The 123089-nt window shown below is 35.5% G+C and overlaps 19 protein-coding genes, 1 long non-coding RNA gene, 1 other non-coding gene and 1 pseudogene across 30 annotated transcripts; 14 read left to right on the top strand and 8 right to left on the bottom strand.

The window, feature by feature from the left end:
* The first annotated feature begins 5870 nt into the window (after positions 1–5870).
* On the top strand, positions 5871–7450 carry LOC102614047 (F-box protein At1g67340). Its single transcript, XM_006476974.4, has 3 exons — positions 5871–6247; positions 6369–6531; positions 6639–7450. Exons 1-3 carry the CDS (start codon positions 6096–6098, stop codon positions 7368–7370), a joined length of 1047 nt encoding a protein of 348 aa, XP_006477037.2. The 5' UTR covers positions 5871–6095; the 3' UTR covers positions 7371–7450.
* Positions 7451–12673: 5223 nt separating this feature from the next.
* Positions 12674–16874, top strand: LOC102613270 (uncharacterized). 2 transcript variants are annotated; one of them, XM_006476971.3, is made up of 13 exons: positions 12674–12812; positions 12937–13264; positions 13405–13533; positions 13648–13740; positions 14087–14166; positions 14294–14407; positions 14520–14593; positions 14822–14898; positions 15161–15244; positions 15478–15570; positions 15704–15811; positions 15891–15962; positions 16204–16874. In XM_006476971.3, the coding sequence occupies exons 2-13, from the start codon at positions 12956–12958 to the stop codon at positions 16642–16644; spliced, it is 1674 nt and encodes a 557-aa protein (XP_006477034.2). In that variant the 5' UTR covers positions 12674–12812; positions 12937–12955; the 3' UTR covers positions 16645–16874. The 2 variants fall into 2 exon arrangements, with proteins under 2 accessions (XP_006477034.2, XP_052293705.1); XM_052437745.1 differs by having other exon boundaries at positions 12689–12812; positions 12945–13264.
* A 233-nt stretch (positions 16875–17107) lies between these two features.
* Positions 17108–19426, top strand: LOC102612968 (uncharacterized). Its single transcript, XM_006476970.4, has 5 exons — positions 17108–17596; positions 17667–17909; positions 18064–18172; positions 18823–18901; positions 19001–19426. Exons 1-5 carry the CDS (start codon positions 17216–17218, stop codon positions 19059–19061), a joined length of 873 nt encoding a protein of 290 aa, XP_006477033.2. The 5' UTR covers positions 17108–17215; the 3' UTR covers positions 19062–19426.
* Positions 19427–19830: 404 nt separating this feature from the next.
* Positions 19831–21270, top strand: LOC102612468 (mitogen-activated protein kinase kinase kinase 20-like; annotated as a pseudogene).
* Positions 21271–22430: 1160 nt separating this feature from the next.
* Positions 22431–23995, top strand: LOC102612165 (uncharacterized). Its single transcript, XR_003065584.2, has 3 exons — positions 22431–23161; positions 23255–23377; positions 23537–23995. It is a non-coding gene; the product is annotated as an uncharacterized LOC102612165 (long non-coding RNA).
* Positions 23996–26741: 2746 nt separating this feature from the next.
* On the top strand, positions 26742–31404 carry LOC102612664 (probable inactive purple acid phosphatase 27). Its single transcript, XM_006476969.4, has 12 exons — positions 26742–27177; positions 27413–27504; positions 27684–27753; positions 27835–27957; positions 28086–28178; positions 28767–28896; positions 29068–29149; positions 29239–29371; positions 29710–29915; positions 30014–30139; positions 30425–30734; positions 30910–31404. The coding sequence occupies exons 1-12, from the start codon at positions 26995–26997 to the stop codon at positions 31213–31215; spliced, it is 1854 nt and encodes a 617-aa protein (XP_006477032.2). The 5' UTR covers positions 26742–26994; the 3' UTR covers positions 31216–31404.
* An 884-nt stretch (positions 31405–32288) lies between these two features.
* On the bottom strand, positions 32289–36695 carry LOC102612269 (uncharacterized). The gene is made up of 7 exons (XM_006476968.4): positions 36203–36695; positions 35867–36053; positions 35281–35531; positions 34831–34945; positions 33843–33935; positions 33116–33259; positions 32289–32689 (listed from the first exon to the last, which is right to left on the bottom strand). Exons 1-7 carry the CDS (start codon positions 36553–36555, stop codon positions 32573–32575), a joined length of 1260 nt encoding a protein of 419 aa, XP_006477031.2. The 5' UTR covers positions 36556–36695; the 3' UTR covers positions 32289–32572.
* Positions 36696–38238: 1543 nt separating this feature from the next.
* Positions 38239–41176, top strand: LOC102611973 (pentatricopeptide repeat-containing protein At5g50390, chloroplastic). Its single transcript, XM_052438086.1, has 2 exons — positions 38239–38671; positions 38762–41176. Exon 2 carries the CDS (start codon positions 38762–38764, stop codon positions 40871–40873), a length of 2112 nt encoding a protein of 703 aa, XP_052294046.1. The 5' UTR covers positions 38239–38671; the 3' UTR covers positions 40874–41176.
* A 216-nt stretch (positions 41177–41392) lies between these two features.
* Positions 41393–42661, top strand: LOC102611680 (uncharacterized). Its single transcript, XM_052438087.1, has 5 exons — positions 41393–41644; positions 41882–42052; positions 42176–42268; positions 42368–42487; positions 42589–42661. The coding sequence occupies exons 1-5, from the start codon at positions 41471–41473 to the stop codon at positions 42634–42636; spliced, it is 606 nt and encodes a 201-aa protein (XP_052294047.1). The 5' UTR covers positions 41393–41470; the 3' UTR covers positions 42637–42661.
* Positions 42662–45221: 2560 nt separating this feature from the next.
* LOC102611385 (exocyst complex component EXO70B1) lies at positions 45222–48205 on the top strand. The gene is made up of 2 exons (XM_006476965.4): positions 45222–47496; positions 47854–48205. Exon 1 carries the CDS (start codon positions 45569–45571, stop codon positions 47474–47476), a length of 1908 nt encoding a protein of 635 aa, XP_006477028.2. The 5' UTR covers positions 45222–45568; the 3' UTR covers positions 47477–47496; positions 47854–48205.
* A 1969-nt stretch (positions 48206–50174) lies between these two features.
* On the bottom strand, positions 50175–53049 carry LOC102611080 (SNF1-related protein kinase regulatory subunit gamma-1). Its single transcript, XM_006476964.3, has 6 exons — positions 52745–53049; positions 52112–52284; positions 51766–51936; positions 51390–51665; positions 50834–50997; positions 50175–50729 (listed from the first exon to the last, which is right to left on the bottom strand). Exons 1-6 carry the CDS (start codon positions 52938–52940, stop codon positions 50429–50431), a joined length of 1281 nt encoding a protein of 426 aa, XP_006477027.2. The 5' UTR covers positions 52941–53049; the 3' UTR covers positions 50175–50428.
* Positions 53050–56039: 2990 nt separating this feature from the next.
* LOC102610778 (hypothetical protein) lies at positions 56040–59695 on the top strand. Its single transcript, XM_006476963.4, has 6 exons — positions 56040–56277; positions 57626–57671; positions 58039–58159; positions 58351–58421; positions 59172–59275; positions 59416–59695. The coding sequence occupies exons 1-6, from the start codon at positions 56161–56163 to the stop codon at positions 59452–59454; spliced, it is 498 nt and encodes a 165-aa protein (XP_006477026.2). The 5' UTR covers positions 56040–56160; the 3' UTR covers positions 59455–59695.
* A 4239-nt stretch (positions 59696–63934) lies between these two features.
* Positions 63935–65665, top strand: LOC102610480 (cytochrome P450 94B3). Its single transcript, XM_006476962.3, has one exon. The coding sequence runs from the start codon at positions 64052–64054 to the stop codon at positions 65570–65572; it is 1521 nt and encodes a 506-aa protein (XP_006477025.2). The 5' UTR covers positions 63935–64051; the 3' UTR covers positions 65573–65665.
* A 2656-nt stretch (positions 65666–68321) lies between these two features.
* LOC102609965 (SWI/SNF complex component SNF12 homolog) lies at positions 68322–71592 on the bottom strand. The gene is made up of 3 exons (XM_006476961.4): positions 71433–71592; positions 69398–71250; positions 68322–68758 (listed from the first exon to the last, which is right to left on the bottom strand). The coding sequence occupies exons 2-3, from the start codon at positions 71011–71013 to the stop codon at positions 68689–68691; spliced, it is 1686 nt and encodes a 561-aa protein (XP_006477024.2). The 5' UTR covers positions 71014–71250; positions 71433–71592; the 3' UTR covers positions 68322–68688.
* A 132-nt stretch (positions 71593–71724) lies between these two features.
* LOC102609478 (60S ribosomal protein L17-2) lies at positions 71725–73675 on the top strand. The gene is made up of 7 exons (XR_003065379.2): positions 71725–71842; positions 71958–71994; positions 72209–72249; positions 72584–72814; positions 72922–73024; positions 73122–73189; positions 73372–73675. It is a non-coding gene; the product is annotated as a 60S ribosomal protein L17-2 (transcript).
* A 611-nt stretch (positions 73676–74286) lies between these two features.
* LOC102608618 (UPF0235 protein At5g63440) lies at positions 74287–77152 on the bottom strand. Of its 3 annotated transcripts, XM_006476955.4 has the most exons (8): positions 76959–77151; positions 76733–76847; positions 76440–76593; positions 76244–76340; positions 75603–75691; positions 75434–75502; positions 74519–74598; positions 74287–74437 (listed from the first exon to the last, which is right to left on the bottom strand). In XM_006476955.4, the coding sequence occupies exons 1-7, from the start codon at positions 77071–77073 to the stop codon at positions 74539–74541; spliced, it is 699 nt and encodes a 232-aa protein (XP_006477018.2). In that variant the 5' UTR covers positions 77074–77151; the 3' UTR covers positions 74287–74437; positions 74519–74538. The 3 variants fall into 3 exon arrangements, with proteins under 3 accessions (XP_006477018.2, XP_006477019.2, XP_052292751.1); XM_006476956.4 differs by having other exon boundaries at positions 74287–74598; positions 76733–76833; positions 76959–77152; XM_052436791.1 differs by having other exon boundaries at positions 74287–74598; positions 76959–77149.
* Positions 77153–79637: 2485 nt separating this feature from the next.
* On the bottom strand, positions 79638–82229 carry LOC102608130 (elongation factor 1-delta 2). 2 transcript variants are annotated; one of them, XM_052438736.1, is made up of 8 exons: positions 82073–82229; positions 81632–81725; positions 81413–81529; positions 81184–81266; positions 80786–80902; positions 80561–80674; positions 80050–80211; positions 79638–79890 (listed from the first exon to the last, which is right to left on the bottom strand). In XM_052438736.1, coding segments are annotated over exons 2-8 (681 nt in total). In that variant the 5' UTR covers positions 81718–81725; positions 82073–82229; the 3' UTR covers positions 79638–79888. The 2 variants fall into 2 exon arrangements, with proteins under 2 accessions (XP_052294696.1, XP_052294697.1); XM_052438737.1 differs by having other exon boundaries at positions 81632–81731; positions 82073–82218.
* A 2333-nt stretch (positions 82230–84562) lies between these two features.
* Positions 84563–97149, top strand: LOC102607540 (uncharacterized). Of its 3 annotated transcripts, XM_015529815.3 has the most exons (28): positions 84563–84835; positions 84941–85127; positions 85265–85389; positions 85522–85638; positions 85911–86054; positions 86223–86597; positions 86700–86857; positions 87511–87632; positions 87725–87816; positions 88044–88287; positions 88445–88508; positions 89300–89448; positions 89559–89629; positions 89715–89888; positions 90422–90493; positions 92070–92171; positions 92270–92359; positions 93288–93363; positions 93456–93549; positions 93642–93711; positions 93857–94036; positions 94934–95056; positions 95156–95239; positions 95347–95531; positions 95680–95818; positions 95909–95968; positions 96391–96495; positions 96588–97149. In XM_015529815.3, the coding sequence occupies exons 1-28, from the start codon at positions 84740–84742 to the stop codon at positions 96699–96701; spliced, it is 3612 nt and encodes a 1203-aa protein (XP_015385301.2). In that variant the 5' UTR covers positions 84563–84739; the 3' UTR covers positions 96702–97149. The 3 variants fall into 3 exon arrangements, with proteins under 3 accessions (XP_015385301.2, XP_006477013.2, XP_015385302.2); XM_006476950.4 differs by having other exon boundaries at positions 86223–86857; XM_015529816.3 differs by lacking the exons at positions 84563–84835; positions 84941–85127; positions 85265–85389 and having other exon boundaries at positions 85879–86054; positions 86223–86857.
* Positions 97150–98555: 1406 nt separating this feature from the next.
* Positions 98556–104107, top strand: LOC102607838 (conserved oligomeric Golgi complex subunit 2). Of its 3 annotated transcripts, XM_006476951.4 has the most exons (12): positions 98557–99160; positions 99786–99992; positions 100173–100509; positions 100826–100987; positions 101211–101310; positions 101395–101610; positions 101722–101830; positions 102114–102314; positions 102529–102633; positions 103272–103397; positions 103480–103614; positions 103761–104107. In XM_006476951.4, exons 1-12 carry the CDS (start codon positions 98699–98701, stop codon positions 103872–103874), a joined length of 2274 nt encoding a protein of 757 aa, XP_006477014.2. In that variant the 5' UTR covers positions 98557–98698; the 3' UTR covers positions 103875–104107. The 3 variants fall into 3 exon arrangements, 2 of the variants coding, with proteins under 2 accessions (XP_024954331.2, XP_006477014.2); XR_003065362.2 differs by lacking the exon at positions 103761–104107 and having other exon boundaries at positions 98556–99160; positions 103253–103397; XM_025098563.2 differs by lacking the exons at positions 103480–103614; positions 103761–104107 and having other exon boundaries at positions 98556–99160; positions 103253–103402.
* A 2837-nt stretch (positions 104108–106944) lies between these two features.
* On the bottom strand, positions 106945–107845 carry LOC102607242 (putative calcium-binding protein CML19). The gene has a single exon (XM_006476949.4). The coding sequence runs from the start codon at positions 107472–107474 to the stop codon at positions 107046–107048; it is 429 nt and encodes a 142-aa protein (XP_006477012.1). The 5' UTR covers positions 107475–107845; the 3' UTR covers positions 106945–107045.
* Positions 107846–108466: 621 nt separating this feature from the next.
* LOC102606767 (ribonuclease J) lies at positions 108467–117518 on the bottom strand. Of its 2 annotated transcripts, none has more exons than XM_052437090.1 (16): positions 117109–117518; positions 116506–116734; positions 116018–116141; positions 115048–115104; positions 114451–114642; positions 114294–114371; positions 113391–113654; positions 112970–113035; positions 112771–112863; positions 112166–112291; positions 111739–111852; positions 110878–110973; positions 110707–110804; positions 110197–110624; positions 109091–109563; positions 108467–108925 (listed from the first exon to the last, which is right to left on the bottom strand). In XM_052437090.1, the coding sequence occupies exons 1-16, from the start codon at positions 117308–117310 to the stop codon at positions 108827–108829; spliced, it is 2739 nt and encodes a 912-aa protein (XP_052293050.1). In that variant the 5' UTR covers positions 117311–117518; the 3' UTR covers positions 108467–108826. The 2 variants fall into 2 exon arrangements, with proteins under 2 accessions (XP_052293050.1, XP_052293051.1); XM_052437091.1 differs by having other exon boundaries at positions 116032–116141; positions 117109–117517.
* A 549-nt stretch (positions 117519–118067) lies between these two features.
* On the bottom strand, positions 118068–120786 carry LOC102630846 (cycloeucalenol cycloisomerase). The gene is made up of 8 exons (XM_006476945.4): positions 120592–120786; positions 120347–120495; positions 120038–120121; positions 119895–119936; positions 119686–119796; positions 119341–119532; positions 118630–118727; positions 118068–118429 (listed from the first exon to the last, which is right to left on the bottom strand). The coding sequence occupies exons 1-8, from the start codon at positions 120596–120598 to the stop codon at positions 118237–118239; spliced, it is 876 nt and encodes a 291-aa protein (XP_006477008.1). The 5' UTR covers positions 120599–120786; the 3' UTR covers positions 118068–118236.
* Between the last annotated feature and the right edge of the window lie 2303 nt (positions 120787–123089).

The raw sequence follows: 123089 nt of genomic DNA, 5'->3' as shown, positions 1-123089 counted from the left end.
ATTACTGAAAGTTATATAATCTAATATTATTTAATGGTGTTCTAGTTAGACTATGTCCAGGTGTTGGACAAAGAAATCTAAGCCGAATGAAAGAGACAAATTCACGATTGGATCAAAGAGATGGATAGGGTTTAAGCGTCCGATTTATAATGGCCCATGTGTGAGCACCTTGGATATCTAACATACCAAACTTCATCAAAAGAATTGCATTTATAAATCATTATATTGTGGGCTATGAATGGATATGTATCGATCTTTTCCTCTTTATTATAATGCTATATATTCCAACATTCAACCTTATCTCAATTTTCTCAAATACATCCACGTCGCATAAACTATTTTCCAACATTGCGTGGAACCGTCGGTTGATAAAATATTACAACTACAAATCATTATCTATCACAACAACTTGATGCATGCGAAGCTCAAAGAACATACATGCATATGGAGGTTGATTCGACACAAATTAATTAACCATTCACAAGTGATATGCTAATTGAGCCATAAAATTGTGTGTAGATATATCTAATTTTGACAATTCCAAACAATAAAATGGTTAATTATTAATTAACTCATCTTATGACCGCTACAAATACACTTACAATACACACTACTTACATCAATATTACCTTCTTTTTTTTTTCTTTTTCTTTTACTTACCTTACTAGTATTTCTATTTTATTTCTTCTCTTTAAACTTGATTAGTGCATCTCCTCAAGACACGTATAGCTAGCCATGGAAGCAACTGTTTAAGTGCTGCAAATTATTACCCTAATAATGAGACGAAGGGAGTTTCCCTTTTGGCTTCATGCATGGGGCCGGCTCTCAAATTTTCTTATACATGAGATGAGAGGAGAAATGTAATAATTTACGGAATAGAAGTGACCCAAAATTGGTTTCCTCAAGCTGATAAACATTCTTCCTGGTCTCGTGCCTAACAGCAACAACAACAAATGTTTCATTCGATTTGGAAATCCTTCGGCAGCTACCCATTCTTTCACATTATTTTCTCACCCTTATTTGCCTCTCACGCATCCTCCATATGTATACAGTAATTGTTTTAGTGCGGATATCGTCGGTACATCTTAAAATATGAATTTGAAAGTATACCTACTATCACGCTATATATGATACAATCGATGTTAAATTTAGCTCGACAAATTAAATTATATAGCTACCATTGTCAGCAGCTAATTAAATGCTGTCGTTTTAACCCAAAAAAGAAGAAGTATAGAGCATGATTCAAATTAAATTCTCCATTAATTCGTATGAGTGAAAGTTCAAACCATAGCCTCTTCTTAGTGATGGATTCAAACAATGTTAAAAAGACATAAAAACAAGATCTAAAACTGATATTTTATGGATGTATGATTTTTTGTAGGTTGTTATAAAAGTGAGTGTTTTTATAATTCTGAAAGTTAAAGTTTAAATTTTATTAGTTTATAAATTTATGAGAGCTGTTATTTTTTAAGATTTAACGGAGACTAATTAGAAACTCAAGTAATTTTTTCTTTAATATTTAAAATTTATTTTCTCCAGCGAAGGCTTAAGCCGACATTGGTCATAAGCTGGAACTGTCGTAACACCTAAAAAGTCTTACCAGATTAACATGCATTCACTAAGGTGGTACGTCTCTCTCTGTTTTTTTTTTTTTTCTTTTTTTACCCAGAGAAAGTGGTAATGTTAAGGTGAGTGTAAACAAAAAGCTTGTGGGGTTCGGGAAGCACTGTTTATATTGCTCGTTATAATCATTTTCAGTCTCCTCTCAGTTGCGAGGTCAACAAGCCAAGCGCTTTGCATTATTGATCACTTACACAAATGGAAAAATGATAAGCATAAAAGCAGTTCTATCAAAACATGCTGTTTCATCTAATCAATTTTTTTTTTTTAAAAAAAAATAAAATTTAATTCAGTTATCATAGCTCATTGCAATCATCAGGAATAAAAATGAAAGAAGAATTGAAAAAAGAAAAAAACAAAAGAAAAAGCAATAATGCAAATATTTTACTAGGGCTAGTGACCGACCAAGCTCTCGAAGCTAATGTCCAGCAAAATTAAAGAAAATTATTATGATGCAACCTTTGCTTGTGACACTGGCTAATCCCTTCGTGTTAAGGATTGGTATGCATGTTCATGCCTGTCCCTCTTGCAGAACGTGGATCGCCATCATTAATGTTCTTCACGTCTGCTCAGAATAATATGATTTAACTAATTACGTATGTATGATTTTCTTCATGTACACTGTTCATATGATTCTGACCATTTAAGATATTCAAGGGGCACACACAAGACGTTAGATTTTTCAATGGAGGTCGGTATCATCAAAGCCTCATCTGGGGCGTCGGGTTTCTCAGTTACTTACTGTAGAAGCTGAAAGTAAAAGAAAGAAAGGGCTTCTTACGTAACATGGTCTAAGTCTAGCAATAATATATATAATTACTGAGCGTGCAAGAAATGCCGTCTGCTAAATGGAATAATAATAGATCTTAAACATAGGGGAAATAACATTTAAGCCCATAAGACCCTCTTAATATTTTAGAAACTAGCTGATTAAAGAGAGTTTATTTGTTATTCGTTCATTAGAGCGAGTTCCGGGGGGGTCAATGGGTCATATTCTGTTTCACGCTTGACAAGTTGGTCACCATTTTGATTTTGACCAGCTGTTTGTGAAGAAATTACTTGAATGTATCTCTTCTAGTTCCCCAAAATTTACGATTGAAATCATTGGTTACAATTTGATCATCAGCCGATTTCTTCAAGAGGTTGAATTCACGAGGGCCTTTAAAATTGAAGCAAATGTGGCAGCAATGCAACACTCATTCTCTACCAAACTGAGGATTCATCTGCTTTTTGTGGGCACAATGAAAAGGATTAGTGTTCCACCAACTCCACATCTTCTCTTGACCTTATCCAATTTTACCCAAAGTGGGGTTTTTTATAATAATAATAATAATAATAATATTTTTAATTGTTCCTCACACAACAAATATCTGGCTAGCTTAATAACTTAAGTATTCTCTCTCAACTTGCATACTATGCGTGGAGGCATGAAGATAAGAAATTGAAAATGTAAGAGACCGTGGGCTGTGTCTGTGTGTCACATTCCCATTACGGTGACCTACTTTGATTCAATTTTTCCTTTTTTTTTTTCAATTAAATTGTTTACATAAAACATAAATTGATCAATACAAGATTTATGGCTGTGATCGTGCTTGCAAGATAGCTTTCTCGAGCAAAAATGAAGACTGGCAACACGCGACATTATTTTTTCATTTTTCCCCTTGGAAAATTTAAAACCACTATTCTCCCACAAGTTATTATTATTATTATTATTTTCAGTTTATGACGCACCATATTGAAACTTGGAAAATAAGGGAGAAGCCGAAAAAATAATAATTTAATTCAAATAGCACGTTCATAATCATGTCGTTAAGCGGGGTATCAATCTAAAGTGCCTTACAAGAGTGTTAGATTTTGCTTCATAAAGCTGTATATTATTTATTATTATTATTATTATTATTATTATATGTTGGCTGTATTTGGTCGCCCCCCGTATAATTTTTTTTCCATCAATAACTCAAGATCAAGGATCTTGAATAAACTTTCAAAACCCAAGTTCACGCGATATTTTAAAAGTTTTTCTTTTCCTTGAGAGTGAAAAAAGCGTCAATTCGTAAAAAAAAAAAAAAAAAAATTATCTTCTGTAATTAAATTTAAAAAAACCAATTAAGCCCTTGACAAATTAACAACAATTCTATGAGATTTTAGTAAGTAAGACGCGTTGGTAACGAGGGGCCGCTTCGTGAGAATGAAAGCCTTTTTGATGAAGTTAATTACTGAGAAAATTGACACATAATTGAAGATCTTGCCACCAAAAAAAAAAAGAACCCAAAAAGTCAGCCAGTAATGAGGGAAATATTATTTTGATTCATGACAAGATATTCACGAATGCCGTTACCCCTCGAAGCAGAAACCCGTCACCAATCTACGGCGACGCCCCAACCTCCTTCATGCACTTGATTTTGATTCATTTGTCCTTTGTTAAGTCCTGTATATGCAGTGATTGCTTTTGCCCTACTTATCAGGGGCCACTTTGACCATTATTTATTTTGCCATTATACATGCATCCTCCTCCGGAGAAAGAAAGAACAGGAATGTCACCATGTCGGCGAATACAAAATTAAAATTTAAAAAAAAAATAAATGTCTGATTGAGTTTATATGATATGATTTAATCTATGAATCATTTAATACGATCCCATCTAAATTATAATCATTATGTTGATTTATTTTTTTTTTTATTTTATCATACTCTTAATTAAATTAACCCAGTCTCGCTGGAACAGGACTTGCCACCCTCGGAACAAATATGATCAAGAGAAGTAATTAGACATCTGTTTTTTGGCTATTTAATCAGTTACCTACTTGTCCTACGACGAAAGTGATTCTAGACAATTCTTTTGAAACTCCTTGATTGGTACCTTTCTAGCCGTGGCAAGTGGATCAGTTGTTTAAAATTTCTTTCTTCTTTTATCTTAGCTCTGTCCATATTTTACTTGGTGATGTCTGATGTGTGTGTATATATATATATATATATATATATACACATAATTTTTTTTGAAGAGAATTTACATGAGAATATCTGAGCTAATTATTAGGATATATACCGATTCCTTTCATAATTCTAATGGTTTGTAAAACAGCCTCTCCTTTTTCTTCAATAAAATTCCATCATTTTTTTAATAAAAACTAAGTAATTTTTTCACTTCAAAACATACTGCGGACGCCTTGTTATTTTTATATTATATATATTTTCAAATGCTAGCAAATCTCATTTAAATTAATTATTTTTATTTACTCTACGTACTTATAAAATTACTCAATTCATCTTAAACATTTTTTTTTTCATTTACTCAGCGTTAATTTAGGATTGTGGTCGTTGATAAAATAAGTTGTTTTTATTGTGTGGGCGAATAAGCCATTGATTAAAAAATTAAATCGATATTTGGTAAATTTTATTAATGCGGTTGTTTGTGATTATGAAAAGTAGAGTATTTGTGTTTGGTAAACTTTATTAGGAAAATAATATTTTATTATATAATGATCAAAATAAATATAAGCTTAAAAGTAACACATAATTATCCTTTTATTAAAATACTTATATTATAATAAGAACTTAAAAAAAGTATGGTAACTTATTTAATAGGTTTCTTATAAAAAGTAATTCCCTACCAGCTTTTAAAAATTGCTATCAAAATGAATAAACTTATGAAATAAATATTTTAATTTTTTTTTCTAAATACTATTTTCGTCAAATAAGTTGCTTATAACATTTCAATTGTAATACCAAATACAGCCTTAATTTGCATTATAAAAACTATTAAAATCTTTGAAAAAATTAATTTACTCCATAAAATTAAGGCGTTTGTTTAGCAGGGAGCTTGTTTATTAAACAAAGTTAAAGTCGCAAGTTCAAACTCCTATAAACTCAAAATTTCTCATCTCATAAATGTAAGTAAGAATTGATATCCAATGTGAGAAAAGATTCTTAAATAGTCTTTGTAAACTTTTTATAGTGGATTTCGTATCGTTAGATGCTAACCATTGAAAAACAAAAAAAAAATCATACATATATCCTTACTCAAAAAATGAGAAAAATAAGAAAGAAAGAAAAAAGAAAAAAAATATATATATCATTGGAATCATAGTCATACTAGGGTTATGAATTAATTAGGTTTAAAAGGTGTCATCTAATAAATATTGTAAGATGTGTGGGGTCCACGATAACAAGCAAAGCAAGTTGCTGCCTTCTCTCATCCGTGTATATATATATATATATATATATATATATTAATAAAACCGTCCTTCGATTTTCGCTATTGCTTTTATTGAGAGACACAACAAAGAACAGCAACAACACATCGACGCACCACATGAGAAGAAACAAAGCAAGTACAGAAGCCGACGCAGAATACACTCACCGTGCCGTGCGTTTCTTCTCGTTTACTTAAAATTTGCAAAAGCTGATAAAATAGTAATAGGAACGCAATTGCGCAGCAGTTTCTTCTCTTTTTGTCACAGAACCAACTAGGCCAAATGGTTCAGAGGAAAAAGCTTCGAACGTGTCGCAAACTTGTCGAGAAACCTGATCTTTTCGACGCACTTCCCGACGATCTCCTCGAATGCGTCCTCTCCAAGCTCATCTCCTCTGCTCCTTCCCCTTCCGATTTCATCAACGTTCTCTTAACGTACGTACTATCACATGACGCACGTGCTTTGTACTTCACTATTTTGTGCTTATGTTTCAAGAATATGTAACTGTGACTCTTTTTCTTTTAACATAAAACTTATTTCATTTTCTTGGAACAGATGCAAGAGATTGAACCGTGTAGGTCTCCGTCCGACGGTCTTGTCACAAGCCGGTCCGAAAGCACTTGCAGTCAAAGCCAAAAACTGGTCAGATTCTGCGCACCGTTTCCTAAAACGCTGCGTCTTCGCCGGTAACCTCGAGGCTTGCTATACTCTCGGCATGGTCCGTTCACATTCTTATTTACTTGAAAGCTAATAAGTCAGTCAAGAGAAAGATTAAAAATGAAAAATAAAATCTTTTAACATGCTTTTACGTTTTGACCGTTACAGATCCGATTTTACTGTTTACAAAACCGTTCGAGCGGAACATCTCTGATGGCCAAGGCCGCGATGAAGTCGCACGCGCCGGCTCTTTACTCTCTCGCCGTGATACAGTTCAACGGCAGCGGAGGCGGAAAGAACGAGAAAGATCTCCGAGCCGGAGTCGCACTCTGCGCTCGAGCCGCCTCGATCGGCCACGTGGACGCCGTACGCGAGCTCGGGCATTGCCTTCAGGACGGCTACGGAGTGCGACAAAACATCGAGAAGGGACGCCGGTTGCTGATCGAAGCGAATGCACGTGAGTTCTTTCAGTCCGTATCTAAGACGAGGACACGTCATCAGAGCTATTACTTCCAACTCGCTCGTGCCACCGATGCGCAGATTCCGTGCAGTCCGTTGTTAAGTGATTTCGGTTATAATGTGGAGGCGCCAGAGGTGCACCCTGTGAATAATTTTTTGAAAGAGTGGTTCGAGTCGGGGGTGAGTGAGTTGGGCAATGGGCTGAGGCTTTGTTCCTATAGCGGGTGCGGGCGACCCGAGACGCGGGTTCACGAATACAGGAGGTGTTCGGTTTGTGGGAAAGTGAATTACTGTTCGCGAGCTTGTCAAGCGATTGATTGGAAGACGAGACATAAGAGGGAATGCGTGCCCCCGCTTGCTCCGTTGATTAATGATGGTGATGCTGATGGACTTGAAGGAATGGTGGAGATTGCGCCGGCTGAATTTGTGGGGGGCCATTGATGATATTGATAGGGATTAGATTGCAAATTTGTAGTCTGAATTTGGAATTTACATTTCAACAGATTTCCTCTCTCTCTCTCTCCCTCTCTCCTTTTTTTTTTTTTTTTTTTTAATTTCGGTTTTTTCTTTTCTTTTAGGTTTTATTCTCGTGAATGATGAAAGAAAACAAAAGTAATGGCGGGATGATAAGTTTTGGAAGGGTAGTTTTAATTTCGTTGACTAAAAAAAAGAAAATTGACTGGTTAACTTACAAGTGTTGTTTGACCTATTTAAAATGTAAGAATTGGATTTAGGGGATCAAAACTTCACTTAATTTAATTTAAATAAACTGTTGAAATTTAAAGCGAATCTGTGTGATAACGTGTATCATTACCCCCGTAGTCTCTCTCTCTCTCTCTCTCTCTCTCTCTAAGTGTGAGACGATAGAAAGTTAATATAATGATAAACTAATTTATTGGACCATATACTATTCGAATAAAAAAGAAAAGTTATTGGAAGACTATATGGCATCGTGGCCTAGAAGAAAGAAATTCTTGAAACCAAATTTGAAAGTTGCGGTGGTGTGGTGGGCCTGTTCAAGCGTTCGGTCCTCTTTCACTATTTCGTCTTAGACCTTGGACCCTGGTGTTAAGGCATGATAAACAACAAAGTTACACAACATTATTAGTCATTATCATTACAACTATCTTTTTTTTTCTTCTTTCCAAATTGTTACCATTATAGATAGATAATATAGTATAGTATAGGTGCTAATTAGTTTAATTCATAATTTTTTTTAATTAAAAATAAAAAAAGTTTCTCACTTATACAAGTGAGAAAGGCATTATATGTCGTTAACATATAATAGTTAAAAAAAAAAAAAAAAAAAGGATTATTCCATCATTTGGGTACAAAGCTCAATGGCCAAACAATACTTTCTTTTTTTTTTTCCAGCTTTTGTTATGATGCATCGAAGGGACACAAGCCAACGAGTCCACATAATATTATGATTCCACCACACACTTATAGTTGGTTCCAAACGCCCAAATGCTACGAAATATTCTCCTTATTTTAAATGACACATGTGGCTACAAGTTTTAGGTCTTTGTGTGTGTTGGTGTGCATTGTGAGTTTCTTAATTTTTTATTTTTTTTTGTGGATTTTAGACAGTATTTTGCTCAAACGTTTTAGATATGCCGTTATAAAAGTTAGTTAAAGAGAGACTACCACATAAACTCCCGCAGAAATCACTTTTCATCACCTTAAAAAAAAAAAAAAAAAAAAAAAAAAAAAAAAAAAAAGCTCAACACAGTCGAGATAAATTTATCATTGTGAATATCAGCCAATAATAATAAAAATATTTAAATATTCGACACAAACTCTTGGATCAAATTAACTCTGAACCTGTGTCCGACGGAAACATGCATGTTTCACAATTTTTATATTAGTATAATCGACAACAAAAGTTAAATTTTCACGCAAAAGATTATTTTTCAAGCAAATGTATTTGTACAGGTCAAGTCTCTATTTAAGTCTATGAAGAAACAAATCTGCAGAATCCGCACGGGCACATGATAATTTTGTTCATGTTTTGCGTTACGTAATTTCTTAGCTTAGTTTCAAACCAATGGTGGTGTGAAGCACAACACAAACTTCTATACCGAAAAGATTTACATATCCACATGGTGCATAAAAATATTAAAAATGTTGATTAAAATTCTTATACTATGAATATGTCATTTACCAAACCTTATCTTGTTTTGCACAAAATTATATTCAAAATCATAAATTTATATATATATTAATTATCCAACCGTAATTTTTTTCAATTGGATTGACTTCATTCAAAGGGTATGCTTTTCGTTGTATATTTGTAAAATTACCTCTAATCTACCTAATTTTGTTCATGTGGAATCTAAACACGTTTTTATTTGAGTAATGATATAATCACAAACTCTTGTACAAACTTATTTTGTACAAACTGACGTTGCATGATAAGATTGGTTGAATTAAATATCACTTGGCCCACATGATTTGTTTTTATTATTTTATATTTTCATTCAACCAATGAATTAATGTCACGTCAGTTTGTACAAAATAAATTTGTACAAGAGTTTATGACTGTATCATTACTCTTTTTATTTTAGAGTGGCGTTATTTAATTGACAACTCAAAATGCATGAATTTTACATTTTATTTGTAAAATTATCTCTTAACCACCTTATTTTATTAAAATGATATGAAGTCATAAAAAAAAAAAGACGTTTTAGTTTTCTTAATTACAAAATGATTAGTTGATAAATGACAAAAGAATTAAGTTATTTGAACCGATATAAATACTCTGAGTATCCATCTTTTTAAAATAAATTTTATTACCAAATATCCACCTCGTAAATTACTAAATAGTATGTGATAGTGTTATTAAATAAAATATTCTAGTTACTCTCTAATCAAATCCCTGCCAAGAACCGACGTTTTCAATTGTTCATCCTTCCCTGCCTGTAGTATATTGCCATATTAAATATAATCATCATGACGAAGAAGGAAAACTCAAAACCACAAAAAATAAAAAAGATAATGCTTGCTAAAAGAATTTCTCCTTTGGATTTTTTTTTTAATTGTGTTTCAAGGATTTTTATTTTTATTTTTAATCTCGGCCAACCTCTCAATGAGTAACGGATTGCATTCGCCGGAACTTTATTTGCAATTTTTATATTATTTCGCCTGCTATAAATTGGTTTGACCATTGGAGAAAATAAATGATATGTATGATTTTACACCGTGGTAGATTTAGAAAAATAATTTACCGGAGACTAAATAAAATAACAACAAAACATAAAAACTGAAAACTTAAATATATAAATTTGAATATAACTTTTTTGGTTTAACGCAATCTTTAGTTAAAATGTGACACCCACAATCCAATAATTATGAATTATAATTTTTTTGGGGTGTGGGCTTTGATTTTAAGTCAAGTATAACTTTTACAATTAATAAAATAATAATTGAAATTTAAAAGATGTGGCTACCTAATATTTTGACAGGGGTTATTTAGAAATATATTAATTTTTCTTTATCAAATAGAGGTATTTTCTTTTTCCAATGGGGCCTTGAGTCCCCACTTGTCATACAGTGAATCCGCATTTTACATATGCTCGATCAAATGCCAAATTTGTCTTTCACGAGTGCATTTGTGGTAAAGTTACTGTGATTTTAACCGGCAGAGAGAGGTCCAAAGAGCGAGAGAAGGAGAAAACATGCACTTTATCTACATTTTCATTTGGATTTTATTAAAAAAAATATATCACAAGAATTTATTTAAATAAGGGTCTGTTAAGCGTTTAAGGATGTTTTTAAAGTAAAATTTCAAACTTTTAAATTTGAGAGATGGGTATGTTTAGCAAATAGGTAAAGGGAATACTTTAGCAGGTTCAAACACCCATAAAAAGAAAAAGAAAAAAAAATGCATAAAAGAAAAAGAAAGTTTAGGGAATGAAAAGAAATTATTAGAATTTCTTAGCGACTATATGTAATTCAGATAAAATTGAGGGTTGCCACTTGGGCTTTAGCCTAGTGGTGAACCATTGTCCTTAAAATTAAGCATGGTTTTGAAGGCAATAACTTGAGTTTTCATGAATTCAAAAGTCTCCTTCAATTAAGCTTAATTGTATGGAGATTATTTATAAAGTCTTTCTCATTTGCGGAATACGAGTGGAGTAGAGGCACCCCTATTCTATGAGAATTATTTGTCTGGACATGTGTGTATTGATCTGCTGTTATAGCAGTTATAAATATATGTATAATACAGTAACCTAATGCTTAATCAATTAAAAAAAGAAAGATAAAATTAAGGGTTTGGGTATTGATCAGATCTTGGGTCAATTAAAAAAAGAAGAAGAAGATGAAATTGAGGGTTTGGGTATTGATGACATCTTGGGTCTGGATTATTGAAGTAAGGGTACGAGACTCAAAAGTTGGGGCTGTTGGTGAATGGCGATGCGACGAAGTGTGGTGGTTCATCAGTTGATTTTGACAATGGACAGATCTGGGAAACTCATTTTTCCAGCCAAAAAACAAACACAATGGTTCAGTGAATTAATATATGAAACTGCACGCTTCTTTTAATTGAAATTTGAGACTAATTCCAATTACCTCCAATATTTTTTCTTCCTATTTTATTGATTGATATTTCTAATTTTGAATCCAAGCTATCTAGTGAATTGTTAAGTTCAAAATTTTCTACCATACTTTTTATCTTTTCGATACCGAATTCTAACCGAAACCATCTAATCTAGCACAGGTTTTGACTAATAATTTTTATAAGTATATTTGCTGAGCTTGTTGTATATTATTACTTTCTTAATTAAAATTATTTATTATTGTATTCCTCTGAGTTATTAGTTGATATTCCTCTTCTTCATTCAATTAATGTTTCTGTTAGATTTGTCTTTAAAGTCGTTCACTTACTATTGTCCTTATCGAATCTAACTGTTGTTGCAAACTTCTTTGAGTTCGTTTAATATTTTCAACAAAGCATATATTTAAAATATTGACAAATCCTTAATTATTATTCAGGTGAAAGTCTAGGAGAAGTTCATATTTTGCTCACTTGCCACTTGACTTGGTCCCTTCTATCCAAATCTGGTAGAAGGTGATCCGAATCCGAACTTCAAAATAATCCAAACCCGACGACGAAGATGATTTTGAGGGTAAAATTGTTTTTTTTTTTATGATTTTATTCACGTTTTACTTCAGTCAACTGCCTTCACTTAAGGGTGGGTTTAATATACCAACGAGCCTTTGGTCTAATGAGAGAATTCTTGCACTTATAATGTTGAGTGCAATGGTTCGAGTCTCCATAAAAATATTATGTAAGTTAGTTTTAATTTTCAAATATTAGAGTAAAATATTACAATTGTAATGTCTGATGTAATATTAGTAACAATCTCTGCATAACAGAATTAAAAAAAAAAGAGTGGGTTTAATATATTAAATTTTATTGTATTGACATTACATTAAAAATATATTGACCAATAATTCAATAATGTAATAATATCATATTTTGGTGTAATATAAATTATATTATCAGTAATTATATCTTATAACATTATTCATATTATTATTAATTTTAAATTTATTAATATTTTATGTATTTGTTATTAGTTATATAAAAATTATTGTAAAAATAATTAATTTTGTACTATAATCAAATAATGTATTATTTGATTACATTTTTATGTATTTAAGTACTTATTATTATTTATATTAAATTGGCAAATAAGCAATTTTTTATATTAATTATTATACTTAAATAATATATTAAACAAGGATGAGTTTCGTGCGAAAATTTAAAAAATGGGACTGCAGTGTCAAATATGAAATACCCTAAATTTGAAAACCCTAGCTCGAACTGAGCAAGAAGCAAGACCAGCCGCGAACAACGAGCCGTATTTCAAAGCCGAGGTTAGTTCTTCATAGCTCTTCACAGTTCATTACTTAAATATTTTTTCATAATCGTTAAAAATTTTAATTTTTAATTATTTTAACTAAATATAATTTTTTAATGAAACTGGTATTTATTTCGAAGCTCAATAGGAAAAGTAGAAATGTCTGTAGTAGAGGAAAAACCATTGGTGGAGGATAAAGCGAATAATGAAGAGGAAGCAGAAGAACAAATAGAAGAAGAGGAAGACGATGAAGAGCTATCATGGTCGTCGGATTCTGAAATTGGAGAGGCTTTGGATTATTTGGACTCTAAGGACGATGATGAATCGGTGGATGGGGCTTTTATGCTCAATTCAAGACGGCCCAATGCGCACGGAGGGCTTCACTCTCGCACTAATGCATCAACGCTCCAACCTTTATCCAATAGGAATCAGAAGTTTACCAATCACATTCGACCTTCGCCTTTAGAGGTTTAAGATCTCTCCTCTATTTCAGTTTTTAGTACATTTCTTTTTGCTTGTAGTTGTTTGTATTTTAAGTTTTGCTGGGTGTGTATTGGCATGTGGCATTAGGAGTATGGTTTTTTAACCAAGTGTAAGTGATGGTGCAGGAATGGGAGGGGAGGATGAATGTTGGCATGTCGAATTCTGTGACAACTGCAATCCGTGAAAGTGTCCGAGACATGGCCATTGGTAAAACTAAAACCTCTGAGAAAGCAGATCGTGCGACTGTTGAACAGGTGATATCTTGATTATTTTCGAATATTCAAAGATCTATAGCTGCTTTTTGTTTGTGCACGTGTACTGTTGGATAACGGTATTTTTTCTATTTAATCTATTGTTTTGTTCTTCAGGCTATTGACCCTAGGACTCGTATGGTTTTATTCAAAATGCTGAATCGGGGTGTATTCCATGATATCAATGGCTGCATTTCTACGGGAAAAGAAGTACGTAGTGCTACACTTCTTTTTTATTTTTTTTTTAATTTTATTATCATTATTATTTAGCTTAGCGACAACCCATATCGCTCCCTACCCATATGAGTGGGGTTTGAACCCCAAACCTCTTGTATTCAATGCAAGAGATTTTACCATCATAGAAGGCATTTTAATGATTTTTTGAAGTTCATCTGTCAATGGTTCTGTTCTCTCAATTACAACCACTTTCAATTACAACTATTATGAAGTCTGTACGATTGATGAACATGTCTTCCATAACTGATGCTTATTATTATTATTTATTTTGATGCTTATTATTATTGTTATTATTATTATTTCTTTTAATTATTTACAGGCCAACGTTTATCATGCAACAAAATCTGATGGTCAAGAACTAGCTGTCAAAGTGTACAAGACTTCAGTTCTGGTTTTTAAGTATGACAGTTTCATGTGTATAGTTTTCTTTTGCAAAACTAAATTGCTACTGAGTTGCATTTATCTGATTGCATTAGTCCTATAGCTTAACGTTCCAATTTATGTTTTTGTTTCTGAATAATGACAGGGACCGAGATCGGTATGTCCAAGGTGACTATCGTTTCAGATATGGATACTGCAAGCACAATCCAAGGAAAATGGTGAAAACTTGGGCTGAAAAAGAAATGAGGAATCTTATGAGGTAATGCTGACACATAACTTAAAGTGGCAACACTGACCTTTATTGTTGATTTAAAACTTTTTGAATTATTCTATTGCTGCAAATTTATTTGATTTTTGGTTGTGAATTGCAGACTGAAGGCAGCTGGAATTAGGTGCCCAACTCCATATCTTTTGAGACTTCATGTTCTGGTTATGGAATTTATAGGTACTCAGTGTGTGTATGTACATAATTTATGCATCATCAAATTGCTACATGACCAACATTTTACTACATATGTTGGTACTTTCTGCAGAAATGTACTGATGTCTCATACAAATTAATAAGTTCATGACATTCTTACAAATTTCCTTTATGACCAAATTGTCTAATCTTTATAAACTGTATATTTATGTTCTCTCATTGAAGCTTTATTTGTAATATTTGGTGTTGCAGGAAAGGCAGGCTGGGCTGCTCCTCGTCTTAAGGATGCTGCTTTATCTTTGGACAAGTTACGTGAAGGTTATGTTGAGGTATGTCCAGTTCTCTGTCTTTTGATGTTGGATACTTAAATGATAATATTCATAGTCCAAGGTGCTTAAATAAAGTTTTCTTTTATAGATGATTAAGTCATGTGAAATTCCGTAGTTGATGGCTTAATGCAGTAGTTTGGTATGGTCTGTTTGGTAGCAGCAAATGCTTCAATCATTACGTATTTTAAGCTAATGAAAAGGGCTTCTTTGTATCTACATGTGTATGTACTGTTGCTATAACATTCTAGCATGTTTTTGACAGATGATAATTGCAATGCGGACATTATATCAGAGGTGCAAACTTGTGCATGGAGACCTCAGTGAATATAACATACTTTATTTTGAGGTAACACTTTAATTTCTGGCGTGCTTTTCTTGGTTTTTATGCTGTTTTTTGTCTCCAGAAACATAAAAAAAAATAAAACCTCAATTGCATTTGCATGTGGCTTTGCTTACCCTTGAATGGTGGTGAAGAACTACAGACACCTTTAACAACTTTTAGCATGCACTGGGAAATACATATTGATTGCATTTGTCCACAGGGAACTTGTAATTTTTAAATTTCTTCCTATTTGACAGGGTCACTTGTACATCATTGACGTTTCTCAAGCTGTTGATCTTGACCATCCACATGCCCTGGATTTCTTACGTGAAGATTGTGTTCATGTTTCAGTAAGGGGTTTTCTTTATCTGCCTGCGATGCCCTTCCCCCCTTCCCCACCCTTCTTACCAAAAAGGTTGAATATTTTTCTTGATCATTGAGAGGTGATTTTAGACAAACAATATGAATTTTTTGTCTTTGCAGGATTTTTTTAAGAAACATGGTGTGGCGGTTATGACAATCCGGGAACTATTTGACTTCATAGTTGATCCAACTATTGCTGATGATTCTGTGGACAGTTATTTGGAAGAGGTTGTGTGACCTTACGTCCTCTTCAAATTTTCTTTAAGAATGGAGGATCTCCATTGTAACCTATTATATGTTATTTCAGGTTCAACAAAAAATTTTGGCAAGAGGAGATATGTCCGCGGAAGATGAAATAGCAGACTCTGTATTCGTGCAGGTTAGTTGAATGATGAAATTAGAATTTTCCTCCCTCTATTTTTTGGAATTTACAATGTACAGATGCATTCATTAAATATATAAAATTGTGTTTTAAGCTTGGTAGTGGGGCTTGTAATTTAAAAAGGTTGGATACTCATGCATTTTAGTTCACATTGGTCCGTATATCAAGAGAAGTTTCACAATGGAGGTTGAATTTCCTAGATATATTTTAATTTGTTTTTCTACCCCTGTTTCCTCAGTCATATATCCCGAAGACCCTAGACCAAGTAAAAAATGCTGAGGAGGATGTAATACGAATAACAAGTGGCAAGGATACTGGAGACATGTACTACAAGACAATTACCGGGCTAAAGGAGACTCTGTCCAAACCTTCTCCGGCAAGAAAGGAGCTGCAACTGGATGCAAATGCTGCAGAGGAGTCATCTGTTGACCCAGCTGACAATTCTAATTACTCAGAGACTGAATCAGAATCTGAAACAGATGAAGGTGAAGAAAATTCAGATGAAGAAAAGGATTCTTTGCCTGAAACTTATACAAAGGTACCTACTGACAAGAAAACTGCAAGAAAAGAGAATAAAAAGAAAGTTAAAGAAGAGAAGAGGGAAGCTCGTAAGAATAAAGTCCCTAAAGCTCTGAAGAAGAGAAAGAAAAAATTGGCCAAAGCTCACAAGACTAGGTAGGTGTACTGGAAAAACAATTTTGCAGCTTCTACCATTCAATTTGTTCTCTGGAGGACAAAAAATTTTGATAGCTCTACTACAGTCTCTCTTTATTTATCTTATTCTGTTATGTTCAATATAGAGATGTAAGGATATGAATTGATAAATATTTATTTGTATAGTCGCTGTGTTGTACATCTTGTGAACCTGTTCAAAATCTGCTGCCGTTTTGAGGCTGCCTCTTTACTGTTTCCTTTACTTTTATTTTTTTTCCTTCAAGTTTAATTTTTTTTATTGATTCATAATTATGAATGAAAAAACATGAATTGAGGGAACTAAAGAAAATAAATTTTTTTTTTTTAAAGTAATGTCGCTTCTTATGGTTTTAAGGCGAAGAAAAATGTGCCTAAATTTATTAAAAAAAGAAAAAAAAAGTGATTGCTTCTGGGCATGGAAGGCGAGCTTTTAAAGTAAGGTCTTTTGTTGAAAATAATTGAGCAATCGAAACGGCGTCGTTTAGGCTGCTCGAACTGACGGACCAAACGGTGGCGTCTCTTATATTTCCTGTAAGTTAGAAACACGGCAAAATCAAATGAGCAAAGAGTGGCTGCTCTGCCAGGCGCCAGCCAAGGAACAAAATTTGCGGGCACCAAAAACAATGTCGAATTTACCCGAGCAAACCCTAGAAGAGCAGACACCACCGGTCACCAATCAAAACCCTAACGAGAACAATAGTAATAATAATGAGCAGAAGGAGGTGCAGGTGCAGCGTGACCAATCGCAAGAATGGGAGACGATGGCTCGAGCATGGGTCAGCGCGTTTCCCGAAGCGAAAGCCGTGAGTTCGAGCCAAGTCGACGCCTGGATCGACTCCAACTACAGCTCCTTGCCAGCAGACCTCCAATCCATGCCTCGTTCAGAACTCATCGATCGCCTCCTATCCATCCAACATTACATGAAACTCCCCAATGAGGTACCGTACTCCCTCTCACTCTCTTTACTCACTATTTTCGTAATTTCCTGAATTTGTATTTGTGTCGAAGCAAAAAGAGGGGACTTCGGTCGAAACGCCGGCGAGATTCCAACGGACTGATCAGTGGATACCGGTTTATGCTTGGTTAGAAAATTTGGATCAAGATGAAGTCGTCAAATCCAAAGATATTTCCGATTGGTTAAACGCCAACCCGCAGGTTAAAGAACAGCTGTGCTCTAGGCATTCGCGATACCATTTGATGCATTACATCAAGAAGTGTCATTTGAAGATACTTAAAAGAAGGGAAAAGAAGGTATGGTTTTCACATCATTTTTATTTCGAAGGAGATAATTATTTATTTCTTATATGTTGTCATTACAATGCTATTCTCCAGCCGCGTGTTTTGTTTTCTTTAGTGTTTATTTTTATTTTTTAGTTAATGCTGCATGCTGCTTTTGCCTGCACAGGGCTTCAAGCAGATAAGCAATGAAGCCGCCGCCGCTCCTCTGAACAAAGAAACTTCTCTAACAGTGCAGAAGAATGTTGTGCCGAAACAACCAGCGCCTCCACCTCCAAGTATGGTCATTTGAGATTCTTTTGTTTTTGTTAGGGCATGCTTGTATGTTGAATTGAAATTTAATGAGTTTGATGCTTTTAGATTGGACACAAAATGAAGCAATAATTAAATTAAGTGGTGAAAAAATGTAAAAACTAGAGTGATTTTCTTTTCCTAGTATTTCAATTTACGCCGTAATAGGAAAAGCAAACTCATTCTTTTAGAATGACTTGTAGAAGTGAATTATTAGTTAATTATACCTTTTCTGGATGTCCAAAAGAGGCCTTTCTGTGCATTGCTGCTCTAAATTTTATTTGGTGTTATTTTTCTTCCGGAACTCATTTTGGCCTTTTTTGCATGAGAAAATTCTCTTCTGGGAAGCCAAGAGGTCAATTGAAGTCATATAATTACTGATTGCATCAATTTGGTATTTGTTAGATTGGATGACTCTGATCATTTTGATGGTTTTTGTTTCCCAACTGAAGTGAATCTTTAACCTATGTTTTATCTCAATCTTTTGGTCAAGCTATATTTTAGATTAAGTGGCTGTCTTAGAGTTTCTGATTTGGTGGGTCTTGGACTTAGTTATTGGTATTTCTTGTGACTTGGTCAAGAATTGTGTCCAGTTTGCATTCCTCACTACAATTTTCTATTTTAATACACATTCCAGGCAATCCTTTGAGCCTTATACCCAAAGATAGTGACCTCTATGTGTCAAAACGAAATGAAGCTCTCCGCAAATATGAGATGTAAGTCAAATTTTGCAGATTTTGTTGTTCGCGTGCACACTATTGTACAAAATTTCTAATTTCTCTGCGTGCTAACTGATAATTTTGCTTAATTTTCAGCTTGGTAGAATTGGAAAGGAAGCTTTCCCCAATTTTCACAAAACGTCAAGACGTGAATTAATTCTTCTACAACAAATCTCTACCTAGACAGATATGCAAGTAGCAGAAATGTTGCTAATGTGAAAGCATGTTATGTATGTATTTGTAAATGACTAGCCAAGGATTATTTTCCTATCAAATTAACCTTGTATCTGCACTGTGTTTATGGTTGAAGAAAACCTATCCATCAAGCGTACATCACCACCTCAATCTGCCAGCACCATTACAACAATTCTGGTTTTGCTTCCATCAGCTTCTTGAGTTTGTAATTATTTTGACTCTGATCTAATGGAATGGGTAGGAAGCATAAACTTCAAATTATGCAGAGTATTTCCTGTTTTACAATCATTCTATTTATTATATCAAGGTGATATCGTAATTTATCTACATTGTTTACCTTTTGATAAAATCTGTGATAACTCGTAAACCAGTGATAATTTGTATGCTCTTTTTTTCTTCTTATTATTTTTTTATTGGGGACAAGGATAATTTGGTGGTAAATCTTTTTTTATCTTACGAAGTAGTTACCATTTGAACGAATAGAAAAATGCACATGATTATCCGACTACGTGGTTACCGAAACTGCATTAATAATATGTCGTTGTGGTTTAACTTGGTCATAAAATGTAACGTATCATCCATGTGGATCAAGCATATTTCGACTTCAAGTTAATGCAATGACTGCTGAGCCAAATGATGAATATTTTTTTTTTTTTAGTATGAATACTGTTTGTGCGACAAGAATGGAGTCAACAGATAAATTCTAATCTAAGATTTATGTATCTTTGGACTTGATAAACAGCATGAAAAAAGGATACGGTAAAATCAATAATCAGAATACAAAGCAAATACATTTGCCAGTTGACTTAGCGAGAGGGAATACGAAACTCCTATAACGAATTGTACTTAATTTTGTTTGTCTTTTAACATTCGCCCGACTATAGATTCATCCTAATTTTGAGCTATTTTTACATTTTTGACATTTTGTATAATACCACTCAAATTTTATTTCCTAAATTACAGTTTGCACACAGTAATTCTATTTCTCTTGACGTAATTATAATATTTGTCACGAATGTTTCCTTGATAGCTTAAGTATTACGGAGGACAGCTGCCTGCTCGATATAAGTAATACGTGATTAGCAAGTAACAAGGGAAAAGGAAAGTTACATGGTGATCAGAAAAGATGATGCCAATGGTTTTGCTTGGGATGTTCAAGATATGCTTTAGTTGGCATTGGTGCCTTTGCATCAAGATCTGCAAAAGAAGTGGAAGACGATAACTTACCTACAATAATGACCATCAAAACAGCTCCGCTGGCTGAAACATCGACTCTCAAGCTTGAGAAAGACATTCTTTTTTTTTTCTTGACATCAAGTGATTACTTGATCAAGTGTTCTGGCGATTAAGAAACCGAGAAGGATGACGGGGGAGAAGACTTACAACTTGTTCTTGGAGTTCTTTAGCAGAGGAAACTTATAAAATCATGTTAAAAGGTCTGCTAAGGGACTGCCTGAGCATGAAATAGGGCGTTACACGAAGGACATTCTCCGAGGGCTTGACCATATTCACAGTCGTGGTTTAGTTCACTGCGATATTCAGGCGGATAACACCTTGCTGGTTGCTGGAAAAGACGCTGTTTCATGGCTGGGATTGCAGATTTTGGACTGGCAAAGGATTTGCAGCGTGAGGAGGAGATAAGTGCTTTCTTGCAAAGGCACGGTTTGTTACATGTCACCGGGGTTGGTGACGAACAGGTTGTTGATATATCTTGTTGATACATGGGCACTTGGGCGTGTGTTTGTGGAGATGATGACCGCAGAGATATCTGCATGGGGCAGTTTTGGTCGTGGACTTGCTTCAAGAGATGATCTTTTAGAGCTCATTGCTTTCAGTTCAGAAGTGCCGGAATTTCCAAGCAATATTTCAGAAGACGGGAGAGATTTCTTGAGCAAGTGCTTCATCAGGGTTCACCAGCTTCGATGGACTGCTAAACATGTGCTGGCGCATCCTTTTCCTTCTGTTGATGAATGAGTCATTTATGTGTAAATCTGAAAATTCTTGTAGCAAGTATAGTAATGAACTTGAGAGTTTCTATCTATTTGATCATGATCAAACAGTTAATTCGTGATGTTTTTAAGTTAATGAAACACAAACTTTCCACACATGTTGCTGTTAGTATGTAATGTTTTAGTTCTTTAAAGTGGCTTAATTTCTCTTCCCTGATTAGATTATCTCTGCTTATCTTATCAAGATCTTGGTTATTTGTTAGAAATTTGTAAGCCATCTCCTCATCAATAGTGTAATGGTTTCAAACCAACTTAAGAAGGAAGCAGCCGAGGATTTCTGATTTGTCAATGATCTGATTGATGTTTATAGCTTTCTTCGGTTGTAGGATTAAAAAAACTCAGAAGGATCAAGAGATCAACAATTATGCTTTTAAACGACAACACTAAGTTCGCTTAGATGCTTAAACTCTTGGGCTTTGATTGTATAGGAGTCACTTTAATAGAAGACTCAAATCAGGACTCAGTCAAAAAGGTAATGACAGCTGTATTCCTTGTAGCTGAGGTTTTTCCATCCATGGTTTTTGGTTCACCAATTGCCTGCATCTGCATCTCGAGACTGGCAGAAATTATTTGGCCTGACAATATTGACATCCTCAAAGTCGTTGTCACCTGCAAGAAAGGATAAGTTGTCAAAACAGTCTCAAAAAAAAAAACAAAGGAATGCTGAAACTGTTTTAGATCTACTTGTACTGACTTTTGATACCACTTCCATAACCCCGACCAACTACATTCTTATATTTACCTATCCAAAATGTTCTTTTTTTTTTTGTGGGAAAACTAAAAGAATATGCACTACACTACAATGTCAAGGTTAGCTCTTATCAATAAACTGTAATTTAAAAACTGGTGGGCTTGTTGATCCTAAGCCTCCTACTTGACCAAAGAAATTGTGACTTTTGAACATTTTCAGCAACAAATAATTTAGGGCTTGTTTGTTAGATATCTAAAATCTGAAATTTTATTAAATTCAGTCATTTTTTAAATTTTTTTTAGGTTAATTTATGCCTGATTTTTAGATATTTACATCTAAATAAATAAAAAAATTGTGATTTTTATCTAAATGAAAAGTAAATATTCTATCCCAAAGATATCTCCATTGAATATACTTATTTCCTATACCTATAAAATCTAATCCCTTCATTCGTTTTGATTTATAAGGAATGTTAAATAACTATGTCTGAAATGCTTTTCATTTACGAAAAAAAACAAATACCACTTATATTAAGATATTAACAAATAAAAAATAAACATATCAGTTAAACATTTATATTCAGACCATTCAGACTTCAGACTTAATTGATTTCAGAGAAAAAAATAGATACTGCCTTAGTCATTTACTGAATAAAATTCAGGTTCGGATGAATCCAAACTGAACGCCCACTAGTCGGTTTCATCACTGCGAATAGTGCTAATTCGTTTGTGGAGTTTTAACAGATAATGGAGAGTTCAAGGTTGCTGTATCTCTCGATAATTTTGTGTCTACTGCAAACTATAAACTTGGGTCCACTCGTAGCACATAGTCATAGTGGAAATGTCAATGTTGGGGAGCAGCCGCTGTCGAAGATTGCCATTCACAGGGCAATTTATGCTCTTGATGAAAACTCTTCTGTCAAAGTCTACTCTCTTGATCTTGGCACCAAGGTAATGTATGTTACATTCTTGTGTTCTAAGTTATTTTGTGAGTCCTGGAAAAGAAAATAAATATTTAGATATGTGATTTTTGATTTGGCGGCTAACGTGCAGGGGGAGGATTCTCAATGGGTAATGGTCCAACTTGAATCCCCTAACCCTTCTGTAGATGATTAGGTTGCTGTTTTCTTTCTTGAAAACCTCAAGTAGATTCTACTTGCCGCCTCCCTTTTCATGCAGAGCTAACATTCTCTTGGCAGTTGGCAGAAACGAAGTTAATTTGCTTATCCTTGCATTTTATTTTATTTTATTTTATTTTCTGGTCATAAACATTTGGTCATTCTGTTGTTACAGCTCATCGAACTGTGCACCTGATGATCAATTCCGCCTACAGTTTCCATATAAATGCACAGCTCCAATTGAGGTATGCATGCGATTTAATTTGATGAAATATAGGATGGTTTGAGATTATCTACAACGACCACTGCAAAATATAAACGTACGTTTCTTTTTGCAGTACAAATTTGCCAACGAATCCAATGCTGAATACATAAAACCAGGCTAAGCGGCTTTGCAATTTCTGCTGATCAATCAGCTGGCAGATTTCTCATTTGCATTATTTTCAGGTGGCCTGTCAGCAGTAAGTCTCTTCTCCTGTGCGTATTTCTAAATACTATGTGTGGCCATTGGACGGTATTTATGTTTTCCTGATAAAATTATTGTAAAGTTATACATTGTTATACAAATAGCTTTTGAAACTTCCAAGTTTAGACTAATCATGATTTTTCCACTGTGACAGCCAAGACTGGTGGCAGTTTCAAATGCCATTAGATTTGCAAATCCGAACGCACCCGTTTATCCCTGTGTTTCTCAAGGGAAAGCATGGACTGAAGGGGAACAGGGGATTCTAAAAGGGATTATTTGTCGTAGGCGTCTTCGGCAGTCGGCACCCGAAAGGGATGTGGGAAATTCCCTTATGTTATTACATAAAATGAATGTAGTTGAGTTCATGTTTAATTTATTTTTTTGATCAAGTAAATTTAGATGACAGCAATTCATTGTAAACATTTTCTTTTTAATCTTCCCACAGATGACTGTAACCTGGACAAGTGGTTATAACATTAATGAAGCTGAACCTGTTGGAAAAATCAATACATGGATTCAAATTAAAAAGAAAAATACATGCATGCATTCAAATTTAAAGAGGCAAATTTGAAGACAAATTACTAAGGTTAAGTGCCTAATTTTGTTGACAAAATCGTTGGGGTTGGTGCAATAGTGTAACCAATTTTTTTTCTATAAATAGAAGGTCAGTTATTCATTTGTTTTATTATCCAAATTTGTGAGATCTAAGATCATTCCAAGTGAGTTTTAAAAGAGCATTTCCTTAGGTGTTAAGGGAATTTAGGTGTATTGGGGATTGAGTTTTGAGAGTTTTTTTCTACTTTTGTAAATTCTCATTTCTTAGTAAAATTATCTTATAGTCTTTGCCCGTGGACGTAGGCTTCGCACCAAACTACATAAATTATTATGTCTTTTTTTTTTGCATTTATTTGTCACATTTATATGTCTCTAGAAGATGTAGCTATCATAATATTAGTAATTGCTCAACCCGTACTTCCACAACAATTGGTATCAAAGCTATACAACGCACTGCATACAGTATCGAATATGACACTGTCCTTCCCATAATGCAAAGTGATAGTGAGATGATCATACTCATCAAGAAGAGAATTTTCAACAGTAACACTGTTTTATTTTCATCTTCAAATTTCTCATCCAAATTTAGTAAATCCGCCAATATCTTGTTGAATGAGTTTACATGGTCATTCATTGAGCCTTCACTAATCGATAGAGTTTTTTTTTTTTTTTTTTTTCAATCTGGCTAAAGATCAGAAATACTTTGTCATGAAGGAGACATCAGTAAAGAAATTATGGAAGACGATAGAAGAAAAGTACATGAAGAAAAGCCTTAAAAATAAGTTTTATATGAAAAAAAAAACTCTATCGATTCACATATGCACCTGACATGTCGATGAACGACCATGTAAACTCATTCAACAAGATATTGGTAGATTTGCTAAATTTGGATGAGGAATTTGAAGATGAAGATAAGGCATTGTTGCTATTGAATTCCCTTCTTAATGAATATGATAATTTCACCACCACTTTTCTTCATGGGAATGATAGCGTCACATTCGATACTGTACAACTCTTATACTAATTATTATGGAAGCGCGGGTTGAGCAATTACCAATATTATGATAACTACGTCTTCTAGAGAAATATAAATGTGACAAATAAATACAAAAAAAAAAAAAGATACAATAATTTATGTAGTTTGGTGCGAAGCTTACATCCACGGGTAAAGATTATAAGATAATTTTACTAGCAAATGAGAATTTACAAAAGTGGGGAAAAACTCTCAAAACCCAATCCCCAATACACCCAAATTCCCTTAACACCTAAGGAAATGCTCTTTTAAAACTCACTTGGAATGATCTTAAATCTCACAAATTTGGATGATAAAACAAATGAATAACTAACCTTCTATTTATAGGAAAAATTGGTTGCACTATTGCACCAACTCAACAATTTTGTCAATAAAATTAGACACCTAACCTTCGAATTTTGTCTTCAAATTTACCTCTTCAAATTTGAATGCATTCATGTATTTTTCTTTTTAATTTGAATGCATGTTTGTCAATTCCATGCACCAACCAATTTTGAATGCATGTATTAATTTTTCCAACAAAACCTTTTGTCGAGTGGGGACTCCAAGGAGAATCTCAAATTTGTTCACCAGCTGTAACATTGACATTTGATCAAGAAAGCATGTGTGGTATGATCAATGGCCTTTGCAGCAACTCTGTAATAGCTTTTATCAATCATCATCAAGCATTGCTTCTTTGACAGACATGGCAGTAACAAGATTTTTACCATCATGTGCAGCTCCACCGGCACGAACAGTTGGTTGGGGTGATCCTGGGTTCATCATACAGGTTTTCTGAAAGATTTCTGGCCAAACGCAGTGTAGGCATTTTAACTAGCAAAATTATTGTCTTAGTAAATGCAAAAGTGCACGCTTTTTCCCTCTATAATTGACCATTTACAGTGTCTGCTCTGCTCGGCTTTACTAGAGACAAAAAATCTGTTGGAAATTTTCTAGAAAAACAAGTATATTATTTTTAGGTAAATTAACGAAACTGATTCACTGTTACCAATTTATTAAACGCGGGTGTGGGAACATAGCTTCGTCCAGGCAGAAAATCAAATCACTACAAAGAAAAAGATTTTAATTAAAAATTAGTTAATATTTTAAAAGCTTTCTTTATATTCTTCTGACTTCCTCAAGTTGGTTGTTCATTTATGGGCCAAGCCGCCCACCTATTTTTGACCATTTCCATTGTGCATTTTATGTGCATTCCCGAAGGTCAAATGTTATTATAAATCAAAATCCCGCAAAAGTGAACGCAGCAGATTCTCTCCGCTGATTTTTGATTTCGTCAACGTGGACGAACAATGAACTCACATTCCACCAGGACACACGAGACAAGTCTTTTTTTTTTTTTTTATATATAACATGAGATTATTGATCGAATTATAATTTATATTATATAAGAGTATAATTAATATATATAATTATATATATATATATTTTTAAGATTTATCGATATTAATATTAATATTACACCACTTAAATTTTTAATTCTCTTAAATATTTAAGGAACGTCAGCTCCCAACTTAAAGAGCTCGAAGCCTAAAAGTCTAAGAAAGGACATTTAAATAACACACGAGACAAGTCTGAATGACAAGAAAAAAATTATATCCTGCCCTTGAAAAATCACGAGAATCCACGTGCCGCACAATTACTGATATTGATTTAAAATGACAAGACGGCCGAATAAAACAACAGATAACGACAAAACAAAGCATGGTTCCCTCCGAAAGTTACTCATTTGTTGGCTACCCGTCAGTCAATTGTCGCGGACATATTCGTTGGAGAAATATCCCAGAAGCGTATTTCTTAGCTTTTTACCTTTAGTTCTCTTCCCTTGATCCTTCTTCACCCTAACCCCACTTGTTATTTTTATATTTTATTTATTTATTTATTTATAGAGAGAAAAAAAACCCAGAGAAGAAAGTCAAAGCAGAATGAAACTGGAAATATATTAATGGCATCAGAGGTCGGCGGTCGTTGTTAATTTTGCGGGGTTTTGAGTGTCAGGGTCTGAGGTCTTGTTCTGCAATTCAAGAATGGAGGAGAGGTTTGCACTGTACGTGTTGTTGTGCTGTGTTGCCGCAAATGTAGGCTTTAGCTGGGCACACGTTAATGGATTCGGAGAGCAACCGCTGTCAAAAATTGCTATTCATAAGGCTATTGCTGCCTTTCACGACTCGGCTTCTATTAGAGCACATCCTGTCCTTCTTGGTTTAAAGGTAACACGACAATTTTTCTTCACTTTTCTCAATGCTACTTTGCGTATCAGTTTTCATCATTACTAATTTGATTCTCTAAGGTGGTGATCGGGTTTATATACAGAGCCATCATACTTTGTCCACCATTTGAGTAATGAACTTGTAATATAATGCTTAGCTCATTGGACATTTGAAGTCGTGAAATTGTAAAAATTCTACTGATTTTTGAGGTAAAATGTTGATTTGTGTTGTGTAGGGGGAGGATACTCAATGGGTAACTGTGAGTCTTGTGTCCCCTCATCCATCTGCGGATGATTGGCTTGGAGTCTTTTCTCCTGCAAAATTCAAGTAATGTCTTAGTCCCACTATGAAATGAACTGCTCAAAAAATGTGATGGCTGATACACAAACTATTTTATGGATTTTATGATAACCCAATGTTTCAACTAACTAATTTCCCATTCTTTATATTTTGTATTAAACTTCAAAGTAACTGGAAAAAAAAAAAATGTAATTTTGATATGGCAGCTCATCATCCTGTCCACCAGTAAATGACCCAAAAGAACAGGCACCATATATCTGCTCAGCCCCAATTAAGGTGTGTGCAATGTAGAATGCAATTTGAGATCAAAGTGAATTTACGAAGAATCTATGTGATTTTGGAATTTCTTTGTTCCAGTACAAGTATGCGAATGAATCCAATTCAGATTATACAAAGACGGGCAAAGCTACTTTGAATTTTCGGCTTATAAATCAGCGGTCAGATTTCTCCTTTGGATTATTTTCAGGCGGGTTGTCAAATGTGAGTTCATGTGTCTTTTCACCCACTTTTTCTTACGATAGATTTTCTTAAACATGTAAGTACATTATCTTGATGCATCCTACTTCCTCTGTCTTCATGTGGAGTAATTATGTGTTTGGTCTTTGCAGCCCAAACTAGTGGCAGTTTCAAATTCCATATCATTTGCCAATCCCAAAGCTCCCCTGTATCCACGCCTTGCTCAAGGGAAGTCTTGGGATGAGGTGAGTTGGTTTCAAATGATGATGAGTTGTATTATTGATTTGTGAAGTTATTTGACCTATTTATTATGCCTTGAGCGTATTCTGGTCTGATATTATATCCCAGCATGCCAAAGCTTCTATAATATCTCTCAACTAGAGAGAAATTATTATTAGTTTTCTAGAGTTTAACATCTGTTCGTTCAGGAGTGTAGAAATCATTTTTAGTTTTATATAGTTTAACATCTGTTCATTCAGGAGTGTAGAAATCATTTTTAGTTTTATATAGTTTAACATCTGTTCATTCGGGAAGTCTATCCTCTGCAAGGAGTCCATAAAAGTCAACAAAGTTGCAGAACCCAATAGTTATACATAATCTTTTCTTTTATTTCCTGATGATACCAATAATGGTTACAAGGCCATTAATTTTCTTCTGAGTCCCGTGATCTGTTTCAAACTTTGCTAAATTTATTTGACTACCAGAAAGTTTGTTTGGCAAACATTTTATTACTGTTAAATCAGTTTCTCTGTCAATTGTATGTCTTATGTGTTGTTTGGCACACTGGGCATAAAGTATGGACCTATTTGAATCAAGTTTTATACTTTGTGTAGATGACTGTCACTTGGACTAGTGGATATGACATTAGTGAAGCTTCTCCATTTGTTGAATGGGGTTTGAAGGGAGATTTACAAATGCATTCACCAGCTGGGACATTGACATTTTTTCAGAATGACATGTGTGGTAAATATGTTTGATCCATGCTATATTGCTAATGCTTTCTTGCCAAACTGATTGACAGTTATCTCCATAGCCTAGTTCTAATTACACTGAGGAGCTCTCAAATTTATATCCTGTTGAAGTTTTACATTAGGCTGGCCCATGGAATAATAAGGACACCTTGCTGCTCTGCAGGTTCACCAGCACGAACAGTTGGCTGGCGTGATCCTGGTTTCATTCACACAAGTTTCCTGAAAAATTTGTGGCCCAACACTGTGTATGCTTCTTGAAGATTTGTCTTCTTGCTGTAACTTTTGGAGAGTTGAAATTACATTTGTTTATGAGGTTTCTATGATGGTTTTTCAGGTATACATACAGAATTGGCCATCTTCTGCATAACGGTTCCTATGTTTGGAGCAAGATCTATTCTTTCCGAGCATCTCCATATCCTGGACAAGATTCTTTACAGCGTGTCGTAATATTTGGTGACATGGGGAAGGTAGATCAACAAACCATGCTGAAGTTTTCTTGCATATAGATAGGAAAGGAAATATGATACTGAAAGCTCTATGAAGTAATTCATAAAGGCAATCTGTTTATTGTTGGATCTACTGGCATTATTTGGTTATACAGGTCTGAGGGGAAAATGAAGCCTGCACTTGCAGTTTATTCCTTTTGCTTTACTTGAGAAGTTACTTTTAATTAGATCGTGGGTTTGTAAAATTTCCTGTTTTCCTAGTACCCGCCTTTTCATGTTATCAATTGTGGAATAACTCTTGGTATAATGTACTCAAATCTATATGCACTCAACTCTGTGTTTCTTCCTGTATCTTTCAGGCTGAGCGTGATGGCTCAAATGAGTACAGCAATTATCAGCCGGGTTCACTAAACACAACAGACCAACTAATCAGGGACTTGAGCAATATTGACATAGTTTTTCACATAGGTGATATTACATATGCAAATGGATACATCTCCCAGTGGGACCAATTCACAGCTCAGGTGGAGCCCATTGCATCAACTGTGCCATACATGATTGGAAGGTTTATCTCTTTTCATGTGAATCCTTGACATGAGTTTTTGAATTTTAAGCTTTAATTAATGGCACTGGTTGAAGCATTTTGTTTTGATTCTTCTGCAGCGGTAATCATGAACGTGATTGGCCAAATTCAGGATCCTTTTATGACACTACTGATTCAGGTGGGGAATGTGGTGTGCCGGCAGAGACCATGTTTTATGTCCCTGCTGAGAACAGAGCGAAGTTTTGGTAACTCTCAAAGACTCTGTACTCAAGTAATTCATAGGTTAAGGAATCTTAATAGGAACTATTAACGATTGGCCGTCAATTAAGACATTGCTCTTGGCCACAAGCTAATATTTCATCTAGAGAGAGGCACCATAGAGCTAGAACATATATTTATTGCACATGCTCTTTGCCATTTAACAGTTCATCTTCATTTTCTTGGGGAGACACGAGTTCTTTTGAATTCCTAAGCAAATTTTATATCTTCGCCTTTGCATTGGTTAATAATTGAAATCTACAAATGGGCAGGTATTCAACTGATTATGGCATGTTTCACTTCTGCATAGCCGACACTGAGCATGATTGGAGGGAGGGATCTGAACAATATAGGTTCATTGAGCAATGCCTTGCTTCTGTGGACAGACGGAAGCAGCCTTGGCTTATCTTTGCTGCTCATCGCGTACTTGGGTATTCCTCGGACTATTGGTATGGGCAGGAAGGCTCATTTGAAGAACCCATGGGAAGGGAAAGTTTGCAGAGGCTTTGGCAGAAGTACAAGGTTGACATTGCATTTTTTGGCCATGTCCATAACTATGAAAGAACTTGTCCAATCTATCAGGTATGGGCAGTTTCAGGATAAAAATAATTTTCCAATCTTATTGAAATTGGATTATGCACACTATGATTCTGCTTACTTTTTTCACACGTAGAATTTCCAAACTATTCATTACCCAGTTTTGGGCAGTTCTATGACATTTCTCTTTATCTATTCTTATTTAATGCTGTTGGTGCAGAATCAATGTGTGAATACAGAAAAATATCATTATACAGGCACCGTGAATGGAACAATTCATGTTGTTGTTGGTGGGGGAGGGAGTCACCTGTCAGATTTCAGTGAAGTGACACCCAATTGGAGCCTATACAGAGATTATGATTGGGGATTTGTCAAACTTACGGCATTTAACCACTCATCTCTCCTCTTTGAGTACAAGAAAAGCTGCGATGGCAAGGTTTACGATTCCTTCACCATTTCTAGGGACTACAGAGATGTGTTGGCTTGTGTCCATGGCAGTTGTGAAGCAACCACTTTGGCATCTTGAACGTGCTTCCATTGGTGTATAATCTTTGTAGTAGCAGAGGTCTGACAATGAAAACTCATCAAGACACGAACCGATTTATACTGAAAATAAACTTACAAATTGCTTTGCCACAATTAAGTTGTATAAACAATTTTCATTCTTCATTTTTTCTAAAAAAATTTAGGATTCGTTTTTTCCTAAACTTACAAATTGCTTCTCCACAATTAAATTGTATAAACAATTTTTATCCTTCATTTTGTCTAAAAAATTTTAGGTCTGACAATGAAAACTCATCAAGATACGAACCGATCTATACAGAAAAAAAAAAAAAAAAAAACTTACAAATTGCTTCGCCACAATTAAGTTGTATAAACAATTTTCATTTTTCATTTATTCTAAAAAAATTTCAGATTTTTTTGGTATAATTTTTCAAATAGTGCTTGTTTAAGCAGAATTTTTATTTAAAAATTATAGTTGTTTGATTATTAATGAAAGCTTTTATTATTAAATTATTTTAATAGGTAAATTTTTTAAAATTATGACATGAAAAAAATGAAATAAAATTATTAAATAAGTAATAAATATTTTAGATATTTTAATATTTAAAAAAACTTTTTAATCTCCATTATCAAAAGTTCAAAATCTGAACTTTTATTAATAGAAAAAAAATAGTTTACTTTTTAAAAATTCTACTAAAAAAACATTTAAACAACAAAAATTTTACTAAAAACTTATCGGATTAAATAATCACTTATTGATATTATATAATCATATCAGACAAACACTCAATCAAAAACTTATTTACAGGCTGCAAGTTCAAAACCTGTCTGTTCTAGCCTCACCAATTGCTGCAGCCTTAATGGTCACTACTAGCGGAATAATCCCGCAGTCCATTCTGATCTTCATTTGCAGCCAAATAAGCGAAATGGTAGGCAATTGGGCTAGCAACTTGGGCAGTCCGGAACAATAGTCTGTAATCTTTTGTTATCACGAGCGTGGCAAGGTATATTCAACTCCGAGGGCTTTCTCTTTCTTAAAACAGTAAACAAATACACAATTATGTAGGTGACACTTGACACCACAAGACCAGATCATTTGAGATTATCAAAATTGCATACCTATGTCTTTGCAATTTTTAACCCAAGGTGAAGAACCTTCTGCAAGAGCATACTTCAAGATACAAAACCAAATCTATATACAAAAACATAGAATAAAATAAAATTTGCTTCACCACAAATGTTGGCAAGAATTCATTTAAACTGCTGGCCACTAGATTTATATCAAAACTTCCTAGCTAGGGCCTTCCATGCACGAAATCAAAGAGTACAACAGCAGCCACACTACAGATATTAAAAGTTAAAGAAACTGCAAGTCACTGTCAATCAACCATTTCCACATCACAAGGTTTGTTTTCTTCATCGTCCGATGGGCTAATGGATGCTAGCAGATCATCAAACTTTAGAGGAGTGTGTCGAACCATGTATTGAAATATAACCTGCAGCAAATTTCAAGGATAATGTATAAAGCCTTGGAGAATACAAAACAGAAAATATGCTAGCCTTAAAAAACTGCCGAGGCACATCAATAATGGTGTATATACCCCATTGTTAAAAGGGAGAGGGAAAAAAAATGGAAGAGTAAACCTTGTCTAAGCATATCGAAACATACAGCTCACAAGGACAAATGGATTCCCGTAGCATTTCAGCAGGGCTCATAAACCCAAAATCTGTCTGAGGAAATGATTTGAACAATTTATCCAACAACTAGTTTCTCTCATTTCTAATAGAAGTGGAAGCTCAAGTTTTAGGGAATTGTTTTCATACATAAAGAGGGTGTTTTAGTACCTATTTCAGACAGGTTCAATATTGACATTAATAAAAGAAAATTATAATAGACGGTAAAGTAAATGTTTTCTTCTAACCTTAGAGTAACTGTCAGCGAACATGCGTGCTCGATTGGACTTGCCAAGATAATTTAAATCAGACTTCTCAAGCTTTCCATCAACAAAACTTAATCCTCCATTGCCTATAGCAAACTTCAAAAGACTACCGGATTGGAGCCCTGACTGAAAATTGAAAATAATAATAAGAAGAAGAAGAAGATGTAAATGAGAGTAGTAAATGGTCATAATGTTCTCCTAAAAATGAAAACACATAAATGAAAATGTTTGACACAATGAACCACCCCAGCCCTAGGCTGAAACCAATAGAATTAAGGGATCATGAATACGTGGAAAAGCAAATCTAGCAACAAAACAGCGGGTGCTACTGGGTAAGAAATTTGAAACTATTTCCATGAAATGCCCCAAAAGTATTTACTCATTTTGTTCGTATTCTTTTGACAATAAGTTTCAGACAGAGACCCCTTTCCAGTTGTTGATCAAAAAAACTAAAAAACTATTGCTCCAAAGAGCATGCCAGCACAAATGTAGGGTCTAGAGGAGAGTTATATGGACTGCAATACTGAAGAACATCCTAAAGTATTCGTAATGAGAACTAACCCGGTCACTCCAGGGTTTGGGAAGAGTTTTGCTACATTATATAATATTTAAAAGATGCAATCAATCATTTATCATAAATTGAAGAATAAATCTTGTACGAATTTGCATGAATTCAAGCATTTATAATGAAAACTACAATAAACAACACCTTTTGTATGAATTCACCATCTAAGCAGCCAAAGATGACAGGAGGATCATCTGATGTAGATAGTTTCCCATCTTCTTGCAATTCCAAAACTACCTAATAGAAGAAGAAAAAAAAAAAAAAGAAGAAAAAGGAAAAAATCATTAGGCCACAACATATGAAAATTTTTATTAGGCATCATATATGTGAGGTTATGCAAATTCATCATACCATTCAATGAATCTGTAACAAAAGAAGAAAAAGGAAAAAAATCATTAGGTTGCAACATAAGGAGATTTTTTATTATGCATGATATATGTGAGTTCATGCGAATTTATCGTAAATACAATTCAATGAAACAAAATTAAAGATTCATGTCACTTTTAGTAAGAACTAATGAAGCAAGGCTGGCAATGAACAAAAAATGTGATTGAGAAAACCTGTGTCTATCTTGTCCATGCAGTACCTTCTTACTGGACATGTGAACAACAAGAGGACGGTTCAAATTTCAGCTTGAATAATGAACCTTCATATGTATTAACTTTCACAATACTCAACAAATCATCAGACTAGCTATGAAATTGCTTAAAATGACTGCATATTTCTCTGCAGATAAACAGCAATTTTGATATTGAAGAGTATAATCCCTTAAACCTAAAACAAAATATTTATAAATAATAAAACCACAGGGATGTGCTAAGCGAATGTGCATGTATTTTCAAAAAGTTGTGGGTCAGAAAATCCAATGATAGGAAAAGAATGGTGCTACATGAGGAGACTGGGCCCAATAAACTATTGAAATGTTGCTCCTGATGTGTAAGAAAAAAATTTTGAACATTCAAACCAATTGCCGGAGCTCAGGTTTGGCACCTATAATCTGGTTTCAGCACAAAAGAATCCATGTGCAGCATCATAGTTTGTAGCAAATTACAAAGTGATCCAGTTATGAAGCAACCAAAATAAAGGAAACCATAAATGAGAACTGGTAAGTAAGGCTGCAATTTCAGAATACCTGTTGTTGGCTCAGAACCTGTCCTTTACTATCTGTGTCAATAACATATTGACTACACTTTTCGTCCTTCCAGACTAATGCTAGAGGTGTATTTCCAGTTTGATAGTGTGCATGCCTTAATAAGAAACAAAGCAAACTTCCTTAGGCAATAGCCACTAAAAAAACCAAAGATGAATAAGCCAAAAATAACAAACAGAAATATGAAATAAAAACAGGTTATGATCTTATGAAACTAAAAAATATACAAAGGTTCAAATAGTAACAAGCACCGTGACATAAGTAGAAGAAGTTCCTACTAATGTAGAGGCAAAAATATCCCTTCTAAAGCCCTTTATGATCTCAATAACAAGGATTAAACATCATAATTTTGTTATTTTTTGCTTCAACTAACAGAAAGATTATAAAATGTGAACATTATGATAATTAGCACCCTTGGGAAAAAAGACATACTTGTTATAAAACAATAGTCCATCCTTGGCATAAGGCACAGATTCTATATAAGCAGAATATAGACCCCTCTGGTCACAGTTGTATACAGGAACCGTACTGAATCTGAATTTATAGTAATGGGAAGGAGCATCGCAAGCCCCAGTTTCAGCAAGCTTGGAGTTCAGCCAAAAAAACCTGAACTCAGCAGTGCAGTCATAGAGAGAATAACCCCGCCAGCAAACCATGTCAATCACATAATAAGTTTGATCTAACTGCAATCCAACACACATTTGTTACAATACAGGAAAAAAACAACAATTACAAGAAGGGTAAACTTCGATTTATCCCTACTTAGAGTGACAAACTTTTCAACTTATCTCCCAAACGTGTGAAAACATCAATTTAACCTCATTTTCAGTTAAGAAGACCCCAAAAAATAAAAATAAAATAAAATAATCAATGCACCCCCATTTGCCCTCATCTCCTGAACAACAAAATGGGGTAAACTGAAGTTTTCAGTTTTCACAATTTCGGGTAAATTGAAGATTGTCATCCTGTCTGGGGATCAATTGAAGTTTACCCCTATGAGAAAATATAACCTACGTACCTCATGAAATATGCAATCAAGTATGCAATACGATTGAGCAGACCCTGATGGGTCTTTTGTCCTCGCTCCAGAAGGTAAAGCAGAAGGGAAATGATGCAAAATAGAGCCATTGCGTTCTCTACTAACCGTTGTTCCATTGGATGAAACAACTATGCACCGCTTTCCAGCTGGCCTTGCAAATACATACCTAGAAATTAAAACCACATTTGCAAATATTAGGCCACTAAAGAAGTCTTGCTTGACGACATGCTTCGTTTTTTTTTTTGGGGGGGGGGACAAAAAATAAACTAGTGTGAAGTAATGTCTTAAAGAAATTTATTAATGGTATTTATTTACCAGTCATGGCTCAAGCGATCAGGGACGTCGATCATCCACTCGGGAAGCATCAACTGACTGGCGAACCACTTGCGAACTTCGGGTCCTCTAAGCTTCGAAGCCTGGCGAATGTCAAGGTCTTTGGTCAAAGGTCCGGCTTCTTGCTGGGGTTGAGATTCGGGTTCGATTTCTAGTTCGGGTACAGGGTCCGGGTATTGGGATTGCAGGGAGAGGACGGAGGAAGCTAAGCAGCGTGCTTGTTGTTGAGCATCGCGGCGATTCTGTGATTGACGCTGTAGCGAGAGCTCCCTGCGTCGCTGTTGATCGGATATTGCTGTTCGTTTGAACGGACGGCGGAGATCGGGGGGCGCCATTGTGTGACACTACTTTTGTATTTTTATTTTGCTGCCTTCTTCCTTCAGATATCCAACGGTTCTCTCTATTCTATTTATTTAATAAAGTGACTGGTACGACACCGCAGTGAAAGAGGGCTCGGCCTCGTTGTGAAATATGGCGGTGATGTGTGGTTTTGAAGAGGGTAATTTTTAGGATACCTCCACTAAGGTTTACCCTTATTACACTTGGAGGAAAACTACTAATATATTGACACATTTCCCCCGGACATATAGGGCTGCTAAGTCCTTCGATAGTTAAGGGTGTAGTGATTTATAATTTTATACTTTTAGAAAAGCTGATGCATAGATGCATAGTCACCAATTTGATAAATCACTCAGCACCTAAAATGGAGAGATTAGTTTTTTAAAAAATATTTTAAAAAGTGAGAAATTAGCTCCTTCCAAAAAAAGATGAAGTTGACTCCTTCAAAAGAAAAATGAAATTGAGTAAAAATTTAATTTTTTTTCCTTTCTTCTCCTCGTTAGTCATTGCAACCATCATCACCACTCCGAACTCTTAATCACCACAATCACTACCAATCATAACCCCTAGACACCACCATACAAGTACGAACCTCAATTGTTGTCATCATTGTTAGCTTCCAAAATCTTTAACGTGTTGCGAGCCAACACCCATGATTTTAGCACCACCACTACCTACAAACAAAACCCAAGCCATAGGTTCCCCCACCCATCATCCACTAGCACTTGGCACTACGCCCAGCCACATTCACAACTACTTCTATCACAGTAATTGTCATTGCGGCAGAAGTAGAAAAATAAACAAGTACCAACCAACTAATTTCTTTTTTTTTGTTTAATTTTTCTCTAGTTTCTTTTTATCTTTTTTGTGTTTATTTTGCTGTTGTTGTTGCTGTTGATGTTAGTGTTAGAGTTAGTGTTGTTGACGTTGGTTTTATCTTCTTTACCAATCAACAAAATCATAACTCATAAAATGTTAGCTTCAATCCTATCAAGGAGCTTAGCAAGATGTTGAATTAGATTCAAACCCACTTTATGAAACCAAAGGACGAGTATTTTTGAGAATTTGAGTCCACATGAATTTTATTCGGAATATAATTGATTAGATTTGAAGAGAAGTATGTCGAATTTGGATTAAAATGGATTAGATTTGAAGCATTGTATTAAAATCTAATTCAAATGAGTTGGATTTGAATATATATGAATTCAAATGGTTGAATTGGGAATTAAATGAGAATGATGGTGGACAAAACAGAATTTTTGAGGTAATTTTGATTGATACTAAGAATATTGAGGAAAAGAATTTTTTAAGGAGTTTTATGTGTATTTGAATAATTTAAAACATTTAAATTATTATATTTTATTTTGGAGTTTTGAGTTACTTTAGTTTAATTTTTGAGAAAAAGGAAAGAAAATAATGAAAGGAATGGATTTCATGATATTTGTTAATTTGAATTTTGTTATTAAAAAATTTCCCTATGGTGGGTGGTTTAATTTTTTTTTTTTTTTTAACCTTTGCAACATGCAAGAAGAGCTAAACTATTACTAAATCTTGTATCTGGTGCAGCGATATTTCGGTACTTTCAAAGTCAGCTAGCAATCAAACTAACAATCATGCACGTTTAGGGGGTGATATGTCAATACATGCATATTTTCTCTCCAAATGTAGCCGGGCCAAACCTAAGGGGACGTATCAAAAAATTACCTGTTTTGAATATCTATTTGTGACACGAACGGTACCGTTCAAGCGCCAAAACTCACCGCTTTTGCTGGAATCAGGCACTCAGCGTCTTACTGTCATAAAACGACACTGTTTCCCAACAACTCTCAGTTTTCGCTTAATTATTAATTTTTTTTTTCTTTTTAAGTGTGCTGTTAAGAATCTTAACTTAAGATCGAATTTATAGGTATAACGACCGCAACTACTCTGGCGGATCTCTCGATGCCGACTCTCATAGTAACTCTATTCAAATAATCTTTTGTCTGTCAAGTTGTCTCGCTAAACATGAACAGAAGGCTCTACCGATCATCAGCAACCAACATCGTCTCTCTCGCTTTCCATTAAATTTGAAATCGGACGTCTCTTTGGAGCTACCAGTGCTGGTCTTTAAAGGTACAGATACTCGGCCCGCATTAGTGTTTGGTATTTTAATCTGAATTTCAGTTTCCAAACAGTCTACGATTTTGACCCTAAATTTTGAAGATGGAGATTCCGCTATTGCGTTACCAGAGTGTAGCATTGGATCAGATACAAAATAGTTGTAGCTTCTCATGTTCCTTTACGGCTAATAAAGTGTTGAAAGGGAAATCCTTGTTGTCTGGGTGTTATTTTTCGTTGGATAAAAGAAAATGGAAGAGATCATTCCATAGAGTTAAGTGTTGTTTGATGGAGCAAGGGCTAAAGCCACGGCCTAAACCAAATAAAATATATACTGAGGAATTAAAGGAGAGTAGTTTGCCGGATACCCAGATGAAGAAACCCAGTGCAGGGATTTGTAGTCAGATAGAGAAGTTAGTGTTGAACAAAAGGTACAGAGAGGCGCTTGAATTATTTGAGATTTTGGAGTTTGAAGGCGGTTTTGATGTGGGTAGTAGCACTTATGATGCGTTAATTAGTGCTTGTATAGGTCTGAGGTCTATTAGAGAAGTGAAGAGAGTGTTTAGTTACATGCTGAGTACCGGGTTTGAACCAGATCTGTATATGAGGAATAGGGTGTTGCTTATGCATGTTAAATGTGGGATGATGATCGATGCCCGTAGATTGTTTGATGAAATGCCCGAGAGGAACTTGGTTTCATGTAACATGATAATTGCTGGGATGATCGACTCTGGGGATTATTTAGAGGCATTTTTGTTGTTTCTTGATTTGTGGGAGGAGTTTTCTGATTGTGGGTCACGGACATTTGCTACTATGATTCGGGCCTCTGCTGGGCTAGAACTTATTTCTGTGGGAAAGCAATTGCATTCCTGTGCTTTGAAAATGGGGTTTGGTGACAATGTTTTTGTGTCTTGTGCGTTGATTGACATGTATAGTAAATGTGGGAGCATTGAAGATGCTCAGGGTGTTTTTGATGAGATGTCAGAGAAGACTACCGTAGGATGGAACACCATCATAGCAGGTTATGCCCTTCATGGGTACAGTGAAGAAGCTCTGGATTTATACTATGAGATGCGTGATTCTGGGGTTAAAATGGATCATTTTACATTTTCAATGATCATAAGGATCTGCACAAGGTTGGCTTCATTGGAACATGCTAAGCAAGCTCATGCAGGCCTTGTTCGTCATGGTTTTGGATTAGATATTGTAGCGAACTCGGCACTTGTGGACTTCTATAGCAAATGGGGAAGAATAGAAGATGCTCGGCATGTTTTTGACAAGATGCTCTGCAAGAATGTCATATCTTGGAATGCATTGATTGCTGGATATGGTAATCATGGTCGTGGAGAGGAGGCCGTTGAGTTGTTCGAGCAGATGCTTCTTAATGGAATGAGACCCAACCATGTTACATTTCTTGCTGTTTTGTCTGCTTGTAGCCGCTCTGGATTATCAGAACGTGGGTGGGAGATATTTCAATCCATGAGTAGGGATCACAAAATCAAGCCTCGTGCAATGCATTACGCTTGTATGATTGAGTTATTGGGTCGAGAGGGGCTTTTAGATGAAGCCTTCGCCTTAATTAGAGGTGCTCCCTTCAAAACTACCAAGAATATGTGGGCTGCCTTGCTGACTGCTTGTCGGGTAAATGGGAACTTAGAGCTTGGGAAATTCGCAGCAGAGAAGCTTTACGGAATGGAACCTGAAAAGCTTTCTAATTATGTTGTTCTTCTGAATATATACAATAGTTCTGGCAAGTTAAAGGAAGCTGCAGAAGTCATACGGACCTTAAGAAGAAAGGGTTTGAGGATGCTTCCAGCTTGCAGTTGGATTGAAGTCAAGAAACAACCACATGTTTTCCTCTCTGGAGATCAAAGCCACGTCCAAACAAAGGAGATTTACCGGAAAGTCGATAGGATGATGTTAGAAATTTCAAAGCATGGCTATGTTCCTGAGGAGAAAACTTTGCTTCCGGATGTGGATGAACAGGAACAACGTGTATTGTCCTATCACAGTGAGAAACTGGCAGTAGCTTTCGGACTGATAAACACTTCAGATTGGACACCACTGCAAATTGTGCAGAGCCATCGGATTTGTTGTGATTGCCATAATGCAATCAAGTTGATAGCTATGGTTACTGGACGAGAAATTGTTGTGAGAGATGCCAGCAGGTTCCACCATTTCAAAGATGGGATTTGTTCTTGTGGTGATTATTGGTAATGGTAAAACACTAATGTACATAGGAATCCATTAACTTTATTATGATCTGATATTTTTTGTACTCCAATTTTTTTTTTTCCCTTCGATACAATAATGCAATTACACGTTGTAATTTCTTGTAGTCAAGGTCATTAAAAGAAGCTAGAGTTCATTTTTCAAAAACCTTGTAAATTCATTAGCAAATCTGCTTGCTTTCTGTGCGTTATGTATTCCTGATTGACTATGTTAACAATTTTGGCTCTTTCAATGAAGGAAACAACGCCCTCAGAATACATTTTATTGGGGCAAGCAAAATTGTTTTTATTGTCAGTTGCACTCTCCAATGTTTGATGTTAATAATAAAAATACATTTTTCATTCGAATGTCATTTTTTTTCGAAAACTCGTTAATGGGTGGGTTAAGAAATACAATCAGAATGAGTGAAATTTTATTTTTAATGCGGTGTTTCAAATAAAAGTAATTTTATTTTTTCTAAAATAATTTTTAAATGATTTTTTAAAGGAATTATCTGGTATATTATTAGTATTACCCTATCTACGCATATGTATAGCGCGAGCAAAGCCAAGAAGCTTGACACTGACACGTAGATGAGTAGAGATGGAGCAAACGCTGTGGGATCATTTGCCGCTACTGGTTAGGTCAAATTCGAAAGAATCGGTGGAGTACATTCTTCAAACCCTCTGGCGAACCCGTAAGACCGGTCTCGACGCCGCCGACCGCCACGTCATCCACGACGTCCTGCAGCTCCAAAACGACTCCGACCTCGACCCAGTATGCATTTTCCCTTTCTGGGCTTAGCTTTATTACTCTTTACTAAATCTTCATTGCACGGAGAAATTTGAAAACTTTAAATAATTGTTGTGCTATAATTTGATGTTCTTAGTGATGTTTTTCGTTTTATTTATTTATTTTTAACTCTTACTTTCTCTGTATTCTATATGCATAGATAAAGGAAGTTGAAGAAGTATAGCTCCTGTTTATTGGTAACTTAAAATTTTTTATGTGCAGCTTTTGGTATGTCTGCGGACATTGATCCGAAGGTGTGTTTACGAGAATATAGGCAAAGATGAGATTCAGAAGCTGTTTCCCAATGAGGTGCTGCCTGAAATACAAAGGCTATTGACACTTTTGTTGCAAAAGTTTCAAAGAGAATGGCGTGAAGAGGAAATCAGAGACCAGGTCAGACATTCAAACTTAGAAACTTATGTTATCTTAGACCCGATATGATCTCTATTATGTGTATGACACGAGATTGAACCCTTTGTTTTTTGTTTTTTTGGATGGATGGTTTTCACTTTTCAGGTTGGTTTCCCTCGGTTAAAGGCAATGACATGGGACATGGCGAATCAGGAATCTACAGAAGCAATGAACCCGGTGGCTGTTATCAATTTGAAGGTGAGTGACTAACCATTTGAACTCTTAGTGTAAACTAATGAAAATGTGTAAATGAAGAAGTTGCGGAAAAGGTGAGAATTTGATTTATGCCTTCCGCAGCTCCAAAATGATTCTAAGCCACAACCAGGAAAGTTGGAAGTGAAGTTCCAATTGGCCAAAGATACTCTAGAAACCATGGTGAAGTCCATGTATACTATCAGAGACCAGTTGGCTAATGTGGTAAGATGTTATGCTTGAATCTGCCCTTTCATTCCGTCTGAGTTACTGTTTGTGGGTATTATCTCTTGTTAGTTTATCTAAATACGTTCTATTGTTACCAGGGGGAGACATCAGAGGGGCATTTACCTCAAGAAACCAATACGGTGTAGTTTACGATATCATTCAAATAGCAGGGTATTGCTCGAGCTCGAACCAAAATCTGTTTTTGACTTGTCGATTTCATTTTGGTAGTTAGGCAGTTACGGTGAATAATTTTTCAGCTTTGTCAAACATGTTAAGTTTTGATTTTCTCTGTTTATTTCGTCACAGCCATCCATGACCATTTTGCTCTTTCATCACATATATATATATATATATATATATATTGATATTGCAGACAAAATGGGATGATGTTGATTGGGATCCTCTGTTTGAGTTGCTCAAGGAAACCCCGTTCAAATTGAAATTGAATTAGAACAACTGCCCCTTATACAACTCTGGTTCGGATACCGAGCCAAAAAGACTATTGCTTCAGAATGAGAAATGTTGGAAACTCTACTCATGTAAATTATTTGCGCATTTTTCTATTTAAAAAAATAAATAAATCACTCTTCTTTGCAGATTCACGTAATTAGCATGAGGAGGAAGCCAGTTACCTCTTATTTCTTTCATTTCAGAAGTGTGTGTTAGGAATGAGACAGTGGTCTCTGGTGGCTAATGGTACTAGTTTGACTCTTCTGGAAGTTTAGGGAAATTTGACACGTTCAATTTCTCTGAAGAACTCTTTAATCACGCCAGTGTTTTGTGGACGAACAACTTTCTTTGCGTACAATAATCATCATACCCTTCATTCATTGTAAAGTCAGGCGGCCTTGCCGTGACTTGGAAACTTCATCGTTGTCGTTTAGCTTCTTATAGATTAACGACGACTATTTCACGGTGTACACACATTGTGGCTTCCAAAAAGCAACATAGTTCATCTGTTAAGTAGGGCCATTTAATTTTTTTTCCTTCCTTACCACGTTCCGCAATTCGTGATTAGAAATATCTCTATCAAATCAATTTTGAATTTAGGTGCTGTAAAAAATAATCAAATTGTTTGACGAAAACCAAAAATTGTTAACGAATAAACTTACAGACCAAACTAGTTAGGTAAGGGCAATGATTTTGACGAGAAAAATAATAATAATAATTTGTCACCCTTCCGGGCCTTCAAGTTGTTAAATCAGCCAGCACGAATGTGGGATATTTTTTTCAGTTAACGTTCACACACGTAACACGCATGATGTTATTTTAAATGTAATCTCTTAGCGTCCAAATCAGAAGCCACCAAGTAGGTAAATGTTACTAACATCCTCGTAGTCGGGCTCAATGTCCTATCACATCTTTATAGCTTGTCGTCTAACGGTAATTCAATTTTTTTTCTTGTTCTTCATGTGAGTAAGGTTTAAATTCAATCCCTCTTATATTCAATTTTTATCATCCAATGAGATGATACTTAAATACCATTGTCTCTCAATTATTTTTAAAGTACCCAAATATAACGTGATTTGTAAAATATCACAATATACCCTTGTATCTCATTTCTAATGGAAATAAAACTTAGAGGTGGCAAAATGAGGTCGTATCCATATTGTGTTATAAAATTATCCATTTCATACTTATGTCATATTAACTTATTTATGACCTATTTTTTAGAATAATATTCACATGTTTTTTTTAGAATAATATTTTATTTTTTATATTTATTAAATATTTTAAAACAGTCAACATGATTAACATAATTAATAAATGGATCATATCTGTATTTTGATATATCAACACGATTAACAAATAGATCGTATTCGTATTTGCTTAAATTTGACACGACACTATTACACGAATTGCAACCCTAGTTAAACTATCTAAATTATGTAAAAAGTGAAAGATGTTTTTAGATATTTCGTAAACTATAAGCGGCCGTTTATTTTGACTTAATGACTTAATAGAGCTTAATTTCAATCAATTAAGTTATTAGGTACGCTTATTTTTTTAATTTAATGAAAATTTTTTGTCATTAAGTCATTAAATTATTATTATTTTTACTTAATCTAAAAAGTTTTAATGACATCATTAAAATATATTCTCCAAAATATCCATATTTGATTACTTTATTTTCATCACTAAATAAATAGAACTTACTAATTAACATTACTATTTATTTATCCTTTTATTTTCTTCAAATCACTATTTTTTATCTTTATAAAATTTTTATGAATATTTCTATACGAAACATCATAAAATACAATAAAATTGATTAACATGTTCTAATAAAGAAAATATTAAAGGATTGCATTCATTTGAACATGAACATGATTTATGTAATTATAAAATACTATCCCTATTAATGTTCTTTGAGGTTTTATTATTTGTTTAATATTTAAAATTTATAAAAAGCACACATGAAAAAATATTAGATTTCAGTTTTATTAATTGGAAAAAATCTGAAAACTTATTTTCAAAGATTCAAATGAAAAAAAAATCTCATTCAGATTTAAATTTTTAGTTCTGTTTAGAATCTATACTGATTTAGATTTATTTAAATTTTAGATTAAAAAAAATATAAATGCCACCTAATTCTATAAGAATGAAATGGGTTATTTGACCAAAATACAGGGATGTCAAAGGAATTTTACCCTTCGTTTTGTTTATGACTAATAATCACAACCCAATCGTAACGTAACTGCTTAAAACCTCACTGTACTGTGCCGCACCCAAAGCCCACCCCAGCAGGAGTCAAGACAATAAGACAACAATACAGCAAAGACAAAACTTCCCTTACGTTACTCTCTCTTGTCCGCTCGTCTCTTCTCTCTTCTCTCTTCTCGTTTGGTTTCGTTTTACTCGCCGGCCAAAGTAAACAAACGCCTTTTCGGTTTCAATTTCTCTCCAAAATCTCTTCAATCAGAACGATAGTAACAATAATTATCAAAATGAATCCCGTCGCCAGAATCCCTTGTTAAATAAAGCCCTCAATTTTCATTAACAAACTCTTTATTTTAGTTTTATTTTTGGTCTTTTTGGTTATTTTTCCCCCCTTTTGTTACTTGCAAACCCTACGGAATGGCAACGACGAGCATAAACACCGGCGGCGAAGACCGGGTCCTAGCAACGGCGCAGCAGATCGTCAAGAGCCTCAACACCCCTAAAGAAGTTCGCGAGGACATGCTTCTAATCTTCTCGAGCTTCGACAATCGGCTATCAAACATCGGCGAATTGATCAACGGCGACTCAAGCGGTCCCCACAGTTTTGAATCGGCTGAAAAGATCATACTTCGTCACGACTCCAACTCCAACTGGGATTCCCCGGAAGAGTTCAACGAATTCATCGGCGCCGTGGACGATATCCTCCGACTGATCGACAACTTATCTGTCGGGAGCGACAACGAGGTCATGGACCGGGCTGAGACAGCGATCCAGGCGGCGATGTCGCGTTTGGAAGACGACTTTCGGCATCTCCTGATCAGCAACACGATTCCGCTGGACGCTGATGGGCTGTACGGATCGATGCGGCGCGTTTCGCTGTCGTTTGCGGCGAACGATGGGGAAATTGATGGGGAGTTCGAGAGCTTTGGAGAGGTAAGTGATGGGAGCGTGAGGTTTCATGAGAGAGGAGCAAGTTTAGGTGAAGAGGCGAGTGTTGATTTGATTGAACCTGCTGCTGTGGATGATTTGAAACAGATTGCTGATAGAATGATCAGGTCAGGTTATGAGAAAGAGTGTTTTCAAGTTTATAGTAACATTAGGCGCGGAGCTTTGGATGAGTGTTTGGCGATTCTTGGTGTTGAGAAGTTGAGTATGGAAGAAGTTCAAAAAGTTGAGTGGAGTTCTTTGGATGAGAAGATGAAAAAATGGATACAAGCTGTTAAAATAGCGGGTAAACTTCTTTTGAGTGGTGAAAAGAAGCTTTGTGATCATATTTTTAGTGAGGCTGAGACTTTGGGTGATGATTGTTTCAATGAGACTGCTAAAGGGTGTGTGAAGCCGTTGTTGATTTTTGCAGAGGCTGTGGCAATTGGGAAAAGGTCATCAGAGAAGTTGTTCAGGATTTTGGACATGTATGATGCATTGGCTGATGTTTTACCCAATTTGGAGGCCATGATAACGTCTGAGCTTGTTTGTGGTGAGGTAAGGGGAGTGCTGAATGCATTGGGAGAAGCTGCCAAGGGGACTTTTGCGGAGTTCGAGAATGCTGTGCAGAGTGAGACTTCGAAGAAACCTATGCAGGGTGGAGAGATTCACCCACTTACTCGTTATGTGATGAATTATGTGAAGTTGCTTGTTGATTATAGTGATACTCTGAACAAGCTGTTAGAACATGATGAAATTGATACTGGTAGTTTACAGATTGATGCTGATAGTTTGGAGAGTATGTCTCCGATTGCACGGAGATTGTTGTTGTTGATAACATGCTTGGAATCTAATATTGAGGAGAAATCGAGATTGTATGATGATAGTGCTATGCAGTATATATTTCTAATGAATAATATTCTGTACATAGTGCAGAAAGTGAAGGATTCTGAGCTTGGAAAGCTTTTAGGAGACAATTGGGTTCGCAAGAGGCGTGGCCAGGTGCGCCAATATGCGACAAGTTATCTTAGGGCTTCTTGGAGTAAGGCCTTGGCTTGTTTGAAGGATGAAGGGATTGGTGGGGGCTCCACTAATGCCTCCAAGGTGACTTTGAAGGAGAGATTTAGGAGCTTCAATTTGTGTTTTGAAGAGATATATAGGGTTCAGACTGCATGGAAAGTCCCTGATCCTCAACTTCGGGAAGAGCTTCGAATTTCAATATCAGAGAAAGTGATTCCAGCTTACCGCTCATTTATGGGTAGGTTTAGGAGTCAGCTAGAGAGTGGAAGGCATGCTGGCAAATACATAAAATATACACCAGAGGATTTAGAGAGTTATTTATTGGATCTATTTGAAGGATCACCTGGTGTTCTTCACCATCCGAGAAGAAAGAGTTCATAGCATTCAGGCTCTTGTGAGGGGTAAGCATTGTGCTCTCATCAAGGACTAGTTACCGCTGGGTGCATCTGTTATTGTATTTTATGATATGCTTTTTATGTTGGTGTTAATGTCACAAACACAGGTTTTTTCGGTGAAAGTTAATACTGCTCACTCTATACTGTATTAAGTTTTGTACATGTGCTATAGACTGTAGTTTTTGTAACATCTGGATTATGTCATGGTTCATGTATTTTATTTTCATGAATCTTCATTAGTATTTAACTAATTATTTGTCCATGATTAAGCATAATGGTTAGTTTTATTTATATTATCATAATGGGTTAAAGACTGAGCATGTCAGTATAATTGAAATTTCTACTTTTTCATCTAATTGCTAGGTTTGGTTCACAATCTTCAGATAAGTTGCTGAACGAAAAAACAGCACATTTTCATCAGGCATCTTGGGATTAGCCGCTGATAAGCAGATCCATTTTTGGCTATTTTGGCTTGACTTATGAAATTAATTAGATTGATTAGATTTAACTCCTTGTCTAGAGTAGGGTTATCGACAACCCCAGGTTCATTTGTGGAAAAAGTCAAGAACTTGCGTAACTAAGATGATGAATGCAAATATGTAGTGCATTTTCCTTTATCAGTGGTTGGCATTGCTGGCCATTATACTTGTATCCAAATTTATTTGGCACTCTTTGTTCCACAAATAATTGACTTTTATTGTGTTCACCATTCTAACTCCTGTTCATTACACTTGGTAGACGAGCTAATTACAGACCAATCCTTATATTTGGCACTTAAATTGCTCTGACCTAGTCCTAGGAAGCTGTGATGCTCTGTGCAACTGAATCGAAGTCTTGGTTCCACGAACATTGATCATAGTTCGATTTGGAATTAACAGTGGTAGTTTATCGAGTTGTATTCCAGTTATTTTACTTGTTCAATTGGCGTAAGATTTGAAGGTGGGATGTTTAGCGACTGTTTAGCTGTTTAGCAATGAATTGCTAGACGATTGGGAAACCAGTTGAAAGGCTACGTGTATACACCGATTTTGATTTGTTAAACTGTAATCACCCCTGGACTGTGGTATTACACTGCACACATAGCTGGTTCATTTTGGACGTGTTATACGACTCCCTGGCCTCCACCTCCTAAACGCACTCCTACTCGTAAGTCATAAGCAAGTAATTTGGGTCTAATTATTGTGCTTATGCGAAGCGTAGTCCCAGCTTGAAGAAAGTTCTCGCATAACAGATCAATCAGGTAGAATCTCAATGTTAAAATGGAATCCAGAAATATTGATATATGTGCTCCATAGAATCAATAGAGCCCTCTCATAATAATTGTTTTTTATTCTTATTTCAGTATGTCTGATTGCCGATTCTGATCTCTTTTGAAAGAGATCGATAAAAAAAGTGTTCCAACCAAGGAACGTGGCCATGTTTTTGTATTTTTTCGGCAGGTGTCCGGTGGTTTAAAATTTAAAATCAGAGAATCTTATGGTAGGTTCACCCATAGATAATATAGATCTGCTTTTAATGGCCATTCGGTCAGACAAGTGATCTGGTAGTTAGTCTATTTAATGGCCATTGTGGGGGGTAAATGTTATTTATATTTAAAAAATCATTCCCCCTTGCGAAATGCAAGTGGAGTATGGACATATTCTCCTGTGAGGGGTTATTTGTATTGGGCATGTACTTCATAGAATTCATTGTAATAATGTAAGTCCCAATTATGTATATCTGATTGTAAATATCAGTGTAATATCTCTGCTACAATAAGTAGTTGTTGTAAATATCTGTGTAATACAGTAATCTAATGATTAATCAGTTTCAAAAAAAAAAAAAAAAAATTCAGGGCCCATGTAACACCGAAAGGGTCAACCGTGGTGGAATTTCGAACTACACATTGACTACGTGGTCCGTGCCCATACAACTCGTAGCTCGGCGGCAGGAAACCATTTTTGGTCCTATATGACCGAAAAACAAAAGCCAAAATTTGGTCTTGCGGATGTTCAATCTTGGTGAATTTGGCAACGTAAGCTGGCCAAGGTGCAGATGTTTTACAATTGTTTATGAACAAGAAACTGATTAGCCCGCCAAAATGCGCCCGGGACAAATTTTTTATACCAAGCAGATGAGAGATGCCACCGCCAAGTTTGAAATTTGAAAGCAGTTGGCACCTGCTGCTGGCCTCATGGCCGGTTAGGACGCATTCTTGCAGTCTGCAGATACAGATTCCATTTCAAAGATTAAGTGACAGATTGCTCTAATCCATATACCGCCAAGTCGCAATTTGGGCTTACTAGTTTCATTGGAATTCATACATAGGAGCAAATGTGTGGCCAGCTAGCGCCTAACGGCAGCCCATTGCCTCATCCGGCCATGCCGGCATAGCGAGTAAATGTGCGTGCGATGTTGGAATAGCCGCCAGATTGTCCCCTAATAAGCAGCATTTGAAGAAACGAGAGAATTTTTTTCTCTCTATAACCAACTAGCTTTTTTGTTTCTACTGGGGAAACTTGCGTTTGATTGGGATTCTAAAATGCCAAGACGCTGGCAAGGAAGAGAATTTTCCAGTTCTCACCCCAATCAGGCTTTTCTTCTTGGCAAGAATTATCTCAATGTAAATTTCATAAACCGATTATATAGGAAATGCACAAAATACCGCAGGCCTGACTTATTTTTTCTCATGAAAAAACTAACCATTGGTATCCAAAGGAACCATTAAAGTGTTCCAATTATTAGACTAATTTACAGAAAGGGACTAACATGGGTTTGGTGGATACAGAAACTGAGAAACATGTACAAAAGATCTAACTCAGCTAAGCAAGATGGTTTTCAATTACATCAGCATGAAATAAACTACGTTACAATCACTGCATCCAACCAGTCTCCGACACACGAACATCAGACAGAAGCAAATGATTAGTTGCTGAAAACATAAGGGGGCTTGTTACCTTTAGACCCTGCTATTCTCAGGCAATGGCAAGACTCCATCGAAGAAATCACCAAAGTAGCCTGGAGGCTCGTGTACTAGCCTTGAGATGATGTCTCTCAATGTGATCACACCTTCCAAATTCCCATTAAAATCCACCACATAAATTCGATGAATTTTTTTGGAATCAAGCAGATGGATTAATTCCTTTATTGTGTGGTTTCTGCTGCATGTTACCATGCCACTTAACAATGGTGAGTCCTCATGATGATGTTCTTCCATGTACTTTCTAACTGCTGTCAGGAAGTTCTTAGCAGTGATAGATCTATGCATTAACACAAGTTTGCATAAGTAACTTCAACAGTTAACAATGAGACATCTTAACAAAACATTGTAAAATACTGGTAAATAAAAGATTCATCGACAAACCTATAATCGTGATAGATCTCCGGTGCAGTTAAAAGGAACTGAATATCTCTCAGGCTTATATTACCCACGGCCTTATTACCACCTTTTTCAACAACAGGTATACCTCCAATTTTCTTTCTCCTCATCAACTTAAATGCCTGAAGCACTGGTTCATCCTCGTACACCTAAAACAAATAAAACAAGCACTTCAAAAGGACATTAACATGTTAATGGTTTAAAGAAACACCATTTTGCTTAAAAGTAAAACATTTTGGGGAAAAAATAAGTTAGGACTGTAACAGATAAAAGCTGTGATGCGGGGTTGACAATATGAAGAGACTTGCTTCTGGTTCAATGTTATAGACAAAGATATCTGTAGCAGATACAATGGGGCAAAGGAAAGATTTGTACCATGTATAGGCATTTTTGTTGACCTAAACAGGATTTAGTGATTCTCAATTCAAGACAAGTAATAGCTAAATAATCTCTTTGGATAAATTAGATCATATATATATATATATAAAATAACTATTTTATTTGTAGGTAATCTGAAGATAATAGAGTTTTACTGACGTACCTTGACAATATGATTAGCTGACATTATGGGAAGACCAATTTCAGATAGCTTCTTCTTTCCCCAGCTTTCAAACCATTCAAGGCCAGCACACTCAGCTAACATGTGAATAACAGAAGACTGGGTGATAATGTTATCAATTGTCCCTTCACCCAAATCAACTACAGGAATGCTCTTCATTTTGTACTTTGAAAGCAACAGAAGCATGGTCAAGAAGGAGTTGGATTTCTGCAGAGCAAGGAATGGAGCCCAGCGAAATGACCCTGCGATGTCTCGTACCTGTATGTTTGGAACTTAATGAGTGCCACCAATTTTTGTTGAAAAATAAAAATGTGAAACACATCAGAAAGAAACAGAAGTTATGAAGGTTATATACAACCTTAGTGTTCTTATAGAATTCAGAAGTAGTCAAAGCTTCAAAAAAGTTTCCGGAAGTCATTGAAGCAGATTCAGGGCCTAAATCCTTAAATAGAGCAGCCTTAGACATGCCATTAACTGCTGCAGCCAAAGCAGAACTAGGGGATGAACTCCTTGGAGAAGGAGGTTCTGACTGTCAAGATGATGAAAAAAATTTGCTTTCAGTTTCCTCACCAAATCAGAAAAATACGAAGCCAAAAAACCACAATCTCTTTGAACATGGACACCCTTAAATTTAAGACATAAATGGAACCACTCAGCAATGCCAGTTGAATAAATAATATAAGAAGATTGATTGTGACTCTTACCTGATGCAAAATCCATACAGCAATTCCTGCAAACTCAACAATGCCAATGTATCTGTCTATCCAACTAGCATCCTCAGGTGCATCAACATCCACTACAGGAGCACTAAGAATTCTGTGTTGGGCCAGTATTTCAACTGCTTCAGCTAGACTGGTGTCCGATTTTATCTCAATCACTGCACACAATGATCAACAATTATTATTCAACCAAGTAAAAATAAAACACAAAACACCGAATTTAAATCATTTCAACACACAGATCATATGCAAAAGCTTAAAGCTCCCCCGATCACGATCACAGGACGTCGTGATTCCAAACGCTCAAACAAGAAAAGAACATATTTTTGAGGAATTTATTAAAGAGATACCCAAAAACAATATCAGAGACTCTGATCCAGGCAACTCCATTGTGTATAAACATAAAGCATGTATATGGTGAACAGAAATGATCTAGATAGCAATTTTGAGCAGTTTGCCCCCAACATATTGTGATTACCTGATTGTGATTAACTGGACATGTGACACAATTCTGCAACTAGTGCCATAGGCCCGTAGTTATTGATGCACCGATAACTATAAGCAATTACGTGTGTATATATATATAATTATGTAAATATATAATTGATGAAAAAGTACCTTGTGAAGGCGGAGGAGGGAAAGCCTCAACAGGGATGCTTTCAAAGCAGGCGTTGAGCTTCTCCGTGGGACTCAGCTGTGGTTCCAAAACGTCCCACAAATCCTCCACTTTCATCCCCAGCTGCGCCTCTGGACTCCGAGGACTATCCTGTTGCCTTGGACTACTCCCTTGTCTCTGTAATTGCACACTCGCCATCAATACGAATGCTCTCAACTCAACACACTCTCTTTTCTTATTCTCGATTCTCTGTCTCTCTCTCTCTCTCTCTGTCTCTCTCTCTCTATATAACTCCACAAAGGTCGAAAAGCTTTAGATTTTTATTTTAACAACAAAACAAAACAAACAAACCCGTTTTAAAAAACCGCAGTTAATACTTGCGTTTACTCTGTGCGTTAAAGTTGCATGCTTATCAGTTTGACCGGTGGAAGCGGGACACGTGGACATTCCTGATGCGGATGCTGCATGATTGGTCATGGAGCTGCGTGGTCAATGGCTTGTGTTTGACGTACTGTTCGCTTAAGCTTATCCGGTTCGCTCGTTTATTTATTTCCTCTTTTGGCGGATAGAATTAAAAAATAATAGGCACACTCTTTTTTTTCCTTTTTTTTTAATCCTTCGCTTATCCGATTTTTAATGAAGGCCAGTGGCGTGTCACTCTAACATGCGCTGCTCCATGCTTAGCGCACTTGTGTTCAACGACAAATGTGCTGATTCAGATTTTGGGTTCGTGACGTGGAGAGCTGCCCTGCGGCGGCTGCCCGTGGTTTTTGTACTTTTGTTGTTGGTTTTAATGATAGAAGGCTGTGCCCTGTTCAGTTCTTGGTTTACGGTAATGAAATTTTTAATTTTTTATACAAAAATAATGAACTATTAAATTGGATTGTTGCCTCTCCTAATATGGTCTTATGTTAATTGAATCGAGCTCTTGACACCCGCCTATGAATGGTAATTAAATCCGGATTCGGCCGGCATCCAACAAGGATCGGAAGATCTAAATCCAAATGTAGAAAATTAAAATTCGTATAGATATGAATATAGATCTAGATACAAATGCATCCTAAAAATCAAACATTTAGATTCAGTTAAATTTTATATTAAATTAAAAAGTAATTTAAAAATATATATTAACTTAAATTAAAAACAAGTTTAAGTCCCTAACTCTACACTCATGGCACTTCACTAGCAGCCGCAACTCACAAATCCCTAACGCCCAAATCCCCTAAATCCGTAAGGACTGTAATACCATCAGCATGTCGCTGTATGCCTCACAACCTCGCCTAAGCCTCGTGTCGAAGACTTGATATTTACCAAGAATCTTAATAAAATCCTTTTACAAGTTCACAATTTTACCAATTAATGACAAACTAGTTTCTTGTTGGTTATTGGTAGATCGCTACTTTGACATTGTACAATCAAAAAATAAGAATTAAAATAGTTCATTGACGTAAGATGATATTCTAGGATTTTTAAATTTTTTTATAACTTAAAAAGTAAGCTTAATCTATTATAAATAAGGAGATATTGTTATTATTTTCATAACTCCAATCATTCAATAAAAAATTCATGTTTTAAAATTTCTTTTAGGTTATATCAAAATCTCGCTATCAGGCTTAAAGTGTTTTTAAAAATTAAAAATATTATTTAAAGAGTTATTCGTTTGGCTTATAATAAGATCCAATCGCACTCTTACCCTAATTGTATTCATTTATTACTGTGTCAACCCTATCAAACCGCTCCCGCTATCCCGCCCCGTCATTCATCAATGAGTAATATAGAGGTAGAAAAGTTTGATTGAGAAAAAAAAATAAAAATTCGAAAATTTCACAGCCAAATACCCAAAGTGCACAGGCCACAATTGACAATCTAGCCTTTTTCTCCTTTGAATCCTGAATTTTTGAATTATCCGCCCTTTACGAGTTCGACAGTTCCGATACCAGATTTGTCGGTGGCAGCACCGGAGTTAAGGGCTTGAAATTCTTAATACAAGAAAACAACATCAATTTAATAATAAATTCACAAACCCCCTCAACATTGGTCTCCAAAAACTCATATAGACCGAAAAATAACAAAACTTTCGATCAACAGAGAATCAACGCCGCTTCCAGGATGTCCCTAGATACCGGCGGCAAGTCATTTTTATAACTACGAAAGAAAGATAGTCTCGAGGAGTTGAAAAATTGGAGCCCAAAATTTTGTTCTTTCGAAGCAATGAGGCGAGCTGGCGTTGATGTAGAATAAATAACTCAGAGTTTATTAAGAAAAACTAATAAATATGGAGAAATATACTTTTTAAATTTAAAATGACTTTTAAATGATATAAATGGGGTGTCTTTAGGAGCTCGGTGTTGTTTGAGATATGTCAAAAGCCCGACTCGACTCATATTAATTCGACTCGGCTGGGCCCAATTATGAAACAAGAAGGTCTAACACCCCTTTAAGATACTTATGACACCCCACTTATAATACAAGGAAATTCATTCCTAGCCGCCTCAGCCCTCAAGAATCGTTAAAAGTATTTTTCGCAACCATGAGCTTTTTATAATATTTTCTAAGCATTTCAAATTTTAATTTTATATAAACTAATTACTTTTCTATTAATTACATTAACTATTGTTAAATAATCCAAGATAAAAAGATTATTTTCCCTCTGAATTTATTTTGGTATTATGAATATTTTTATACGTATATACACGCTCACTTGCACATGTATATGTGATATTGTATGATAAAACAACATATATTTTAATTTTTTTTCAAATTCTTTTCTCATTTTAGTCATTATATATTTCATAAAAATAGCACTATTGATACTTTAAAAGTACTTGTCACTTGCTTTTATTCTCATTTTTTTCTCATTATATGATATGTTAATTTCAAATTACCGGTACTGTCTTTCAAAATTTTATTGGATTGTAAATTAGTAGTACTCATAATACCATATTGCACAAACACCAATTTCACCTAAGTTTTTTTCTCTAATTATTTATATTGTGTTAACACATTAGATCGAATAAACAATACAATAATGAATAGTTACCATGAGTAATTTTTAAAAATATTTATTAAATGCTAAAAATATTTTTTACTTTTTTAAGATCACTTATAAGTCTTCTAAAAATAATTCGAGACGTGCTGTCTCTAAATGATACAAGGAATATGCAAATACTGGCATACAATAAAAATCACTTCTTTTTACCACATTTTCGTAATTACTAAATTACCACTGCTAATCAAAAACATTAACCACATCATTAAAAAATCCCACATATATAGAAGAGTGTTTATTAGTCCACTAACCAAAACCCACCAAAAAAAAAAAAAAAAAAAAGGGAAGAAGAAAAATCCGAATTGACTCATATTTCACTATTCTGACTTCTCTGTGTAATTCGGGAGGGTTATTCAGGCGCCAAATCCCATGGAGGCGTCGTCTTCTCAACCTCAGCCGTCTGATTCAAATCAGACGGCTTCCAGTTTCCTCGCCAATCTCCCCTCTCGCGGCCTCTTCACCTCCGCCGCCTTCTCCCCAAATCAGGTGATTTCCGATTTTCAAATTAATATTTTTTTTATTTTACTGTGGTGTCGACAAAATGTGGGAAGTGATAATAATTATTTAAAATACTTTGCGTTGAATCGCCGTTTAACTGAGCCCGAAACAAGTGCTAAGTCCAGTCTAGTTTCTTGTTTTTGCTTTTATATTTTATTTTTACTTGTAGCAATACGGTTATTTGAGAATTAAAAATGAGAGGAGAACTATCGGATAGTTTAAAGAGTAAAAATCTTCTGAATCGATTTATGGGAGACGAAATGGAGGAATTATGTTTAGGGTTTTGAGTGGACATATGCCAACACATTTGCAGATTGCTAGTTACTTGATGTTTCAGTGCTGGATTTTTATTGTAAGGGTTTGTATCTATTTGTGTATGTAGCTTGAAGTTGTGAATAGAGGTGGGTTTTGTACAATTTTTGTGGCCATGCAAACTCCAAGTGAAACTCTACCAAAAAAAGAAAAAAAATTTCATAGGAGGAGTTGATTGGAAATTTAAATTTATTAGGCATTGTGCTTGGTTGAATTTGTCTTGTAATTGTCGGCTGATCCCCTTTTTTGGTTATTGTTACTTTTCCAGGGTATCAAAAAGTGTATTAATGTTATTTAGTCGCTTAGGGATTTCAGTGTGTTTCCTTGCATTTATCTTGTAATTATGCTGGTATCTTTTTTTTTTCCCGTAATGGTAAGTTAGTTAACTGGGTGTTAAGAAATAAGAAGTATATTTATGTTTTTTCTTTCTAATGTTATTTATTTTAGAAGCTCCACTTATTCTCTTTCATTTTGGAAAAATCGACCAAGGATCTTTAGAACTAACATTGATGGGTTTTCATGGTTTCTTTCCATGGGAAGCGCAAGTTTGTTTCCTGGTTGCAAGATCTGTCAATGGAATGTTTGTAGAGATGCACGTGGTACAGTTAAAATGTTACATGCCCCCACTTCCGGATAGCTTTATCAGTATGTTGGTGGTGCTGTTAAGGATTTCGGCATAGCTACTTGAATTTTGATTTTGGAGGCTGTTCTGTACTTCTACACCTAACATTTCCAATCCCTCAATTTGCAAAAAGATATTGCCTTATAAATGTGTTTCTTTATGGTTCAAGATTGAGTATCTCTTCATAGTTGTTTTATTTCTAAGATTGAGGTTGATTAGAATTTGGTTGCTAATGTTCTTAGAATTTTACTTACTTTGTTCTTTTCCTTTAACATTTTCTTTGAAAAAGTTGATGCCAGTTAGGCTTTTTAATAAGTCGGTTTAGTTAATTATTGAAATTCATAATCCTGTCTTAAGAAGCAGTTTCAATGACTTTGTTTGAATGTTCAAATATTTGTGCAGGGTGGGATGCGAGTTTACATTTGTGAGCATGACACATCACCACCAGGTATCCATATGCTCTAAACCTTCGGTATATATTTCTCAACTTTTGATGAGCTTGCAAAGCATGGATTCTGTATTCTGATTGCTGCATGTTTCTACTGTTTCTTCCTTTGTTTTAAAAGAACCCTAACTTGTGATGTTGTCAGATTCACATTTTTACATCATTAATTAGATATAAATCTATTATAAGGTACATACCTGGAAAGGATAAATTTACCATGATAGAATTCTCATAGTTCATATTGTGGAGTCTATTATTCATCATTCTACTTTAATTTGTGGAATTTCTGAAGGAAAGGCTGGGGTGAAAATTTACTGATTGATCATTTTTCAGCCTAATTTAATTATCTGACTCTTACTTGTACCTCCAGAGGACCAATTGATAAAAACAAATCAACAGAACATACTGATTAGATCGCTCACTCTCAAGAAACAGAAGGGTGATCCCAGTTCAAAGGATGTGAAAGGTGCAACCATAGCTGATAGAAAAAGGTACTAACCCATTTATCTTGAAGGAATTACATTTGAAATGGGTCTTCTTGGTCTTGTTTCTAATGTTCAGATTTAGGCACTTTCTGGTTTGCTAATCTGCTCTGTAGCAAGCTACAGAGTGTACTCTGGTGAATCCTTTCCTTGCAACCATCTGTGAATTCTTCACTAATATAAGCTATCGCAAATTTCAGGACTGCAGAGAGAATTTTGGATACTAGGACTCCAGCCAAGAGAGCAAATTGTCAAACTAGTTCTCGACAAGGTAATTTGAAATAGTTTGTATTGCACTAGTTATTTGTGTGTTTTGGTACATGTGGTTGTCATCTTTGAAAAAAAAATAATGCAAAAAAAAAAAATCCTTTGCGTTGACTTTTTCTGGAGATCAAACTATAAACTTACAATAGAACTGCTTCCATATTAGTTGACTATGATTAGTTTCTTCTTGGTTCTTCAAAGGGCTTGAGATGGTTAATGATCTATAATGGTTGTACCAGAGACTTATAATGCCGATGCAAATGATTACTTGATTTGAAATCAGTTTGCTACACTTTTAGTTTCTTGCTATCCGTCTTTTTATCCTTGGGCTGATTGATCCATTTTGGATACTTTTGGCTTATGTTTTTGGATGGGAAGTAGAAAGTTCATTGCTTCATTTCATTTTGCAAACAACATAATGTACCAAGGTCATTGCTTTAAAGTGTGCTGCTTCAGGAGATGACCTTCACGTACTAAAATTATGATAAAAATTGAAGCAGCTTCTAATACATAGTAACTGTTTGTTGCTTGTGGTTACAGATGGTTGTCTCTAACTATTTTTATTGCCACCTTTGTGTGTGTGCGCGTGTGTTAATTGCTATCTAATATTAACTTGAAGAAGTTCAAAATTATGTTGCAATCCAATTTGCTTCAGATTCCTACTTTATTCACCCGCTTTGTGTTTTGAACTTTTTCATTCCTTTTCAGAAATAACCTTATTATATTTTTAAGCTTCTGATAGATTTTGAACATGCAGAGGGATCAAACAGCCGTGCAGCCGAGAGGGACTTCCACAGTTTGACAGTAGAGAGGCTCCGTGCGCTTCTCAAGGAAAAAGGTCTTTCACCCAAGGGAAAGAAGGCATGTATTGGAAATTATTTGAATTCTGTCTTGCTGTTTCTCTTCTTCTGTCAAGCCTATCCAGTTCTTTTTGTTAATGGTCCAAGATAGGACTAATTGCATCTGCCTTGCTAATTACAAAAACATGGTTCATTGTGCAGGATGAGCTGATTGCACGCTTGAAAAGTGTAAATGGTTAAGTACAGTTGAAAGAGGAGGGCCAAATTGCTCTCTGCATGTGATGCATCTAGTAGAAGACTTATCAATTTTTTTGTGTAAACCTTGGATAAGGGCCCAATGTATCTTACAAGTAGTGTTTCTGGAAGTAGTTGTAATTTGTACTGAGATAACGACAAACTTTTTTCTAAAACCTAAATTTTGTGGTTTTGTGTTAAGTACAGGCTTATTTGTGCTTTTGCTTAATGATGATTTTTTTTTTAACCCCCTCTCTTGCAAGTACTTTAATAATGGCCAAAAGAGGAGAAATTCTGAAATTGTTTTATATGCAGTGTTTATCCATCTATTGAAGCTGAAGGTCTTAAGTCGGCGAATCTGTCGCACATTGGATCTAATTTATATTCAACTATCTGATCAAGTAATGACATTGTATAGAGAATTGTACACATGTAATTGTTATAATTTTATCAGTTGGTTGTACTTGTACATGTAAGTATTCACCTGTGTCAAGCATTGGCGGTATCAAGCAGTTTGAAAAGGAAGCTTCAATGAAAAGAAGCATCACAATTAGGCATTATCACGGCGACGTATAACACATTGACAGCGTCCGAGAAAATCTCTCGATCAACTGGGATTGGCAGTTTGCGTCGTTTAAAATCTCTGTGTCAAATGTCAATGGGGGATTGGCTGTCCATACGAGGTTAGTGAAGACGAAGAGTATTGGGATACGCAATCCAAGAAATGGCCCATGAGGGATGTGGACTCATTCAACTTTATGAAAATGTTAACAGGGTTTGTGCGTGTCTCCTTTTTCATCACACTTTTAAGAATTAAGGAACGTGCTGGGATTATCATTATAAGCATGCTTCTTTCTTGCCAGCATTGCACGTGCGTATTTAATTATAAATTACAAGCCAGGAACTGGATGCCCATTAATCGTGCAACGTGGCCGCTTGGGCACGTTAAGATCGCATTAATTATAATCGCCAAAAATAAAACCACGTGTGAAAAACCTACCACGAAGAAGTTGTAGTAGTCTGTGGACGGCGCCGCGCATGGATTGGTTAGTGGTTGCTTTCACTTGCTCTATTAGGCCCAAGATTTTGCCAAGATTGCTTGCGCGGTTTCACGATGGCTACCGATACAGGTGGCTACTGCAACAATATCAAAAGTAGAAACAAAATTTTCAATTCGTCAATTACAATTTCTTATTATGGCTCGAATTTCGGTTCATACGCATTGTCTATACCAAAACGAATTATCTACGTATATGTTTTTTTTTTTTTTAAGAAAAAATTAAAGCTGAGTGCCAAACAGACTTCAGGGTAATAAATTCCACGCCGTTTTATTTATAAATATGGAGAGAAAAATAATGGAACGTCACTTCGTTGATTGTGCGAATCCGCATTGCGGCGAACGACCACTGTTCTTACATTGAGCCTTCAAGATCTTGCTAGTTGGGCCTTGTCAGTGTCTGTAATCCACTGTAAGAGGTTTTTTTTTTTTTGGAAGACAAAATGACAACGGCCATTAAAAGATAAGATAAGCTGCTACTGTACAAATGGCAAACGAATCACGAGTCCCCGACATTCCCTGGTAAAGCAAATTAAAACGTGCGTTTAAACATTCACGTGCCCTTTTTCAGTTGCGGCTATTGACTCCTCCTGCCTAGGCCTAGCCAGATGTTGAACTGTTGGAATTTTGTGGGGGTAGACCCGCAGACTCCACACACTGAGCTCACGCTGCTTCAAGTTAATTTTTTTTGACAGATTTGTCATTTTACGTATCGACATCTAAGTTGAGGATAGATCATGTCGACTACAGATAAGATTTATAAATAAATTAATAATGACCCTATTTGAAAATTTGTGTTAATATTGAATGATACCTTCTTAAGGTGTCTGACATTGAAAAATAAAATCACACTCATGAAAAAGTTGAGTAAATAAATATTATGTGTGTAAAATAATTATTATTTAAAAATCAGTCGTGTATAAGTATATAATTAGACATACAAGTATGCTTTGGTCATTTTCTTTCAACTAAAAATGAAATTTTTTAGTCAATTATTTCTTATAACATTTGTTCAGTAAAAAAAGTTCAGTTATGTTGAAATTGTTCTACTATAAAGCGTCGATGATAATCGTACAATCATATAAATAAATATTAAATTTGTACTCATTATTATTATTACCTGACGGTTATCATCAGTGCTCTACGAAAGAATAGCTCTACCATGACCGCTGCCTAGTAAATATTTTTGAAAAGTTATGTGTATATACACACACACAGAGCATTTACACGTACTTAGCTACAGTGGCTACTGCAGTCCTACACCTGCATGACTGCATGCCTATACACTCAATATATAGCCACAGAGATCACGTTGAAAATGAAAAATGTAAGCTTGCTTTTAATAATTTAATTAATTTGAAACCCGACATTGTGATATGTCAGTATCAACTATGCCTGTGAAATCCCCCCCCCCCCCCCCTAACTAATAATGTGTTACTTTCTATTTTTCATTCATTTTTCAATGACCCAAAACTTTCTTGCACTTTTAGACTTTTAGTGACAGTCTGTTAACGTTACCCACAAATTTTTGGTATGCTTCCTTCTCATCCATTATTCGGCTTTCTCCCTCTGCACGTGCGCTACAGTAAATATCGTGAATGCGTGTGTGGCATAGGTTACGAAATTGAAAGACTTTTAAGTACATGCTTTTTTTACGGTCATAATTTCTGGATATTGGTTTAAAACCTAAATGTCGGCACTCGATCTTTCCATATCACAAATTCGAAAACCCCCAATAATATCACGTTTTCATGAGTACCGCCAGGTTAATTCACAAATGCTATTCTATTTCTATTTACGATGTGCTGCAGAAATGTGCCATTTGTATAAACCGTATTTTGTAAGTAATACGAGCAACGTGACTCATTGAATCATCATTTCTATATATGTATAAATAATTAACCTCTAAACAAATTTCTAATAGACTAAGGTGGCGTTTATTTTTTAACTTAATGACTTAAAGTGATTTAACTTAATTAATTAAGTTAATTAGAGGTGTTTATTTTTATAACTTAATGAGACTTTTTAGATAATTTTGACTTAATAAAATAAGCTAATTTTTTTGGCTTTTTACTGAATGGAGAAATCTAAATTAAGTCAATTACTTACTAATGTCAAAAATATCCCTGCTTTATAATTTATTTTTCATGCCTATCTCAAAACTCACCCATAGAAATTTACCCCATATAAAGATATCCATTTTTTTTTCTTATATTATATCCGATAAAATTTAAAATTTATGGTATTTTATATATTAAAATTCCAAAATAAATATGTATTCACTTGAATATAGTTTTACTTATAAATGTTAAAATATTATGGCATTTAATATAGTATTTATTTGACATTCAAATTTAATAAGGATACAAATGTAAAAGTACATATTTTCAGTTTTTTAAGTTGAAAAAAACAAACAACTTAATACTTATTTTTCGAGATTTAGACGAAAAAATAAACATATTATTTAGATTCAGACATTCAGATTTATTCAGAATTCAGACTAATTTAGGTCTATTCAGATTTCAGACAAAAAAATAAATGCCACCTAAATCCGAGTGAGTTATGTCATAGCCATCACAACCCAGGTCTCAACACTCATTTTAAATCTTTTTTTTTTTTTGGATTCCTTCTGATATGAAAAATGATAAACACAACGAATTGCGACAAAACGATATGGTATGAATAAACTCAAAGTGAAGGTGTTTTTATACTTAACTACCAAAAAGATGTCGTTTTTTTTGTTTATTATTGCCACCATTTTGTCACTATTTTTTTTTTTAACCTTTATATTGCATTTTGATATTACGTGAATCTAAAATAATTTGACCATAACTGCTTAATCCACCATGGTAGCACGCTAGCGTGACTGTTTTAAGTTGTATTTTGTCTAAAGAGTTAACTAGCAATAAACACATTGTAATTATTGATAATAACTTGTTAAAATCAACTTTATATCCCAACTTGACAAGTCCATCTTTGTGCATCTTTTATTACGCATAAACCTAATTAAATGATAGTGAAAATCTACTCATTTTTAAACTAAAGATAGCTCAAATCCCCGTATCCATCTCGGTGGAGCAAATTAAATTAAAAGTGCAGTCATTTCTTAGTAGATAGGGCATTCCATATAAAAAAGAATAACCATAACAAGGTTCCAGTCAAGTCAAAATGACAAAACCGAACGCGCCCCCCCCCAACCCCCCCAAACAAAGTTGTCCTCTTCCTATTAGAACCTCGAAAATAGATTACCCACGTGACAAAAAAGGACCAGGTCTCTTGTCTCTTTCCAAAACAAAACAAAACAAAAGAAAAAAGACAAGCACCGTAGTAGTCGATCGGTAGGTAATTCATTTACGTGTATATAATAAAACCCCGCATGGGGTTGCACATTATGTCACGTATACCCACCACATCAGGACCAGCGCCGCATATATATGTGTATACACACACACACACACACACACACACAGAGAGAAACACATACTCTCTTCAAAGATCAAACAAACAATCAATTGCAAAACCTTTAGGCTTCAAACGAGATTAGCAATGATGTTCATTTTCTTCTTTCTCTTACTCTCTTTAGGGTTTTTCGTTTTCTCATCTTCTACTACTATTACTACTTGTCATCGCGATCATCACCCTCCTTCTTACCCCTTCATCGGTTGCTTAGTTTCCTTTTACAGAAACCGCCATCAACTTTTGAACTGGTACACTGATCTTCTGTCACAGTCACCAACTCAGACCATTATAGTGCAACGCCTCGGCGCTCGCCGCACGATTGTGACGGCTAATCCGGCGAACGTTGAGTACATGCTCAAGTCCAATTTCACTAACTTCCCTAAAGGCAGGCCCTTCACTGAGATCCTCGGCGACCTTCTCGGCTGCGGGATATTTAACGTCGACGGAGAGTTGTGGAGCATGCAGCGCAAGCTTGCTAGCCACGAGTTCAGCGCAAAGTCGTTGAGAGAATTCACCGTAAAAACGCTCCAACAGGAAGTTGATGATCGTCTCATACCGATGCTTGAAGAAGCTGCGGAGAGCAGAAGAGTGTTGGACTTCCAAGATATTTTGAGGAGGTTCGCATTTGATGTTGTGTGTAAAGTCTCTTTGGGCACTGACCCGTTTTGCTTGGATCATTCGCAACCATTGCCGCCCCTCGTGAAAGCTTTTGATGCAGCTTCTGAGATCAGTGCGATGCGAGGGATGGCCCCGGTGTTCCTCGTTTGGAAAATCAAACGACTCTTGAACATGGGCTCTGAGAAGAAGCTCAAAGAGTCAGTCAATCTCGTTCACGAATCCGTCATGGAAATCATTCGAAACAAGAAGGAGAACAACAGCGTTAACGGTGACGAGGGTGGCGATCTTCTGTCGAGATTGTTATCAGCTGGACACGGCGAGCAAGTTGCGAGGGACATGGCCATTAGCTTCATTATGGCGGGAAGAGACACCACCTCAGCGGCCATGACGTGGCTTTTCTGGCTGCTGTCTCAAAACGAAGCCGTAGAGAGGGCGATTGTGGATGAAGTGAAACTAGTGACTGATAAAAATAACATCGGAAGGGCAAGGGCATTGGACTTTGAAACTCTCAAGGAGATGAATTTCTTGAAAGCCTGCCTGTGCGAGTCCATGAGGCTTTACCCTCCGGTTGCATGGGACTCCAAGCACGCCGCCGCCTATGACGTGTTGCCGGACGGGACCCCGGTGAGGAAGGGAGACAGAGTGACGTATATGCCGTACGGGATGGGAAGGATGGAGACGTTGTGGGGGAAGGATCGCCTGGAGTTTAAACCGGACCGATGGCTCGATGACCTGGGCGAAGAGTGGGAGAACCGGGTTTTGAAGCCTGTCAGTCCGTACAAGTTCCCGGTCTTTCAGGCCGGTCCGAGGGTTTGTCTCGGTAAGGAGATGGCGTTTATCCAAATGAAGTACGTGGTTGGTTCGGTACTCAGGCGGTTCGAGATCAAACCCGTCAGTGGGAATCAGCCGGTTTTTGTTCCTTTGTTGACGGGTCATATGATTGGCGGGCTAAAAGTTTTAGTCCGCAAAAGAATTAATGAGTGGTTGTAAACTTGTAATGTAAGTGGTGGACAAATTAGGAGGCCTTATTTTTATTTTGTTTATAAAATGACGGCAAATTAAGCCTTTGATTGTTTTGGTGTATATTGTTATCTTTTTTTTGTTGAATTTTCGTTGCAACTCACGTCTATTTTTCATTTAATTACACGAGAGCAAATACAGACATGACAAAAAAAAGGCCATACGATAGAATAATATGTATTGAGGAAAAAAAAAAAACCCAACTTAAACTAAAATGCAGTTTTTTTTTTATTATCATTTTTTAACTCATATTTTGTAGATTTGGATTTTATTTTTATTTTATTTTTGGTCAATTGGTTGTGATAATTGGATAAAATTTGCTCGAAATTTTTTTATATGTGGAGTAAATAGGACTAGTTCTTTTGCGTGATGGGCAATTTCATTATTACTAAATCGTGGCGTATCATGTATTATGCTGCTTTTCTTTTGGTTAGAGAGATCCTTCGTATCACAACCCGTGGTAGAAATATTGACCGGATAATATTCTACTTTCAAACTTTGCTTGCTGTGATGAAATTAGTCAATGAAAACGATTTTACGACTTGATTTTAGTGCTTATTGGTATGATTTTAATATCTAATTCTATAGATTTTTTGACTTTTTTTCTTTTTAAAAAAAGTTTGGTAAAGGAATTATATAGAAGTTAAATGTGACAAAAATCATACTGGTTTATTCATTGTATAGGACAAAATGATTAAAAATTAATTAGTAGTCAAAATGTTGGTATGAATTTAAATTGACATGCATTTTGACTCCATAATTCATGTGGTTTATAAACTTTCAACATATTAAATTTGTTAAGAGTACTTCTCCTAAATTTGTTATTTAATAGACTTTTGCATATAAATATTAAATATAATATGCAGCTTGCTCGAACCACTGGAGTCAAACACACGAGGAAAAGAGTTGGTCAAACTAGACAACTGAGGGGTTCTTTCTTGTTTACCTTTTGTAAAATTTACGTCTTCATTCTTCTTACTTTTTTTTAATTTTTTTTTAAATTTATGTCTAATTTTTTGGACATCTATATTTGAATATAAAAAATAAACATTCATGACAGAGTCTCACGAAATCTTCCCTCTTTACCTTCAATTGCATCTGAAAACGACTTATAAACCTTATTATGATCATCCCTCGTTGGTTGTCCGCAAATAGGAAAATATTTTAATAAGAAGTAAATATTATACTCTAAAAATATATATTTATAAAATATATTTATTCCTTAAATTATAAAATTTAATCTTTTTTTTTAATTTTGATTTACAAGGATATAAATGTCAAATAACCATGTTTGACATATTTTTAATTTAAAAAACAAATAAGATGCCTTTTATGCTCTGATATTAAAAAAAATAAACATATTATTCAAATATTAGTATTTAGACCCTTTCATATCCCTGAAAAACTTTAGATCCATTCACATATTTAACAAATAAACAAACGCTACTAAAATTTATTTTAAAATTCAAGAGAAGTGAGAGCCTCAAATGCCAAGTAAGAAAGATTCTTGAAGCTAATTTAATTAAAATAGTCGGTCATTCAAAATCAATTTTCTTCAAGTTCAATCTTCGTCTCTGTCTTCTTCCAACCAAAACATTTGCTTCCGTGATCGTATAATCAAAAGAGTGACTGGAAAAACCGCCTTGTTCATAGAGGCTTGAAAACGACACTTGCATGGACTTTAAAATTATATAGAAAAATTCCCTTTCGAAATTTGTGAAACAAATTACATAAATTCAAAATTAAGATGTCCCCAGGGGCGTCCCTTAAGTGAATTTTTATTTTTATTCTGACCAATCCTAATAAAGGTATCGGACTAAAAACAAAATTGACTCACATTTTATTTACTCCTTCCTTTGAAGAAGTAGAAAAGACTAAAAAATTCCTAAATTAAGATGTAGTCCGGTTCTAAAATGCAGACATACAAATTTTGAACAAGCAATGGATTTAAAGGCAACATGAGCGGAACTACACTCTTCAGGGCTGCAACATTATTGATAGATGTCTAAAAGTAATTTTAGATTAGCCATCGTGAAGACAATTTCTACAAGCTCCTAAATTATTATATACCTCAAGTAAGAATATAAACAAATTTTCATCGAATTTACCATGTCACACAAATGTGCCATAATGTCGTGAAGAGTAGTTGCAATAATACATGGTTACGTTTTGTTTAGGATTGAGGTACTGCAGATTTTAAGATACAGTTGGTGTAGAAAAAAAAAAAAAAGCTGCTATTATGAAATAAAAGTTAATAATATACAGTAAATATAAATTTTAAATAATAATTTTAATAAAAATATCAAAGATATAATAATTTTTTTATCATACAAGTAAAAAATCATGTTAACATAATTTACCAAATACTTAAGTATCGTAACTTTTAAACTACAACAACCCAATTTCAATTCCAAACGCACCCTTAATTTAGACTTCAAAATTTGGCATCTGACTATGATACTAGTGATTGCTTATCTTCACTGTTGCAAGTCTCCAGTCACTCGACTCACACCGTTCCCTTTTTTTTTTTTTTTAAATAAATAAATAAATGTTTCTGGTCACAAAGAAGTTCGCAGGCAAGAGAAAGGAGTTGCCCTTAAGGTTTGTTAAGCTGTGCCGATCCATCAGAAATGAGAAAACAGAAAAAGTATAAATTCCTTCTTGCTTGATAAACATGCAAGAATTTGAGAACTAAATCATATCGCCATCAGCAATTGGATTCGCATCAACTGGAAAAGCCCCTAGTACCAATAACAAAAATAAACATTCTACAGCATTTGAGATGGTATATGGAAAAACAGATTGGCATCCAAGTCTCCATATGCAATATCACTAAGAAAAAAATAACCCTACAACAACTATAGAACCGAAAATAATAATAATACAGCAACATGCCTTCTCTCAAGGGAAAAAAAAATATCTATTTTAAAACCTAAGCAAGTTGATTAAAATGCCAGCCGGAAAATTTTCTTGGTATGCTTTTTGGTCCTACAGCATCCACTACTCTATCCAACAAATCAGAGAAGGAAAACAGTGTGATGCGGTGAAGTTAATTTACCACCTGTTAGTGATTCACGGTATCCATATTAAGTGCTTCCAGCAGCATCACTCCCAGCAGATTTGCGATTCATGTAACGGATGACAGCGTCTTCAACCCTAAGATTTGACAACCACCCCCCACCAACAAACCCACAAAAAAAGGGAAGAAAAAGAACTGTCAGAATATGCTTCTTATTGGAAGAATTTATTATATATTCATTCTTTCAGAAACATAAACCAGCACGGATTATTTTCAGCAGGGAAAACAATAGTACAAGGAAGCTCTCACAATAAGGTACCAAATGAATATTCTATGATTGCTTTATTGAAAGACAAAATCAAAAAGGCAACTTTACTGATATGAAATGAACAGGTGGGTTCTTTCACCTGGCAGCTGACACAACCCAAATGAAGATGGCAGCAATCACCATCTTCTTGTCTTTGTTTTCAACAACAATGACAAATAAAAATTATCGAGCTACTCCATAATAGATTAAGATCCTAAAGCATGTACGTGATGAAATATTCCCCATGCCACCACAGCAAATTTCTTCCAATACAGAAAGCATACTACACAGTGACATAAATAAGAGAAGCCACATTGTATAATACAAGTCTATGGACCAAATAACATGTCATGGACTTGCGCCAGCAGGGTGAGGAAGTAGTACTTCATGACATAATTCAAACCAAACATACGCAAGGAAACACACAAAACGAATAACAATTAAATGATGTTAACTAAATAAAACTTACCATGGCTGATTAAAGAAATCAGACCGACACTCTTTTTCTGGATTACGGCTAGCGTCTCCAGCAACAAGCTTTAGATCCTTACTTTGAGAAGCAATTAAAGCATTAATAAACTCCCCTGGAGACTGACTGAAACCAAGAAAGAAAGCCCGCCTCCGGCGATGCTCATGTATCTTCTTTATAGAAGCACATATTAGTTCATCACAAGCATCAATCTCTTTGTTCTTTTCCATGTTTGCCAAAAAGGCAGCCATTTCCTTTTCTAGTGGAAAAGGCACATCGACAAGCATGTCATAACAAGAAGTTCCAGCAGGGCTATTCCCTGAAAGCTTTATCTTGTGCTCCAAATGTATAGGTGGTGGAGGTATTAAATGCTGTGAAATCTTCTGGGAAATCGTAGCAAATTTAATCTTCTCTTCCCCAAATACTTTCTGTAAAGGGGGATCACACATGAAGGATGAAGGGTCATTTGGGCTCTGTAACTTCTTAACTTTCACATAGTGCCAAATTGCAGCAATAATTCTTGGCCGAGTATCAACCTCAATTCCAAGAAGTTCCATCAGAGAAGGTGAAAGTTTGGATTTTTCAGGAAAATAATTCATTTCTATCCTAATAATTGCTGTGAATTCCTTGTCCCCTTTTCTCTTCACCTCAAAGCCCTCATGAAGTGCAGGTGATCGGGCACTCTCCCATAAGATTACATGGTTATCAGGATAGAGGCTCTGGTCCAAGTATATTGTAATTTTCTTGAAAAAAGATGAGAATTTTGGATACGAAGTGTCTGATTTCTGCATAAGTCCTGCCAACACTGGATCTTGCCCATCTTCCAGTATCCTCCCTATTAGCTTCAGTGACCAACATGGGGCTTCTCCAGTTTTCTTCTCAGGACTTGTCTCATCCTGATTTGCAAAGGTATTGAAAACATACATCCGAAGTGTCTTTTGAACACGGGGAGGATTCTTAAGTGACTCTTGAATATCAATCTTTTTTCTTGCCAAAGCAGAATCTACCCTTGCCTCAAATTCAAGTAACTGTGTATAAAGCGCACATTCAGGCAAAATAGCAGCAACTTTATCTGGTATTTGCTTCTCCGGAAGCTTCCGTTTCTTTCTACGAGCAGCCGGGGTCAACTCCATGGTTTTAAACAGTGAACCAGTGTTTGTATTGGATGACGAACCAGGAGGCCTAGAAGGTGGTTTCTGTGTAGCCCGCTTGGCACTGCCCCCAGTTCCAGGGGTTGAAACAGCAGGGGATGACACCCCAACATTACCACCAGCATTAGGGGTTTGCAACTGGGGATGAGATTGGGATTGTGATTGTGATTGAGATTGGGATTGTGATTGAGATTGGGATTGTGAGTGGCCTTGTGATTGTACATGAGCTTGGAATTGAGCATGCGCAGCATGAGCCTGAGCTTGGGCATGAGCATGAGCATACTGAGCCTGGGCAAGCGCATGAGCATGGGGTTCAGACAAGTGAAAATGGCCGGGAAAGTGAGAGCCATCTCGTGTTTGCCCTTGTGTCTGAGATAGCAAATGGGATTGACTATTCATGGCCATACTCTGTGAACCTGTCAGCGTCCCTGTGTTCTTCATAGGAGTATTGTTGTTGTTCATCATTATCTCAATCTTTCTTTTGCTTTCAAAAACTCAACTATTCCATCAAAACACAAACATTACCCCCAAGCAACTTATCAAAACCCTAAGTTTGGTATCAAAACATCAAAATCCAAACTTGGGTATCTACACATAAGCTTTCTTTCCTATGTTTTCACAAATTCGAGCTGAAGTTCCCAACTTTCGACAGAAGTCTTCAAAAGACCAATTTTTTATTTTTTGGGTTATGAAATGCGAACCCTAAAATCAGCAGAAACCCAGGAATAAAAAATTGGGCACATAAAAATCCAAAGAACGAATTCCAAGCAAATTACAAACACAATTAATAGCTAATAAAAACCTATAACCTTGATGCCTATAAATTTAAATAAATTTACAAAAGCTATAAATAAAAAAAAAAATCCGAAATACAATGTTCTTACAAGAACAGTGTAGCCGTCGAATACTCTATTTTCCTTTCGCTTTCTCTCTTTCTCTCTCTCTCACTCTGTTCTGACTTCTGAGATCGAAACTTTTATGGAGCCAAATTGCTTCTCTTTCTCGCTCTTTTTAATTTTTCATCTCTCTGCGGATCATATGATTGAATTACAAAATTACCCTCCCATAAATCTAAACTAAATACAAACTAATAAACGTGGCAGTATCTTATTGGATGAATTAAACTGACCGACAAAAGCCCATAAAGATTTTCGGAGATTGGACAGGATCAGTTAAATAAAGTCCAGGCCCAATATTGATATACAAACCCTAGAGTTTCCCTCGTATGACATAACCCGCGTTTCTCAATTGGCTGAAAAACGCAACGCTGAGAAGAGCAGCAGCAGCAGCCATGGTGAGTTTCTTGACCTCATTTTGGTAATACTTTGATTTTATTTTTCTTCTTTCCTGCTACAAAATTATGATTTCAAAAGCAATAGAGTTATGTACTTGTTTTGATTTGCTTTCAGGTGAAGTATTCGAAAGAGCCGGACAATCCCACCAAGTGTAAGCCTAATTTCTGCATCCTTGATATTCAATTTGATGAGTTCATAGCTTCATTACAGAATTTATTGGGGAAAAAAAAAGGCGTATTGATGTTTTAAGAAAAACTGAATTTTTATCTAACGGATGATCTGTATGCTGAGTGGTAGATTTTATAATTGGTAAGTGTTAAAATCTTGAAATATAATCTGTTATTATTTTTTGTATTACATTGCAGCATGCAAAGCTAGAGGCTCTGATCTCCGTGTTCACTTCAAGGTATGCTGATGTCAATTTGGTAATTCTCAGTTGTTGACATATGATTTATGCTTGGATCACTACTGGTGCTGCTTGCTTAATTGTTCTGTTTCATTTCACCACGTTGATAATGATTTGTAGAATTTAATCCGTTCCAAGGATAGACTATGTTTTTTTTTTTTTGTTTACTTCAAAGTCGAAACATTTTTGGCTAAAGGACTTTAGCTACTTATTGCTTTCCACTCTCTGTTGAGGAATTAATTTTTGGGATACTAAACTGTTATTGTGCTAGTGATTAATGTCTTTTATGTGCTCGAATCATCTGTCACTCAGTACCTTTATTCTTTATTCACAGAACACTAGGGAGGCAGCCCATGCTCTTAGAAAGCTGTCTTTGACCAAGGCTAAAAGGTACTTGGAGGATGTTATGGCTCACAAGCAAGCCATACCATTCACCCGCTTCTGTCGCGGTGTTGGGCGAACTGCACAGGCTAAAAACCGTAATCCAAATGGTCAAGGTCGCTGGCCGGTTAAATCTGCAAAGTTCATTCTGGATTTACTCAAGAATGCTGAGAGTAATGCAGAGGTATGTATCGTTTAATCTTGCCTACTTGTTATTTTGGCCATGTATCCACCTTCTTACCTTGTTTATCCTGTATATTGTTCTAACTCTCTTTTTCATGTACTCTGTAGGTGAAAGGCTTAGATGTGGACGCGCTTTACATTTCTCACATCCAAGTGAATCAAGCCCAGAAGCAGAGGCGTCGGACTTATCGTGCACATGGAAGGATTAACCGTGAGTGCTTCTTCCTCCTATTCTCTTGTGAAATTGTCTATTCCTACCTTTAATCACATGTGTGCACTTAATGGAGATGTATTATTACTTTTGGCAGCATACATGTCTTCCCCATGTCATATTGAGTTGACACTCTCAGAAAAGGAGGAACCTGTGAAGAAAGAGGTAGGTTCTTTAGTTAAAGTTCGATCAGTAAATTATCGAAAGTATGATTTGCTTTCTGTGCTGTGTAGGCATGCTTGCTTTTAATCCCTTGGAACTTTTAAATTCGTTATCATTTCTATTCAAGGTTTCAGATTTGTTAATCTGCGGAATGTTCTATTGCATCTTATTCCTTTGTTTTGTAGCCGGAGACCCAGTTGGCTTCCAGGAAACCGAGGACAGCTACATAGTGGTGCCTTATCTTGAATGTTGGGAGTCCTGACTTGATTTCTCTTTTTTCCCCCTTTGTACTACCATGACAACATACAATTTTGTTTACAAGATACTTGTTCCTGAAGACTTCTGTTGGTTCAGTATTTAGTTTTATTCTGTCTTGCCATGGCTCGCTTACCATGATAGTTCTCAGTGGAATTTTGATGGTGGTTATGTTGAGGTTGACTTTGCCGCAACAATGCTTGTTTGGCCTTTCTATTGATTTACTTCATGTTCTATTGTGTTCTTTTAGTTGTTCCAGCTGTGTTTTCTTCCAGCTTTAGATTGCCGTGATCTATTCTTTATATGTTGCATGCCACTGCTGATGGAATATCTTAGATGATCTTTAACGCCCGTGCATACCTCTCAAGTTGGAATATCTTTGACTATCTTTAAATGGATGGTATTGGTGTCTTTCAGGCGCAGAAGTTTTCATTTCAGCTTTCAGATCTCAAAATAGAAGCTGTTGGGTGTTTAGCCTTGCATCCCTACAGCACTCTCTCTTGCCTGTGGTTGTGGGCCCCCGAAGTAAACAAGATTAATAAATAACCATTCTCAATTTCTCATCATTATCAGCCGTAAGCATATTGTTATGTACCTGTTGGATTAAACACTGAATTGTGCTGGCAATAAAAGTCCCACTATTTCAGCCATGCTAGGTTGAATTAACGTAATTTTGAATCATCATAACTCATAAAATTTTAGCATTGCTCGCGCTAATATCTCAGTATACCGTACTCATTGCTCAGCTTAGTTGAAAAGCTTTGGCTTGCGGTAAAATTTGTTTCAATGCAACAGCAAGTTTTAGAAAACTCCACTAGGAAACCTGCTATTATGGTTACCATGGCTATGGTGCAAAAGCTACAAGTATAATAACTCAATAACTCAAGCATCAATTTCAGATGCTTTGCGCAACAGAGTTATGAAAATCCACGAGAAGCAACCAATTGCCATTTATCTAATAGACCCATGGATATTGAGGTTCTATAGGCAGCATTCCTTGATATTACAATGAATCATTATAAACTTTCTGCTGAAAAACCAATAACGAATACCAACTGGGAAAATAAAAATTATTACCAGACAGACTATAAGCAGTTTCAAGGTTGTACAGCTTCAAGTAGTTTTTCATACACTTGCCTTGCTGACAGATCTTCCACCTGAGATTAAATAAAATGTTAGTACACTACATTTCATGTTTGAGGCTTAAGTGCCATTTTATACTCGACACGAGAAGATGGATGAAAAAGTATCTGAAAAATTAAAACGAAAGAAAAAGGCCACTGCAAAACCAAACAAACTAGAAATTCCACAGCAAAGATTCCAAAACTTGATTCATAATGATTATAAAGACAACCGATGCAGCATGCTACCATTACTTTCAACCCTGGTTATTTATATGCAGTATTTATGCAAAGATGGGTTTAGAGATATAGACTTGTAGTAGTTAAATACTGCCAGAAAGAGTTTGCCTTGCTCAATTGACCAACCACAACTTCATGCATCAATATGCAGGCAGTTGTAAAGCCACTGCAACATGTTACCAATACCTTCAACCCTGGTTATTTATGTGCAGTATTTTTGGAAAGATGTGTATAGAGATATTGACTTGTAGCAGTTAAATACTACCAAAAAGAGTTTGCTTAATTGACCAACCACAACTTCATGCATCAGTGTGCTTAAATAAACAGTATATTGTTAGCTATCTTAAACAATAATTGGGAATCTAGCCAAAGGAAAATGAGAGGAATCCCATGATTACAGATGATAATATCAAACTGCACGAGAGCACAATTCTAATCAGTCCTCAAATTGTTCCATACATGCTGAAATGTTAGAACTATTCACCGTATTACTACATCTGATAATTTGTTGCTGATGAAACATTATATTTGTTCACCAAATCAAAACATCACCTGCTTCTAATTCACAGAAATGAAAGCACATACACAACACAAGCAAAAACACACACAAACACCGTTTGATTTAACTCACCACCAGGAGCTTTGATTTGTTATTCCACCCTCTTTGAAGAGTCATCTGGCTCAATCTCAGACTCAATACCTGTATGAATTCCCGACACAGTTAACCTCAGCAACAAACAGGTGATAATTTAAGATTTCAGCTTTTTCATCATTGTATTTGTTTAGAACACTAGCAATACCTTTCCCATGAACTCCAAAAGTTCATTGTTCGCTTCCCCACGGGCTGCAGGTGCCGCCACAGTAACTCGAACGTCATCAGCATTCACTCCTGGAAAGGATAAAACACAGAGTAAGGTTCAGTAACTACGAATAAAATACGCATAAACTTGATTTCAGAAAAAATGATTCAAATTATTTGAGAAGTCATTGTTACACCCAATGAGGGCATAGAGAGATGATTATGAGTGTCAAGAGACCATTAAGCTCCAAACTCCTCAAGGAAGTGCAATATAAATGCCTTTCCGATCCTGTTACATATGCCTTTTATGGGTGATGTCACATATGTTCTAGTAAGCAACAACACCACATTGTGCCATACTACCCACAAGGAACCTCGAACCTGACGATCTAACTCTACACAGTTGAGCAACATGCACAGGTACACACACCATAAGGAGCATAACAGTGTCCAACATAGCAACACTGTTTGTATAAGCATACAAAGACAGGGCAGAAATTTACAATTTTCATAGACACCATTCCACTCAAAGCTTATTAGTGAACTTTTACAAACATAAAGATAAGGTCTATAAAATCAGGGCCATAAAAGGAAATCGTTACCAGAACATACTAATGAAGAAGCAATTAACAAACAACTTACTTGTAATTGCTGAGCGTTGCGCACGGTCCTCCACCTCTATGGCCACTTGAACCAGCCCTCCTTCCAACTGCGAAATGCAGGGCGGTACAGGAGCATCCTACATCACAATGAGAACCAAGTTAGCTTTTCAGGACATTACAACTATGTTTTATGGTTGTAAATGAACAGAAAGAAGCAATTCAGTTTTCAACCCCACCTGTGGGTTGGTTTCAGCAGCAACCGTACTAAGAGCACCGTCGACAACATAGATGAAAGAAGCCACTTCCAAAGTTTCCTCTGACCTATAGCAAACAAATAGCCCACAACCTATACAGTTCATCCGAAATTGCTTCTCCAATTTGCCTTCACCCCTGGACAGGAAGATTTGTTGTATAATATGAGCACGCTCTCTTTCATGCAACTTGCATTCATTAGATTAGTTATAATAGACAGCAAAAAAAAAAAAAAAAAAATTCTTTGTTCATATAAATAATAATAATTAGAAGTTACCGTCTTAGGAGAACTTTGCCAGCTTCCTTGATGTTCAGTCTAGCAAGATGCTTGGTCTTGTCCAACACATAGGCTTTGTCAGTCTTCCTTTTGGGCATTTTCTGCAATTGCGTATCTTGTAGCGAGTATATTTCAGCACGGAGCAAATAATTCAATAATTAATAACCTAAAAACCAGAATCCATTTTCAATTCAATTTTAAGTTTTAAGAAAGAGAGGAAGAGAACCAGTGATGAGGACGTGGGATCCACAGTGTTTGCAATAGTAGACGAAGAGATCAGAATCAGGGCCATCGGGAGCTGCGTCCTCGCTCGAGTATGTGTGCGTTGTTCTCTTCGGCATTCCTGTTTTCTCTCTTTGCGTCTCCGAGCTTTAGCTTCAGCTCTGCCTGCTCCTTCCCCCAATCGTTTTCAAGTTAAATCTTTTCTATTTTCCGAAATACGACGCCGTTACGCTAAGGGATTGGTTATTGTTATGAGCTTTTGCTAAGGGACTTTGAGGGTGTGGCGACATTTTTGTGGGGTATAATTCTTTTTAAGTGATGGTATAGTTATAAATTTTTGTATAAATTTATTTTATAAAAATTAATGTGGTATTAATTTTATTGATTGAATGAAAATATAAAATAATAAAAATAAATCATGTGGGTCAAGAAAATTTTAATTTAACTAATTTTATCATGCCACATTAATTTGTATAAAAATTTATGACTATATCATTACTCTTTCTTTTTGTTATGACTCGTGACTCGTGAGTAATGATGAATATACTACTATGATTAGGCCACACCGTTTCTCCGTCGACGTCGACTTAAAATCTGATGCATCATTCCTACATGGTGTAAGATTATCATATTTATAAAAAAAAAAAATTAAAAAAATTATCTAATTCATATGGAAACTATAAAGAGGAGAAAATATTTATCGACCATACGAACGTTTCAGACTTTATAAAAAATGCATAAAAAAATATGTTTTGCGAAACCATTCATGTGAAATTTACAAAATATGTCATCACACCATTCTCGTCATAATTTTGTTAAAAAATTAATAATATCATAAGCGCAAAAATATCATTTAACACCCACAAACAAAAACAACGTCCGTTCAAGTATAATTTTCTTTTATGAATTTACTATTGTTTATTCAAAAGGAGATGGCTAATAGTAAAAATACGTACATTAGTTAGCCAATTCGAGATGATTAATAAAGGTTAAAATTGTTTAATTTACATTTGGAGTAAAATAGTAATTTTGTCATTATTCGATTATATCTCCTCGTGATGTTTTTTTTTTTTTTAAGAAAAAGAGGCAGAATAATGATACGCTTTCTAAGTTTTAGGTGGATAACTGCCAAAACAACATGTTTATATATTTTTTACAAAATCTGAAGCATCGATCAACGGAATATTTGTAAAAGATTATTCAATAATTAATAAATCATCTCAATAGTGTAACACAGAGCTTGGTATATAATAGACGTTAGTATATTGATATTTATGTTTACTTCAATCATTTTCTTATAAACTTGAAGTTTTCATCGCAACTCTTAGAACTTCTTTATAGTCGCTCCGTTCCATACTTAGTCAATTGCCATTCAATTTCTCACCAGCAAATAACATTTGAATATTCAAACACTCAATTGATAATTTAAAATTTATCTTTACTTCAATAATTTTCTTATCCTATAGTATTTTATTCTTAGAAAGAAAAATTGATTCACGGAGGTGAAAATTGTTGGTGCTAAGGATGAAGTGAAATAATTAGAGCAAATTTAAAAAATGAAGCGCGAACTGTCTGTCATCATTTAATGAATTGCTAATTTGTATCAAGTTAGAAGTAAAAAAAGATGTTTAACCACTTATTTGTGATATATTCTATGTGACATTTTATGCATTTGTATGTCACGTCATTTATATATTCATAAAATAGATGATATACTATATATATTTTGAAGTAATAATCGAATTTACGTATTTGCATGTCATGTCATTTATATATTCATAAAATAGATGATATACCGTATATACTTTGAAGTAATAATCGAATGAATGTCACTTACGACTTCGTAAATGGTAAATGACACGCTATAAACATTTTACTCCAGACTTCACACGCTATAAACGTTTTACTCCAGACTTCACGTAAGAGTTGATGAATGACCCGTACCTTCATCGGATAATAAATGTTGGAAAGAGTTAAACTTGTCATATTGTTTAAATTATCTATTTATTAAAATGATTTTCCATTAATCTAGTTTAAGTTCAAATATTATTTATGGATTAAAAATCAACAAAATAATGAATTAATATTTTGTTATTAACTAAATATAAATATCATTATTTAATACTTAAATTATTAACTAAATGAACTAAATGACTAAGTATCTAAATTTAAATTTACAGTAATAATAACATAATTAATATGTATTTTGATCAGTCTAAGAAATTAAAACTGTTTATGTATCGCAAGCTTCCCATGAGATAAAAATTTCCAAGGAAAACTATCTCAACTCACGTTCGAATCAAATATGAAATTAGATTCAAATTTATTAAGAAGTATCCAAACAAAGCTTGTTGGCCCTCAACCAAACACACCCTTCAAGTTTTTTGAGAACATAATGCAGATTTTACAAACAATTTCCAGTAAAATGAAGCCAATCAGATCCCAATTCAAATTATTTTTATTCCAAAGACCACTGCCCCATCACATTGTCCAAAAATAAACCCGGCTTAAATGTGGTCTTAAATCACAAGTTAGAATGTTTCCCATCTTTTAGGCCACTTATTTACAATTCTAGTTTGGTCGTGCGGCGCTAGATTTGCTTTCAGACACTAAAAACCGGAAATTGGGGTATGAAGTCAATTTATTTTTTATCACAGACGAAACCAATTAAAACAACTCAAAATGGGCAAAGCCGCTCTCAATCATTAATGCTCTAAAGAGTTCTGCATTGCAGATATAGCATACCAACTTCAGTCACAGTTAAAAAACTCCAAAGAGACAGCATCCATAGAAGAACAAATCCATAATGGAACACACAAGACTCCTGAAACAAAAATAAAAATTATAAAATAAATATCACTTTGCTATGATCATTATCCAAGACAAAATCCCCGGAAGCCTCTCTAGCACCCACTTTGCCAAAGGATCCACAAATTCTGCAACGAGAAGACAAAGACAATGCATAAGTTCACATAGTCAGTGGTAATATAGCTCTTCAGGAATTTCATGGGGAAAAAATGATGCAATGCAATAAGTTGAGGACTTGATAACTTGTAAAAGGTTGTGGAATATAAAGACTAGATACTGATACTTACAGATTTTGTTGAAGGCTACAATATCACAGCTCTGGACATATTCATTAATTGGTTCTTCCAGCAGGTGTTCCTCAATGAGGGTGTCAACAGACACCAAGTCATCCACAATTGTAAGCATTATTTGCAATTTCTTGATACCATATCCAACAGGTGCAAGTTTGCCTGTTGCATCAACAAATTTATGAGTATCAGAACTGTAAATAAAAATAAAATTGACAATTGAGGAAAATGTAAAAGATGAAAGATCTATCCAGAAACTAGAGTTACCAATCTGAATGTATGACACAAGACTTTTTTTTTCCCCACCCCAAGGGAAGAAATGTGGTCAATATTTTTCCATAATGTAGATATATAGATTTGCCCAAATATGTTACTATTTAACTTTGGTCAGAAAAATCTGAATTGTTCTAAAAGATGATTTTGGGTGCCGTAACAAACACTACAAATGTCTTTTCTCTTCACCTAAAATCAAGAAAACTATATACTTGAGTTATAGAAATGAGGAACATACTGGCTCCCCAGAGTAATCCTTCCATCTGAACACTTCTTACTGCTTCCTCAAGCTTCTTCATGTCAGTCTCATCATCCCAAGGCTTCACATCCAATAGAACTGATGACTTGCCAGCTGGAAATGAAATGCACAAGTACTTAGCTCATAAAATTGAGAATGACACATCAAATAGTCAGGTCACTAGTTAATAAATAAACTAAAAGATCAATAAGACGAGAAGCATACATTCTTTCTTTTTGGCTGATGCTTTGACGGAAGCCGCGCGTGCCTCGGCAGCCTTCTTTTCCTCTTCTGTCTCCTCACCAAATAGATCCACATCATCGTCGTCATCATCAGGAGCTGCTGCCTGGAAAACATTTCGTAAATAATAATTATGGCCCCCATACAAAGTCTCCGAAAACCAAGAAAACAAGTAACAAATTTAAAAAAAAAGGACTTTATGAGTTCGAATTAAACTTAAACTCTGAATATAAAGTCAAAAACAATTGCAGATGCGGCACCAGAAGTAAATGAAAATGCTTGCACAATGGTTTTGCCTCAAAAATGTAGAACAGTTGCATTCTTTTGATTATAAGTATAGGGGCAGTCATCCAAGTACACCAAAAATAAGCACAAAACACTACTTGCCTTTGAGTCAGCTACCGGGGGAGTAGCAACAGGAGCAGATCCCTCTACAGTGACACCAGAGCCTTCACCAGTAACGCCACTGAAATATCACACAGATCCATGGTACATGAAAATCGTTGAAAAAATACAACATGACCATGCATGGTAAACTTTAAAATAATATCACATCACCATATAGGCGGTGATGATAACATGAGACTACCATCAAATGAGACAAGAACTTACGAGATCCTTAAGAGTGCATCAATATGCTTGTACCACCGAGACACATTGACATATTCAGATGATGGTGCTTTTGAAAGAGCTGAATACACAGTGATATCATCCTTTGAAGCTTGGTACCTGGTAAGAGAAACATAAGGAAAGGAAAAGAGCAGAATTATTACAGAGACTCAGAATGAGTTCTATTTCAAACAGTACATACACAAATGTACATACACTTACCCAGTAATGTAACTGCGAGTAAGAAGGTATTCATCGAGTTTCTTCAGACCAGTGGCTGAGTTGACATTATCGAATGCGACGGCCATAGCTGTAACTGTAACTAGGGCAAAAATCAAAGTGAGTGCCAATTTCCTACTACCGGACTATCTTCACTACATCGAACTGTATGCACAGTCCAGCAAACAAACATACAGCTAACTAATCCCCGATTTCAACATAACATGGCCTTAACAACTGGACACAAACCTATAACATGTCCAGGTAAAATTCAAAAACCAATAACAAATCACATGGATATTTTGAATGTGATTTGTTATTGCTATTGGTCACGATTCAGATCTTATTGCAAATACCTAAGTGCACGAGCATATGCAGAAAATATGTTAAGCTAAAGCATGACAATAATTATGAAAAAAAAAAAAACAAAGATCTTGGGCTTACCGGAGAGAGAAAGAGCAATGGGGAGATTAGCTCGGAGGGAGAGTGGCGAGGTCTCTACTAGGGCTTGTGCGTGGTTTTGTGAAGGCTAGGGTTTTATAATAAAGTAAAGATCTGGTGTTTCGCGGCCCTTGAATATTCTCGCATGGGACCCCTGAAGGTTGGACGGAAATAGTGTTTTTTTTTTGGGCCGTGGCCTTCGAGACTTTCGAGTAGAGTGGGTTTTCTTTTTGATTGGGCATGGCCTGCATGTTAATTCGTACACCTGTCCGGGGCAAAGTTTTTCCTTGCACTCGGACTAGGTCTGGGTAACGATATCTCAAGTCCCAAATTCCCATAAATTACTTTTTTTTTGTATTTTTTATTTAATGTTATTTTCAGTTGTAAATCGAGTGTAAAATCTAGTTTGATCGTGCTTTCCAAGTATGATTTGCATAAAGTTGTTCATAATGCTTGTTGGTTATAAATTGTTCTAATTTGGTGATACATTCATAATTAGCCACTAAAAGAAAAGCCCGTCAAAATACTGTTATAATTTCAATCTTTAAGAGCCAAAAGATTTGCTTTTTGTGCAAACATTATCACTTTATTTTTCATTCCAATTATCGTCCTCTCTCTTGGCATCAAACAATTACTTCAACTTGCTTTTACAAGTATACAAATGTTTATTTATTTTGTTTATGCCATATAAAAAAATAATAAATTGACAAAAATAAAAGAATAGAATTATGCTAATTATTTCACCGTTTACGAAACTATATGGTCGAAGAGGTAGTGTTCATACGTGCAACGAGCAATTTGACATGCCACATCGCTGTTTTTGCACAAATAATGAATACCAACAGACTCAAAGTTAGCTTAAAAATATTTATTTTAAAAATGGTATCGAATTTGGATTCAATAATGAACTGAGTTGTGTTCAATTATTTGTAATATTTTGCCACATATGCATGTATGCAATATATGGTTAAAATCTAATTAGCTTTATGTTATTATCTAAAAACTATCAATTGTATCTTTTAAAAAAATTGACAAAAAATTAAGGTCATCATTGAATTTAAATCTATCCACTTCCCACCGTAACCACAATAAAAATCCTTATTTGTTACTAATATCAAGTTACTTAAAAGTTAGTGTGATCGTGACAAGTCTATTAATTTATTTAATTATTTATATACGTGACAAAATGAGGTTTACTTTACACACAAATATGGCAAATTTTGTAGGATTTAATATGCTTGATATTTCGGTGTTCTTTAGTGAAAAAGATGACATTCTCAATAAAATTCGCATAGCACTCATACATTTAAAAAAAAAAATGCTCAAAGATAATCTTAAAAACCAGCATTTTACCAATTTTTTTTTTTTTTAATTTTTGAGTTTAGAGTTTTGTGATGTTTACTTATAATCGTTTGGATAAAAATGCGGTCTTTGGTAGCTTTTAAGTGAATGTATAGATAACAAATACTTTTGAGTGATAATTTTTATCTTGATAGTATGGTTGAGTTAAATGCTAGAATATTTGTTCCATACTACGGTCTTGTTTGGTATCGAGATATCATAAATTTTAAGTTGTAGCTATTGCGAAAAAAAAAAAAAACTATAAGTATAAAATAAGAATTAATAATGTAAAGTAAACATAATTTTTAAATAATAACTTTGATAAAAATAATAAAGATAGTATAAGTTTTTTAATCATAAAAGTAATTGATTAAATCAACTTAACTTTCAAAATACAACGGTTAGTATTTTTTAGTGTTATATATTTTAAATTATAATTGTCCAACCTCAATATCTATATTATGAATTTTTCTATTTGCTAGAATTTTAGACAAATATAGAATGATGAATTGTCAATATTTGGTCCATTATGCTATTCATCGATATCTCATCAGAATAGGCAAACCCATTGTCATAAGATCGAATTGATTGAAAAATAATAATTCTAAATTAATAAAAAATAGGGGATTAAAAAAAAATTATCCTTACCAACTTTGTGGGAGAAAAATATTTTGAATTTACGGAAACCTAAACTTTTGACCTCAATTAACATTGTTGAGGGAACAAATAGACCGAGGGTCTAAGGTCTTACTGTCAGAAAAAAAATGACTATATTTATTATTTATTGTTATTTACTATACTTTTCACAATTTCTTCTATTTGAAATCACAGTAAATTCCTTCAAAAGATCAAAATAAATAATTTTTAAAAATATAAGCGAAAGCTATAATCCGGTGAACAATGCCGGTATGTCACAACGAACATCGAGGTTTTCACTTCTCCACTCCAACCCAACTATGGACGAGTCAACGACTCACGACTCGCTACTACGGTGACGTATCCTACGACACCACAAAACAAAATATTTGCGAAACGCATACCAGCAACCAATCACAAATCACGAAACCTAATTTGATAATTTGCCATCTTTACACCGCTCACCTAAGGCCACTCTCTTATAAATACGGATGCAGCAAACTCCCTGTGCACCAACCCAACCCAACCCAACCCAGACAAATAACAAAAACTATAAAATATTAAATTAACGCCAATTATTAATTTCATCTACAAAATAATATAATTTAAAATCTTGTTATTTTCTTTCACTTCATTTCCTCTTTCTCCCCTCTCTCTAACTATTGAGCAGAGAGAAACCAAAACCAGGGAGTCATGGTTTCAACGAGACGGAGTGGATCTCTCTCTGGTAACAATAGCAAGAGATCTTCATCATCGGAGGATAAGCCTCCGTCGCCGAAGCGTCAGAAGGTTTTTGGATTCGTTTCGGTTTCTTCGATTTCTTTGTATTAGTAAAAGTTTTTTGTTGTGTTTGGTGAAATAACGGGATTTGAGTTCTGAATTGTGGAATTTTAGGTCGAAAATGGCGGTGCGGTGGAGAAGCCGGTGCAGTCGACGGATAATTCTAAGGAAGTGTGTACTCCGGCGGCGCCGGATCCCGGAGAATGCGGGACCGGCGATACTCCGATCGCTGGTGAGGGCGTGAGTGGCGGGAAGACGGAGGCCACTCCAGCTGTTTCCGTTACTGCACCGATCGCTGAAGGTAGTTAAAGAAATATTATGCAGTCTTTTTGTTGTTTGTTTTAAGTGTTCTCTTCAGTGGATTTTGAATTAGAATTAGAATTTCTTGGACTTGATTTTTTGTTTGTTTTCTTGGTTCTGTTGTTTTTGATTCGGAAGGGTCCACCCCAGTGGTGATGGAGAAGCCGAGAAGTTCCTTCTCTTCTTGGAGTTTATATCAGAAGCAAAACCCAACCTTCGAGACTTCTACACCTTGGTGCAGGCTTTTGTCACAGTCTGGGCAGGTGATTTTGCCATTAGTTTTAATATAACACTAAAGTAGCAATATATAATTTACTGTTGATAGTCTTATTTTTGAGTTTAGACTTGGGCTTCATGTGTGTGTTTTTTATATTGAGGCACTTTTTTTGATGCAGAATTCAAATGTGCCTATTTGTGCTTCAATTTTCACCGTTGGATCAAGCAGACAGTGCAATTTTCCACTGAAAGACCAGGCCATTAGTGCAGTTCTATGCAAGATCAAGCATGTGCAGGTATTGCCTGAATTTATGCCACAAACTGTTTCTGATTTTCTTGGATTGGTGATATAAGATCTAAACAATTCATGTGACATGACTATAATCTAGAGTTCTGTTCCTCGTTTCTTGGATGTACTTTGAGAATGGCTCATTAGGATATTGGATGTAGTATTGGGTCTATTTTGTTTTTGTTATTGGCAATGGATTGTTTTTATTTTATTTGTGGGGATAAACTCCTTAAATATGTACATGCAGTATGAGTACTCATTATTTGTGGACATGATCAGAGCGAAGGCAGTGCTGTGGCTATGGTAGAAAGCATAGGGAGCAAGGGTCTGCAAGTAAACGGAAAAAATTTGAAGAAGAACACAAGTTGTGAGCTGAGGTCGGGCGATGAGGTTGTCTTTGGTTCACTGGGCAATCATGCTTATGTATCCTTTCCTGCGATATGAGGGCCGTATACTTATCTAGTTCTTTCTTGCATGTTGGATTTTTTTTTTTTTTTTGGAGTGCCTTTTGGTTCTTCTGTTGCATTCTCTTGCAAATGATATGCATGTTAGCTATTAGGCAGGTGAAATCCTTAATTTTTGTCAATGTAGATATTTCAGCAACTCCTGAATGAGGTTGCAGTTAAAGGTGCAGAGGTTCAAAGTGGCCCAGGAAAATTTCTGCAGCTAGAACGGAGGTCAGGGGATCCTTCAGCTGTAGCCGGGGCTTCCATTTTGGCATCTCTTTCCAGCCTGAGGTCAGATTTATCACGTTGGAAATCTCCTGCTCAGAGCACCAGTAAAATTCACCTAGGGTCTGAGTTGCCTACTCCATCTGCTGATAATGATGGTGCAGAGGTTGATCTTGATGGTTTAGAAGGCAATTCAACTGCAAATACAGACAGTGATAAAGCTGCAGACATTGGATCAATTGGCAAGAATATTCCTGTAGAATGCAACCAGGATGCTGGCATAGAGGCAGGCAATGTAAAATTCTCTGGGGTGAATGATTTGCTAAGGCCTTTCTTGAGGATGTTAGCTCCATCAAGTAGTTGTAATCTGAAATTGAGCAAAAGTATCTGTAAACAGGTATTGGACGGAAGAAACGAGTGGAGAAGGGATTCACAGCCAGCATCAACATTGGGTATGTCTCTACGGTGTGCGGTATTCAGAGAAGACATTCTTGCTGGAATTCTTGATGGTACAAACTTACAAGAGTCATTTGAAAACTTCCCATATTATCTAAGGTACGATTGATATATTTAATTATTCCAAATTCTATTTTGTGGATATGATGTTTCCAATTATGTCATTTATAGTTCCCCAATTCATTTGCATCTTTATCTCTTGATAGACACGACACAAATGTTATACATGGTTCCTCAGTTTGATGACTTGCTCAATTTTTCTTGGTATCAACAATTTTTCTTGGTATCATGCCATATGGTTTTAGCAAGTCTAGGGCTGTCTTCATGCATTTCATTGATCATCAAGAAACAATGTGCTTGTAGAGGAGGGAGGGGGATGGGCTGCAATGGTTCAGAATTTAAATTTATTTTTTCTTGGATCAAGTTCGATTTGTGCTTCTTTACTTGTTTCGCTTTCAAGCAACTTTCAAGATTTACTGTTTTCTTCTTCCAAGTTCCCAGCTAATTGTGAGGCTGTTGCTTTTTGATCTTCTTGTTGCTTCCAGCTTGTTTGTTTTAGTGGTTGCTTTATTGTTCACCTTCATTAATGAAGATATGACTTATTATTTTATTAAATCTCTTTCTGCTCTAATCAGATAAGGAAAAGAGAAAAAAGTGGGGAGTGCTCATTGTTGACTTTGGGGTTATATGTTGCATCAGTTTTTTTTTTTTTGATAAATGCAATGTTTGTTTTTGGGCTTCTTCTCTTGCAGTGAGAACACAAAGAATGTGCTAATTGCTGCTTCGTATATACATTTGAAGCACAAAGACCATGCAAAGTACACCTCAGAGCTAACTACTGTAAATCCGCGTATTTTGCTTTCTGGTCCTGCAGGTGTGTTGGTATTTTACTTTATTATCCTAAATACACATGTCTATTTTTGTACTAGTGCACTGTAATGAATTATCTTGTGAATACATTTTCAGGGTCTGAGATCTATCAGGAGATGTTGGCTAAGGCGCTTGCCCATTATTTTGGGGCGAAATTGCTCATTTTTGATAGTCATTCACTTTTGGGTGTAAGATAAAATCACCTGCTTGATTCTGATAAGTGCAATTAATTTTCATTAATACTCTTGCTGCTTAGCTGGGATCTATATTTACTTTGATAATCTGATTCTCAGAACACAAGAGTCATATTAGTATGGTCGTCTTTATTTTGGCTTCTACTTTACTGGTATTAAAACTTTCACCTAAGAGACGACTATTATATATGTATAATTTGTTGATTTTAAATGTGTTTCAGGGTTTGTCTTCTAAGGAAGCCGAGATGCTGAAGGACGGAACAAGTGCAGAAAAATCATGTGGCTGTGTCAAACAAGGTCCTACATCCACTGATTTGGCCAAGAGCATAAATTTGCCTGTCAGTGAATCTGATACACCTAGCTCTTCGAATCCCCCTCCACAGGGTCCTGAATCTCAACCCAAGATGGAGACTGATACAACTCTCACATCTGCTGGGACATCTAAGAATCACATGCTTAGAATAGGTATGCCCTTGGAAAAACAAAACAGTATGTCCCTTAAAATTTGTGCTTGAGAGTCCTTTTGCACTTTGCCTTTTTTTATTGCGGATTCCCATTTTGAAGTGCTTGAGTTATCTTGGACATTGACTCTGGTGACAATTCTCTAAAATGGATCGTGCAGGTGACAGAGTAAGATTCATGGGTTCAACTTCTGGTGGCTTATACCCGACAGCATCTCCTACAAGGTGGATATATGCTGACATTTTGGATATACTATTGTTTGTGCTTAACAAATAGTTCATTTCTATATTGAGGAGGATTTCCTTTGATGCATTAGAGCTGGGGGAGGATTGACCGTCGAGATAAGTCTCTTTGTCTGGGAGTCTAGTATTTATGTATGGGTGATTTGAAATTTTTGGTTCCTTGAGACAGCAATCTGCCTTTCAGGCAGACTACAGTAGATGGTTTTTGAAGAAATCTTAATATATCAAATTATAAATAGGAGAGCATAGTTGAAACGTAAAGTGGTTTGGGGCTTTTTGAAGAATTATGGACACAAATTTCATAAGTGGCCTAATAAGGCCTTAAGAGGAAATTATTCAAAGACTTAGTTTGAATTGATTTAACTTTTGTTTGAAAAGAAATAGGGTATGACCAAGTTTAGATTTCGCAAAATGGCAGGAGTCAACAGCTGATTACATGACCAATAGATTGAAGAGGATTTTAGAAAAACTCTTAACAGTGACGTAGAACCTTATAATATCACCAGAAATTTGGCTTATAAAGGGCTGGAGTAAGGACTCTTGTTACTGAGCACTGACGGATGTGTGTACCTTCTGTGGAAGGTGAATATAATTTGCAATTAATCTTCCATTTTAGGCTGGAGTGTTTCTATTTATTAGTCATGTCATATGGGGCTCAATAGACATCCAGTTTCAAAAGTTTTCAGACTTATTTCTCACACTTTTTTCTATTTTAACTTGATTGTTTAAGTTTGAAGTTTCTGTAATTTATGCCTTTTAAACTTATAATCTAGGGGCCCACCTTGTGGCACTCGTGGAAAGGTTGCATTGCTTTTTGAGGACAATCCTTCATCGAAAATTGGTGTAAGGTTTGACAAACCTATTCCTGATGGTGTTGACCTTGGTGGTCAATGCGAAGGAGGTCATGGATTCTTTTGCAACGGTAATGTTAAACTCCTATTAATAGTCTATGAATTGGATCATGTGAATTAGCCCTATATCTTTCGTCCATTGTCTCAAATTTCTAACTTCTAGATTTCTCTCTCCCTCTAGTCACTGATCTTCGTTTGGAAAACTCGGGGACAGAAGATTTGGACAAGTTACTCATTAACACACTGTTTGAGGTAGCATTCTTTTACTAGAAAATATCTATATCATTTTGTGTTTCTATTCCAATCTATCCACTTCATTAGAATCTTTTTCCATCAGGTTGTCTTCAGCGAGAGCCGAAGTTGTCCTTTCATTTTGTTCATGAAAGATGCTGAGAAGTCTATTGCAGGAAATTCAGATTCATATTCTACATTTAAAAGCAGACTTGAAAAGCTTCCTGACAAAGTGATAGTAATTGGTTCCCACACTCATACTGACAATCGTAAGGAAAAGGTAATCTTTATCTGATCTCATAGATGTAACCATGGTGAGAATTCTTTGGGTGTTCTGGTTTTTGAGTGATACTCCCCTGTTTAGAACTCAAAGAACTCCTTCGCAGGGGGAGGATTCCTGGGTATAAATATAAACAATGCAAGGACTTCTTCAGACATCTTATGTAATTAGCATGTGACTCAATTTCATGCTTCCTTATAGTCTAGATAGAAATAATAAGTAAAAATGTTTGACCACATTATACAAGTTATATATTCTAAAGATGCTACATAGTTTCAGCTGATCATGCCATAATTGACTGTGAAGCTTGTGCTGATTCGAACATCTGAAATATTTTCATTTCAACTTACCTTCTGCTTCAGTCACAAAATTCTTTTCATGTTTCTAATTTCATGATATTTTCCTTTACATAGAGCTACTTCTAATAATTTCAAAAATTTATATTAACCTCATCTGGATGCTCGTAGATTTTTCCTTTCATACCACCAAAAAGATTTTTGAGTTCCTTACACTGCAGAATTTTCCTTTTGCAGTCACACCCTGGCGGCCTGCTTTTCACGAAGTTTGGCAGCAATCAAACTGCTCTACTTGACTTGGCTTTTCCGGTATTGACAATAACTTTTAATTGATACTGTTTGTTTTAAATTTAAGTTGTTGTGTATGGTTGGTTGTCATTTTGAAGTTTTCAGTATCAGCAATTGGAAATGGGGGTGGTTCTTTATCTGGAAAAGGAGTTGTAGCTAATTCCTCAATATGAAAGCTTGAAAAGTACATGTTGACTCCTTGACAAACTTTCAAAATAATTCTCCTTCTTCGACCTTCTTAAGAGGAATTTCTGCTAAATTTTTATCTTCAGACGTTGGAGTTCATTGAACTACACCCTCTTCAACCTTTATCCTCAAACATCCCCCCCCCCTCTTTCCCCCCACTCTCTCCCTGTCCTCACTTTTAGTATACTAGATGCTTAACGGCTAATTGTTTTGATATCGAATACATGATGTTTGGTTTTGGTCAGAATAGTGTAGTACTCTTTTGCTTCACTTTGTGAAGATCCATTGTGATTTGTGAAACATACACTGCAATGAATATAAAGTTCATTCTTTAGTGAAATATGCACATGATGGTTTATAGTTACTGTTGTTGTTGGACATGTGTATTGGAGGTTCTTTTACATTGTATAGATCCAGATCTGTCTCGAGCTGATCCTGGTTACTTTGGACTGCAGCTTTTCTCTTTTGTATATCCCTCATTTCATTAGTAGGCATCTTTTCCTTAGAGAAAGTTCTATGAGCGAGTGCTAGTTGGTTCAACTGGTGAAAACCCCTTGAGGTGGTACAAGAGGTTTGGGTTTTGAACCCCACTCACATGGTGTTGGGGGGGGGGGGGGGGGGGGGGGGTTTTCCATTAATGCAAACTTAAAAAGAAAAAGGAAAATAAACCAAAATTTTAATTGAGAGTTCTGCCATTTTATGTTTAAGGTGTTTGAAGTTATTCACATACTGTCTTGGAAAAAGTTAGTTTTCTTGCAGAGACTTCAACTTGGAACCCCAGCATTCTAGCTTCTTAGATATTGTGCCAAATGGGGAAGGAATTATGGCCCATCATGGATTCAGGGGAAGAATGAATTTTGGTTTTTGCTTTCCTTTGTTCCCTCCCCTTCCCAGTATATTTGCTGAGAATTTCCTTCCTTTATACCCTTCAGTACTTATACTGGAATGGTAAATCTTTTCTTCCTTGCTTCACACTCTTCGTTTCCTTTTCTCAACAGAAGATCTGCCTCTTCTCTTTTATCTATGATCTCTTCTCGTCTCCAACTTTTACTGTAGTTTCAAGTGTGTTGTCGTATTCTGAGCTAATATTAAATTGATTATATTGTATCCCCCCTTTATTCATTTTGATCTATGTATTTATATGATGTTGTTATAGTTTATTAATTATGCTTCTGGTTCTCTCTCTTTCAAGTGTATAGTCATATTTTGAGCTATTCTTAAATATATTATATTATAGCTCCCTCTTCCTTCATTTTTATATATGTATTATATATGATGTTATTATATTTTTTAACTGTGCTTCTGGTTTTCTGTCTATCTTGCTTTACCTCCTATTATATTATGTGGGTACGAAAAGTAAATTGTGAGACCATATTCAGACTTGATGTTGTTTTCTTTTGATTTTTTTCAGGATAGTTTTGGGAGACTGCATGACCGAGGAAAGGAAATTCCGAAAGCTACAAAACTCCTGACTAAGCTTTTCCCCAATAAAGTAACCATTCACATGCCACAGGTTTGTACATGGGTTCCAGACTGTAATCTTTATTACTTTATTGTTAGTTTAGTTATTTCGTATTACAGCATTTTATGAAAGCTTATAAATGATTGTAGGATGAGGCGCTTCTTGCGTCTTGGAAACATCAACTGGATCGAGATTCTGAAACCCTGAAAATGAAGGGAAATTTGAATCACCTGCGCACGGTGAGTATTTGTTGCTTTACTAATTTATGGGCGCCAATACTGTAAAATTGTTTATGGTGCTATATATATTGAAGTCCTAATTTTCTGCTCAGGAGTCCTGATTTATATGTGCCTTAGATTCAGTCTTTCTTTTCTCTCTTTTCATTGTTCTTACTGTTTATTTATCATAGGCTTTATGATGGTGCTCTTGTATATTCTGATGGAGTTACAACCCTTATGGTTTTAAATGCAATTTAATTGGGAGTCATAATTTCTTTGTCTTGACTAAGTTAGGACTATTCTGTGTCTTCGTGAAGCTTTTGTTAAGGGAGAGTATTGTTGCTTTTGGGAAAGGGAGAAAAGCTAAGATTCTTTGGTGAAGTGCAGTTTTAGGTATCTTTTGGGTGATTTGGAATGAAAGAAATAGTCTAATCTTCAGAGTCAAGAGGGTTAATTTTGATAGCTTGTGGGATAGAGTTCACTTTTTAGCTTTGCTTTGGGTTTCAATGACTAAGGATTTCCAAGACACTTCATTTTTCTTCATTCATCTTAATTGGAGGGGAGTTTTAGGGATTTAGAGTGTTCCCTACTCGTTTTTGTATTCGGTTGGGCAGTCTCTTTTGGGTTAACTCAGTGTTTTGTGGATTGACATTGTTTTGTAATTTGCATAGCTTTGATTGATTTTGGGTGAATACCTGGTCCACTACTCGAGTGTAATATTCCCATATATTTTTATACTCAATTTCTTTCCCCCCCCGCCCCCCCCCCCCCACACACACACACAAAACAAAAACAAAAAAAGTTGTGATGACCTCGTTTAACATGGTCGACATTAAATGTTCAAAAGTGCTGTGCTTCATAGCATTGCCTCTGGAACTTTGTTATTTGTGTATGGTCAAGGATGTTAATTTGAGAAATGATCATTCTTTTATAATTTGCCCATTTATAGGTTTTGGGTCGGAGTGGATTGGAATGTGAAGGACTGGAGACATTGTGCATCAGGGACCAATCACTTACGAATGAAAGTATGTTTCGCTTTGATTTTTCTTGATTATAGTCATTCTTTGATCTTCCTTTATCTTCAGTTCAACAGTGAAATTATGATGTGGCACTACAGGTGCAGAAAAGATTGTTGGATGGGCCTTAAGCCACCATCTGATGCAGAACCCTGAAGCAGATCCTGATGCTAGGCTTGTTTTATCTTGCGAGAGGTAACCAAAATCTATTCCAACAATTGTCAGCTGAATTATTGGCTTTCGGATGGTAATTACACAGTTGTAACGCGATGTTGCAATTCTGACAGCATCCAGTATGGGATTGGAATCTTTCAGGCTATACAGAATGAATCTAAGAGTTTGAAGAAGTCTCTTAAGGTGATTATTGTGTTTTTCATAATTAATTGATAATCTTTCAAGCATTATGCATGCAGACTTTTTTAGAATGAAGTAATGCTGTTCTCATCTTTTTAGAAAGGAACAATGTCTTAATCTTCATGGTGAATGTTTTGGTTAAAAACAGGATGTTGTAACAGAGAATGAATTTGAGAAAAGGCTTTTAGCTGATGTTATTCCACCCAGTGATATTGGAGTTACATTTGATGATATTGGAGCACTTGAGAATGTTAAGGATACATTGAAGGAGTTGGTGATGCTTCCTTTACAGAGGCCTGAACTATTCTGCAAAGGGCAATTGACCAAGGTGATAACCTTTCCTATATTCTGATAAGATCTTTATTGTGTAATGTCACACTGTCATGATTATGCACATTTGGCTCTGAATGAGGTTGATGACTGTATTGTCACTGTTCCTTATGATCCTCTGATAGCCAATTGGTTTTATTAAGTCAATGCTTATTAATATTTTCCAAATATCACCATTGATAATATGTTTTGGAAGATTTTATTTATTTGAGCTACACACTGCATTCATGATCTGAATTCTGGCAAAGGAAGGCTGTTAACCTTAATGAATTTGCTGAGAATATCCCTCTATTCTTAGATTCCTGTTCTTGACTTAGGTCATGGCCTCGCAAGTTTATCCTCATTTTTTATTGCTGTCCGGTCTAATTAGACATGAAATCTACAAATTCAATGCATTTTGACACAAATGAAAGGATCCTTTCTTTCAGAATGAAATAACAGTGGTGATCTAAATGTCCACTCACAAGTTAAACTACCACTTGGTAATTAGTAATATGGGCAGTCAGAAACAAAGGCAAATTGCCTGAGTTGTGTTTGGCTAACAGTTTATGATTTCTGTCAGAATGAAATAGCAGTGGTGATCTACAGAATGGCGTCATTCTTTTCCATCTAATGTCCATCTACAAGTTAAGCTACCAGTTGGTAATCTGGAATGTGGACAGTCACAAAGGCAAATTCCCTGAGTTGTGTTTGGCTAACAGTTTATGATCAAGGCATACAAGGCCTTTGATCTTACATATCCTTAAGTAAATAATATAAGATAATGCATCTTTTACAATGTAACATCATCTTATTCGTCCAATATTGTTGTATTCATTCTATTGTTTGATTGGATTCTTATTTTGGTTTATGAGCTTTTGGAGGACTGGTCTCACTACAATTCTTGTTGGTGCAGCCTTGTAAGGGCATACTTTTGTTTGGACCTCCTGGAACAGGGAAGACCATGCTCGCAAAAGCCGTTGCAACTGAAGCTGGTGCAAATTTCATCAACATTTCAATGTCAAGTATCACATCTAAGGTCCATATTCCTTGAAGCATCTAAAACTAATTTGATTTTGCAATCGAAACTCTTTATTTTATTTGATCATTGAAAACTTGTGTATTTATTTTATTACAGTGGTTTGGTGAGGGGGAGAAGTATGTGAAAGCTGTCTTCTCACTAGCAAGTAAAATTGCACCTAGTGTTATATTTGTTGATGAGGTAAGCTTCTTGGGGCATTTCTTTAGTAGTTTGTATTTGGGTTTATTTCATGCACAAAATCACTGTTCTCCATCTTTTCTACTTTCGTTTTTCTTTCTGTCTTATAGGTTGATAGCATGTTGGGCCGGAGAGAAAATCCAGGGGAGCATGAGGCCATGCGGAAGATGAAAAATGAATTTATGGTGAACTGGGATGGCCTGCGGACAAAGGATACAGAACGAATTCTGGTGCTTGCAGCCACAAATAGACCTTTTGACCTTGATGAAGCTGTCATTAGAAGGCTTCCACGCAGGTATAGTATCACTTTGGAAGGGCCTATTACATGCAGTTACAGATACATTGTATCTGCAAGCATACTCTGATGTCTTTCCCTAACTTAGTTCATTTTCAAATTCGGTATACGTTTGTTGAGTGTTCTTATGGTGTGTGTTCTTCCACAGGTTGATGGTAAATTTGCCAGATGCTCCTAATAGAGCGAAGATACTACAGGTTATTTTGGCAAAGGAGGATTTGTCTCCTGATGTTGATTTTGATGCAATTGCAAACATGACAGATGGATATTCTGGAAGTGACCTTAAGGTTATATTTTTAAGTCATTCTCTGATATGTAATGTATTATTGTTGAATTTGTGGAGTGACTGGCTTCTTGTTTACTTAATTGTATTGCAGAATCTCTGTGTGACTGCGGCACACCGTCCGATTAAAGAGATATTGGAAAAAGAAAAAAAGGTACATTTATCGCATGCAGTGAATGTGTACTTTGGTCTTATGCTTGAGGGCCAGTCAGTGCAGACATATAACCATCAACAACGATGATTATACTAGTACTGTATTTGTTGATTAAAAGATTAAGAGGATATTTAAAGCTCATGGTCACATCCATTCTGTGAGGATGTCAGAGCTTATTATGGGCTTATCACATAAAAATAACTATTGAAAGACACCAAGTATTTGCTAAAACCCATTAGGATTTTTTTTTCCTAATTCCTCTCTTTAACTGAATGTGCTTTGTAATAATTTCAATCTTCTGTCAAAAGGAATCAGAGATGATTGAAATCTACACATATACTTCGAGCTATCGTAGTTTTCTAGATCAAATTATTTCTACAGAAGCTTCTCTTCCTGAATATAATATGTTCAACTCATATCAGGAAAGAGCTGCTGCGATGGCAGAAGGTAAGCCTGCTCCAGCTTTGAGTGGGTGTGCAGATATACGGCCTCTAAACATGGATGACTTTAAATATGCTCATGAGCGGGTAAAGTGAAGATGGAACTTAACATGATTTCAACTTTTTGTCTTTGCTCTATTGATTTTTAATCTGTTGTGGATCTTGTCATATGGAAATAGGTATGCGCGAGTGTTTCATCCGAGTCGGTAAACATGAGTGAGCTTTTGCAATGGAATGAACTGTATGGCGAAGGGGGTTCGAGAAGAAAGAAGGCTCTTAGCTATTTCATGTGAAGTTCACTGTACAAATGGTTCTTTCCTTTTTTTTTTCAACCTTTTTTTTTTTAATTCTCCGGTTCTCCTGAAGCCGATGCTCAGGTGATTTTGCGACATTCTTACAGGAGAGCCATTTTGTGTAAAATGAATTATAGGATCTTAAGTTAAATTTGATATAATTATGATAGTTTGGAATGTTTGGTATAAAGGATGTGAGGCCTTCGGAAGTTGTGATGGCTGCACTGCTTTTGTTTTGTACCCAACATCAGGAGAGTATTTTATATGTAAGTTATCAACATCAAGGAGAAGAAGCCCCGTGTAAGATCTCATTCAAATGTAATTACTTTTAAGGAGTTCGTAGAATTTAACAATAAACTCTGTTAAACCATACCATGATGCAATGTCATCTTTCAAAGCCGGAACACTTGGTGAAACAAGAATGAAAAGAATTGGTATTCTGTTCTTATGTTTTATTGGTATTAGTTGGTGTTAGTATTGGTACTGGTAATGTATTGGTATTGAAATTGACGCCGGTCAATGTAGATGTTTAAATTTTTCATTTTTTAAGAAACTGGTACTTGCATTTGCAGCGATATGGGCATTGAAGTTGAACTTAATTTGACTTTACCATGACTTCGATGCCTAGATTTTTAAGAATGTGAATGAGACATTTTTAAAGTAGAATTTGTTGTGATACTGTTGGCGGAACGCAATGAAAAGAATTAAGGATTAGTTTGGGATGTTTTCGAGAGGTTTAAAAGTAATTTTAAATAATTAAATTTTAATTTTAGATTTGGTAAATTTTTTTAGAAATCATTTTGAATAAAATTATTAATTAAATCTTAATTTTAGATTTGGTAAATTTTTTTAGAAATCATTTTGAATAAAATTACCCTATTCTACGGTAGATTGAAATTGGAAATGAAATGTTTTATTGGTTTGGAAGTGCAATACAATTGAAGGTTGTGTATGGGAGTTAGGATTAAACGTGAGATTGATTTTAGGATTAAATATTTATCTTATGTTTAGCTACCTTTCCTTGGATTGGATTAGGGGAACTAAATTCAAATTTAAGTCTTAAATCATCAGATTAACAATGCCAATTTAAATGTGAGTTTAGATGGGATTAGATTAAGGGAAAAAAAGTTGTCCATTTATAATACTTATTTCATAGAACACACTATTTTTTATGTGTTACTTGAAATTTAATTAATAAATTATTTATTTTATTCATGATTTACTTGTGATGAACGATAATGAAAATGATAGCTGCATGCGGTTCTTGAAGGACATGACCGTTGTTGAGGTGCCAACCCAAATAATTATCCATTTTGTGGGTGGCGAAGCAAAATGTTATTGTAATGTGGTGAGCTTAACCTCATTGTGCTATTATTTTGCATGTGGTGAGTTTCATTAAAACCCTTTTAAATTTACATCCACAAACCAAATTAATTTGTCTTGTGGTTACTTTATTTATGAAAGTTGTTAATGAACAATCCGTTTATTTCACGTTAAAAGAATATTTCATGTTAAAAGAATCTGACCCGAAAATTATTGGTCAGTCTCAAATTATGTCCTACCCATGCATTTGGAGCATGCGCGAAGACTCTTGGTTGCCAAGTCACCATAATTTTACCAACATTACACGTGACATTGTGAGTATTGATTTCCGCCTATTTGGTGAAGTATGCTTACGATTCTCGAACCTATCTTCAAAATTTGAGGTTCGCTCGTGAGTTTGTGAAATAGCTTTTTCTTTGTTACTTGTCAATCAGTATTTTAAAAAATAAAAATTAAGTAAAGTAAATTAAATTAAATTAATATTTTAATAGATTAATAAAAGAAAAAAAAAATGTTCATTATACTCGTAAACTAAAATTCGCATGTACGTTACGCAATTGTTAACGACTGGCCTTGGGTTCATCTCGACAGTCGACTCCACTAGCCCGACTCATCAATAAACTCACTTCTCAAATTTTCCCATTAACTCAACACAACACAAACGAATTCCAAAAATGATGGATCCGATTCCAACGGCACCACCGCCCCGATCCGCGACGGACCTCTTCTCGGATCCGGCCGACTCTCACCCGCTTTGGTTCAAATCCAATCTCTTCCTCTCCCCGAACTTCGACTCCGAATCATACATCTCGGAGCTCAGAACTTTCGTCCCCTTCGAAACCCTCCGATCCGAGCTCCAGGCCCACTTGTCCTCCCTCAACCACGAACTCATCGACTTAATCAACCGCGACTACGCCGATTTCGTCAACTTGAGCACCAAGCTCGTTGATGTCGACGCGGCCGTTGTTCGTATGCGGGCCCCGCTTCTGGAGCTCAGAGAGAAGATCGACGGGTTTAGAGGGGCTCTCGAGGGCTCCCTCGTGGCTTTGCAGAACGGTCTGAAGCAGAGATCTGAAGCTGCTTCCGCTCGAGAGGTTCTCGAATTGTTGCTTGACACGTTTCATGTTGTTTCCAAGGTAAATTACGATGACGCCATGATAATTCTATTTGAATGAAAATTAATATTACCTTTCGATATTACTCTTATACTAGCGTTTGTATTTGATGAATTCAGTGTTGGATCTAGCAGCTCTAGGATTAGGCACTCGCAGAATCAAACGGTTAAATATTTAATAAGTTCAAAATTGCGCTGGGTTGTTGTGCTTGACGAGCTTGTATGGGTTTAGGTTTTATTTGTTTATTTATTTATTCTTTTAAACAGATAAAAGCTTCTATGGAATGGGATTGAGTCTAAAATTTCATACACTGCAGGTGCTCAAAAGAACAATTCTAGGAAGAGTGCACTAGCTTTTACTTCTCTATCAATCTAACTTTTGACTGTCAATTTTGATTTTATAAATTTGTCTGTGGTTGCAAGATCAGGTTTTGTATTCAAATTGAGTGTTGTAATAAGAGTTAAAAATGTAACTTTGAATGAAATGTTTTAGTTGCTTTGTATTTGGAAAATGTAGTTGTGTATAAGGTTCTCTTCAGTGTGTGAATTGTCTTTTTTCCTTTCTCCTCTTTGGGAATTCATTCGCAGAATTTATCATGCAATAACTGTTGTCTTCCTTTTCTTTTTAACTTTCTTGATGGATGCAGGTTGAAAAACTTATAAAGGAACTACCTAGTTTGCCTGCTGATGGGTCAGATGTTGACGTGAATTTGGAAGAGAGGAAGTCAATGAGCAGTGCCACTACCTTTCAACCTGTTGAGAATGGAACAAATGTCAGAGAGACTCAAAGCATGCTTTTGGAAAGAATTGCCAGTGAGATGAATCGGTTAAAGTTCTATATTGCTCATGCACAGGTCTCCTTCTTTCTTGATCTTAATTTTTCTCTTTTGCTGCGTATCATACTTTATTAATGTAAAATAAGATAAAACTATACGGCACTAAAGGAAAGTAACGGGGGATTAATGAGCTTAAACTCAATCATTTGGAGCTCATACATTATGTGTTCATCTCGTTTTTCTATTTTGCCAGTACAGAACCTGCCTTTCATTGAGAATATGGAGAAGAGGATTAAAAGTGCTAGCCTATTACTGGATGCTAGCTTGGGACATTGTTTTGTGCATGGTCTTGAACACCAGAATGCAAATGTAATTTACAACTGTTTGCGTGCCTATGCTGCCATCGACAACACCAGGAATGCAGAAGAAATTTTTTCCAATACTGTTGTGGCTCCGTTGATGCAGAAAATTATCCCGCACGGGCCATCGGAGGCACTGGCTGGGGCATCTGGAGATGAACTTGAGAGTGATTATGAACAAATCAAGCAATGTGTTGAAAAAGACTGTAAATTTTTGTTGGATATATCTTCTGCAGGTACTATGCACCATTTTCTTCCTTAACTACTGAAAAATGCTTTATATATTTGGTTTGCTAGTGAAGTGATTTGATTATTGTGTTCTGCTTTCGGCCTGCTGTGAAAAAATTGGCCATTACATTTTGTATCTGCGATAATTTTGTACCTAAATCAACGCTTTTCTATCATCTATTCTCTTGCGCCCCAGTTATTATTACAAAGCTGGTCAGGCAGTCTTATAACGTAGTGTGTTTGTAATTAAAATTATTAATTATGTTCATGTTATCTCTGATTGACATTTTATTGTTCCACTACTTGTTCCTTTTGTTTCTTCAGAAAATTCTGGTTTGCATGTATTTGACTTCTTGGCCAATTCCATCCTGAAGGAGGTTCTCTCAGCAATTCAGAAGGGAAAACCAGGGGCGTTTTCTCCAGGAAGACCTACACAGTTCTTGAGAAATTACAAATCAAGCTTGGATTTCTTGGCTTATCTTGAAGGTAGTGACTGTATTATTTTTTTTAATTTTTCTTTTTGCTAAAAAATAATTTTCCACACTCAGAAAATGTTATTTTGTGGGATTTTTTAAAGAGGGACAGTTAAAGATATTAAAAAAAAAAAGAGGCAGTGTTATTTATCTATGGATTTTTAAGTGTCTGCTCAGGATTACAGTACTCTGTAAATGTTGTTCGTTATAGTTATGATGTCTAATTGTCATGCAAGGTTATTGTCCATCCAGATCTGCTGTTGCTAAATTCCGAGCGGAAGCTATCTATGTTGAGTTCATGAAGCAATGGAATGTTGGAGTTTATTTCTCTTTGAGGTAGTCAGTGCAAATGTTTCACAGTTGCATACTTCCTTTATTTTTGTTGTGATGTGGGCTCATCTTATACCTTAATTCCTTCAGGTTTCAGGAAATAGCAGGGGCTCTGGATTCTGCTCTCACGGCAGCTAGTCTAGCTCCTGTCCAGAATTCAAATTCCAACCAAGGGAATTCTCAAGCGTTAACATTAAAACAAAGTGCTACTCTTTTGGACAGCATGAAATCCTGCTGGAGACAGGATGTTTTCCTCCTCCCTTGCTCTGACAAATTTCTTCGTCTGTCCTTGCAGCTTCTTTCAAGGTCAGCTTGGAGAGCAAATAATAATTTGTTCTGCTATAATTATCACCACTTGACTTACTATTCAGCTTATGTGAATCATCTTTTGACTTCCCACTGATAAATTTCTGATAGATACTCAAATTGGTTGTCATCTGGACTGGCTGCTCGGAGCTCTGGTCATGCAAGCTTCAATCCCGGAAATGAATGGGCTATTTCAGCTGCCCCAGATGATTTTATTTATGTACGTCTTGCGCCCTGTCCAATATCTCGCATTTACCTTCAGCTTTAAATTGTGTACATGCTACTGAATTGATTCCACTGACAAAAGGCTCATTGAAGTACTTTTAGTACTCTATTTTGTTCCATAATTATGATTTCTATGTTAAGACCTGACCTGCATCTGGCATTTGAAATGACCTTACACATGCTCCAACGACATACTGTAGATTTTAACTCATCAATGTCAGATGCATGAAAATGGTTGTGGTTAACTTGCATATTTATGTAGGTTCTCTGGTTTGCAGATTATTCATGACATTAATTGTTTGGCAACAGAAGTTTCTGGTGACTATCTGACTCATGTACTTCAGCTCCTGTCTTCATGCTCCAGTGAAGTTCTTGATCTTGTTAAACAGAGTATTTTAGAGGGTGGAAAGTCGTTGAGTTCAATGCTACCCGTAGTTATCAACACAATAGTTGATGCACTTGTTGAGAAGGCTGTTGAGGTAAAGCTTATTTGTATAGGAATTTGTATCAGTTTACAATGCAATGATTTAGGGGATGCTTGGTTTTGTGTTCTTTTGATTTCTGTAAAGACAATTACTGTGATATATTTTGATGAAATTCAGGTGATTGAGTTAGTTGTTTCTGTTACGACCCTGAAAGTCTATTTAATTGTGAATTGTTTTTCATTTGAAGCTTTTTGTTTATCTGCTGTAGGATTTGAGACAACTGAAGGGAATAACTGCAACTTATAGGATGACTAATAAACCCCTTCCTGTCAGGCACTCTCCTTATGTGTCTGGAGTGTTGCGTCCCTTGAAGGTATGCTGTCTTGTTAGTTTATAGCTTACACCATTCTTTTGTAATCGTCATATTTTGTTTTCTCATGCTGTTTGCAGGATTGTTTGTTTACTCTTATCCTTCTGACATAACAGTATGTATAAGTCATAAATGACAGGTTTTCATAAACAACGCATCCAATAACATGAGATATCTTTAGGTTTATGCAACTAGTGATATTCACCAAAACATGCTTTAATTAATAAGAAAGTGAACAGAGTAGATATTCTTAACAACTTCTCAGTTATCTGGTTGATGATTCTCAATTTGGGATCAGTATTGATCCTATAGACCATTGTCTTGAATCCACCATCTTTTGTTAGTGGATCAATGTAGAATTTTGATGTTCAGCCATGATTTCTTACCTTCCTATGCTTTTAGATATATGAAATATTGAGTTTTGAACAGGAGGAAAAGCTAATGAATGAAAGTGCAGATTAAATTAATGCCTTTTGTCGTGCATTTGGGTTGGTGTCTAGACAGGTGTTAGATTGGGAAAATCAATTCTAAGGCTATGGGGTGGTGTTTCCAGATCTTTGAACTATTAATGGATAGTAAATTGAATAAAAATGTGTAACACGAGTCAAAAAATTTTTATTAGGCTATTCCAATGTGTGCAGACTCTATTGGAAGGAGAGCGAGCTATGACATACTTGACACCAGAGGCTAAGAATGAACTACTGCTTGATGCTGCAACTCAGATAACCAGTCGCTATCATGAATTAGCTGCTGAACTTATCAGTGTGGTTAGTTTATTAAGTGAAAATTTTTGTTTACCAGAATTCCCTTTTGACAAATGTTCATGGACTTACTCTGTTTGATGCCCAGGCTAGGAAAACAGAGTCTTCACTGTTGAAGATACGGCAGGGTGCACAAAGGCGGGCTGGAGCAAGCTCAGATGTCTCAGACCACAATGTATCTGACACTGATAAGATTTGTATGCAACTGTTTCTTGATATTCAGGTAAACATGGTTCTTGTGAGCAACTGTTCAGTTCTATTGCTCCCCCACCCCCCCCCCCCCCTCTTTCTCCATGCATTTCATTTTATTCTGGATATCTATGCAAGTGAATCAGATTTCATGTCACTTGGGTTTGTATTATTTACCAGGAGTATGGGCGCAGCCTTGCTGCTCTTGGGGTTCAAGCAGCTGATATTCCCCCATACCGTTCCTTGTGGCAATGTGTTGCACCTTCCGATAGGCAAAGCCTGATAAAGTTCTAAGAGAGTTTTGGCTCTGGGCAAATTGTGGATTTAGTGTTTAATGCTGGATTCTAAAGTATACCGTTTTAAGTTGATTTCATTTTGGCATCCATTTTTTCATTTGTTTCCTTCATGGTAGTGATTAGGTGTTATCAGACGCTCATTCGAAGTTAATGTTGTATAATGAGGCAAATTTTGTTAATTCAACTCATCAGCGGAGTGCTTAGTAATAAATTAGTATATCTCTTTCAGTCGATCATGAAATTGGTATGATAATTAGACATTTGTGATAAATCGGTGTACATGTCTCTCATGTAACAGTAGCTAACTTCTGAATGAACTCGGACGGTGGTTTTGCTAAAAGATAGCCGAAAGAGAGACAAGTGTCACGGGATGAGTTTTATTGTACAGTAACTCGTGCGGCATTTGGTGACTTTTAGTACACAAGTCGTTAAGTAAGTGTTTCTGAATTTCTCAACTAGCTAAAAAAGAATGTTTTGTAGAAAATGCTACAGAGAAGAGAACAATATGGTTAAAATATATTTTATTACAAACAAAAAATAAATTACAAGAAAACTTTATAAGAGAGTTAGAGGGTTTGTGTTTGTGCTTGAGTGTTTTTGTGTGTGGTGTGGTTGGTGGGCAAATAAGGAAACTCACCCATATTTATAGGTGTTGGAGTGCTAGGTCTAGATAGTTTCATGCAAGTTGCATAAATATCTAAGGACCTATGTGGAGAATTCTAAAAACTTTTAGTCTATGTATAATTTGTAGAAAATTTTAGATCTTGGGTCATATTAGGTGATTTGCTAAGCGTACCATAATTGGCTGGTTGTGTTGGCGGCCCATTTCTAAGCTAAACCTACTTCCAAGTGCATTCCGTCTTTTGTGCAAAGTGCATCCTGATTTCTAAGCGCAACTCGGTTCGAGGTGGTTTTTTACTAAATGTACCCTTGTGGGCGGAATTAGCCTCCGTTGGTGGCAAAATTGAGCGCTTGGCCCGTGACAGAAGGCTCGTTATTTTTAATTAGCTTTAGGGACAGGGACACGGTTTTTGTCTCGCTCTCTTTGTAAAAGCAAGGCTTGGAGTTAATAGAAAGGAAGCTGTAGCAGTTAGTAGCCCCGGCCGTATACCCCGTATGTTCAAGGTCATCAATCTGATTTCTAGAATTATTGGTCCAGTTTTTACTACAACACATGAGGCTCTGGATTTGTATCCTTTTGAATTGCAATGGGCAACATACCGAGCATCAGCATGGGCGACAACCTGTTTGATCTACGAGCTATCCTGTAAAAATTGAGTCCAGTTTTATCTCTTTATTAACTGTTAGAACCTGATCATGGCCATCGACATTGACAACTTGGTCACTACAGAAGGGGTCCTTCAAGTTCAAGAGGTCATGAAGTTCAATCTCTTCCTCTTCGGAAAAAAATATCGGCTCCGAATCACAAGTTCCATTTGTTGAAGGAGCTCTATCTTTGAGAGTAGGGGTAGGGCTCATGAAGTCGGTCAAAAACCGAGAAAATTCTTTTCAGCTAGAGAGACCATTTTGCTCACTCGATAACCATATTGAGTTTTATGTTTTATTCAGCATTCAAACCGCCCGTGACGCTATGAAAATCATCGTCGGAGTCCTCTTCATCAATATCTGCATGGAAAGACCTTACGTTTACCCAAATACAAAAGCAAGTCAATAAATATTGAAAGTGAAATGACGAGAGAATTGTCGTTAACCTGTAACCTACGGAATTCTTTAATAGATGTTAAGATGACTAGTTTTCGAGAAGAAATCAACTTATCCTGAAAACATACTTCGACTGGCAAATAACTATTGGAAATTTCAACGGACGCCCTTCATTTTCACAAGCTTTTCTTGCCCATTTACATATTCACTATTGTATGTAAAGTGTGAAAAAGAAAAAAATTAAATGTTTATTTATTGCTAAAAAAAAATTAATAACTTAATTTAATTTATTTATTTTCCGCACCAAAGTCAGGGGACCTAATTGTCACCTGCCGTGTCATGCAAGGATGAGCCTTGATACTCATAATGGCTCCATCTTAGAACGCATAATAACTTCGTCATACTTTTTTCACCAAACTTAGATCAGTAGAACTAAAGAAACGAAGCAAGAAGGGGGTGCACATTCCACCTTATATTATCCAAGGGACCTTTGAAACAGAAGAAAAAAAAAGGAAAACTAAAAACAAAACAACATGACAAGAAGTTGAGATTGATGATGAAACAAAAACAAACTTTACGCCCTTAATCTTACATTTCCAAATAAACACATATTTTAGGTAATTCCGAAAATTTACTATGATCTCCCATGGATCCGAGCTTGGAAGCTTGTTATGGAGCTTTAACAGAGTTGCTACAACTTTGATCCAGCTTCTGAATTCCCGCTTCCTTTCCTTCAGCTCAAGGTTCAGTTTTCCTCAACAAGTCACTGTACACACACGGGAGAGACGAGGGAGAGAGGGAGGTGCACTGCACTCATGCCACAAATTCCTTGAACAGTAAACTTTCAATGGGCTGAAGTTACTTAAATACAGTGGTTGAGCGCAAGGACTCCTCATATGTTAGTACAAAATTGCCCCTCCCATTATGAACTAAAATAACACAATTAAGGATTATACTTATTCATAATATACTATTGTATAGGGTATGTCAAAATCAGACTCATTAACACAATATTTGATCACTTAATAAATGAGTCTGTCAAAATTACTCCATAATATTTGACATTAGTCACGTATTAATTCGGTAAAATATAGAAAATAATTAGAATGCTTTATGTCAGTCCACATAATGTGAGAAATAAATCTAACAATTGAAACCAAAGTCGTATGCATTAATTTAATTTATCTTGTATAAGTGTTCATTGGGACAACCGTAAAAACTATGGCTGGCATAATACACAAGAAAATGTATAAAAACATCAATTCTGGCGTAACAGTAATAATAACCCTTTTCATCTATATATAATTGGCCTGATAAAGAATTTTTTTTTTTCCCCTGATTCGTTTACTAGAGTATTCAATTCTGAGCTCACATACAGCCCGCTTAATAGTTAATCGACAAATAAATTTTGAAGTTAAAAAAGAATCATTAGAACATTGTTATAATTACACCATATCGCATAAAAGAATTACATGAATAGCAAGGTCACACATTTGCAGATCAATCATCACTGCATCATGATTCTAAATTCCTCAAAGCTTAGCACCCCATCACCATTCAAATCAAACCGATCAATCATCATCCTACATTCATCAATAGACTTGGACTCCCCAAGTTTAGCGAGCATCCTCTTCAAATCATTAGGTGAGATGAACCCACGGTTGTCAAAATCATACAAACCAAAAGCCTCCCTTAAATCCTTCAACTTCTCTTCTGCGCTCGCCCCTTCAATCAACCCAACAAGATCCTCCAAATCCAAGAACCCATCACCATCTTTGTCCAGAGACTCGATGGCTACTTCCACTTCGTTTAGCAACACATCCCCACCTCCAACAATCATGCCCATCCGATTCTTTATCTCCGACGGCGAAACTTTCCCATCTCCGTTTTCATCAAAGTAAACGAACACACGCTCGTACTCTCTTCCCTTCACCATCTGAATTCTTAGAGCACCGCAAATATTTCAAAGGAAACGAAGGGGATTTTTTTTTCCCTCTCTTTTTGGCAAAAGGAACAATGATAGACCAGGCCAGGTAGCTTCAGTTTCTGATGAACAAATGAAGTTGGCAAGAATTGATACTTATACACAGGGTTATCTTGGCTGAGTCGGTCACAAACCGTCCGTGATATTTGGAAGAAACTGCTGTGAAATTTCAGAAGAATCAAAGAAGCGTTCTTCCCCTTCAGGCTTCAGCTTCAACCTTAAGAAAAATGATAAAGACGAGGATCATCCGTGTGGTTGGTATTTCTGAGGAAACGAGGAAGAACCAGCTGAGAGCACAAACGACGATTTCAACGGTCTCGTGATGGAATTAACGGAACAGTCAAAAACTGCTGAATAAGACAATAACGTACATTTCTTCTTTTTAGAGAAAATAATATCCCACGTGGGCATCGTCATCGTATACGAGCTCACTACGTGGATCACGACTCTGATTTCTAGAGGTTCGCTGCGAATTGACTTGATGTTTCTTTATTGTTGGCCTCCATTTTAAATACACACGGAACGCGTCATTAAAATTGATGAGAATATTAACTGGTGTTTTACCTAACAATCAAAATAACGGATCCCATCGCATAATCTGCTCTGTTTACGGCGGTTTGTGGCTCAACAACGTCCCAACGATCGAAAATGTTCTTTAGACTTTATTTTATTAATCTATAAACTGGGTTGGGCAACATAGCTGAAATTAGAAATTAAAAATAATAATCTAACTACTAACTACTACTACTACTACTACTAATAATAGACAAGTTAATTTCTCCAGGGCATCCCGTCTCTTCCAGTCAATTTCGACCGTTTAGCATATATTTTTTAAAAGTTGCCTCGAAAGCATGTAGCAATTTATTTTCCTTTCCCATTAACCGACACGGTGAGAACAAAGATAAACAGGAGACGCTGCTATAATTAAAGGGTAATCCAATAGCAGAGGAAAATAGAAAATTAAAATTAAAATTAAACGCCACTCCCGGGATTTGTTTCCCACTCTCTACTCTTCTTTTGTTGGCCTAGTTTCCAATTTACACAAGGGTACTAAACTACGAAATTTAACTTAATCCACCTCTTGTATATCATCAGATTGGCCAATTCACAGAGGCCTCCCGCTTTTTGAACCTAGACCAATTTTTCATTAGTCATTCTGCTCTCTTTTGTCATGGAGCTTCCTTATGACGAAGCCATGATGGGATAAAAATGTCGCCAACAACCCAGGCTTTTTAATTTGAAGTAAGGGTGTACTTGGACACTCTTCCCAGGAATTCAATGCTCACTGTTCTTATCTTCTTCAATCATTTCGTTGCCATCGCCTCTGAGTCAGAGTCGGAGAAAATTTTATTCATTTCCTCAAAGTATGGCCAACTTTTTTGGCTATTCCCACTCTTGCTTTCCTGTTTCAAACAATCAATCATGTGAATAAAAGCATGTCTGGATTTCATTTTCAGAGTTTGAAATCTTGATACCACAAGACAAATTTTCCTTTCTTCTTCATGTAAACTATGGTTACCAGATTTTATAACTGAAATTCTTGTCAAGGGAAGGGTGGAAGAACAAACCTCGTATTTCTGAAGCAAAGATGACCACCGGGATTTGCACTGGCTTGGACTTCGATTAAATCCCTCATTTGCTAAATGTGTTGATATTTCTTTCCAGAGGGCCATTCTTCCCTTTACAATTTGGAATTTGCTATGCAATTCCCCACGCATTTTAATGAGTTTCTTCACCTCCTCAGGTCTCCATTTATTCTGTCTGACACCCTTCGAAGGCTTTGGTTGAGAACTTGAGCTCTCCGAGGAGTCATCGTCGCTGATTTCAGTACCATCTTCCTCAAGCTCCGACATCTGTTGTTCCTCTTGCGGGATCAAAACATTGTTACCTTTTACCAAACTATTAATTGGTGAAGCTGGTGCGACGAATGATTTCCCAAACTCATCTGAATCCTCAGAATCAAGGGAAAGTCTTTCACCATAGTCTGAATTTGAAGTAGTGGTGGTTTCTTCTGGTAGTTCTTCAACTTCAATTCCATCAACTGTGAAAATAAATAATAATGGGAAAAGGACATGTTGTTAGAACATTTGCTTTGAATAACAAGCTCAGTAAATATATCATCACCCAAGGATTTAAAAAATAAGTCATGCGTCAAAAAGGAAAGTTCCTGCAATTCAAATAGATCTCCAACAAAAATAACATATTAATGAATTTTTACATGAAGACTGCTTGAAGATTAAGCATTTCCAACGCAAAGGCAGGTATTGCACTCTGCTGCCATGGCCCAGTTATTTGTTCCTTATTTCGTATTTCAAATACAAAGGAAGCTAGTTCTTAAACTTCAATATCTGATACGTTTATTGGATTTAAAATTTTAATTTCATGGGATGGACATCAAAACATTTTCTAGTGTTTTTCCTTGACCAGTAATAATAAAATCTGCGACGTGAAAATGTGAAAACTCTTCAATTTCCTACTTATCCTAGATCAGTAGAGCTTTATGGCAGAATAGAAAGTGTAGAGACGTCTCCCAACCTTGACACATTGTACAAATAGACAGATATGGATGTTGACCTGTTTCTTCTACATGTACGCACAGCATATACATGATAGATCTATCACACACTTGGACACAGAGACACATGTTGGGGGGGAGGGGGGGGCGAGACGAGACCTTGCAAATTTTGTTGACGGCCATCGCCTTCAGCTTGTGTTCTGTTCAGCTGACTTCTTTTTGGATGTCTGTCAACCATTTTTCTCAGTGCTGGCATCCCAAATCCAACATGAGAATTGCCAGACAGCCTAGCATTAAGCTCGTCCGATAGAACTGCTGCTGGATTTTCCATAGCAACAGCAATAACTTCAGGTCTTTTGCTACTGTACTTCCTTACCACCTTCCTTAATACCTCGGAGACAGTTTTTTCCATGTGGGCTAAAGGACAATTCACCGGGCAGCTTGAAAGTGCAGCATGGGCGGCGTTGTGGAGAGCGTCTAAAAGCTTTCCCTTATCAAGCCACAGGCAACGAGTGGTGATTCTTATTTTTCCTTTTAAGCTGTATCCACTTTGTCCATCTGTATGTTGAGGGCGTAAAATTTCCATGCTGCAATGCCGAATGTCAAGATGCCGTCATTACACACATATAATGAAGACAAGTACTTGATTTACGGAGATAATATATTCACCTGATCACAATGATACCATCTGATGCAATTCTTAGTCTTTCATCGATGCACAGTTCAGTTGATGTGCCAAATGCTTTATCACCATCACTATACATCAACTGGAATACAAGATTAAATTTATTAGTAAATTTCTCAACCACCATCTCATAATAGACATTTTCAAAGAATTACCTGCAAATTCTCCTTCCCAAGAGAAATGAAACCATTAGATAGAACTCTCCTGTTTCTCAAGTGAGAAACCCCAAGCATCTCACCATTCTTTATCACCTGATATGGTTGCAAAGAGTTAATTATTTAAGTTTTATTTTATACTCGCATTTAAATTCTAAACAGTTGGCGTCAAAATATCAAAGTAGAATACATCTAAAGTCAAGCATACTAAAATACTAGTATGCATATCATGCACCAGGCAATTGGGCTAAGCACGCTTTGTCCCATCATGACCAATATTTGTAAAGACAAGTGATCCTTTTAACATGTTCCAAAAGGAAAAGCCTCTAATATCCGATAGCTTCATCGACAAAACGTGCTAGGTTTTCATAGAATTTCTCATCTGGATGAGGCTTTAATCTTATTACAACAAGGTAAAAGGGTAAAAAACTAAGAAAAGGAGCCTTCTATTATCCATATGGTGGATCTTTAGGCACTAGAACACTGAAAGGGTGAATGGATTATGCAAAACACATCAAAGCTTCTCATCTTGCTTCATAATGCTAATAGCTCTACAAGAGCTTGCTTCCTGTTAATGATTCTTTTGGAATAAATTATCACGATGACCATCATTAAAATTTAATAAAACGGAGAAATAACACATGCTTCCAAATTTGGCAAACCTCAACATCTGCAGCTACATAAAAACACTCAACATTATTCAACTCAATTAATCCTTCTTCTGCCTACTTCACACGATGCACTGTATTCTGTCGGAATAAATGTTACTTCGCCAGTGTCATCATTATACAATGCTGATAATGTTTCCCTAGGCATATCTTACATTTTAACAATGCAAAAATACAAGCAAAACAGACTCACAGTACTATGTCGAATGCCAGTTGATCTCCCCAGCAACTCATGCTCTTTCAGAAACAATAGTTCTCCATGTATGGGCAAAAAGTGTTGTGGCTTCACCAGTTTAAGAACTTCCTCCTTTGGAAAGAAGTTGCAAGATCAGATTATCCATAGTCAAAATTATGATAAAATAAAGCAGATACTAATTAATACCCATCTAAATACCTAACTATTTTATTGTTTTTCTAAACAAAGTAGATTTTCCTCTCAATTTCCTGATTTTATAAACTTTAAGTATCAAGCCACATCAATTCACCAGCTAGTGTTCTGGATTATAACATCATCCTCATGATATCTACTTCAAATTTGGCTATCACAAAGACTGATGAATTACAAAAGGCAAAATGATGCAACAGGATAAATTTTGAGGAGGAACATTAAGAACTCTTACCAGTTCTCCACGATAACCATGCCCAGATGTATGCAGCCCCTCATTTCTACCCATTACAATAGTTGATCCAATCTCTGATATGCGGTTTAGCATTTTCATTACACGAGATTCATTACCAGGGATCACCTGAAGGTAAAATGCAAAATCAATCATAATACTAAACATTTAAGATGTCGGTATGATCACCATAACTTCAGACATAAAAAATAACAAGGTTGTGAATTATCCAAAAAATCAATTGTGTTTATTATCAACAAACAATAGATGAGAATAAATAATTGAGCCTAAAATGAATTTATTTATTTATTTTTTTTGAACACTAGTTTATTGAAACTTAAAACAGGAACACGGATTCTTCCTTTACTGAAAAAGAAATCAGAATGAAAGAACAAAAAGCGAATCATAAAATCCCATATTCTGCGTATGAAAATTTTTCTATGAAATTTTCATTTAACTAAAGCAGTCCTGAAATTGAATAAAAAATAGAGCACTTGACCACTCAATTTCAATTCAATAACACGTACCCTGTTGAACTAAGTACTTGAAGAATAAATTTTTAACGTAGAATTTGCCTATAATCCACTGCATACTATACATCTTATTACCTTAGCTGAATACAGAATTACATCTTCGTTGGTCAATTTGAGAGAATGACTACCTCCATACGACGCAAGATTAAGGGCAGCACGTGGTTCTGCCTGACACAACAGCATGTAGAGTCACATACCAGCAAGATGGTACAGTGCAATAAACTATTGTGGTCAACATATCTAGGGATCACTGGAGTGATCAAGATTAACTTACTTGTGAACCAGTTGTAACAATAAGCAAATCTTTTGGAGCATAGGCGTCGATATCTTCCACTTTCACCTACAATATTATTAAAACAAGTAAGGAAGGTGTCAGGAAGCTAAATTTTCACAATAAAAGGAGCAAGATGAGAAGATGATATCACAGCTTATTATGATAAACATTAACCAACAAAAGAAGAATATGTCAGACAAGTAGCAAATGAATTCCAATCTACAAAGCCTTTATTTGGCAGATTCAACCATTCCCCAGCAGTAAGTGGATCAAGATTTAGTTGAGCTGAAATAATTTTCGTCAATATGGCTAAAGCATAGAATCTCAACCCAACACAGATTAAACATACAACTTGATGAAGTATTAGTAACTGTCAAGTTAATAGATATAGGCAAAATACAAAGTCTTTAAGTGTCGTTACCAGAGTGGACGGATCAATTGGTGCCTTTCCATCCTTCCAAGCAGCATCAAGATATGTCCTTAAGGACATGCCAACAAATACCAATTTTCTACCAGTTAAATCAGCAGCAGCTTTTACACTTCCAAGGCGGTGTATGTTTGATGCAAACTGAGTAGTTATAACTCTCCCTTTAGCAGCTGAGACGTGCCTCATCAATGCATCCTTTACCACACTTTCACTAGTTGTCCTTCCGGATGACAGTACATTTGTTGAGTCGCTCATCATCTAAAAAGGATTGGGCATTAAAAAGCTTGCTACTAATCATTGTGAACAGATAAATGAGGTTATAAATTTAAAATCTAGGACCAAGGTATACCTCCTAGATATACAATATACCCACACACACAAACAAATTAGTTTTGATGTGACCAGCATCTATTGCAAAGAGACAAATGACAAGGCCAAGTATACAATAACCTCCTAAGAGCACTGAGATAAAAGAAAGAGATTCAATCATCAGGGTTCAGTCAACCTGAACATTTTAATTTCAGTTTCTAAAGACAAATTATTAAATTTCTGGAATCAAGTAACTTGAACAGAACTATATTAAGAATATCCAACAATGGGAAAATCATCTTACAAGACTTCAAGAATTTCCCTCATTCTTTTTAAGCATGGCAGACCAAGGAACGTTCCATATATTTACAACTCCACAATGAAGATAGCAAATTCTTAGTATGCTTCAGTCAATAGCACTAAATGTATATCTATCTTCAATCCCATAGCAATATAAACAAACAGAACCTACATTTCTCTTCCTAAGCTCCCACTGAAACCACTGCATCACTCCCATAATTTGCCAGAAACATTTGCTCATTTAATCGGGTCAACATAACATCCAACATGTGAATCAATGAGACTTACCAATGTTACTCCTTCTTTTGAGAGTTCTTCTAAAGCTTCACGGTCAAATACTTTCCCATCCAAAGGTGATTCATCAATCTGTTAAATGTTAAATTCTTATGCAGTTGTAGAGGTAGACAAAAAAGAGAAGAAAACAAACAGATTGAGAAGAACCTACCTTCCAGTCACCAGTATGAAGTATTGTACCATCAGCACAACGAAGAACTAATCCACAACAATCAGGAATAGAATGTGTCACTCTGATGGGCTCTATTTCAAATGGTCCAGCCATAAATTTCCTCCTTGTTTTAAATGTTTTAAGTCTAGACGGAACAAATATCCCATTCTCCTTCAAGCGCTTTCTGATAAGCTGATGAAACAAGAAATAGAGAATGAACTTTCTAGACTGTCATAGACAAGCAAAATGAGGATGAAAATGCACAACCAAGTCATCATGATCCCACAAATAGTTAGGCAGGATAAAGAAGAATTAGAATGATAAGCAATATTAAGCCATGGTGATGAAAGAAACAATCTTACAAGCCACCAACCCAATGTTGATAGTTTGGAACACTCAATTAAATCTGAGAGAGAATTTAAAGTTTCAGATCAACATTAAATGAATTCAAAAAGTATTTTTATTAGCGCCTGTCAGGAATAAACATTATTTGCTACAGCGCAAGTTGGTAAGGGATCTGTTATAGAGTGAGTGAGTGTGTGTGTGTGTGTGCGCGCACTGGCAAACATCTATGTAAGTAAAACCCAGGACAAGTACCTCCATTGTAAATGAAGATGCATATATTGGTGTATTGGAATCCAAAGCCGGGATCACCTGGTTAGCATGAAGAAAAACAGTCAAAAGAAATTCAACCAAAAAAAAAAAAAACCACTAAAAGAGAATTTATTGAAAGAAGGCAGCTAATACACTTAAGTTTACATTCTAAGGAAGAAATGTAGCTGACCTGGCTGCATACTTATACAGCTTCTATAAATCTCCACAAGAATTTAGCTCATTAAGGTGAGAGCACCTTCCGCCTAAAGGCAGTACCATTTTTTATGTTCATGCATTTACTTGAAATTTAGACAGTCAAGTTTCACCTAAAAAACCTTAATCAATTGAAAGCATATAACTAGAAATGAAAACTAGTGCAAAGCATACTACTAAAAATTCAGAACTAATGCAGCTTTATGAGTTTGTAATCGTTATCCAGTATGATTTCTTATCTTCAATAAACTGATAATAACCTATTCAAGTCTACTAGCAGCTGTGATTCAGCATCTTGCCTATGGATTTCTAGGGATGGTTGTTTAGGTATCAAATGAAATCATTTTTGTTTTATTGTTGTTACCACAGTCACCTAGGCATGCATTAACATAGAGGGCATATTAAATGTTGGCTGATGTTTAACACAGATACAGTGCATGTATGTTTGACAGGTGAAATCTCTGCTTCAATCACAGCATAACCAAACATTCCAACAAGCCCTTGAACAACAAGACACAGCAGTTTTCAATTCAACTTTCCTTAAAATGTTAGAACATTAGAGAATTGAATAATCTCTGATAAGTAAACCAAACTAAACTTCTTCCACCCCCCCCCCCCCCCCCCCCCCCCCAAACCCAAAAAAAGGCATCATTTTTGGTTTGTCAATAGTTAAGATCTGAAAAGTATGTAACATACTAGAGTAGAAAATTAACATGTCAGTTTTCAATCAAATGAAATTCCAAGTAGTAGGAAACTTTACCCAGGGCAACGCACCAATGTGATCTTCGTGGCCATGAGTTATGACAACTGCTTCAATTTTATGGCTCCATCTTTTTATAAATGTGGTATCAGGTGTGATTTTTTGGACGCCAAGTTCATCATAGCTGATTCCATGTCAAACACATAGCACAAAGTTAGCAAAAGATCAGCGGAAGGAGAATCTAAGTTCGTAGTACTTTTCATCTGCAGATTTCATTATGCAGAATGCAAAAGAAAAAATGCTACTACTGCAACACCAATAATTTTCAATAAATGTTTGCCCTTGACCAAAACGATCATAGAAAGGGTATTAAATGTAGTAAACACATTAATCATCCCCTAGTCAACTTTCATTAACAATTGAAAAGAGACAGCTTCAAAGAGCACCTATCCTTTTTGCGGTAGATGCAGAATTCACATGCAGAATGGCATGCAATCAAGATATAATTTTTATTTTTTTTTCTGGAGTAACAATTGTGGCCAACTTACTCAGGAAACATGACACCGGCATCAATTAAAATATATCGGTCATAATTTCCAACAAGCATGCAATTCATCCCAATTTCACCAAGGCCACCTATTGGAAGGACACGCAGTGGTGGTCCATTAGACCCTTCATAAAACTGTTCCATCTTGCGTTGGACAGAATCTTCCATACTTTTCCTAGGCCCTTCTGTTCTTCCTGTTCTTCTACGTGGAACTTTAGATTCACGTGCGCCTAAAATAAGAGAGAAGCAACTTAGTCACCATCATAATTTACAAATAACGAGAAATTGTAACACTCAAAAATTCAGGGACACTCATAAGAAGTAACGAATGTGAATGTTTTCGAACAAAACTGTCCATCCGATTGCCAAGAAAAGGATATTAAAATAATTTATGAATTCGTTTGATTAAAAAGCACATAAATTCTGATATCAAAACATCCAATTTAAGCTGGAAGTTATTTAATATAAAACAAAAGCAATAGTGAGTACATTAATAACTTATGAAATAACAGTTCCATTATTTTACACAATCAGCACGAGTATATTGATAATAGAATAGTACAATGAAAGTAAAATAAAAAATTTAAAAAAAATTACAATACACCTAAAGTTGTTGGAGTATCAATAGAGCAAGAAATGGATCGCCTTATTCTGGGAATTGGCTTGCACAAAAAATTGTACGGAGAGAGGGAGAGCGCACTCAAAGCAGCCATGTTTGCGGATACTTTATTTAGTGTCGAAGAAGAAGAAGAAGCTAAGTATACTGAGTAAGAGAAAGAGTAACTTCCTAATAAACCTAACTGCATGTGTTCAGGAAGCTTTGTTAGATTCAAATTTGTGAAATTGGAAAAAAAAAAAACAAAAAGGAAACCTAGAAACTTTTTGTTCTTTATCTTTAGTGCAGGGTTCTAGTCTTTCAAAGACGAGGACAGAGTGACTGATTCAGCTTGGGAGCGGGAAATGGAGAGAGAGCGCCTGTGTGGGATATTTGTGAATTAGAGGTTGAGAAGAAATTAAAATACCTTTCTTATCATATCGCAGCATTTGACAAACGCTTGCACGTGCCCCCCAATGCCCCTCTTTGGCTAATTTCTTCCTAACACGTGTGAGATCATTATTGTTTTTTTAAAAAAAATTGAATTTTTTTGGTGTTTGTTTCTCAGAAATGACCATAAAAATCTCTACCCAAAAAAAAAACAATTCTAATCTTGATTTTCGAAATGTTGTTACATTGGACACATTTTAGTTGGTCTTACTTTTAAAATATCAATTAAACAGAGTAGAAGACAGACACGTCCACATATTCTAAATGCGAATCCAAAATCTTCTTTTGTTTCTCAAGTTCTCAAAAGCACTTTTGAATTCAATTAAAATTACAAAACACATCAATTTCCTATGCTACCTGTTACATCATATTAAAAATAAAGACCATTTCTGTTATTGTTGAAGACCACTTCTGTTCTTTGGAAATGGTAAGAGCTGAGAAGAAACTCGCGTGATGTTTCTTCAAATCATCCAAATATTAATCTAGAAGAGCTGGTGCAGACACTCAATCCCACAACATCAAGTCAAGATACTACTCACATTCTTGTTAAATGTCCAGGAAAAAGCAAGTACAAAAGAGATCTAATAGAGCACAACCACAACTACGAGCTCAGTGTCAATGGAAAGAGATACATTGCGTGTTTTCTCAGTTGAGTAGAAACTTCCTGGATTCTCCACATCCATACTTTCAAGTTTGATTGGTGTGTCCTGGAAACCATGGGAGTCCTGGTTGTAGACACAGCTTCGTCTCTGGAAGCGGAACAATAGGTCCCAGAAAGATTCGCCACAAATCAAGTATTATTGTGACAAGCATTGCAGCTCCCAAAGCATCAACAGCCACTCGGGGTAAGTCCCACAGGTCACCAAGTTTCTCATCAATCCTGAGAACACAAGTGAGAAATCATTGTGGGATTGAAAGATGAGAACAAAAGAAAACAAAATACGAGCCACATTATAGCAGGAATAGCATAAAAGCAGTACATAATTTACATAAGAGTACAACATCTTGTCAACTAGCAAATGGTCTCATATTATTCTACACGAACACAGTTCACATTTAGCAGTTGGATTGAGTTCTTACCTTAGAAACATTGGGAAGCTTATAATGAAGTAGATGGCATAAAACAAAGACCCAACTTTATACATGGATGCTCGGTCCACGAATTCATAATAGGGGAACTGCATGTGTTCCAAAGAAAAATGTCAGAAACATTGGCTTGTTTAGTTAGTTATTGGCCCAGCTGCATGGTGAACCATATGGGCTATATTTTTAATGAGAACACATAAAAAGTCTCACAAATATACAGAACATAAAATTTAGGGACAGATCCTAAAAAGCTCATAAGACTATTACGTTGATAAAACTACAATACATCTATCCATCCAAAACCCATGAAACAAAATCTTCAATTCCCTTAGCCATTTTGTTAATAGCAATGACATTTAGTTGCAATGTCAGAGAGTAATCATACTTGAAGTGTCAAAAAATTCACTGGGACTGAATATTTTACTCCTTAGGAAATAGCTTCTTAGGGTAAATTTAATTTGAGTAGCATTAAAAGAGTTGGGTTGTCATATTCATACCTTAAGATAAGACCTGAGATAGAGTACACTAAGGAATTGTAAAGATCCAGAATCAGTAAACCATCATAAATATAAAATACACCAATCTAAATTACTTAGGGTCTATCTCCTGTGATTCCATCATCAAAAATTTCTTAAATCTTAATTATTGTCGGAGAAGGGCAAGGATGCTAAATAAAAGAATATGCTGAACCATGAAGAAACATACATTGGAAATGGCTAATGTTTCCAGGTATGCTATAAAGTAAGAAAGAACCAAAATCCATCCAGCCTCAACAGCCAACTGAATTTTATCTGGCAAGTCAGCAACAGAATGCCGTATTCTCCGAAGTGTCAAATTTGAAGCAACATGGTAAAACAAAAAGCAGACATGTGTGAGAAGGAAAGTTGTGTGAGGTACCTACAGAGAATAGCAGATATCAGCAAAAGGGCAGCGGAAAAAATAGAGCGATTGTACAAAATAAGAGGACTTTTGGCTCATCAGCCTTTGCACAGAATAGGGGGACTTGGCTTATCTGCATAGAGTATAAGTGTTTCTTGTTTTGTGGCTTACATTGTTCATCTTCCATGATGGAAATGTATAGGAAGCCCCCAGAACCGTGAAGAAATAGTGGGTCCAAAAGTAATTGCCAACGTAACTGAAAATAATTATCCACAGATTTGCCTGCAACAACAACAACCGAAATACATTCATAAAACTCTAGCTTTCCTTAGTGAAAAAAACAGATGTAAAGAGTCACCCAGGAAGAACACAACACTTGCCTTGATCCAAAAACGATCCTTCAAACCCAGGCAGCTGTCAGCCTACAAAAGATAGAACTTTAGAACACCAGAATAAAGAAGCTAAAACTAATAGGCGTATTCTCTAAGCTGGACACTCTGAAACAACCAAGTGAAGAATTTACCTTTCCAACAAATAGCAGCGGTATCAAGAAAGAAGGAACTGCCGATACCAAACCCAGCAGCAAATACTCCAGTTCCGTAAAAGTCTGTTAAGTCACCACAACAATACTTTCAATATCAAAATTAACTTAAACTTCCTTCCACATAATTGCTCTTATGTCCTTTTTTTTTTTGAGGGTGTGGAGGGATGGATACAAAAACTTCAATCAAATCATACATTTTGAACAAAAATTTGATTCACTTCATGCAAATAAAATTTACAAAAAAAAATGATGTAAGCAAAGCTAAATTAAAAAAATAAAATAAAATACCTCGTAGAGCTTGTAGGGAACAATGATTCCGAGACAGAGGGTGAGCCAAAACGGTGTGTAGCCAAGGAAGAAGAGCTCGGCCCATCGCTTGCTCGGGTTCGGAGCCAACCACAAACTGGAAGTAGAACTAGAACCATCCAATTCTGCAACTGTTCATTTTTCAAAGACGGATTCATCAATTCGTTTTAACTTTAAACTGGAAATAATTTTTAGAAAATATAATTAAAGGAGGAATGCGAAAGTACCGCCCATTTTGGATCACAGATTGAGGAGTGTTGATTTCACTGTGATCTTTCTCAAAGTCAAGTGAAGTGACCACTGAGGAGCACGCGAGAGCTTCAGGATCGTGTCAATGATGCGCCGGTGGTGTTACTGCCAAGTATGATTGTCTCGCCTCGTCGTTATATTTCATGTCCTTAGATTCTTGCCACGTCATCAAGTAACATGTTTGACCCTATTGAAAATAAATAATAGCTAATACCATTACTCGGTCGTTAAGAAAATAATGAAGTCTTCTCTTGTCGGCTATACATAACATTATTGCAGTGAAAATGGCAGGCAAATGAATCGAATTAGGCCTAGCTTGAACAGCGAGGGCCTTAAGCTGACCGGCATATGGGCTGGCCGAAGCTATGCTAACCCCGCCCTATGGAAATTACGGGTGAGTTTGGTAATATTATATTTTTAAAAATAATTATTGTTAATTGAATTATAGAAAAAATTTATTATAAAAAGAATCAGTTAAATATTTAGTAAAAATAGTCGTATGTATTTGATAAATCTTATTATTAAATAATTGTGAGAATATAAATGATTGAATTGGACATAATATTAAATATAATTTATTTACACATCTATAAATATGTATATAAAATATTTGTATTGTGTTTGTGTGTGTTTATAATAATTAATAACTAAAATAAATAGTTTATACTATTAATTTTGTTTCTTTATTTTGTTATCTCAATATAATTTGTAATAATAATAATCTTTTTAAAATTAATGATTTCATTTTCTAATTAATAAGGATAATTTTGAATATTCATAATATATATGAGGATATACATTGAATTATATTAAGTATAAAAAGTGATTTTCAACATTAGATTTTGAAAAACTACTCGTTTATTTCTTTTCAAAATCAACTATAAAATGAAATGATTTTGTCGAAAATGATTTTTAAAAGAGCTATCAGACATTATAATTAGCTTTTAACTTTTAAAAATTACTTTTAAACTTTTCAAAAATAATTCCAAACAAACCCTAACTCATTTGTAACCTTTTTTTGAATATTTTTAAGTAAGGTAAATTTTGGATTATCCTATCATGAATTGATTATCTTCAAATCATATTTCTTACTTTTAAAAACTTCAAATTATCTTTATATTTAGTAAAAAAAAAAAAGCAAAAAATGGGGTGAATTGATTTTTTTTCCTTCTTTTTTGCCTTCTCAACAAAAATAGGGGAAATTGAGATTTTCAAAAATGATAAGACATATTTTAAAATAATCAATTTATGAGGGGGATATTTTAAAATTAACATTTTTTAAAATTATATGAAATATTCCAATATAAACCAGGATAAAATTAGCTCAATATGACTATTAGAACCTTAAGCCCACCCCAATGGCTACCTGAGACATATCTTGACGTACTTCAATTATCGTCCATCCTAAAATTTTAAAATTAAATTAATAACAAATACTTTCACATTTTAAGGAGACTTGAACCCTTAACTTCTCAGGAGAGATTAAAAAATTGTTTATCTAACTAAGGAGTTGTTGGCAATTCATTCGTAACTTAATTGTTTAATAATGCAAGTGTTTATTTTAAAGCTTATAGATATTTCAAAATATTAGATGAACGGACAATAAATCTTGACGTGTCTATTTTATGCAAGGCTTTATCTAGCAACCAAACAACTCATGAATCATAAATGTAAACATATTTGGAAATACCTACAACAATAAATTAAATTTTTAAAGTTTTATCCTTTACTTGCTCTCTCCTCTCCCATTCTCCCTCACTTTCCTTCATTCTCAGCCTTAACAAACAACTATCACCACAATAAAATTTTTAGATTAAAAATAGAAGAATAGCATACTTTCATTCCAGATTTCTAATATATCCTAGGGTTTCAAACTTTTTTTTTCTTTTTACAGTTTGTAGTGATTTTATTTATTTATTTTAGTGAATCATTACGTTTAGACGTTGTGTGGACATGAACAATTCCAATAAAAAAAACAACTTCAGCGTCCAAGTAGGAAATTTTTGGAATTGCTCACGTGGATTACCGCGTAAGAACATGAGATTGAAGGGGGATTTCAATTTAGTGTTGTGCTAATGTATGCTCAACTCTTCATAATCTTCTGCCACACAAGCGTCTACATAATATATGGTCAAAATTGTAGAATTGATAAAAAGATCATCTTAACATTGAATCAAACCTGAATGAGGGTTCTTGAGCTAACAAATATGAATTTGGGGTATTTTTTGAAATAAATAAAGATAACTGAGAAATAGGGGCTATTGAGATAATTTGAGGTGGATCATCATTCCTCTTTAAACTTTGTACGGGCAAATCATTTAGAGTCTGTATTTCATTTAGAGGTGGATCATCATTCCTCTTTAAACTTTGATAAAAATGTGTTATATTTGAAAAACTTAGTTTAGTTATTTGATAAAGTCGAAAGTCTCACATGAAATGATTTCAACATAATCGTACCAAATAATTAGAGTATTTT

This window comes from Citrus sinensis, chromosome 3 (assembly GCF_022201045.2).
Source record: "Citrus sinensis cultivar Valencia sweet orange chromosome 3, DVS_A1.0, whole genome shotgun sequence".
Lineage (NCBI taxonomy): Eukaryota > Viridiplantae > Streptophyta > Magnoliopsida > Sapindales > Rutaceae > Citrus > Citrus sinensis.
The sequence above is the reverse complement of the archived record's forward strand: the minus strand, read 5'-3'. Positions and strand labels throughout refer to the sequence as shown.

What these genes read in the sequence shown, in the direction of transcription:
- LOC102614047 (XM_006476974.4), top strand. Translation starts at nt 6,096, where the DNA reads ATGGTTCAGAGGAAAAAGCTTCGAACGTGTCGCAAACTTGTCGAGAAA. An exon ending in TTCATCAACGTTCTCTTAAC is followed by an intron (nt 6,248 to 6,368) that starts GTACGTACTATC and finishes TTCTTGGAACAG; the next exon opens with ATGCAAGAGATTGAACCGTG. An exon ending in CTTGCTATACTCTCGGCATG is followed by an intron (nt 6,532 to 6,638) that starts GTCCGTTCACAT and finishes TGACCGTTACAG; the next exon opens with ATCCGATTTTACTGTTTACA.
- LOC102613270 (XM_006476971.3), top strand. Translation starts at nt 12,956, where the DNA reads ATGTCTGTAGTAGAGGAAAAACCATTGGTGGAGGATAAAGCGAATAAT. An exon ending in TCTGGTTATGGAATTTATAG is followed by an intron (nt 14,594 to 14,821) that starts GTACTCAGTGTG and finishes TTGGTGTTGCAG; the next exon opens with GAAAGGCAGGCTGGGCTGCT. An exon ending in TACGTGAAGGTTATGTTGAG is followed by an intron (nt 14,899 to 15,160) that starts GTATGTCCAGTT and finishes TGTTTTTGACAG; the next exon opens with ATGATAATTGCAATGCGGAC.
- LOC102612968 (XM_006476970.4), top strand. Translation starts at nt 17,216, where the DNA reads ATGAGCAAAGAGTGGCTGCTCTGCCAGGCGCCAGCCAAGGAACAAAAT. An exon ending in ACATGAAACTCCCCAATGAG is followed by an intron (nt 17,597 to 17,666) that starts GTACCGTACTCC and finishes TTTGTGTCGAAG; the next exon opens with CAAAAAGAGGGGACTTCGGT. An exon ending in GCTCTCCGCAAATATGAGAT is followed by an intron (nt 18,902 to 19,000) that starts GTAAGTCAAATT and finishes CTTAATTTTCAG; the next exon opens with CTTGGTAGAATTGGAAAGGA.
- LOC102612664 (XM_006476969.4), top strand. Translation starts at nt 26,995, where the DNA reads ATGGAGGAGAGGTTTGCACTGTACGTGTTGTTGTGCTGTGTTGCCGCA. An exon ending in AAGGGAAGTCTTGGGATGAG is followed by an intron (nt 28,179 to 28,766) that starts GTGAGTTGGTTT and finishes TACTTTGTGTAG; the next exon opens with ATGACTGTCACTTGGACTAG. An exon ending in GTGCCATACATGATTGGAAG is followed by an intron (nt 29,916 to 30,013) that starts GTTTATCTCTTT and finishes ATTCTTCTGCAG; the next exon opens with CGGTAATCATGAACGTGATT.
- LOC102612269 (XM_006476968.4), bottom strand. Translation starts at nt 36,555, where the DNA reads ATGGCGCCCCCCGATCTCCGCCGTCCGTTCAAACGAACAGCAATATCC. An exon ending in GATCGCTTGAGCCATGACTG is followed by an intron (nt 36,054 to 36,202) that starts GTAAATAAATAC and finishes TTTAATTTCTAG; the next exon opens with GTATGTATTTGCAAGGCCAG. An exon ending in TTGATTGCATATTTCATGAG is followed by an intron (nt 35,532 to 35,866) that starts GTACGTAGGTTA and finishes GTTGGATTGCAG; the next exon opens with TTAGATCAAACTTATTATGT.
- LOC102611973 (XM_052438086.1), top strand. Translation starts at nt 38,762, where the DNA reads ATGGAGATTCCGCTATTGCGTTACCAGAGTGTAGCATTGGATCAGATA.
- LOC102611680 (XM_052438087.1), top strand. Translation starts at nt 41,471, where the DNA reads ATGGAGCAAACGCTGTGGGATCATTTGCCGCTACTGGTTAGGTCAAAT. An exon ending in TGGCTGTTATCAATTTGAAG is followed by an intron (nt 42,269 to 42,367) that starts GTGAGTGACTAA and finishes TGCCTTCCGCAG; the next exon opens with CTCCAAAATGATTCTAAGCC. An exon ending in GAGACCAGTTGGCTAATGTG is followed by an intron (nt 42,488 to 42,588) that starts GTAAGATGTTAT and finishes TATTGTTACCAG; the next exon opens with GGGGAGACATCAGAGGGGCA.
- LOC102611385 (XM_006476965.4), top strand. Translation starts at nt 45,569, where the DNA reads ATGGCAACGACGAGCATAAACACCGGCGGCGAAGACCGGGTCCTAGCA.
- LOC102611080 (XM_006476964.3), bottom strand. Translation starts at nt 52,940, where the DNA reads ATGGCGAGTGTGCAATTACAGAGACAAGGGAGTAGTCCAAGGCAACAG. An exon ending in CAGCTAATCATATTGTCAAG is followed by an intron (nt 50,998 to 51,389) that starts GTACGTCAGTAA and finishes TATTTGTTTTAG; the next exon opens with GTGTACGAGGATGAACCAGT. An exon ending in GAGATCTATCACGATTATAG is followed by an intron (nt 50,730 to 50,833) that starts GTTTGTCGATGA and finishes GTTAATGCATAG; the next exon opens with ATCTATCACTGCTAAGAACT.
- LOC102610778 (XM_006476963.4), top strand. Translation starts at nt 56,161, where the DNA reads ATGGAGGCGTCGTCTTCTCAACCTCAGCCGTCTGATTCAAATCAGACG. An exon ending in ACCATAGCTGATAGAAAAAG is followed by an intron (nt 58,160 to 58,350) that starts GTACTAACCCAT and finishes CGCAAATTTCAG; the next exon opens with GACTGCAGAGAGAATTTTGG. An exon ending in TTTCACCCAAGGGAAAGAAG is followed by an intron (nt 59,276 to 59,415) that starts GCATGTATTGGA and finishes TTCATTGTGCAG; the next exon opens with GATGAGCTGATTGCACGCTT.
- LOC102610480 (XM_006476962.3), top strand. Translation starts at nt 64,052, where the DNA reads ATGATGTTCATTTTCTTCTTTCTCTTACTCTCTTTAGGGTTTTTCGTT.
- LOC102609965 (XM_006476961.4), bottom strand. Translation starts at nt 71,013, where the DNA reads ATGATGAACAACAACAATACTCCTATGAAGAACACAGGGACGCTGACA. An exon ending in GATTTCTTTAATCAGCCATG is followed by an intron (nt 68,759 to 69,397) that starts GTAAGTTTTATT and finishes GTCAAATCTTAG; the next exon opens with GGTTGAAGACGCTGTCATCC.
- LOC102608618 (XM_006476955.4), bottom strand. Translation starts at nt 77,073, where the DNA reads ATGCCGAAGAGAACAACGCACACATACTCGAGCGAGGACGCAGCTCCC. An exon ending in CTGCTGAAACCAACCCACAG is followed by an intron (nt 76,341 to 76,439) that starts GTGGGGTTGAAA and finishes ATTGTGATGTAG; the next exon opens with GATGCTCCTGTACCGCCCTG. An exon ending in ACAAATCAAAGCTCCTGGTG is followed by an intron (nt 74,599 to 75,433) that starts GTGAGTTAAATC and finishes ATTTAATCTCAG; the next exon opens with GTGGAAGATCTGTCAGCAAG.
- LOC102608130 (XM_052438736.1), bottom strand. Translation starts at nt 81,717, where the DNA reads ATGGCCGTCGCATTCGATAATGTCAACTCAGCCACTGGTCTGAAGAAA. An exon ending in ACTCGCAGTTACATTACTGG is followed by an intron (nt 81,530 to 81,631) that starts GTAAGTGTATGT and finishes TTCTCTTACCAG; the next exon opens with GTACCAAGCTTCAAAGGATG. An exon ending in AGGATTACTCTGGGGAGCCA is followed by an intron (nt 80,212 to 80,560) that starts GTATGTTCCTCA and finishes TTGATGCAACAG; the next exon opens with GCAAACTTGCACCTGTTGGA.
- LOC102607540 (XM_006476950.4), top strand. Translation starts at nt 84,740, where the DNA reads ATGGTTTCAACGAGACGGAGTGGATCTCTCTCTGGTAACAATAGCAAG. An exon ending in GCAAAGGGCAATTGACCAAG is followed by an intron (nt 94,037 to 94,933) that starts GTGATAACCTTT and finishes TTGTTGGTGCAG; the next exon opens with CCTTGTAAGGGCATACTTTT. An exon ending in GTGTTATATTTGTTGATGAG is followed by an intron (nt 95,240 to 95,346) that starts GTAAGCTTCTTG and finishes TCTGTCTTATAG; the next exon opens with GTTGATAGCATGTTGGGCCG.
- LOC102607838 (XM_006476951.4), top strand. Translation starts at nt 98,699, where the DNA reads ATGATGGATCCGATTCCAACGGCACCACCGCCCCGATCCGCGACGGAC. An exon ending in CGTTTCATGTTGTTTCCAAG is followed by an intron (nt 99,161 to 99,785) that starts GTAAATTACGAT and finishes TGATGGATGCAG; the next exon opens with GTTGAAAAACTTATAAAGGA. An exon ending in GAGTGTTGCGTCCCTTGAAG is followed by an intron (nt 102,634 to 103,271) that starts GTATGCTGTCTT and finishes CAATGTGTGCAG; the next exon opens with ACTCTATTGGAAGGAGAGCG.
- LOC102607242 (XM_006476949.4), bottom strand. Translation starts at nt 107,474, where the DNA reads ATGGTGAAGGGAAGAGAGTACGAGCGTGTGTTCGTTTACTTTGATGAA.
- LOC102606767 (XM_052437090.1), bottom strand. Translation starts at nt 117,310, where the DNA reads ATGCAGTTAGGTTTATTAGGAAGTTACTCTTTCTCTTACTCAGTATAC. An exon ending in CAATTGATCCGTCCACTCTG is followed by an intron (nt 113,036 to 113,390) that starts GTAACGACACTT and finishes ATAATATTGTAG; the next exon opens with GTGAAAGTGGAAGATATCGA. An exon ending in TAATTCTGTATTCAGCTAAG is followed by an intron (nt 112,292 to 112,770) that starts GTAATAAGATGT and finishes TTTTACCTTCAG; the next exon opens with GTGATCCCTGGTAATGAATC.
- LOC102630846 (XM_006476945.4), bottom strand. An exon ending in CGCTGCTATTTGTTGGAAAG is followed by an intron (nt 119,937 to 120,037) that starts GTAAATTCTTCA and finishes TATCTTTTGTAG; the next exon opens with GCTGACAGCTGCCTGGGTTT. An exon ending in CATCATGGAAGATGAACAAT is followed by an intron (nt 119,533 to 119,685) that starts GTAAGCCACAAA and finishes TATTCTCTGTAG; the next exon opens with GTACCTCACACAACTTTCCT.